General features: G+C 49.6%; 2 protein-coding genes and 1 long non-coding RNA gene across 3 annotated transcripts; 2 read left to right on the forward strand and 1 right to left on the reverse strand.

The window, feature by feature from the left end:
- The first annotated feature begins 231 nt into the window (after positions 1 to 231).
- Positions 232 to 4964, forward strand: LOC147583432 (uncharacterized). Its single transcript, XR_015243110.1, has 3 exons — positions 232 to 462; positions 785 to 820; positions 4892 to 4964. It is a non-coding gene; the product is annotated as an uncharacterized LOC147583432 (long non-coding RNA).
- Positions 4965 to 27049: 22085 nt separating this feature from the next.
- On the forward strand, positions 27050 to 102801 carry LOC147583433 (proline-rich protein 23E-like). The gene is given in 5 exon segments (XM_086682339.1): positions 27050 to 27106; positions 27579 to 27668; positions 27898 to 27930; positions 101960 to 102646; positions 102649 to 102801. Coding segments are annotated over 5 exon segments (1020 nt in total).
- A 12203-nt stretch (positions 102802 to 115004) lies between these two features.
- LOC147583434 (proline-rich protein 23E-like) lies at positions 115005 to 115539 on the reverse strand. Its single transcript, XM_086682349.1, is given in 2 exon segments — positions 115005 to 115163; positions 115165 to 115539. Coding segments are annotated over 2 exon segments (534 nt in total).
- Between the last annotated feature and the right edge of the window lie 27896 nt (positions 115540 to 143435).

Consider the following 143435-nt stretch of genomic DNA (forward strand, 5'->3'; position numbering starts at 1 on the left):
CCTCAAAGTGTGTGCTCTCTGGGGGCAGAGTGCCTGGTATCTGAGCCAAAGTAATTTGTAAGAACCCGCTGGGCGCTTGGTGCTGGCCTAGCCAGGGCTTTCAGCCAGAATACCACCTGCCACTTCTCCTCCTCCATATGGCCTGGGCTTCCTTGTGACAAGGTGGCCAGGTTCCAAGGGTGAGTGTCGAGAGAGAGAGAGGGAGGCAGAGGGTGCCAGGTGGAAGCCATATAAGCCACGTTGCCTTCTAGGACCTAGTTTTGGAAGACACACACACAGTCCCTCCTGTCGTACTCCGTGGTTTGCCTGTTCTGGTCGTTGCACGTCGATGGCGTGTTGTAAGATGGGCTATGTTGATGTGACCATCTGCTACAATAATGTTACCTTCCCCATTGGGCTGTTGTGAGGAGCTAATTAATTAGGCGATCCTTGCAAGGAACTTCAACCAGTGCCTGAGAAGCTGTAAGTACCTAAAAATGGTCACTATTGTTAGTAAGTGCTGGAAGAATTGATGCCTGGCAGTGTTTGAGCTTATTAAGGGAGACTTTACGTCATCTTGGGGAGGGATGGTCATGGGAGATTTTCTAAAGGAGGTGACATTTTAGCAGGGATCTGAGGCAAAGTGTCAGGAGAAAGAGTTCCAGGCAGAGGATAGCATGTACAAAGGCCCTGAGGCCAGTGTGTGTGTGTGTGTGTGTGTGTGTGTGTGTGTGTGTGTATAGAATGAACTGAAAAGAAATCTGTGCTCGAGGACTGTTTTGTTTTTGTTTTTATTTTTTTCCAGGACAAAATGAGGATATGAAGTCTTGTCTCATTTCAGGTGAGGAGGACCAGACCATGGTTTTGGCTGCAGCAGAGGCCTGAGGCAGGCCAGGGAGTTGGTGCAGGGAGCAGTGAGGGGAATCTCAGTGCACCTGCTCCTGCGGGGCCAGGGGGGCATGGGTGGAGGGCCAAGCCCTCTAAGCACAGCCTCTGACCCAAGGTGCCTACCCAGCACTACAGTCACCACACACCCTGAATGCCCAAGCCTGAGTCTGAAGAGTGGGTGCCCTCCCTCCCAACGGAACAGATCCTAGCCCTCACTCCAGAACAATCACCTGCCACCCTAAGTCTGAGGGTAAGCTTTTGGCTTGGCCTTCACGTTAAGTCTGAACTCCTGCCAGACCCCAGGACCTTTGCACCTCCACGTTCTACCCCAGAAATGGCCGGCCAAGTGCTGAGGCTGGAGTTGGCCCTTTTAGTTCTCCTGGGGGCTGGGGCACAGCGGCTCTGCCCTGCCCTGGGTGGGAGTGGGTGACACCGAGCTTCCCCACTCCCTGTCCCTCATGCTACTGCCCAATTCAGTGGGAGGGAAGGTTACCTCCTAGAGCTGCTGTGTGGCTCTCTTTGTCTCAAAGAGCCTTGAGAGACGGCAGGAGAGAGATTTAATTGCAGCCTGCCTGGGAACCTTTAAAGCATTGACCTCTCTGGCCACACCCCAAGGTTGGCACGCTTTAATTAAAAACAAAGTGCTGCTCGGAGGAGCCCTGCCAAGCCTGGTGAGCCTGGTTCACCTGGGCTGCCTCCCACGGCCACCACGGGATGGCCAGCTGACCCTCCTCAGGGGGGTGCTGGGTCTGTGCCTTCACGGAGGGTGGGGGTTTGGATCACGGTTGCTGGGTTGTAATTTTCTGATCCGTTGGCTGCAGCGAGAACAAAATCAGTGTTCTGGACTTGCCCTCTTTTGAAACCCACCTCCTTGTGGATTCTCCAACTCCTTTTCCCAGTTGGCATGCCTCTGAGCCACGCTGGTCTGTGCTGGGGTAGCTCTGTGGCTGTGCCACGAGGCTGTGGCCAAAACAATGACAGAGGCCAGTGCTGGTGGCCCACCCCAGGTCCTTCTTCCTATCTGCTGGGGCAGCACAGCGTGGAGGCTGAGGTCAGACCCTGAGCCTGTGGCTTCCTGACTGTGTGACCTGGGGAAAGTCATTCAACCTCCCTGAGCCTGGCTCCTCACCTGGGCAGTGGCGAGAGGCACCGAAGCCTCTCGAGAAGAGTGCCTGAGGGAGCAAAGTGTCATGTGTGGACTTGGCTCATGTCCTTCTGCCTGGACCTGGGGCTGGGATGCCTGGTCCTGCACACGCGCATGCTGACTGCTTACTGTTTCTAGCACCTGCGTCTCCCTCCTGAGGTCCCTCTCCCCAGACGAGCTTAGCAGCCTGGAAGTTCATGGATTCTGTGCCCCTGGAGCAACCCTCAGTCCACAAAGGCCAGGAGCTGGTAGATGGATACTCCCAGCTTCCCCATCCTGCAGCCCGGTGGAGGGCCATGTTTTTCTCCGTAAATTTGTTTACATGATTTCTATTTTACCTTGCATAGTTCTTTGTGTCCTTGGCTTTATCTCAATGAAGATATACCGTCTACTTATTGTTTTTCCAAAAATTTTAATTGTGGTAAAAATATACACCACATAAAATTACCGTCTTAACCATTTTTAAGGGTGTGGTCAAGTACGTTCACTGTTGTGCAACCGATCTCCAGAATGTTCTTCATCTTGCATCTCGTCCCCGTAAACACGGACTCCCCCATCCTCTTCCTCTTCCAGTCCCCCCGCACCCACCATCCTACTTTCTGTCTCTAGGAATCTGACCACTGTGGGGACCTCGTGTAAGCGGGATCACACAGTATTTCCTTTTGTGACTGGCTTATTTCGCTAAGCACGATGTCCCCAAGGTTCATCCATGTTGTAACGTGTGTCAGAATTTCTTTCCTTTCTAAGGCTGAATAATATACTATTGTATGAATAGACAACGTTTTCTTCACCCATTGATCCCTCCACGGATGCTGGTTTTTGTGAATAATTCTTTTTTTTTTTTTTTAATTTTTTTTCAACGTTTATTTATTTTTGGGACAGAGAGAGACAGAGCATGAACGGGGGAGGGGCAGAGAGAGAGGGAGACACACAGAATCAGAAACAGGCTCCAGGCTCTGAGCCATCAGCCCAGAGCCTGACGCGGGGCTCGAACTCACGGACCGCGAGATCGTGACCTGGCTGAAGTCGGACGCTTAACCGACTGCGCCACCCAGGGGCCCCTTTGTGAATAATGCTACTTTGGGCTATTGTAAATAATTTGCTATGAACACGAGTGTACAAACATCTGAGTTCCAGCTTCCAATTTTTCTCAGTCTACACTCAGAAGTAGGATTGCTGGATCATATGGTATTTTTACATTCAAGTTTTTGAGGAATCACTATACTAGTTAGGTTTTTAAAAATGTTTAATTTAAATTTTAGTTATTTCACACACGTGCAATTTTGGTTTCAGTAGAATTCAGTGATTCATCACTTACATTCAACACCCAGTGCTCGTCACAACAAGTGCCCTCCTTAGTACCCATTGCCCATCTAGCCCACACACTAAGCTATTTAGTTTGGATTTGCATTTACCTACTGATCAGCTTCTAGAATAAAACCTGTATCTTTTCAGGGCTGTTTGGATTGTGACAGAACATTCAAGCTAGCTCTAACAAAAATGAAAACTTACTGGCTCATGTAACTAGAAGTACAGGATGATTTTGGCTTCAGGCATGGCTGGATCCGGGTGCGCAAATGATGTCTCTCCACCTCTTGGCTCTGCTTTCTTATGTGTCCAATTTGTTCTCAGGCAGGCTTTCCCCAGGTAGTAGCCAAGAGAACCACTGGTAACTTCAGGGTGACAGCCTTCCACAAGAGGGACGGTGTCTCATTCTTAATAGTTGCCGTAAGGTCCTAAAGAGGGTTCCCAGTGAGCTAAGTGTGAGAATCCTCAGCTGATCACTGTGGTCAGGAGTATGGGACAGTCTGACTGAGCAGGTGAGGATGGGTCAGGAAGTGGGGCTGGGTCAATTCTACTTGGGCCACGAGCACCGAGAGTGGGCACCCCAAGCAGGTGTCCACGGCTGGCAACAGGCTGGTGCTGCCCTCTTTGGCTGCTTTGCTGGGGTTCCTGCCTTGCCACGCAGCCTTTGCCTTTTCCGGGTTCCCTGCTCCTGAGTTCATAGTCACCTGTCCACCTGACCCCTCCCATCGGGGCAGCTCCTCCCCTGCTGTCAAGATTCTGGGAACTGAGGGAGGCCATTGGCAGTAGGGAACGTGGGTTTGGCGGGTGACTGAGCTGCTGGAGGGGGACTGGCCAGAGCAGGTGTGGGGAGTTAGCGTCACCCGGCAGGAGGGGAGGAGCGCATTGGCAAACCAGGGGGCGGACCCTAGCTGGCAGCTAAGGGTAGTGGAGTCTGGAAGGGGCCTGTGGAGACTCTGGAGAGTGTCCAGGGCCAGCTCTCAAGGGTGGGGCTGTGGGGCCATTTAAGAGGACCCATGTTGGACTCTGGGGTCATAGAGATGCCCAGAGATACACAGACACCTTGAGGGGCTGCACTGAGCTGCGGAAGACAGATAATTAGGCAGGCAACTTGAGTGACTCTGTGGAGAGAGAAAGTGATCCCTAAAAGAGTACTGAAAGCACTCTGGGGACAGAGGCTGGCGGAGCAGATGACTTTGACTCCCTCACGACCAGATCTGAGATTCCCTAAGATGTGGGGTGGGGCTGAGGCGCTCAGGGAAGACTCTGGCCTCCCAGGGTCCGGCCAGTGCAAGCCCGAGAAGAGAAGGCAGCGTTATCCCCATCCCCCTGCCTCCCACCTCCACTAGGTGCCGGATGCCTGGGTGGGCCGAGGTGGGCAGACCACCTAGCTGAGGCCCCAGCACACCCACAGAGGAAGGGCAGACGCTTGTGTTTTATAATCAGAGCGAATTAGAAGCCATATTGCACTGGGAATTCTCCTCGTCCAATGTTGCATACTCTCTCGAGATCATTGGAGGCCCCCTGGTGTGTCAGAAGCCAGGGCTGGGTAAGGATGTCATGTTCTCTTTCAAGGTCTCCAAAAGGAGCTCCTGACTCCCTGGCCCCTCCAGCCCTCAGCTTTGTTTTCTTTCTCACCCACCAGCACACCTTCCCTTCTCTCTCGGCTCTCCGGTGAGTTGCTAAGCTGCAAAAGGAAATCGCGATTTCAGTACACTGTGGCTCAGTGGGGATAACAGCTTGATGCGCGAGCACCTCCCCGACCCAGTGACGTGCACACCCACACACGCACGCACTGGGTTTAATAGTGGATGAGGCCTGAATTCGGGACTTACAAACTCAGTTGCCTACAGGGGCCAGGAGGTGACACAGACGAAGGATGTGGGGCGGGGGGAGACTATAGGGGATGGTGGAGACTGTGGTCAACCCCAGACCACCTGGGGGAAATCTGTGCTCATTCCTAGGCAACCATTGCCACGCAAGAATGCTACCCCAGGGGGATAAATCTGTGGGTATTTCGAAAGAAATCAATGATTCTGATTTTTAGATGCTGGCAACTGGTTCACATTTTTATGAGACATGAGGTGTGTCTGCAGGCTGGATTTGTGCAGGGGGCACCCTTCATGTAAGGAAGGGACCTGTGTGGGTGGTAAGAATAATGATGGGGGGAGGGGAGGGGACGGCAACATTTTAGCATCTGGCAGTTATTTATTAAGTGCATAGAGGCAGGGGGATGCAGAGATAAACCAGACAAATCCAGGGCTCGTGTTGTAGCAGGGAGCGTGCTGTGACACAAATAACCATGCCAATCATTAACGACAGGTTACAGGTACAACGCTTGGTGGGGCCAGGCACGGTGCTGGGAGATGTCTCGCCCTGGTTTCGTTAACCCTCCAGGGGCCCTGCCCTCCCCACCGGGTGAGCTGACACCTCCTGATAGACTTTCCTGGTGACTGTGACAGGAAGGGAGAGTGTGGATGGTGCCGTAATCTGTCTCCACTGTGGCTCCAGAACTCTACACACGGACCCTCAGGGCTGGGTGGGCTTCCGACTTCCACAAAAGCTGCAGCTCGGCCCTGTGGTGGGGATACAACTCCTGCAGCTCGAGCCTCATTGAACAGACGCTCCTTATGGCCTTCGTTCTGAACATGTTCATTGACTTACACCATGGAGCAAAACTGAAAGAAATATAAATCCAGCGTACCCATTGGGTGTCTGTTTCCGTGAGCCCCGACTGCTTTTGTCACTGACGCACTCTCGGTAACGATGTTTTTATATGAGCCGCCACGCTGGCCATGGTGGGTGCCGTGACGGGTCATTGGACTGAGGCTGGCCAATCAGAGAGCTGCCCTGGGAAGTTTTTCAGCTGGAACTGGAAAGGAGCGGCAGAAGCTGCCACTGGCCGAGCTTCTCCCATTGTGGAAGGAGCTGGCTGGCGGCGAGGGAGGAGGGACCCACCAGTCAGAGGGGCACCCAGATGGGGACAGGCGGGGGCACCCCGGTGGCAGGGGGCCTGGTTCCTGATGTTTCCCCATGCCTCTTTTCATGAGATACCTGCGTCTTCCCAATAACTCTCTTTTAAAATTTTTTTAAAAAATTATTTTTTAGTTATTTTAAAATTTAATTTTAAAAATTGTGATAAAAAACATACGACACAAAATTGAACATTTTAACCATGAAAAAAATTTTTAGTGTTTTTATTTACTTTTGAGAGAGAGAGAGAGAGAGAGAGCAAGCAGGGGAGGGGCAGAGAACGAGGGAGACACAGAATCCAAAGCAGGCTCCAGGCTCTGAGCTGTCAGCACAGAGCCTGACGTGGGGCTCGAACCCATGAACTGTGAGATCATGACCTGAGCTGGAGTCAGACACTTAACTGACTGAGCCACTCAGGCACCCCGACATTTTAACCATTTTTAAGTGTCTAGTTCAGTGGCATTACTTACATTCAAGTTGCTATGCAGCCGACCCACCGTCCATTCACAGAACCCTTCATCCTCCCAAACGGAAACTCTGTCCCCGTGAAGCACAAACTCCCCATCCCCTCCCCCAGCCCCTGGCACCCCCATCCCACTTTCTGTCGCTGGGGATCTTACGACTCTACGGACCTTGTGTACATGGGATCACACAGCGTTTGCCGGTGCTCATTTCGCTTAGCACAATGTCCTCCACTTAACGACCACATTTTGCCCCAGCAAGTTCAAGTGGGGATTTTGTTGTTTGCAACCAGAATGACACTGATGACTCATGCAGTCACTGCGACTTTTTTCCCTAACAACCCAATTCAAACTGTAACCTAGAGCATTGTTGACAGAAATACAAGCACCTGTGTATAAGCTCAGTGCCTTTTCTCCACTAAGTCCAGCCAGTTCAGTCACTGCCTGACGGGAATGTTGACTTTTCTGTCATTTTCTTCTTATCTGGGTCGTCGCCAGTCTCATCTCGCACATGGCCTCACTGCCTACGGTACCGAGCCGTGCTCTGCCCTGGGCTGCCGACCCTGGCCAGATGTGGGGTTCCCCGGGGTGCGTGGCGGGGTGGGGGGCCTGAAGTGTCCGACATGGCCTCGAATCTGACGCTGCTTGTGATTTCTTCCTGCAGGTGCAGCCAGACCATGCTGGAACCATTCTCAGGCGGGTTTCAGCTTTTGCTCCGGGCCCTTGGCATTTCTCAACATCCAAATCCCTGCTAGATCTCTGTAACCTTCATGGTTTTTACCACCTGGCTTTCTGCCGACACAGGGTTTCTAGTGCCGGTGGGTCAAGTACTTAACCGTGAGGGCAGCTGTCCCGGTGACCACTGCCTGCACTGGGGCCGGCCGCCCCCTGCATTTGCCTGTCCTGAGTCCCCTTGTCTATGTGAGCCTCATCCCCACTGGCCCGCCCTAAGTAGGAAGCAGAAGCCAGCGTTCAAGGGACTTGGATACACCTGGAGTCCAGGATGTGCTCAGACAACACCCTGGGGCCAAGGTCACGTTTGGATACTGTGTAGGTATGGGGCGGTGGGGGAGGGGGGCGGTCAAGGCAGGGGCTCAGCGGGGCCAGCTGGTGCAGGGAGCTGGTAGGGGTGGGTGATGAGGTGGCATGGGGGGTTGCTGACAATTCAGAGCAGCACTCCCCCCCCCCCCCACCTCGGGAGAATGACCTGAGGCTAATAACAGCTGCTGATTGGGAATTTATGCCACATTCTCCCCCTACTCAGCAGCCCCCTGGCCAACGACTGACCACCATGGGGTGCAGAGGGTCAGCCCTAAGGGCAGGAGGAGCTCTGAGCTATGGTTCTGCCCCTGAGCTCTGCTGGGATCCGGCTCCTGCTGAGGCCATGTGCTCACCTGTTTCTTGCCTGTCTGCCCTGCATCCCTCCCTTCCTTTCTGCAGACAGCCCTCCTTGAAAGTTATGTCCCCTGGTTCCTTCTCAGCCTCTGCTTCTAGGAAACCATGGATGGGGTTGAGCTGGGAGGGGAGAAGGCAGTAAACAGGAGGCCGAGTTAGCAGTGTGTCTGACAGGGGCTGGGACGGGGAAGGGGCTGGTGTCCTGGCGAGGCCAACCGGGTAGGGAGAGCCGGTGAGGTTTTCCACAGAGAGGGGTGGCCGGGGGCTGCAAGCCCCTTCTCCTGGCCCCCAGGCCCTGGGTTGACACTCAGCAGTTTGGGGTACCACTACCGTGTGCACCCTCAGGTACCCGGATGGGTTAGGTGGATGCTATGGAACATCTTCCATTTTAACCGTGGCGCGTTCACGTTCATAGATTTTAGCAATCGATGACCCACATGCCGAAGTAGGATTTCAGGGCTATTGTTCCGCAGGGAGTATTGAGGTCACGCTAAAGAGAAAACGGTTGATGTCGCTTGTGAAAGGTGGTAAGGCAGACTTTATCCGGGATCATCGAGATAGGTGTGGGGACCACACCCGCCATTAGGGTTTGCAGTTGGGGGAGACTGGGTGCAACTCTGGACACAGCACAGGCCAGTGGGGATTCACAGCCAGGGAGCATGGTGGGCGGTGGATGGAAAATGAGGAAGGGGAGTTCAGCGTGGGGCTGGGGGAATGAGGAAGGGGTCAGGTGAAACTGACTCAGCAGGGTTTTTGCTAAAATGGAATTTTATAGGGAAGCGCCGAGGTGGGCCTAGTGAGGGCTCATGATCTTGACTCTTGGGCCCAGCAGAGTTGTGGTCAGTGCCCGAGACAGCAACAAGGAGCAACGCCAGTGGCAGGTGACCATGGCATGCATCTGCGGGACAGAAGCTTGGGGAACACGGGTAAGGGGGAAGGTTTGGGGTGAGGAGGTTGGATTCAAGGCCTGGGTCTGGAACATCCCTGCTACCTGAGCAGGAGAACTTGTGTCCTCTGTCTGCTCTGCACAGACAAAGGGGCTGGCCTGATCCTGTGTCCTGTGAGGCCTTGCTGGTCCTGGGGCTCTGGTGGCCAATTTGTGATTCCTAATCCTTGTCCTGCGCATCAGGCAGTGAGTGGCCCAGAGCTCAGCATTGCAGAGGGGTAGGGGGAGGTCCCCTCCGCCTGTAGACAGGCTCCAGCCCTGAGGCCTGAGCTTGCCTGCTGGACCCTGGCTCCCATGCCAGGAGCGACCCCAGTGTAGGCCGGGCACCTCACTCTCTTGACAGGGCTGTTCAGAAATAAAAGACCAGGAGGTGGCCCAGATTCTTGGTCACTTCCACAGCTGCTCCCAGCCCCTGAGGAAGTCACCAAAAACCAAATGGCGTCCACCTAATTCCAAGTGTTCAGAGGAAAGACGTCGGCTCCTTTAAGAAAAAGGAATAGCTCCAGTCAGCAGAAAGCTGGTTGTGGAAGCCGGAGCCCAGGTAGTAAAGCAGCTCAATTGTATGCAAATGTATGTACCTGTGGGGAGGGGGATGGGCGCTGCCTGAGGAAACCCAGAGAAAAAGCTGCTGATCAAAGGCGGCGCTGGATCCCAGCTTCTCAGAACCCAGAGTCTTACAGCCTTAGAATAATTAGTGCTTACTCTCAAGAAGCCAAAGAAGAGCAGCGGAAAGGGAGGACCTTGCAGTTCACTGAGCGCTCACTTTGTCCAACGGGGACCGGGCTGCATGGAATGCCCTCCCCCCCCCCAGGGTCCCCTCCAGCGGTGGGCCCGCCCAGCACCTGCTGAGCTCAGATGTTGGGCTCTGGGTCAGCCCCAGGCAAGTTCGGCAGCTGAACCTTTGACTTACAGCCATTCCGCAGTGAGATGTCCTGTGAGTGTCCAGGTGGGCCGGGGTTCAAAGACTTAATACAAGAAAAGAATGTAAACTGCCTTACGTTTTGGTATGGATTGCATATGAAAGTGATGGTATTTTATTTTATTTTATTTTATTTTTTTTCTTCCTACTAAAAATTTGTTTAAAAAAATGATTATTTTTGAGAAAGAGAGAGACACAGAAGTGTGAGTGGAGGAGGGACACAGAGAGAGGGAGACACAGCATCTGAAGCAGGCTCCAGCCTCCGAGCTGTCAGCACAGAGCTCAGCGCGGGGCTTGAACCCACGAACCGAACTGTGAGATCATGACCTGAGCTGAAGTCGATCGCTTAACTGAGTCACCCAGGTGCCCCTGAGTGATGGTATTTTAGTTATGCAGTAAAATCAAATATATTCTGCAAATTAATATCACCTGTCTGCTTTTAAAAAATGTAGCTACTAGAAAATTGGAACTCATGCATGTGGCTGTCATATCTCTGAGGCTTGATTGAACGGTTGCCTTGGAGGAGAGATGATGAACTGACTTCTCCAGCAAGGTCAGGGCCTCTGTGGGACTGAGCGCTCTCTTGGGACCCTGTGCCCAGCAGCTGTGGCTTGTCCCTCCTTGACCGCGGGCTCTGGAGACCTACCTCCTCTCAGGATACACCTGCTTCCAGGATAGTGGTGACGCCTGTCCTCTGGGTTGTTGGGACGATTAAATGAGATTCCTGTTACCAACAAGGTAGGAAATAATGAGACAGAAATAGTGACAGGTGCAGCATCACTGGTGGTTGTGGCTCTGAAGGCCGTGGGGCGAGGTGACAGTTGACAGAAAAGTCCCCGTCACATACGTGGTAACTGTCCAATGTCAGGGAAGGGAGGGGTCCTGTGCCTCCACGGCCCAGGCTCTTGGGTGAGCAGTCAGGTGCCACTTGTGGGAGAAAATGGGCTTGGCTCCATGGGAGGATTGGTGAGGGGCCTTTGAGGAAGTGACAGCTGGCCAACCACGGTCCTTTCTGCAAGGAGCGCTGGCAGGCGAAAGCCCCATTTTATCTGACACACTCCCAGCTCTCGGTCATGCTCTGCGAGGAAGCAGAGCATCAGTGGTTCTGAGCAGTGAAGGGATTGGACATGTGGGCATACGTGTGGGGATGGTGACCTTGGCTTTGTGTCATCTAGGGGGGGTGAAGGCGTTCCCAAGGCCGAGCCGGGCAGAGGCAAGCAGAATCTGGGGCCCTGGACTTACCCTAGCCCCTGAGCCTTTCCCTGGTGCCTTTGGGCCTGGATTCCGGGCTCACACTTGCCCCTGCGACATGTACTTTTGCTCTTGTCTCCTTACGTTCCGCTTGCACTGTTCTGTATATCACAGCGGGAAAGGCAAAAGGGGGGTGACCAGGGCCCTCGTTCATCTTTTCATTTCAACAGGAAGCCCCATCTCACATGTCCACGGGGGCTGAGGTCCTGGGATATCCAGGAGCAGTGGGGCTGTGTTGAAATGGAGCGTGGGGCCTGTCCAAGGGGCAGCTGAGGACGATGCTTGTCACAGGGCAAGGTGGGCTTAGTTCTGCCAGGTCTTCCTATTTACTGAGAAGCTGGACATCTAGACTTTTGGGTAAAATCTCATTTCTTAATATTAGCAGTAGCTCAATGATAATGAGGAGGAGGAGGAGAAGGACAACAGCATTATGTGGGCCAGATAAAACAAACCTGTGAGTTGCGTCCTTCTACGACCTTTGGATCACCTCTGACCTCTTGAGTATCTGTTTTCAAGGTCCAACCTGTTCCTGGGACCCTGTATCCTAGCACAGGCCCTAAGGGATGAGTGGCAGGGGTTCTAGTCTGGTCTGGTCTGATCTGGGCTGGTCAGGTCTGGTCTAGTCTAGTCTCTTCTAGTCTGATTTAATCTTATCCCCATCCACTGATGATTTCCTCTGAGAGGAAACTGTTAGGCAATGAGTAACACAGAAGAGTCCAGCATTCTCTGCCCTCAACAAGTTCCCAGTCTGGCAGGCAGTGAAGACAGAATACAATTAAGATCTTCATGATGAGGCAAAATGCACTGTGTCATAGGAGAGGAATGACCCACATATTGGATTGTGTTCTGTTTTTTCCCGTTTTGGACTGATTTTCCTTTCTTCTGGGGCACAGTTTCTTGTTTTTCCTGTAGAGAGTCACAGGCTCTTTACTCTCAGTTGTTGTGGCACAGTGGGGGTTGTCTCCACCCTCCAAGTGTCCCAAAGGGGAACACATCACGTGGGCTTAGACAACCAGAACGTTCTACTCCCTTCCATTCCCGTGGTGATGGGTTCAGGGTGGACATGTGACTTCAGCTAGGCTGACGAGATGCATTTCTGGAACATTTATAGGAGATACCAAGAAGAGAAGTTCTCTTTTTGTTGGTAAGAATGTAGGATTGGGACAAGTCACATCTGCCACCACTTGGTATAGGGCTTACTTGAGAATGCGGCCAACTCAGAAAAGAGATTGTGACACTCTTCATGATGTTATTTAAACCTAGATCAAGCCACACCCGAAGTTTTCAGTTTCTGGAGCCAATAAATTCCTTGTTTTGCTGAAGCCATTTTGAGCTGAGATTCTGTCACTTACATCCTACAGAATCCTGTTCAAAACAAATACCATGGGGTGGGGGTGAATTTGGGAGTCATTTCCTCAGGTGTGAGGATCCAGAAAAGATTTCATGGAAAAGGTAGCACTGGAGCAGGCACACAGGCCATATTTTGACGGTCAATGAAAGGGAGGAAAGTATTCCAAATGGAACAGAACTCATAACACGAGCTAAAGCTTGTAGGCAGGAAAAACAGCACGTTTGGATATCATAGAGAAGCCTAATTTGGATAAAGCATAGAATACTTGTGGGGTCTGCATGAAAGGGCAGCAGTGCACAGCGAAGGAAACAATCAGCAAAACTAAAAGGCAACCAACGGAATGGGGAAGATATTTGCAAACGACACATCACATAAAGGGTTAGTATCCAGAATCTATAAAGAACTTATGCAACTCAACACCCAAAAAACAAGTAGTCCAGTAAAGAAATGGGCAAAAGACATGAATAGGCACTTCTCCAAAGAAGACATCCAGATGGCCTACCGACACATGAAAAAATGCTCAACGTCACTCATCAGGGAAATGCAATTCAAAACCACAATGAGAGACCGCCTCACACCTGTCAGAATGGCTAACATGAACAACTCAGGCAACAACAGATGTTGGCCAGGATGCGGAGAAAGAGGATCTTTTTTGCATTGTTGGTGGGAATGCAAACTGGTGCAGCCATTCCGGAAGACAGTATGGAGGTTCCTCAAAAAATGAAAAATAGAACTACCCTACGACCCAGAAATGGCACTACTAGGTATTTATTCATGGGATACAAATGTGCTGTTTCGAAGGGACACACTCACCCCAATGTTTATAGCAGCACTATCAACAAAAGCCAAAGTATGGGAAGAGCCCAAATGTCCATCGATGGATGAATGGATAAAGAAGATGTGTATATAGATACAATGGAGTATCACTCGGCAATCAAAAAGAATGAAATCTTGCCCTTTGCAACTATGTGGATGGAACTGGAGGGTATTATGCTAAGTGAAATTAGTCAGTCAGAGAAAGACAAAAATCATAGGACTTCACTCATATGAGGACTTTAAGAGACAAAACAGATAAACATAAGGGAAGGGAAACAAAAAATAATATAAAAACAGGGAGGGGGACAAACATAAGAGACTCATAAATATGGAGAACAAACTGCGGGTTACTGGAGAGGTTGTGGGAGGGGAGAGGGGCTAAGTGGGTAAAGGGCACTAAGGAATCTACTCCTGAAATCATTGTTGCACTATATGCTAAGATGTAAATTAAAAAATAAATAAATTATTAAAGGAAAAAGAAAGAGCAGCAGTGAATAAAGTTGGAGAGATTGGTTGGAACCAGAGCATGGGGTGGGGCTGGGGCTTACATTACGTGCTAAGAAATGGTGTCTAGTGTGTGAGGTAATGTGACCCTTTGGGAGGGTAGATGGAGCTGTGCTTTCCTGAGGAAAGTCACGGTCTATTTTAAGAAGAGACAGTGGTGGGGTGCCTGGGTGGTTCAGTCAGTTAAGCGTCCGACTGCAGCTCTGGTCATGATCTCACATCTCGTGGGTTCAAGCCCCGTGTCAGACTCCATGCTGACAGTGTAGAGCCTGCTTGGGATTCTCTCTCTCCTCCTCTCAGCCTCTCCCCTACTTGTGCTTTCTCTACCCCTCTCTCTCAAAATAATCAAACTTAAAAAAAAAAAGTAGAAACAGGAAGGTGTGATTTTTAACCTGGTGACTGTTCATACCATGTGGGTAGATTCTGGGGTGGATATTGACTCTTCCCCGGGCCCATATTCCTTTGATCATATCCATAGAAATTGGTGAGGGAAGAGGTTGAGTGAATTACATCAGTGTCTCTTGTTGAACTAGTATGCAATTAACTCCTGTATCTACCTAGAATTTGTGTTGCCGTATAGCAAGAGGTGAGCAGGTAAGGTATTTTTTTCCTTCAAATTATTAGCCAGCTGTTCCAGTGCCATTTGTTCAGTAATTTGGTCTTTCCCTGCTGAATTCAAGTTGTCCTATTTAGCATATTGTACATTTTAATATTTAACAAGGACCATTTGTTTTAGACTTTCTATTTTGTTCCTCTGTGTTCTTATACTATTCCTCATATTCTTTCTATGCGTCACACTTTTAACTGTTATTTCACAATAGGAATCCCCTCATTTTATATATATATATATATATATATATATATATATATATATATATTTTTTTTTTTTTTTTTTTTTTTTTTTTTTTTTTTTTTTTGCCTAAAATATTTTGGCCATCCTAACTTACTTAGCCCAAAATATATGTTTGCGGATTATTTTGTTAAACGTTGATTTTGAAAGAAATAAATTTAGTCTAGAAATTACTTTGGGAAGGAACAGACAACTATAGAATATGTACCCATCCCTTCGTGGAATATTGGATGACTTCTATCGTCGGCCCATTGTAGCTTTGTAATTTTATTGATATAGCTCATGTACATTTTGTGAAAAGGTTATTCCTAGATAGTTTATGGCTTGGGGAGTTCTGTTGTATTTTATACCTTGATTATATGTTTATCTTGTATGACTGTTCTACTAAAACTTTGTGATATTTCTAGTAGTTAGCCAGTTGATTCTATCTGAAAATAACCTAGTTACCTCTTTTCTAATCATTAAAATTTCTTTTTCTTGTCTTATTTAACTGGCTAGAACTTCCAGGTCAGTTTAAAATAATATCAGGAATAGCAGACATCCTTGCTTCATTTCTGTACAGTTGGAAATGCCTCTAATAGCGTGTTTCAGCATTAAGAATGACTTGATTTTAATTTAAGATAGGTATATTTTCTCATGAATAAGAAAACTAAAACATAATATGCAGTAGAGGTTGTATGTGGCTTATAAAGCCTAAGGTATTTATTATCCGGGCTTTTACAAGACGAGTTTTCCAACCTCTGATCTAGATGATTGCATAGATTTTTATATTCTCTGAATTATTGATGTGATCCTCTTTATATTGAACCATCTTGAATCTCTGGGCCAAGCTTGGATTTTGACCCAAAGCTACTGGGTTTGCCATCGTTAGGAGGACGAAAGCAGGGTCCGCATTTCAGACAGTGAGGATCATGGGCACCTGGCCATGAGGACAGAACTCACGAGCACCGGTGTCCTGGGAGGGATGAAGAAATCTTGGCAGAAAGGGAACATTGTATTTCATGGGGGTGTTTTGCCGTTGCATATTTGGTTGACTTTTTGGTGGCCTTGGCCCTTGGGCAAATGGCATCATTGACTATTTCCAAAACGTATTGACAGCAGGATTGGGGACATTGGTTTCACTCCCCAAGGGGTCTCTTGTTTGTTTCCTGGGAAGGAGAGAGTAGCCAGCGGAGAGCTGGTGCGCATTGGCTACCTGGGTGAGGTCTGGATCCTTCCTCTAATGAACAGACTCCGTGGTCAGCTCTTGTGGCATATGTCCTAGGATCTGAGTCAGAGGGTTGTCACAACTCTTGCTGCTATGAGTGGTCAGAAGGTGAGCCCCCTTTGGGTCATGAGGCAGTGTAGGTTTGTGTAGGTGTCCTCAAAGCTTGAGACGGCTAACCAGGATGTATGCCATCAGAACTGATCAGGATAGAGATAGCGACCGTCTTCCGCCCTCCATGTCTCTGTTTCGGAATAGGGATCTTGCTATTTAATTTGAAGTTGAATTCTCCCTAGAATGCAGTAAAATACACAATAGTGAGCAGCGTGTGTATTTGTATGTTTGTGCATACACGTGAGTACGGAAACGGAAGCTTCCACAAAGCACAGCATAGGAACAAGATGCATGGGTAGAGACAATTCCTAAATAGAACTAATTCAGTGGAAACAAGAAGTTGGGCCTAGAGATGAGCATAAGAACGTAAACTCCTCAGTAATTACAGACCTCCCGGCAGTGGTGTTGATGGAGCTGTGGGCTTCCGTGGAACGTAGAATGAGGTGTTCAAGTCAGTCTTATCTATATTTAAGAAGCCAGCAGAGATCATCCGTCATCCAAGTTACTTTTAGAAAAGACAGCACAAAAAGATAAAATTCAATGCCTAGAAATAAGCCCTGTGGACCTTTTGGTGGCCATTCTTCTAGATTTTTAGTTATGCTTGCAGACAGACACTCTTAAGTTGGCTGTGAGATAATAGAAAAAATACTGATCTCTGCTCCTGGATCCTGACACAGGAATCCTAAAACCCCTGTGAATTCTGAAGTGATAAGGGCACTCGGAGCATCTTCTGCTCTACTGAGGTGATTCTGGGTGGGTTCCTGGATGGTTCCTGGACTGGGGGCTGGTCACCAGAAAGACCAAGCCCTGATTAGAAGCTTGGCACTTTCCACCCCACTTCCCACCCTTCGGAGGGAAGAGGAGCTGGAAATAGAGTTAATATTTGATCATGCTATGTGAGAAAGCTCTCATAAAAATCCCAACAGTGTGGGGTTCAGAGAGCTTCTGGTTTGGTGAACAACCCAGATCAGGAGGATGACATACCCTGAGTCCATGGGGATAGAAACACCTGTGCTCAGGACCCTCTCAGATCTCATTCCATGTATCTCTTTATGTGGCTCTTCATCTGTATCCTTTATCATATCCTTTGAAACTGATAAATGTAAGTAAATGTTTTCCCGAGTTTTGTGAGCCACTCTAGCAAATTGCTCAAACCCAAGGAGGGGGTTGTGGGAACCTCCGATCTCTGTGGGTTGGTTGGAAGCATAGGTGATAGTCTGGGCTTGCAAGTGGCATCTGAAATGCGGGTTGCAGTCTTATAGGACTGAACCCTTAACCTGAGTGCCATGAGACCTAAGGAGAAAAATGCTGGGTGTTTATCTTCTTTAAAGAAATGTTTATGCAAATCCTTTGCCCACTTTTAATCGAGGTCTTTTTACTGCTGAATTGTAACAGTTACTTATATATTCCGGATACTAGAACCTAATCAGATATATCATTTGCAAATATATTTTCCAATTTTGTGGGTTGTCATTTCACTTTCTTCCTCCAAAGCACAAACTTTTAAATTTTGATAAAGTCCAGTTCATCTATTTTTGATTGCTTGTGTCTTAGGTATAATATCTAAGAAAGCATTGGCTAGTCCAAGGTCACAAAGATTTATCCCTATGTTCTCTTCTAGTAGTTTTATAGATTTAGCTCTTACATTTAGGTCTTTTCTATTTTTAATTAATTTTTCTATATGATGTGAGGTAGGGGTTTTTATTCGTTCAACCTGTTTGAGTCTTTGAATCTAAAGTGTGTCTCTTGTAGGTAGCATATAGTTGAATCATGTTTTTTTTTTTAATTTTAAAAATATTTATTTATTTTTGGAAGACAGAGAGAGTGCAAGCAGGGGAGAGCAGTGAGAGAGGGAGACACAGAATCTGAAGCAGGCTCCAGGCTCCGAGCTGTCAGCACAGAGCCTGATGTGGGGCTTGAACCCATGAACTATGAGATCATGACCTGAGCCAAAGTTGGACGCTTAACTTACTGAGCCACCCAGGCACCCCTCTGAGGGCTTTTAAAAAATTGTTGTCTGTGACTTTTCTGAACGAATTCTGTAATGTTTGTATTCTTTGTCATGTGTGGTCACTGAATTCTCTCTTGTGTTAGCTTCACGGTCAGCCAATGTTTGGACAGAGATTTTCTGTATTCCTGGAAACATATCATATCCTCTACTCTCTGCTGAGGGGTGCTTTGTGTGTGTGTGTGTGTGTGTGTGTGTGTGTGTGTGTTGGGGCATGCCTTCAATTCGACACATGACCAGGTAGTTTACAACTCCATCTCAGCCTTCACTTCCTGCTTATGCAGATTCTGTAGGTCGGCCAGAGATAAGAGTTTTAGGGCCTCTTCAAGCCTTTTCTGAGCAAGTTTTCAGTCCTGAATATCTACACAGTCCTACACACCTGCATGGCCCCTTGGAATCCCATTACTCTGTAGGTTCATGTTCCCAATGAACATCTCATTCCTTAACTTTTCCTTTTAAGCTTTTTGGTGAATGTAGGATTTGTCCCAACTGTTACCCAAGCATCCATAATGCTTGACAATCACCTTTGATGGTTTTTGACAAGTAACTCCAGGGGACAGGCTGTTCGAGCTGGGTGAGTTCCAAGTCAGTTTCAAGTAAAGAGAGTTTTGCAAGTGGGGTCTTCCAGGAAACCGCCAGATAGACCAAATAGTGACAGTTTTCTGGGTGTGGGGCTGTAAAGGAGCCCCCATCTTATCCTGCTGCCTCCCTGGCTGCCAGCCTTGCTGGTTTTCACCATAATTGTGAGTTCCTGGCTTGTAAGGTATCATGGAGCTCTGGAGAGGGAAAGATGGGCTAGGAGAAGCTAAAATAGCACAAGGCTCATCATTTTTACTGAGAGTCAGCCTTTTTTTTTTTTTTCTCTTGATTAAACATCTTCAGATTGCTGCACGCTTTTGGTTAATTTCCAGAGTTCCAAAGTGTTGATTCTGATCATTTTTGCCAGATTTCTCATTGTTTTTATGCAGGAGAGAAACGTTGGATGTCCTTACGTAGCCATTTTTCACTGCTGTCACCTCTCTGAGTGATTTTTGACTCTTACTTTACATACAATCATAATCACTTTGGTTTCCCACCCACAGTGGTTCGGATGGCGCGATTGGAGAGGCAGAAAGTGGGTGCTCTACTTATGCATTCTTTACCGCAGTGAGCGTTTCTTCTCCCCATTTCTTTTCAAGTCACAGAGACCTGCTTGGATATCAGAACAGGAATCTAGCTGTACTGAGCCGCGGAAGTAGGGAAAGACCTGCTTCCCCGTGCCTCATTGTCTGTCCCTGCTCCATTTAATGAGTCCTGTGCTCGCGGAGGTTTGAAGAGTCTGGGGCTCTGGCAATTAGCCGACTCAGTTTTCTGTCCCTGCTCTGAAGACCTCTCAGCATAAGGCCCCCCCCACCCCCTGCTTCTCCTTGTCTCCTTCCCATCCTGCACAGCTGGATGGCAGAATAATGACTTTATTAAGCGCATCCTGCACTTAATTCCCCAAGGTGTCAGTCCATTAGGAAAGATTCAATCTGCCACCAGCAGCCACACAGCTGGTTTAGTCTCATCTGTCCAAACCTGGATGGGGGTCCAAGGGAAGATGCATATGAGCTGCTCTTCAGGACCGTCTGATTCTCTGTGCCTGGGGCTGGCCCTCAGGGGAGGCACCATCGTCCACGTTCAGCTGAATGAGCCCCTGAGGTTCCACCTGTCGGGGGCAGAGCGGGTCGCACCTCTTATCCGGGGTGGGTCTGGGGTCTGGGGTCTGGGCGTCAGTCAGCATCCAGAGGTCTGGGAGGGGCCCAGGATAGGAACTCAGGTAGGCACTGTGGGGGTTTGAAGGGCAGAGGGGGAATTTACAGAGTCAAGGAGGAAGGAGGTGCAGGACTCAGGAAACGAACCAGCAGATAAGGTCACAGAAGACACTTCCTTGAAGGTACATGCTGCCTTGAACGGGAGCAAGGTTATTTACGTCTCCAAGCCTGAACACATGATGTGTCTTTGGGCCTGAACCTTCTCATCTGTGAAATGGGGATGGTGATTCTCCACCTTCACAAAGCCCAAGGTCAGAGACGACCTATTCCTTCTTAAGAAGTAGGGGTTGGAGGTGCCTGGGTGGTTCGGTCGGTTGAGCGTCCGACTTCGGCTCAGGTCATGATCTCTCAGTTCGTGAGTTCGAGCCCCACATCGGGCTCTGTGCTGACAGCTCAGAGACCGGGGCCTGTTCCAGATTCTGTGTCTCCCTCTCTCTCTGCCCCTCCCCCGCTCTCTCTCACTCTCTCAAAAGTAAACATTAAAAAAAGAAGAAGCAGGGCTTGGACTCTGCACACAGGGTGGCAAGTGCAGGTGCGATGGCCTTGCTGCTCCAAGGTGACTCCACTCTACCCCACTGTCCTGTTCTGGCCAGGGGTCCTGTGTCACACAGGACTCCTCTGGCCGCAAGGGAAAGAAATCTGACTTCGCTTAAGCAAAGGGCAGACGTGATTAGCATATGTAGCTGGAAAGTCTTGAGAGGTCTGGTCAAGTATGTTGGGCCCAGGCTAACACCTGTAGAAACGAGCCTCTCCATATTCCTCCTTTGTTCTGCCCTCTGCATAGCCTCCTTCTCAAACAGACTTAGCTCACTTTGGGTCCCAATGGCCACAGCTTCCATTCTACCAGCTTACCAAACCCAGGGGACAGCAGGGCCCCCAGTCCCAGCCTACTTCGCGTTGGTCAACACTGGGTCCTGCGTTTACCAGAGAGCCAGCTGTCTGAGTCTGAAAGTTCAGGTCTAGACCACATGTCTATCCTTGGACAGGGAGTGGGGCAGGACTGGGAGGGATCTCTGAAACCAGGGGGATGATTTCCCCCAACAGCTCAGGGTACTGTTACCAGCAGGATGCCGGGCGGGCTAGACTATCAGGTCCTGTCTCAGTCTGCTCAGGCTGCTATGACAAAGTACCCTAGACTGAGGGGCTTCAACAGCAGACATCGATTCCTCATAGTTCCAGAGGCTGGAAGTCCAACATCAAGGTGCTGGCAGATTTGTTTTCTGGTGAGGACTCTCTTCCCGGCTCCTAGAAAGCCACCTTCTTGTTCTGTCCTGACATGGCGGAGAGACTGAGCAGACTCTGTGGTGTCACTTCTCGTGAGGACACTAGTCCCTTCGCGGGGAACTGACCCTCATGCCTCTTCAACCCTAATTATATCCAAAGGGTCACATCCCCAAATACCATCACACTGGAGGTTGAGGCTTCACATATGAATTTGGAGGGGGGGGGGGCACATTCAGTCCCTAACAGGTACCCATTGCATGGCATAACTGGGTCCCACCCACCCTTAGGGTTACATCCTGTGGTGGCTTTGCAATCCTTGTCTGCAGGCCCAGCTCCTGGCTTTCCTTGGGGGGGGAGGGTCTGGCTTGTCCTCACCCATGGCTCCCTGCCCAGCCAGACCTCACTCCACCTTGAGCTGCCGTCCCAGGGCAGTCCTCAGCCCCAGAATTCTTGCACCCCGCCCTCACCCCTGTCCCACCTAAGCCCAAAGCGGGCCCTCTGAGAGTCAGAGGGCTGAGAGGCAGTCTGCACTTCTTGTTCAGATCTTGGCCAATCCATTGATTGATTGATTCATTCATTCATTCCTCTGCTTATCCCCTCATTCCTCCAATACTCATTCACTGAGTACCTAAGATGAGTAAGGTGCCATCCTAGGGAAGGCAGAAGTGTAGAAAATTGGTCTCCATGGCCCCGAACCAAAGGGACGCCCCTTCTCCTTGCCAGGCCCTAAATTAATCCATTTAAAAACAGTTTCACTGAAGTATAATTGCCATACAAGAACTGTGCATAATTAAAGTGTACAATTTGATTAGTTTTGACATAATATATATCTGTGAAGCGATCACCCCTATCAAGATAATAAGCATATCCGTCACCCTCAAAGCTTTTCCATATGCCCCTTTGTGATTCCGTCGTCCTTCCCCTCTGTCCCCCCCCCCCCCCCACAGGCAACCACTGATCCGCTTTTGGCCACTGTAGATTTGTCTGAATTTTCTAACCTCTTACGTAAATATACCAAGGCAGCATGAGTTCCTTCTGTCTGGTGCTTTCACTTGGCAAGGCTACGTTGAGATTCACTCATGTGGCTCACTCTGGCTGCCCATGCCTCTGGTTGTTGAGTGGTATTCCATCGTACCACAGTTTACCCACTTACCTCTTGAGGGAATTTGGATTTGCTGAGACTATGCACATACGGGTTAGGATTGTGAAGGGACACGATGGAAACCTGACAGGTTTATGATTGGTGACTGCAGAGTTCTGGATCTTAGCACCCAGACGGCCCCAGGGCTGGGTGCTTGGAAAATGTGAGAATGTGTTCGACCGTGGACCAGCACTTTCTACCCTGTGTTCTACAAGAAATGAGTTTGACGTCAAAAGGTTTGGAAAATGCTCCCGATTTTTGGATACTGGTCATCTTTATTGGTTTGTTAAAGGCTCTGAGAAGCCCTGTAGTAAGGAAAATCCAGTGTCTGATGAGCTCATTTGGCCATGCAACCTCCCGCCCTCTTTTGTCCGAGCGATGATTGTAGGTCTCTCGTGGAGGTGGATGGATGAGTGCGGCTCTGGACCACAGTGCTGCCAGCACACGAGGGACACGCATCGTCTCTCACCCCAGTGTGTGACATTTCACCTATCGGGTCTCGTATGCATTCACAATTGACTTACGGTGTTTTAAATGATAGATACTGCACACACACAGAAAAGCATTGAGAACAAAACCACCAACGCTCGTAAACAACACACGATTTGTGTTGCATTCTCCCTCTCTGTTTTTGTGTGTGTGTGCGTGTGTGCGTGTGTGTGTGTGTGTGTGTGTGTGTGTGATTCAAAGAAGTAAAACCTCACCAATATAGTTAGAAGCTTCCTGAGTGCCTCTTCCCCATCCTACTACCTCTCTCTCCTTCTTAGCAGAAACCACTATTCTGAATTTGGCATTCCTCCTTTCCAGACGTATCTTTATTCTTTTTTTAAAAAAAATTTTTTTTTTCAACGTTTATTTATTTTTGGGACAGAGAGAGACAGAGCATGAACGGGGGAGGGGCAGAGAGAGAGGAAGACACAGAATCTGAAACAGGCTCCAGGCTCTGAGCCATCAGCCCAGAGCCTGACGCGGGGCTCGAACTCACGGACCGCGAAATCATGACCTGGCTGAAGTCGGACGCTTAACCGACTGCGCCACCCAGGCGCCCCATCTTTATTCTTTTACTGTGGGTGTTCTTGTAGCTCTAGGATTGTCTTCCATATTTAAAAATTTCACAAATGATAAGATACTGTTTGTAAAACTCTGCATCTCTCTTTCATTACACATGCGTTTTACATTTAACCGCGGCTCCTTAATTTTAAGGGTTGCGTAGTGTTCCATTGAATGAATAGACCGCAATTCACGCTCCATTATCTGGTTGGTGGATAAACATGGTGAGGATGCTAATTTTTCTCTAGAATAAACAAAGCTGTGATGACAATTTTTGTGCTTGTCTTCTTGGCGCATATATGAGAGCTAGGGATGAGCGGCTGGGTCATGGCATAGGGGTATCGGGGACTACCTAGATATTGCCAAAATGTAGGCACCAATTTATACTCTTATTTGCACTCTAAGAGAGTTCTGTTTTCTCTCTATCATCACTAACAATTGATGTTGCAAGACAGGTATGTATGCACGTAGGTATTTTAATGGGGGTGGGACCCTCAGGCCTAGACCCCCAGGGGCCTTTATCCCAACTGTACTCCCACTAAGTGAATGATTTGGTAGCGAGTCTGTTGCACTGCCCAGCTAAGCACAGGGACAGGCTTGCCACTTCCAGGGAAGAAGGCTCTGGAACATTAAGGAGGTGACTCTCCAGGGGTCAGGGTCACCTGCTGAACCCCTGCAGGACTTGTGACCAGCACAGTATTGTGGCACCAGCTCTGGAAGTCTAAGGCTTTCTCAGAAGCTGTAACAGTTCCTACCCGACCTCAACAGTCCCAGCTCCTGACGTCTGGGTGTTGGACTCATAATTCAAAGGTTTGTTAAGGTCTTAACACCACCTGTCTTCTCTCTTCAGGCCAGGAAGCCCCAATCTCACACTCAAAGTTGTAGATTTGGGGTGTGGTATCAATCATTTGCCCCACTTATGTACCACGGATCTTTGACCTTGAGGCTTACATATCCAGTGGATCTATTCAAACGTTAGTCTAGGTTTACGTAGAAGATGGTCCTGTCTGGGAATTCCAGACTTTTAAATGGCAGGAAAATGTCTGGTCCATAATAGGTGCTCAATAAATATGTGTCACATGAGGAGCACCTGGGTGGCTCAGTTGGTTAAGCATCCGAATTCGGCTCCGGTCATGATCTCCTGATTTGTGGGTTCGAGCCCCACATAGGGCTCTGTGCTGACGGCTCAGAGCCTGGAGCCTGCTTCAGATTCTGTGTCTCCCCCTCTCTCTGCCTGTCCCCCACTCATGCTCTGTCTCTCTCTCTCTACCAAAAATAAATCAACATTAAAAAAAATATGCATGAAATGAAAGGAAATCCTGTTTTGTTTACAATTCCTTGGTTACTGCTGACATGGAATATCTTTCCATATGTGAACTGGCCAGCCTACTTCCCTCTCCTGTGAATGACTCCTTTCTTGTATTTTGTTCATTCCTTTGCCGGGTCGTTTGGCATTTTCTTTCTGATTTGTAGCAGTTCTTTACACATTCTGAATAATAATCTTTTGTCAGTTATGTGCATAGCAAATATCTTTCCCAGTTTGTAGCTTGTTTTTTTTTTTTATTTTGTTTATTGTGTCTTTTGTCTTACAACAGCTTTAAATTTTAATATATGCAAAGTTCTCAATCTTTCCCTTTGTCGTTTGTGATTCTGTGTCTTATTCAATACATCTTTCTGCACCAGAAGTTATAACGATTTTTTTCTATTTTTTAATAAGTCTTACAATTTTATTCACCATTTAATTCTGTAATGTACCTGTCTTTGTTTTATACTGTATGATTTGAAGTAAGGATGTGCTTTTTTTCCTTTTGGCAGGGACAGACGTCTTTGTTTTCTGTCACCTTCCTCACTGATCTGTAGTGCCATTTCTTTCCTTCTGCGTCTGAGTCTGTGTCTGGTCTCCCACCCTGTCCCTTTGGTGCATTTCTCTTACCGTGCCGACGTCTCACTGTTTTAGTTCCTAAAGCTTTGTGGTCGCTCTTAATAACTATCTTGATGGGTCCCCCCAGCTTTTGGCTCAGGAGTGTCTTAGCTCTTGGTTCTTTCTTCATCCACATAAATTTTCAGATTCGTTTGTCATGTTCTGTAAAATTTTCCACTAGGACTTGAGATGAAATTCATAGATCAAATTGGGAGAGTTGTCATTTTTATGCTTTTGTGTCTTTTCACCCATGCACCTGGCCAATCTGTCTAATTTATTTTGGTCTTTTATATTTTTCAATACAGTCTTATAATTTTCTCTGCAAAGATGATGTGTATCTTTTGTCAGGTTTCTTCTGAATCCTATAAATGGATAGTTGTCGTTATTGTTATCGGTCTCTTAAAGTTAAAATTTCTGACTGTTCGTTGCCGTGGTCTCGGGATACAGCTTGTTTTTGTATTTTGAGCTTGGATCCAGCAGTTTTGCTCAACTCTTTGTTAGTTATTTTAGGTGGTTCGTGAGTTGTGTAGGACTTTCAGTGTCGATAAGCTGGCATGCTAGAATTTTTGCTTCTTCTTTCCAATCCTCGTGTACTGAATTTCTTTTTCTTGTCTTACTGCACAAGCAAGGACTTTTAGTACAACGTGGAATAGATGTGGTGATGGTGGGTGTCTTTGCCATGTTCCTGACTCTTACTGGATGCTTCTAATATTTTATCATCAATTGTGTGTTTATAGTGGGTTTTCCATACATACTTTGTATCATACGGAGAGGGTTCTGTTTTATTCTTGTTTTGTGAAGCATCTGTGTTGTGAATGGACATTAATTCCACATATATTCAGATGATCTTATGGTTCTCCCTTTGGTCTCTTGAGAATAAATGTGTTCATGGCTGTTTCTAATGTAAACATTCCTACATTGCTGGTCACATATTTGGAAATAAATATCTGGAAGTGGTTCAGCCTTTATGAAGGTTTTTTTTTTTCCCCTCTATGGAAATCAAGGAAGACCAACCAAATAAGAAAAAGCACAAGGTATTTATTCAGAGTTTCCTGTATCAGGGGAGTCAGCCACCATCACTTGTATTTTGGTGGAGACTCAAAGGCAGGCAGAGGAGTGGGAAAACTTTATGGTGGAAAAGCAGAGGGCTTTGGGCACACCGTGATGGAGGCTGCTGGCCCAAGGAAGCTGGAGGCAGGCTAACTGGAGGGGGGCATCCTGGCGATTGGTTAAGGGAGCATTTCTGGCTTTCTTTGGTTGGTTCTAAGTTGGAAGCGGGGACACAATTAGGGAAGGTGTCCGTTATTAGTCAAGTCCTGCCTATGTAGGGTCCATTATCACAGGGGTTATTGTTTCAGCTTCCTGGACTGTTTGCTAGAAATTCTGGTCTGACTTTGCACACATCTGACTTACAGAGATCTGTAGAGAGGAGTCTGGACACCTGGGCTGTGGTCTAGATCACGAGTTGGTTTCCTGGGCTGACTGCAGATGGTGGGTCTGAGTTCTATACATGTGGCTGGCCATTGTCTGCTTTTGTATTCAGTGTCTCTCTCTGAAGGGTCGCGGTGTCCACCCCACTTGGGCAGTGTCTGCCCAAGGCCAAGGCTCATACTCTTGCGGCGGGAGGCCTTAATTGGAGCCCCTGCTCTTTGGAGACCACATCGCCCCTCACGCACCCGAGCTTCCCCACTGACATAGTTTCTGTGTCTGCACCTTCTCCCCCTTTGCTTGCCGTGCCGTTTTTCAGACCTTGCCCCCTTTTCTATCAGCTCCCTTTGCCTTTAAAGGAATATTTGTTCTATTTTATCCACGATGGCCGTGTGTTTGCAGCAGGGCAATTTTCGGCTTTTGCCGTCTGCCAAGTTGCTGGTAGCAGAAGTCTCCAAGCCGCTTTTAAAGTGGGAAGTGCTTTCATTCATTCCTTTGCTCGAAAACATTCATTAACTGTGTCTTGCGGAGGGCTCAAGCTGGCAGTCCCAAGCAGGATCTGGCCCTCAGTCATGTTTCTGTTCAAGATGAAACTGAAAATGGTTTGTTAAAGTCCTGATGTAAATGTTTTGTAGAGCGCACGCCCTTGATGGTCACCAACTATTTACAATTTGTGGTAGATGGCTTACAAAAATATCCACCATTACTCCTTCCCTGTACCCTTGCACCTTTATGATGTGATGCAGGGGTAGAACGGAGTCACTTCCCCACTTCTGACGGGGGCAACCTGGGACCTGCTTTGGCCGGTAGAATGTGGCCGAAACGACCTTGTTTCGGTTCCTGGCCTGGGTCCCGGGAGGCCCCGTACATTTCCACCGCGGCTCTGGGAACTGCCCACTTGCCTTGCAAACAGGCCTGGGCTCCCCTGCTGGAGGATGAGGCACAGGTGAAGCAGAAACCGTCCTCAGTGCGCTTGCTCCGGGCCAGTGTCCTGTTAATGCAGGTGAGTGAGCAAACCCAGCTATGGCCCGCCGAGCCCAGCCTAGACCCAAGAACCACCCGGCCAAGCCCAGCGCAAACTGCTGGCCCACAGAATCATGAGCTAAAGGAATGGTGGTTGTGTTCAGCCACTCAGTTTTGGGTAACTTATCGTGCAGCTAAAGCTAGGTGACTCAGGACCCTTGCCTACCCACGGTGTCTGAGGGTGCGATTTGTGGCCTCTTGTGCCTCAGACCTTGGGCCGGGTCCTGGGTGCCGGGGCTGAGGTGAGTGAAGGGAAGCGCCCAGGTCAAGTGTGACGCTGGCCACCTGTAACCCAATTCGGTCCCGAGTGGTATAGTGGCTGTGCTGTGGCAGGAAAGTCTCCTTTAAGTCCTGGGACTGGACGGGGAAAGGGAGAGGGAGTGTTTGCAGAGAAAAGGAGGAGGACCCTCAGATCACCTTGGAGGCACAGTGGGTGGGGGGTTGGCCGAGAGTGTGGGGTAGGGGACAGGTGTGGGATCGGGACCAGGCTCTGGCCATTGGTCTGATGCCAGCTTGCTCTCCTCTTTGAGCTTAACTTTTCTCACCTAACAACACAGGGAAGTGGGATGAGATGCCATGTCCCCGCGAGGCCCAGAAAGTGCAAGGGTTAGAGGGGCACCTGCTGAGCTAGTCCCCACGAGGCCCAGAAAGTGCAGGGGCTAGAGGGGCACCTGTTCTAAGACTGCCCAGCTCAAGCCAGTGTGTGATCTTTGGTCGAGAACCCATGCATGCTTTTGCTCCTTCTTCCCTTCTCTTTTCTGGTCTTTTTCCTTCTCCATTATGCCCTGATTCCTGGAAACTTGGTCCCGGGTGGCTGACAGCCAACCCCTGCGTGGAGTCCCCGTGCTGCACAGGGCTCCCTGACCAAAGCTTTGGCTAGTGGGGACCTGGCATCTCTACTTTTTTCTAAGTGGTCTGGGAAGACAGGTGCATCATCAGGACCACAGACACTCATTTAGATAGTCTGGAATTTCAAGTTTCAAGAGCCTGGTCCAGAGCAACCGCTTTGGAACATTCTTAGTCAGATGTATTTGGTGACAAGCAACAGAAACCCCACTCGTAACTACTTAAGAGGAATTCTTTTGTATCCGTCTGAGTTACTTAAAGCCCAAGGGGAGATCTTGCCAGACTCCAGGCTGCAAAGATGTCTGGTAAGCAAAAGATGTCGGTCATCTCTCTCCTTCCATAGCTTGGCCCTGCTCGTTCTCTCATGGTTCACAGGCTGAGTTGCCTGTTGGCCGCTCCAGGCTCACAACAGAGCAGGGAGAGTTTCTCCTACACAGCTGATCGGGAAACATTCTTGGGAAGGAGCTTGGGTCCTGCACCCACCCTCGAATCAGGACAGAAGGAGCTGAGGTTCAGCCGCACCTGGACCACTGGCTGTGAGTGGGAAAGGGGGTCCTCCAAGGAGAATGGGAGCTGGTGCTGGGGATGGGGGAAGGATGCTGGGCAGGTGGAAATGACAGGTGACCTCTCCTGGGGCCCCTGGACATCTTGAAGTTCTCCTGGTTTGGTCCTGTGTCATGTCTCTCCCGGTCCAGTGGGAAAGGAGGAAGGACAGGGTGAAGTATGTAGTTAGGGACTCGGGACCTTGGGGAGCTTGCTCACCTCTCTGAGCCTCAGCTCAGTGTGCAAGGCTCAGCGCGGCCGGGCACCCGGTCGTGTCCAGTCAGGGTGGTTGAGGGGCTGCGGTGGACTGAGGTCACTCCTCAGTCCACACCCCCCCAACAGTGCAGCACCTGCTGAGTGCCAGCCCCCCTTCTGGGTGTAGGAGCCAGCAGTGAACATGACAGAGGAGGTGCACCGGGTTGGCTGGTCAGGGAGGCCTCGGGGGGGCTGGGAGGTGGAAGGCAGAGGAGCACCCGGCAGGGTAGGGGGAGGGTGGTGCCAGTGTGAGAGGCCTCTGTGGCCGGAGCGTGGAGACGGGGAGCAGGTCAGATAGAAGCCAGACCACCGGGGGAGGGCACGGAGACTGCAGGGTCCCCAGGGAGGCTTTCAAAAGATCGCTCGTGGGCTTTGTTCGCATCAGCGCTGTGATGGGGGCCATTCTCTCCCCTCCCTGGTCCCTGCTTTCTGTGTCTGTCCAGCAGGGGCATGGCCCTCATCCCGTTGGGCTCTCCCGCATGGTGGAGGTGGGGCCTGGGACCCAGCCTCCAGTCTCCGCTCAGTCCCGTGTGCTGCCAACTTCAGAAAGGTGGCCTCCCTCCTTGTCCCCTTCCGGAGGAGGTGGCCCCCCACAGACCCTCCCCTTCCTCCCCCCCACGTTGCATGCGCTGGGTACCTGTGGCTGGATGAGCTTCGGGTCCCCCAGGCCCCGCAAACCAGGGGTGGGGACATATACCCCCCCGGGGCCACATTAGGCAAAAGCCACAATCCTGTCTTCTTTTAAAAAAATTTTTTTTTTGGTTACATTTATTTATTTGTGAAAGACAGAGAGAGACAGAGCCCAAGTGGGGGAGGGGCAGAGAGGGAGGGAGACACAGAATCTGAAGCAGACTCCACTCCAGGCTCCGAGCTATCAGCCCAGAGCCCCACGCAGGGCTCGAACTCGTGAACTGTGAGATCATGACCTGAGCCAAAGTCGGACGCTTAACTGACTGAGCCACCCAGGCGCCCCCTGTCTTCTTCTTGTTGTTGACTTTAAGAGCCAGGGAAAGGTCCAATTGTCTGCTTTCAGCAAGGAGAATGGCAAAGCTAGAGCTCTCTGCAGGCAGTGTAGTGACAGAATAAATACGCTGTGTCCCCTTGATACAGCCAATCTTGGCTGAAAGATGTGGGTTATGGGGGAAGACGGGCAAGGAGAGGGGAGACAGCTGGAAGCTGGAGAGAAGAAGATGCTCAGACTCCATGCACGCCTGCAAAATTGTTTTGTGGCTGAAAACAACACCTGAACACTGTTCATTGTGTCAGATCAAGCACCAGCGAAGTTCTGGAATAAAAGAGGAGAGTTCCCTTATCCTTCCCTCTGCCGGTTTGTCTCCCTCTCCCTGACTTAATCGTTGTTTTAAATATCTGTTTTTGTCCTGACCTTTTTTTAAATGCACATACATATACATACGTAATTGCAGTTTAAAAAATAAATGGCATCGCATTATATTATTATTCTATAATTTGATTTTTTTTCCAGTTGACAATATGCTTCTGAGAGCTTTCTAAATCTCAGTGTATTTTTCTCACCTTCTTTTTAAGAATATGCTATAATTTTCAAACAATTCCCTAATTGAGGAATCGTTGAATCATTCCCGATTCTTTCTTTTGCGGAAAAGATACCTGTTTCTGTGCATGTGCGCAAACGTGTGCACACGTGCATGCGTGGGTGTGTGCGTGTGTGCAAGCTCAGTACTTGCTCTTCTCTTGGGAGCCGCCCCCTTTGCATCCCATCCGGGTCGGTGGGACCGTGGCCCTGGCCTCAGACGTGAGGGGGCTGCCTCGGACGGGACCCCGCTGCACTGTGGGATCCAGGGGTGTCCCAGGCTCAAGCTGGGCCACTCCGAGTGCCTCTGAAACCTTACATGCGGAAGCGAGTGTGGTGTCTGTCAGGAGGACCCGGGGCCCCGCAGGCTGCACCATCATCGTGTCAGCCCCGGAGCCGAGCAGAGTGGGCAGAGAGCATACATTGTGCTCCCGGGGGTCGGGACCTGCACTGCTGGAGGCCAGCTGCTCTATGCTGTCCCGGTTCTGTGAGCCCATACCTTCCCTTCCTTCCATAGGCCGGCTTGGAGTGCGTTTCTGCACTTATTTAGCGCCTACCCTGTACCTGGTACTACTTTAGGGTAGAAGTGACAGAGAGGGTCTCTGCTTTCGTGGACCTTACGTTCTGCTGGAGGTGGCGAACGCAGTCTTGAGGTCAGCAAGTGGGCCATCAAGTCACCTTCAGCGATGTGGCTTCCTGGGATGAGGTCCCAAGAGAGGGCACCGCTGTGGGAGACCAGACGGCTCGGGAGTGGCGAGTGGTAGTGACGGTTGCAAGAACCCTGCAGCTGACCGGCAGCTTCTGATGCTCAGGGGGCTTTGCAGAAAGAAAGCGAGGAGATCAGGGCTTGAAAATCTCAGCTAAAGACACGGTCAAAAAAATTAGAGAGTTTCTACAACATCCATGAAACCATCTGTTTTCCTTTGTAGCCACAGGGCTGAGACAGCTGAAAATAGGACTCCAAATTTGATCACGGGGTTGCAGAATCACAGCCTAAATTGAATTAACACCCATGACAGATGTGTTCCATAAATGCCGGGGCACCGACCGGAGAGGAGAGGGACACTGACAATTGGAACGGGGGCATCTTATTGAACTCGGGAGAGCTGGAAAACAGCTGTCTAAAGAGACACATTCTTCCTTTCTTGGAGACCTTGTAACGACCCCACATGAGCCAGTTTCCTTGCAAGAGGGTGCCAGTCGCCCCCAAGAATTACCCTGTGCCTGTTGCTGCCGTCAGAGCCCAGTATGCTCCAGGAAACAAGTCCGAAATTTGACCCAGGACAAGACGGATTATGGCTTGGAGGGCGTTCCCTATGACCAGATGCTCGATAAAGAGAAAACAGACACTTCTGCATGCTAGTGGGGAGGGCTTGAGCTCGACATAGAACCTGTGTGTCCGTTCTGGCTGGAGGGACAGGCCAGAGGTGTGACCGCACACTTATTCACGGCCCGTGGCCAGTGCTTTGGTAAGAACAAGACGGTAGGACTGGTGATAAGGAGATCACAGGAAGACGCATGTGGGTTTTAGTCCCCATTCCTGAGTCTCGTGTTGCAGACTGCCTGTCTTAGGCTGCAAGGAACAGGGCATCCAGGTCCCTGTGGCTTAAACAACCTCGGAATTTCTTGCGGGTGGAAAAAAATCGAGCGAGCAAGTATCAGGCTGGTTAATTCAGGAGCCCAGCGAAGCCGCCTGAAGATCCGGGCCTTCTCTTTCTCAGCTCTGCCCTCCCTCTGGGTGGATCCTCTATGGTCCCAGATTGATGGTCAGACCCAAGAATGACCCGAGGAGGAAGATACCATTTCACATGTACCTCCCCTTAGGGGCGGGGAGGCCTTTCCAACAATACCTCTATCCTTCCACAGATTTTTCGAGTCTTGGGGCACGCGCCCCATCCGAAACCAGTCACTGGCGAGGGAATGGGACTCTGTGATTGGATTAGATTATTCACAGGGGTGGAATAGATATGGAAGCTGACCACCTAAGCTCGGCGCCTGGCAAGGACCCCCACAGATCTCTGGCGGCCTCCTCTACTGTGCTCCTTCCCCCTCTCCCATAGGCTCTCCTTCTGCCTGGGGAAGCCTCTCCCACATGCCCCAGCCTCCTGGAAAACCCTGCTAATCCTTCACACATCACTTCCTTCAGGAGGCCTTTACCCACCTCTGCGACTAGAGGCCTCCCTGGTATCCTCACAGCTTGTCCTTATAGGTCCCATTTATTGTGGGCCTACTGTGTGTCCAATAATGAGTCGGGGGCTGTATTTATATCATGGAATGCTCATGACAATCCTAGAAGTAACAGTACTAGTCCCATTAAAAAAAAGGTTTATTTATTTATTTTGAGAGAGAGAGACAGAGAGGGAGAGACAGAATCCCAAGCAAGCTCCACACTGTCAGCGCAGAGTCCGACTCGGGGCTCCACCTCATGGACTGTGAGGTCACGACCAGAGCCAAGAGTTGGGGTAGACGCTTAACCAACCGAGCCACCCAGGTGTCCCGGTAGTAGTCCCATTTTAGAGGCAAAAATACTGAGGCTCAGAGTCAGAACATTTAGTCGCTAATCTCATCAACCTCACGCTTTGGTTCCTCGTAGCAGCTGTGGTCAGCTATGCTAGCCACTAGGGACTTGGGATGAGCTTGCTTCTGACAAGAACCACCGACTCTGTCTCTGGTCCAGTGATGCACTCCAGTAGTAGATGATTCGAGAGGCTGATTGCACTGCGTTTGAATCAGATCTCAGGATAGTAACTGGCTTCCATCCATCTTTCCATCCATCTACACAGTCACCCATCCATCTGCCCATTCTTTGGTTTGCCTATCTGTCCATCCATCCTTGCATCTATCTACACAATTGCCCACCCATCTTCCCATCCATTTGTCTGATTATGTGTCCATCCATCCATCATCTGTCTGTTTCTCTGTCTGCCCATTCATCGATCTGTCCATCGGTCCATCCACTCACTCATTCATCTGTCTGTTCATCCACCCAACTATTCGTCTGTCTGTCCATTCTTTCATCTTCCATCCACCCATTCATCTGTCCATCCGCTCACCATCCATCCATTCTTCCCTTTGTTCGTTCATCCATTGTTCCATCTATCCATCTGCCCACTCACTCATCCATCCATCTATCCATCCAATGAACAAATACGTATTGAATGCCTACGTGACTGTTGCAGTGTTAGGCACTAGAGATAAAATGACAAGCAAAAACTAGATTTGACCATTGCTACATTCAGGAGTCACTTTCCCTCAGCACACAGCCTGGAGAAGGGACAAGCCCAGAACCAATGATGGCAATTTCAGTGCTATGGTCTCTGGTGAAGGATGGCTTTGGAGCAAGAGGGAGGAATTTCTGAATGACAAAGCAAGTAGAATTTACTCACTCTAGCTGTTGCTGGGTGGTAGGCATTTCAGAATTACTCCGGGAATCAGGCTGTGATGGGGACAGGAGTCCTTGTTTAGTATCCTGCCTTCTGTCCCAGTCTCCCCCCAAAAGAGCAGGGCTGTCCTTTCTCTCCTCCTCCACGCCAGTACCTTCAAACAATTTGAGTTGCACAACCTGCCAGAAACTTTTTGAGCACAGCCCCCCCCCATGTGTGTACATTTCAGTATAAATGATATACATACCCTAAAGTCAATCCATACAATAAGTATCAGCAAAGCTTAGTTTCCTTCTTATTCATTAAGGCATATATTCATTCATATATCGGCAGATGTTTTATTCGGTGGGCAGAGTTGGCACCTCCAGCCCTCTGGTAGAGAAGAACACTGTCTTTGCTTCCCTGGTCTGTCTGTGTGGTGAAGGTTCCGGAGCATGAACAGAAGGAATTAGAGCCGGAGATGCTGGAGAAAGGGGGCCGCTTTGGCAGAGAGCTGGGGAGGGGGTGGGGTGGGATCTGGAGAGCCACTGGGAGGATCTGGGGAGCTGGCTGCAGAGGCTTTCCGGTCTGTGTGGGATGGAAGGGGTGGTGATTCTGAGAAGTGTCCCTGGATTGTGAACCAGAGCGCTTTGAAGCTTCTTTATGGATGGAGGTCAAGTTTGGACATACTTTTTAGATGCCTTTAGCTTCTGGGCTTCTCTGAATGTGACCCCCTTGAAAGATTCGAGGCAGGATGGAGGGGAATGTCTTGTCTTTTAAGCAGTGAAGGAAGAAATGCTGGTTTGAGGCCAGTCTCTCAATCCTGGCATGATTGACGTCTGGGGCCAGATCATTCTTTGCTGTGAGGACCGTCGTGGGCATCGTTGGACATTAAGCAACAACCCTGGCCTCTACCCTCTATATGGTACTATCACTGCCATGCCCAGTGTGATAGCAGAAATGTCCCAGGCACCGCTGACTCTCCTGGGGGACACACTATCCTCCTGAGTGAGAACAGCTGACTTGAGGAAACAAAGGTATGGATGAGTTATTTCTTTGGGACAGAAATCTTGGGAGTAGAATTAAGGGATGCAAGGGTGTAAACATTTTCTCAAACAATAAGCGTAATTACTAATAATAAAGTTAAGACATTGTAGTGGCAGAAAACTGCGAAAACGCAGAAATCCACAGAGTGAAAAAAAAAAAAAGAAAAGAAAAAGACACCCCATCGCATCCACCAGAGATAACTATTCCTAATATTTCATTTTCTAATCTTCTGCCACTTTTTATGCACGTAAATAGAAATATTTTCTATTTTTAAACAAAACGAGATTATAGCGCACGCGCTGTTCTGCAATGTACTATTTTCATTGAATGGTGTGTGATGACCATCTTTTCATATCCACGAATATAATTCTGCCCCACAAATATTCCTGGCTGTTGACTGTGACCGTGTGATTGCATTATAATTTACCCAATCCCCTGTCGCTCCTTCAACATTTATTTTTATTACACAATTAATGTGTGTTTATTGTAGGAAAATGTTAAAATTAAAATGACCACCGTGCAGCGAGTACACACGGCCTGCAGTCTCACCAGCCGTGGATAATGGGTGTTAATATTTTAGTGTACATCTTTTCGTATAAAAAGGAAAACAAATGTGCGTATGTACTATTTTATTACTTACTCTTTTCACTTTATAATACCACGATGGTGTCCGTACTTCTATGACACCATTATTGATGGCAGCATAGAATTCCATTGTATGAAAAGACATGATTTTATAGAACTGCGGCTTGCCTACCGGTTGACATATAGGCTATTTATTTTGCCATTCACAACACACTGCAATCAACGGCCTTGTAGCTGATTACGTTTTTAGGACGAATTTCTCCAAGAAGAACGGGTGGGCCAAAAGGTATGCAAAATGGGTTCGGATGTGGAAAATGAAATTGGCCTCTAAAAAACTAACACTTTGTGTTTCCACCAAGAACGTATAAACACCCATGGTTCCATACTCTTGCTAACACCGAATATAATGATAGTAATAATAAAGTGCCAATTTTATAGGTGATAAACGATAGCTGGTTGCTTTAATTTGCATGTACTGGAATTCTAATGAGGCTGAACAATTTTTTCAAATGCCTTTTGGTATTTGTATTTTTCCTATTGAAAATCGTTCATATTCTTTCCTCATTTTTCTATTTCTACGTTAATATTTCCTTGATTATTTGTATGTTAAGAATATTAACCCTTGGGGTGACTGGGTGGCTCAAGTCAGTTGAGCATCTGACTTTTGCTCAGGTCATGATCTCCTGGTTTGTGGGTTCGAGCCCCGCATCAGGCTCTGTGCTGACAGCTCGGAGCCTGGAGCCTGCTTCGGATTCTGGGTCTCCCTCTCGCTGCCCCTCCCCAGCTTGTGCTCTCTCTCAATACATATATTTGCGACTGGATACCTGGATACATATATTGCAACTCTTTTCCCAAATTTGTCACCTCTTTCTCGTTTTGTTTTAGTTTTCATTTTGTTTGTTTCATCCACATAAACTAAAGCATACAGAGGCTAAAGATGTTTACACAGTCAAATCTGTGAATCTTCTGTGATTTTTGCTTTCAATATCATGCTGAGGACAGCATTTTTCACCCCAAGCTTTATAGACACTCATCGGTATTTTATGGTTTGTTTTTAAGTTAATTTGTCTTTTTTCCTGGAATTTATTTCGTTTTGATTTAATTTGATTATCGCGTAGAACCGCTTTTTCCCGCTGCTCTGAAAGGCCTCTTGTTGCCTGGGAGTATTGGGTGAGTGCTGGACAGTTTCATCACACTCTGGCTCATTCCACGGGCCTAATGGCTGCATCGGTGCCACATGTTTGTAGATTATGGCTTCATGCCAACTTTTAACACAGGGAGAGTGAGCATCGCCTCAGCTGACTTCTTTTCAACATTTCCCTGTCCATCCACGAACTAAATCTTCCTGGTCCATTTTGCAATGATTTCTTTCAAAGTCAAAGAGATAAAAATCTCATCTGAATTTCAAGTTGAATCGTGTCATCTTGGGAGGTCAGTCTGGGTGGAATTTATATAAATATACCATATTAAGATTAAATCTTGCCACACAAGAGTAAGGTTCCTGTCTCTACTTATTCAAGTCTTCCTTAAATTTTCTGAAAGATCTTCCTGGCAACTTTTGTACTTAAAGTGAAATCTGGGGCGCCTGGGTGGCTCAGTCGGTTAAGCGGCCGACTTCGGCTCAGGTCATGATCTCTCGGTCCGTGAGTTCGAGCCCCGCGTCGGGCTCTGTGCTGACAGCTCAGAGCCTGGAGCCTGTTTTGGATTCTGTGTCTCCCTCTCTCTGACCCTCCCCCATTCATGCTTTGTCTCTCTCTGTCTCAAAAATAAATAAAAGTTAAAAAAAAATTAAAAAAAAAAAGTGAAATCTTTCCTTCTACTGCACTGAGGCCAGAGAATGTGGTCCGTACAGTTCCTCTGTTTTTGTTTTTTGTTTTTTTTGTTCACAGAATTTATTTAGATAGTTTGATGGTGAAAGATCTGACCAGTTTATTCCAGGGGTATTATTGCAAAGGAAGACACGTTTTCTGTTTATAAGTTCAAGTTTTACAATACATATCCCGCCCCCCACGTATACACCCACACGCGTTATTAATAATATTACTCAGAATCTTTATTGCCTGCTTTCTTTCTTTCTGCCTACTTGGTCTATCAAGATTGTGAGAAATGAATTATAGTCCTCAATTAGTAGAGTATATTCAACAAACTCCCTCATATTTCCATGAGTTTTTACTTTCTATATTTAAATGTGATGTAATTTGGTGCATAAAACTTCATGACAGTTTGGCGCTCCTTGTCCGTGTAATGCTTTTTGTCTTATCTGTGGCTATATCTGAAAATAATATTTGACCCTTGCTTTCCTCCTGATTTTATACCCTGGTAGGTATTTATCTTTTGTAACTTTGCCACGGAAATGTCTCTCATGAGCAGCACCTAGTTTGATTTTGTTTCAGTTGATATGAAAAGGTGGACTCTTTAACCGGGTTTGCGTTAGACTTAGTGTAAAGTGAGAAGTCAAACACGCATTGCAATAATTAGTAATTTCAGGCTTACTTCTGTCACTTCGCTTCTGGCCTCTCCTTTTTGTTCCCCTTAAGATTTTATTGCCGTTTTATTTGCTTTTTGGGTATGTCAAGGTTTTGGGACGTTCATGGGTTCTGTTTTTAGCTTCACTAATTTCAGCTTTTCTGACACATTCTTTTGCCCCTATTTTCCTAGTTGCCAGAGTCAATAGTCGAACAGCACTCTTTGGGGTGTCCCTATTTAAGACAACTGTTAGAAGTGTTTCTTTGGGCTGCAGGAGACAGAAATCCAAATCAACCTGCCTTAATTTCAAGTGGGATGAATTGGATCCCTTCGTTGCCAGTGCAGGGCTGCGGTGGCTTCTGAGGAGACCAGGTCTGGGGCTCTCGGATTGACTTCCGCAGCCCTGTGCATGTATTATGTTATAATTACCTGCTTGAAGGTCTGTCTCCCCACTAACTGAGGCCCACACTGGGTGAGTCTGTTAGGAATGCTCTTGGGTGCCCAAAGTGCTTTAAGGCATATGCATATTTGATGATCTTAGATAACAGTTAAGTCAGGAGATAGCCAGTTGTGCGGATTTGAACGAAAGGACTTTTTTGCAGATGAACAGGGGTCAAAGGAACTCACAGTGTCGTCGAGAAATTAGTGGCAGCTGGGAGCTGTTGTTTCCTCGAGGCCCAAAGGGCCAGGGATGGAAAACAATCATGTTGCCAGAAACCAAGGGGGGGGGTGGATGGGGGAGTCCTCCACAGAAGACGTGGTCGGAGAGAAAGGGGTGCAGCCGGTCCAGATAAGGGAGCCCAGAGAATGTAGGGAGGGGAAGAAACATCCCGAGCCCTGTACCTCTCTCTGATCCCTTTCCACACCTCCCACCGGCCAGTGACACTGGGAGGGGGCTGAGCTGATTGGGGTGTGGGGGGTTGGACTCCCGGGCGCAGAGTGGGTGGGTAGCGGTTGGGGAATGGTCAGGAAATTCTCCTGCCTTCTCCTTGTGGTTGGAAGGTGCCTACTGTAACAACAAGCATCGCGGGCTCACATGACAGCATCCCCAGCAGGGCAGGGAAAGATGGGAACTAAAGACCCTTCTGCATCGCTCTACCAGAAAACCCCTGGGTGACTTCCCCACAGAGCACTGTCCACTGCCGTGGGTCCAGGTGACAGACTGTCCTCCTGACGGCCTTGGACAATCACAATCCACCTCCCTCTGGCTTGTATCCCCCAAAGGGTGACTCAGGGTCAGGGATCCTTGGCCTCATCCTGCTTCTTCTATCAGCAGAAGCTGACGTGGATGGTACCCTCTGCTGATTTTTTTCAAGTCAACTTCATCGAGGTGTCATTTACATGTAACACATTGCACCCCCTGAAGTGTGCGAGTCAATGAGTTTTTACAGAGACGTTCGCCCAGGTCACCACCACCACATCCAAGCTACAGAATGCTTGTGTCGGCCCCCAGCCACCCTTCACGTCCCCAGCCACAGCCCCAAGCAGCTACTGGTCTGCTTTCTGACAATTTGAGGCCGTTTTGCACCTGCCAGAATTGCATGTAAGTGGAACCGCACAGCACATGTTCTCTAGCGTAAGGGCTTCTCTTGCTCAGCGAGGTGCTTTGGAGGCTCACCCACGCCGTGGCTTGTATCAGTGGTGAATTCCTTTCCGTTGCCGAGTGATTTCCACTGCAGATGGATGAATGACACTTCCTCTAATCTCCTCTTCCTTTTTAGTTTTATTATTATTATTATTTTATTTGAGGGAGACAGAGGGCAGGAGCAGAGGAGGGGCAGAGGAAGGGGAGGGAGAGGGAGAATTCCCAAGCAGGCTCCACGTTCCGTTCGGAGCCCGATGCAGGGCTCGATCTCACAACCACGAGATCCTGACCCGAGCCAAAGTCAGGACTCGGAGGCTCAACCAACTGAGCTGCCCAGGCATCCCTCCTCTTCCTTTTTTGAAGCACTTTCTCCACTTGGTTTAGAGGAGAAAACTCCCTTGTCAGCCTCCTCCTCTGGCTTCTTTCCTCTCTGACCTCTTAACACTGGGGACCGATGTTCACGCTGGGTCTCCTTCCTGTGTCTATTACACAGATTCCTATGGCCTCACCCAGCGTCAGGGCTCCCAACACCCCCTGGAGCCCAACAGTTCCCAAATTTACGACTTGCGCCTGCCTCCCTCCTGGAGCCCCACACTTGTGCATTGAGGTCCTGCTTACCGTCTCCTGCTGGCCATGTCGGTGCAGCTTCCTCCCAAATAACCAAATAACCACGCACATAGTGGCTTAAGTGATACATGCATTCCCTTACAATCCTGGGGGCCAGAGGTCCTAGCATCAGGCGTCAGTAGGACGGTCTTCCTTCTGGGGGCTCCAGGAGAACATCTGTTTCCTGGCCTCTCCAGCTGCTAGAAAGGCCCCTTCCAGAGGCCCCTGCACACCCTGCCTGTGGGCCTCCTTCGTTCAAAGCCTGAGTATCATCTTCCAACCAACCTCCTTCTGTTTCCTTCTCTGCCTCTGACCCTCTTTCCTCCTTATGCTTCTTTAGAAGGCCTCAAGTGACGACAGGGAGCCCACCCAGATAATCCGGAATAATCCCCCCATCTCAACACCCTTAACTGAATCACACCTGCCCAGTCCCTTTTTGCCATGTGAAGTGATGTATTCCCTGGATTAGGAGAGCTTTGCAGGGGGCATTGTTTGCACCTACCACGGTGTCTGAGTGGAACTCCTGTCCTCTGTCCCCATCAACTCTTCTGCAGGCTCCCCTGTCTCAGACGATGGCCACAGTCAGCACCCCTCTGCTCTCTCCTGCCTGCTCCTGTGCCAGTCCACCAGGAAAGCCTCTTGGCTCTGCTCCAGCGTGTACCCAGAACCTGGCCACTTTGGTCACCTGTGCTGGTGACGGCCCTGCGTAGCTCTCACCCGGGTTAATGGTGGAGCCTCTGGCTCACCTCCTGGTGCCAGACCCTCAGAGTGGTGGACTGTGTGAGAGTGTGTGTCTGGTGAGCACCTGTGAGTGCGTAAGTGTGTGTGTATTTCTGTCTCAGTATGAACATCCGTGTGTGTGTGATTTGTGTCCTTGTGTGTTCATTGCAATTGAGTGTGCGTCTCTGGGCGCATCTGAGTGTTTGGTGAGCGGTATGTCTGGGTATGTTTTGTGAACGCGTGTGTGTGTCTCTGGTCTGGGTGTGTTGGGAGTGTTTGTGCGTCCACCAGGCAGTGTGTGAGCAGATGTGGTCCACACATCCAGCTGTGTGTCTGTACGTGTCTGGGTCTGGGCATCTGTACGTGAGCGTTGGTGCACACGTGACTCGCATGTGAGTGCTCCTGTCTGTGCGTGGCCCCGGACAGGTGCCTTCAGGTGGGGAGCCTGTGTGCCCAGGCAGTGCCCTCCTGCTGAGCCCTGTGCCCCCTCCCCGGCAGGTGTGCCGAATGCCGGAGCCCTCCCCTGTCCTGTCACTGAACTCTTTGTTACCTGGTGCAGGACAGGAGAACAGCTAGCAAAGCGGGGCCCTGGAGCCCCTGCCCTTGCCGGCCCGCCCGCCTTCCCCCAGTGCCTCGCCCCTCGCTGTCACCGGGGCCACCGGCTCGGGTTAACTGATGGCAGGGAAAAACCCATTAAGCGGCTGCCTCTCCCAGTCATCTGTTATCGGCTCTGTCCTCGCCTGTAGCCCAGCAGACGCGCGCTCGCTCTCCTTCACATAATTGAAGAAAGTTTTCCCATTACCCGCTGTCTCGGCGACGGGGCCCTCGCCTGCATGCCGCGCCCGCCTCTTGCTCCTTTGCAGTGGCGCGGATTCTGGTATCTTTTCCTGCTCCTTAAGAAGCTGACCTAATTTCCACCCGGCGTCATTTTCTCCCAGACTCGGAGCGGGCTTGGCCTGAGCCCCGGCTCCCCCTAGGCCATGGGGAGAGGTGGCCTGGGCGGGGAGGGGGGTGGGGGGGGGGGTGGGGGGGGGTGGGGGGGGGCGGCATCTGGGACGGAAAGCTGGCTGTCCTGGGGGCAGATCAAGGGCCACAAGTCCACCTCTTGGCCTGGTGCCTGCGAGATGTGCAGCCTCTGAGCTCTTGTGTCTCTGCCTGGGCTTGGTGAGCTGTCATGAAGTTGGGCAGGTGACAAATGGGGCACTCCAGGCACAGTGGTGGCACCGAGGTGGGCTCCCTGGGGGAGGTTCCTGTCCCCTCTCTGCTTTGTCCAGGTGGAACCGAGGTGATTTGACCTCCTGATGAACATGGTCATGAACAAAAGCACTTTGTCTTTCTCCCCATGGCTGGTCCCTCCACGGGGGAGGTGGTGTTGGGGGAGTACTTGGGTCCTTACTAGCTCCCAGAGGCTGTCTATTCCTGCCAGGGGACCTGAAGTGGCAGGTTGGTCTTCCTGGCACCTTGCTGCAACCCTCACTCCTCCCACCCCCCACACTGGCTTCCGTGTCACTTCCCCAGGATCTCTGTCCCTTGCCTAGGACCCACCGTGCCCTGCAATGTGCACAATGCCCCAGGCCAGCGTCCCCTCATCTCCCTGCAAGAAGCATGGACCAGGCCTTGTCCTGGAGGGGGGCTGGGTTCACTAGAGTACCTGTGGGAGCCGTGAGAGGGGTGATGCCTGCTCAGTGCTGCCTTGGACCCAGAAGCCACGGGGAGCCCCATTGGGCATGGCCTTTGCAGTAGAGCAGTAGGGACGGCCTCAGCCACCCTGCTTCCTGCTGCATGCCGACTTACTGAGTTGGGGCTGGAGAGACTCAGGCCACACCCTGATGTCCGTCTCCCAGGAGACCCTGCTGGGCGAGACCCCAAGTGCAGGTTGCCCATGATTTGGGGACTTCCTTGGCATTTAGCTCAGCTTTTCCCTGCCCTGCTGACCTTGCCCTTCCGACTGCCCTGTGGGCTTCCACACCCTGCCTCGTCCCATCCCTGTGTCCCCAACACTGTCAGAACAAGGCTCCCAATCCGCCAGGGGGCGACTGCAAGGGGGACCTACTCTGGCCATGTCCCCTTCCACTTATGTCTCTCTGGTGCCCCTGAATTCAGTCGCTGTGGGTAGGAGCAGATTCTGGGCCCTCTTCTCCTGCCAGGCCCGAGTGTGCCTTCTAGTACTCCGAGACCCAGGGCAGTCAAGGCTGAGCTGGGCACCTGCTGTCTCAGAGCAGTGATGTCTGCATGCCTCAGGTCCCCCCAGCCCAGAGGCTTTGCTGGGGTCACAGCGGCCAGGTGTGTGAGGAGTCTACCTGGCGTCACCACGGCCCCAGTGTAGAGCAGCCTTTGGGCCTCAGTAGAGACCCCCGAACAGAGCCCTCCTCACCCTCTGTCTGCTCCACCAGGGCACTCCGACACCATCCCAGCCTGTCAGACACCTGAGCCAGCCTGCAGGGGTGTCCTGCACCTGCACCCGCCCGACACCACCCTCCATCTGTGCCCCCTGATGCCCTGTACTCCCCAGAGTGGGCGTCATTTGGGAGCTGTCCCCTTTAAACCACGTCAACCCACTGAGATGGCATATGTCAGCCCCTGGTTAGAGAGGCAGAGTGCCGGAGGGCTCAGCCCCACAGACCAGGTCACATGACCTCGCCTCCCTGCTCCTCGGCTTCCTCATCTGTAAAATGGGATGATGATGAATTATCACTGGTAAAGGTAGTCAGAGCTAATGAATGATCTATTCATTATCACGAATAAATCCCTTCTGACCAGGTTGTTTTACAGTCCAGCTTGAACGAGTTAATAAATGGAAGGCACTAGCAAGAAGGTTGCTGGCACAGGGTAAACCTGTCACGGTCTCTCTGTCCCACGCCTGTCCTCACCTCACATCACTGCGTGTGACTCCCCTCCGCGGCCTCCAGTGAGCCCTCATTCCTGCCACTAACTTCGAGCAGAGGGGCAGGCTGTTCCCTGGGTCACGGCCAGTCTGCAGATTCCCTTGGCCTCCCAGGTAGAATGGGCTTTGGTTTTCATTTTCATGAAGGTATAAGGTATAAGTTCCCTACAGCAAGTGCTTCACACATGTAACCCTTGGGGAAGCCCACCCAGATCAAGAGAGGGGACGTCCGCCTGCACCTCCAAAGGGCCCCAGGGAAATGCCTGCCCCATGCAGCCAGCCACCAGCCTACCCTCTCTGGCCATTTTCACCAAACATCACGTCTGTGAGCTCACTTCTGGGGCTGGTGTCACAATCCTTCGCTCCGTGGTGGTGTTTTCGTAAATGTTTCAGTGCACGAATAGACTGTCAGTACGTTGAAAATTTCTTTTTTTTGTTGAAAAATTTTAGTTGCTTGACAATTCAGTAAATTTCACCAAAAAATACAGACGTCTGAGCTCTCCTGAAATGTCGGGATCCCAGGCAGCACTGGGCCCGTGTTCTCATGTGATGGTGTATGGTGGGGCCGCCACCCCAGCGGAGCCATGGTCCCGGCCGATTCCCACCGTGGACCTTGCCTGGGATATCTTCCCCAAGTGCACTGCCAGCCCAGCCCTTCTGGGCATCTGGCTGCCACCCCTAGGAGGTCTGGAAGGGGCCATCTCGGCTCCTCCCTCTCCTCTGGTGTGGTCCACTGATGATTGATTGCAGACATGGCCACAAATCCCTCCCTTTCACCCCTTCACAATAGGGCTCTGTGGCTTCTCCGGTTGAGCCAGGGTCTACTTCTCCACCTCTGGAATGGGGGCCCAGTCACATCCCTTGTTCGGCCAATGGGACGTCAGCAAACGTGTTGCTGACAGAGACTGAAAAATCGCCTGCGTGCTCGCTCTCCTTGAATCCAAGACCGTCATGAGGATGCACCTGGGCTAACTTGCAGCTGGAGAATAAGAAGCCAACTGGAGAGCCAAGGTGCATTGGCCAACAGAACTACTGAAATCCAGACATGGCGGTGAGCCACTCTAGAACTTGATGATAACCCCAGATACTTGGGAGAGCCTGGCAGATCTGGCTCGGACCAGCACCTAGCTGAGCCACAAAATGGGATGCTAAGTAAAAAATGGTTATCGTTTTGGGGGCACCTCAGTGGCTCAGTCGGTGAAGTGCCTGACTCTGGATTTTGGCTCGGGTCATGATCTCACAATTTGTGGGTTTGAGCCCCAGTTCCCATGCTTGGGATTCTCTCTCTGTCCCTCTCCTTCTCGCATGCATGCGCTCTCTCTCAAACATAAACATTCAAAATAATGGTTATTGTCTTCAGACATTGAGTGTGGGGATGGTTTGTTACTCAGCAGAAGCTAGCTAATATTTGTGCCCAGTGAACAAGCAGTGCCCCTAGAGAAGAAGGGGCTCCCAGGAGAAGTCTTTGCTCCTCCTGACAAGGCAAGTGGCACCCTCCCTCCTCCTAGCTCTGTCCCAATGCCTGGCTAAAGTCCAGCCTGTTCCAGGGGACCCGGCCCTCCGATTCTTCAGTATGGGTTCTGCTGCGCTGTGTGCTCGGCACTGTGCACTCGGGAGGGTACCTGGACAGTGCACCATCGGGGCCTCTCTGCCACGCCTTTCCTACCTGCCCTGGGTGCACGGAAGCCCAGCAGGGGTTCTTCCCAGGAAGCCCACTCAGGAAGCTCCCCACCTGTGACTCCTGCTGGGCTTGTCTGCTTCAGCACTGGCCTTAAACATGGCAGCCCGCACATGCTCCGTGCCTGGACTGCTGTGGGCCCGCTGCTCCTTGCCCCAGCTGGCCCAGCTCCCAGATATCCTAGCAGTGGGCTCCCCAGACCCTCACCAGGAGTGCTTTGCTAAACATCAAGCAGTTTTGTGGTACGAGCACTGACCAATCAGAACAGACACTGTCCACGCCCAGTGCTGGCTTCCTCATGTCCTAGCCTCTCCCCACCAACTCCTAGCACATGCACGCACACATATGCACACGTGCACTCACATACCTGCCGCACTGGGACCCCTTCAGTCCCTCAAGGGCCCAGACTTCTGCCCCCACTGCCCACCTGTCCTCCAAGTAGAGAGGGCGGATGTGGCCTTAGTTTCCCCCTCTGCACAACAAGGAGACAGCACCAGCTGCTCTAGAAGGTGCTCGGGCTAACTGGCTCTGTTGTTCTGGGCATTTCCTTCCCTTACTGTGACCGGGTGCCTTGGCGCTTGGGTTTCGGGGTCTCCATTTCTCTGTCTCTGCAATGGATCTCCCAGCCCAAAGCCTCCATCCTGAGCCACAAAGGACCGGAGCTGTGTGCCCCAGTGGGGAGGGTCTCAGATAATCGGGCTATGATGGAAAGCGCCCACGTCACCTGCGGCTCTAAGTGCCGAGGAGAAAAAGATGTGGCCGCCCAGGTTTTTCACTCATTCCAGAACAGGTCAGGGCCTGCGGGCTTACTCTGACTCCCTCCCAGCATCCTCTTCACCCTGCCTCACCCAGGTGGCGCCTCAGGTCAAGATGCTTCAGACCCAGGGAACGCTAGCCTGGCCTCTCCTAGGCTGGGGTCACTTCAGGCAGATGTGCAATCTGACCAGTGCTCTCGTGATGGTTTCATGAGCATGTTGTCTTGCACTGAACCATCCGCTCCAGGAGGGCTGGCCCATCTGTCTCCGCTCACCGTCGTGTCCCCAGAGCCTGGTGAGCGCCTGGCACACAGTAGGCGCCCAGTAAATATCTGCCCGACGGATGGACAGGTGTAGGGAGAGTTTCTGGGCTGTGGAAGGGCTGCGCCGGGGTGGGAGATGTCAGTGAGCAGAGAGGGATCCTCGAAGTGACAGGTGCTTCTTAGCTCCAGGCGCGCCCAGGGCCCAGGCTGAATTGGCTGTTCCCAGCAGCCCCTGTTTCCTGGGCTAATTGGGGAAGGGGAGGGGGAGCCAGAGGTGGGGGACACTCTATTCTGGGCTCAGACTGAAGGTGCATTGTCTTGTGACAATGGTGAGCCAGTGTGTACGTGTGGGGAAGATGGGGAGACAGACAGAGGTGGAGGGAGACTGTACGTGGTACAGGTGTGTGTGTGTGTGTGTGTGTGTGTATGTGCATGCGTGTGCATAGCACTGGATTTTCCCCTGGTGCAGAGCCCCGCATTTCTACACAGGAATGAGAGGCCTGTCATCCTCAGTTGTGGTCTAGCGTTTGCTCGCTCCTCTCCAGCACCGTCCTCCTCCCTGGATCCTCTGATGACACACGGCCCCACAGCGATCAGGCCTCCTGATCTCCGAGCCCCTCCTCTGAGCGTCTGCTTCATCCTGGCCCACCCGGACTGGCCCCCTGGCAGGCCCAAAGCCCCTTGCCCTCATCCTGGGCCATCAGACTATAGGGCAAGGGTTTCTGTGTGGACCCCGATGACCCACTGGGTCCGGCCAGAGGGGAGCTCTGTCCCTGAAGGGTGGACCCTTTAGGCCACACTCACATTTGCAACATCTTCTCTGCGTTAGGTGCCAGGCTGGAGACTGGGGAGGCCACAGGGATGCGCTGGTCCTGTCCTTGCCCTCCTGGAGCTCATGTGCTAATGGGGTGGGAGGGTTGAGGGACAGAAGGCACTAAAATAGTAACACAGAAAAATGCAAGACCCTACCTGTGGAGAGTACCTTCAGGGGAGTACTGCGCCGTGGGTGCCCGGCAGGCTTCTGGAAGGGCGCTGAAGCCACAAGGAGGTCGGACAGCAGGCTCTAGAACCCCACCCCTTCTGCCAGGGAAGTGCACAGGCCCCGTGAGTGGGAAAGGCTGGGGAGAGAGGCGGGAACTGGGAGTAGGGAGGGGAGGGGGGCTCCTCTGAAGGGCTGAGCGTGTTGGGTGTGGGCTCCTTTCCTCTCACAGCTGTGTTGGAGGCAGGAAGTGTTGGCAGGTGGGGAGGCCAAGAGGGACAGCTGCAGGATCCAGGCATGATGGGACCCAGGAGGCAGGGTCCATGCTGGGGCTAAAGGGAGGCGAGGGGAGGGGAGGTCTGGGTGGGGTGGCTGGAGGGGCCGGAAGAGCACCCGGGCTTTTGGCTCATGATGCAGGACCCCAGTCACAGCTGGCTTTTTGGAGCATCCCTGGACCTGGGGCTGGGGACAGGCAAAGAGGGCCCCTGAGGGGTCAGGCTTGTTGGCCACCAGCGGCTGGGGCCCGAGCCCTAGAGTGGCACGCACGGCCCCGCTGAGTCTGGCCACGTTGTCAGTGAGAGTTGAGCTTTGCGGCATCCTCTCCAGGCGTCCTTTGCACGCCTTCTTTGTGCCAAAGGTGTCATGGGTGAGTGACAGGAAGTTCTTGCTCCCCTGGGGAGAGCCTGGGTGCGGGCACCTGGGGGGCAGCAGTTTGGGCACAGCTGCTCTCGCTCTGCTGGCTCTCAGCTCGCTGAGGAGACTGCGTGGACCACGCCAAGAGAAAGTGATGGGATACGGCCAGGCCCTTCTCTGCAGAGCCGGCCGGACCGTGTTGAATGTCACAGCGGGGGTCGCCTCTGTCTCCATGCCCTATGGCCACCTCAGTCCTTGGGACATCAGTGTTCGCTGGGGCCCGGGGACGGGCAGCACCAGGCATAGGGAGGGCTCAGCCGTGGATGCTGGTGGCGCCCCTCGCCCATCCCCAAGCACATGAACGGTGGCTGCTGGGAGAGAGCCTCCGCCAGCAAAGCAGCCACACAAGAGCCCTGCGGGGCTCACTCTTGGGAAGGCTGCCCCATGGCCCCGACAAGGGAACTAATGAACATATGGGGGGATGGGCCTGCCTGAGGCCACATGGGCTGTGGAAGGCGAGCGGGAGGGGTCTTTGGTGGCACTGCCCCTCTTCTCAGACAAGGAGCACCAGGGAGCGTGGGGACCCTGCCCGGGGTCCCAGCCAGGTCCCAGCCTGGTCTTCTCCTCGCTGTTTGTCCTTTCAGAATAACCTCCTCGTCGGGGCGCCTGGGTGACTCAGTCGGTTAAGCGTCTGACTCTTGACTTCGGCTCAGGTCATGATCTCATGGTTTGTGAGATCAAGCCCCGCATCGGGCTCTGCGCTGACAGTGCTGAGCCTGCTTGAGATTCTCTTTCTCCCTCTCTCTCTCTCTGCCCCTCCCCGTGTGCTCTCTATCTCTCTCTCAAAGTACATTCAAAAAATAAACTTAAAGAAAAAAATGACCTCCTTATTAAAAAAAAATCATTTCTGGGGCGCCTGGGTGGCTCAGTCGGTTGGGTGTCCAACTTCGGCTCAGGTCATGATCTCACAGTTTGTGAGTTCGAGCCCGCTGTCGGGCTCTGTGCTGACAGCTCAGAGCCTGGAGCCTGCTTCGGATTCTGTGTCTCCCTCTCTCTCTGCCCCTCCCCTGCTAATGTTCTCTCTCTCTCTCTCTCTCTCTCTCTCTCAAAAATAAATAAACATTAAAAAAAATCATTTCCTAGATCAGGGAATAAAGAGGGAAGTCACGGAAAATCTTATTTCTACCTAGGAGGAGGGCCTTCGGCGAATGACGAGGCTATAGTGCTCAGAAGGTGAAAGCGTCATGTCACTGAGGATCCTGGGCCCAAGGACGCTGGGTCATGGGCCCCTCAGAGCTACTGGGCAGGAACCCCCAGTGACTGGTCCTCAGGGGCGGAAATACACCCCCTGTGGGGCAGGATGGGGCCATTAGGAGAGGCTCTGGGCAGTCGTCCCAGGATGCGCCCTCCCCTTTCCTGAGAACGCAGCAGGACTCAGGTTCCCCGTGTGTCCCCTGTGTTTCCCCATGTCTAGGTGCCCCCTCCCCCCACCAGTTCCACCCAGGCCAGGCACACGGTCAGTGGGCAGATGGGTGGGCGAAGTCATGAGGAAGCTGCCTTGTGTTTCTCCACAGGGAACAAAACCCAGCGGCCTGGAGGTGGGTCCTTATGAGGAGACGGGGCCATTTTGGAGGCCATCCTGTTGAAGCGCCCGGGGAGGGATTTCAAGGTCCCATGGGGGACCTGAGAAGCAGGGCCTGAGGGACGGAGAGGCAAGAGGAGGCTGGCAAGGGCCAGCAGAGCCAGGACTGAAATATGGCCCTGAGGACCAGGACCAGTGCCCAGGAGGTACCTCCTTCCATCCCCCCTCCTCCTCTGTCCCCCCTTCCCTCCCCTTCCTGCTCTCTTCTTTCTCTCCCGGTTCAGGTTGCCTCTGCCAGGCCAGCATTTTGGGGACATCCCAGCCACAAGATCCAAGTGACGTGCAATGCTGTGCCCACCACCAGCCCTGGGCCCCGGCAGGCACCTCAGAAGTATCCTCGTTTGGAGGGGTCCGCAGCACTGGTCCACACCTGGCTGGCCCTGCTCCCCACCCCACCCCATCCTAGCTCCGTGGGCTCTAGGCTCCCCACGGGCCCTCACTGGGGCCGCTGGCTGAGAACGCATCACTTAACTTCCCTGAGACTGTTCCCACATCTGCACCAGAGTAATACTGCCCGGGTGAAGGGTGGCTGCAAAGATTAAAGATAATGGAGATGTCAGGCTTGGGGTCCCCCCCTTCCCCCACGCCGTGGTCGGGGGATTGGGATGGGCGAGTGTGGCCTCCAGCCCATGGGTAGGTGGGAGCAGGCATGAGGGTGAGCTCCGGAGCCTGTGTGGGTGGGGTGGGTGGGGTGGGTGGGGGCAGGGCACCGGGGGAGCCGAGTCTGGGCAGAGGTGATGCGCCCTGAGGGAGATCTGGCAAGAAGGCACCAGGGTGTCTGGCAGAGGCTGTGGCCAGCTGGTGGTGTTGGGTTGCCATCCTGCCCCACCCCCAGCCTGTCCCCAGTCCCCACAGCCAGGCTGCGCCTTCAGCACCCTCAGGGCCTTGCAGAGGCCTGCTCAGCCCTGGTCTCGGGCTCCACCCTTCCTACCCAAGAGCAGAGGGCAGCTGTTCCTGGCCAGGAAGCCTGAGCACTGGGGTCCCCACCCAGTCTCCTGGAGGCTCAGCTCTTTCTGTAGAACATGAACTCACGACAGCAGCGCTGCTCTGCCTTGTGCTGTCAGGATGGTAAGTGGGTAAGTGTGCGGGCCTGGCATTCACAGGTGCCCCCGAGCGCAGGGCAGTCACAGCTGCATCCTTGCAGGGATCCTGGCTGCAGCTGGCAGGGACCCTGGGGCTCTTTGAGTCTCTGGTTTCTCCCTGTGAACTGGAGGGGTGGTGGTGATTATAATAGGGTTTTTAGGGTCATAGGGTTTTTAGGTAAATGAGTTCCCTGTGAAGAGCTTAGCATCCATCAGCGTCAGCCAGGGGTGACCTTGCCTTCCCTGCCTGTCCTTGAGCCACTGGGGGTGGTCTGGGAGGCCAAGGGCAGGGGGAGTTGAAAGAATGGTGTCTTATGTGAACTAGACGTAGACGGGCACGGGGGTTCCCTCCTCCTCTGGGCTAGAATGATAATTAGGGAATCCGCATGGAGGCTGTTAGCTTTGGGGCCTTTTTAGGAACCTCCCTGGACTAATGGGGAAACTCAGGCTGGAAGGGCTTCTCCACGGCCCCAAGCCTCCTCCCAAACACAGGGAAGCCTGCTTGCAGTTCCCACGAGAAGGACAAGCTGGCCTTGAGCCCTACTGGGAACTGTCCTCCCTTGAAAAACAACCCTGCCAGGATGCCGCGGGCGACTCAGGCGTGTGCACAGGAACCAGCTCCGACGCCCCGCTGACAGGCAGGCCTGCGGATCAGACTTCGGCGATCTCCCCTAAACCCACAGTTATTGCCACAGATAAGAGCAGAGTAAACACCAAATCCCTTAATGCATTTGCTAACAGCTGTTCTCTGTTTATAGACACCGGGCCATGCGGGGACCTTAGCATGCGTGAAGCTGGCACGCGAGGCACGGGTTCCCACCTGCCACCGTCCAGCTGAGCCATCCAGGGCAAGCCCCTCCCTCTTGGGGCCTCGGTTCTGTAGAGGGAGCAGCCCCCGACGGTCTCCGCGGATGACCTAGAAGGAGCTAGCATTCTGTGCGGTGATGGAGGACGACGTGGAGCCTGTGTGTGAGTGTGTGCACGTGTGTGTGTGCACGCGCGCACACACACACACACACACACAGATCCTCAATCGGGGGAAGTCCGCTGTCAAGCACAGTATTTTTAAATGTGCTTATTTATTTGGCTTGTTTGCGCCCTATCTCCTCGGCTGCCTTTATAAATATTTATCAATGTTGTTGCAGTGACATTTCCTGGGAGGAGGTGAGAACGGGAGGGGAGGGAAAGACGTCAGAGGGGAGCTGACAGGCTGAGGGAGCGGACGATGGCCCAGGCCCTGCAGTGGGCCGCAGGGGTGTCGAGGGCCTCCGCCCCCAGGAGGAGGGAGAGGGCCCTTGACACACAGACCTGACGCAGGACCCACCATCTTGGACCCCAAAACAGGGCCCACATTTCAAGGTGTCCCTAAGGGTGAAGTGAGGATGAGTCAGGGCTACGAAGAGCCACGTGCCTCTGCCACCTGCTGAGTGAACTTGGACAAGGCCCTTCACCATCCACGTGGTTACTTATTAAGCACCAACAGTCAGCATCGACTGGCTGTCCGCGAGGCACCATTTTGAGCATTCGAGTCTTGACCAACCTGGCAGAGCTCAGGCTCTCGTGGGGTACCTGAGGGCAAGTCAACCTGACCGCGCTGCTCCCTGGCAAGTGTTCAGAGGACACCCGGGAGGGTGGCTCTGAAGAAAAAGAGAAGAGTGTGGGACGTTGAACCCCAGTCGGCTCGGTGCCAGCTGTGTGATCTCAGCTGGCTCAGGGAAAGGAGCTCCCTCAGTCTGGAGTGGAAAGGAGAGGCCTGTTAGCAGACAGATGGCGTGGGGGCCTCCTGCCCCCTCCCCCTCTAAGAGGAGTTTAAAGCTTTGAACCTGAGGAACAGAGAGAAGGTGGAGGCTGTATCAGCTAGCGTTTGCTGCATAACAAACTACCCCAGAACGTTGTGGCTTCAAACAGCCATTGTCTATGTAGTTCACAACCCCGTGGCTTGACATTTTGGGCTGGTTTGTTCTTGCCAGGCCCACTCGCACGTCTGGGGCCTCAGCTGTGATGGTGGGGACTTTCTCCATGGGGCCTCCCACTTTCTGGCGGGCTGTCCCGGGCCTCATCCCATGCTGGTTGCGGATTTCCAAGAGCGAGATCAGAAGCATGCAGAGCCTCTGGAGGCCTTGGCTCGGAACAAGGCCCCGTGTCATTTCTAGTGTTTTCTGTTGGTTAAGGGAGTGGGGAAACAGACCCCACTTACTGGTGGGAGGAGCCACACAATCACATCGCAGAAGGCAGAGTAGAAAGAAGGGGTGAACATTGGGGCCGTTTTTACAATCTACCTTAAAGGTCATAAAAAACGATGGCAGTCTGGAGGCAGGTGGGAACTCAGTTAAGAACATAATCACATTGGAGGTGTTGCTGGTACTTACTTACAAGGGGAAGTAACAAATGCAGCTTCAGAGATCTTCAGAGATCTGCACTGGTCTTCTCCATGTCATGTTTCTAGGGGAGACACCCACAGTCCCCAAACACTTGCTCATTGTCCCTACTGACCTTTCCTGGCGCTGACTGACCCCTGGGCTCTTGGCAGTGACCCGTGAGTCTGTGTTCTGTGTGCATAACTGGACATCTATTCACCTCCAACGCTGAGGACAGAGTTGTGCCAGGACCTGGGATCTCTGAGCCCAGGCAAGCTGCAAAACACAGACTTTGGAGCCGGATACCCTGATCGAGGTCCCTCTCCTGCTCCTCACCTCTGTGAATCCCTCACCCAGGTCCTTGCGAGGACCCGATGGTTCACGTACGCTCCCTGGGGAGGGACTAAGTACGGGGGGGGGCCTCAAAGCCACCACCCTCTGGCGTCTATGTGAACACAGCTGGCCTGTCCCTTGGGGCTTATGGACAGGGTTGCCAGACAAAGGACTCGGAGTTAAATTTGAATTTCAGATCAACAAAGAGCAATTTTGTTTTTAGTAGGAGAAGGTCCCGTCCAATTATTCATTGCTTCTGTGAAAAATGAATGTGACTGGGTGTCTGTGGTTTTATTTGCTGAATCTGACCATCTAGGGAAATGAGAGCTTCCCCCTGGCCTGGCTTCCCAAGAGCTGCCTGAGCAGCCTCTATCTTTTGACGGCTCCTTTTCCGTGTGGCCTCAGGCAAGCAGCTCGCTGGGTGAGGTAGAGGGTCTGAGGGAGGCTGACACCAGCCTTTGGGGGGAAAGGGTGGATGCTGGCTGGCCTGGAAAAGAAGGGTGGGCTGGAGCCCCGGCCTTCAGGGGAGATAGCTGAATTTGGCACTCCTGTGTGCCGGCCCAGGGCGAGGCCCAGGGAACCCCACATGACCCCTCCCTGAAAGCCACTTGCTGCCTGCACAGCTCTACTTGGGACACCAGGTTGGCATCTCCATATTCATGTGGCTGGGCTGAGCTCGCGCGCCCGCCCTGCTCTACCGGATGCTCAGGCCTGAAGGCTTGGTGCCATCCTGATGCCATGCGTGCCTCCTCCACCCTGCACCTAGACTCCGACAAATTCCCCCACCTCTGCTGCCCGACCATTTGCCCGGCCACAGCCATCTCTCACCAGCCGACTCACCATATCCTCCTTCCTCCCCAGGCTCCTCCTCCCCTCTCCTCCCCATTCCGTCCCATCTCCCCACACACAGAGCTCCTGGTCACACCTTAGAGCAAGTCCTGCCTCTACTGAAAGCCACACTCAGGATACCTGTGCGTGGTCTGTGTATTCCTACCTTCACCCCCCACCTCCACCCCTGCTCGCTGTCTCTCCCTAGCTGGCCTCCTGACCATCCCCCGCATAGTGCAGCCTTAGGACTCGCCCTGCCAGGCTCTCTCTCTTCCTATGGGTCTTCCCTCCGGTGCCGCCTTTTCAGCAAGTCCTTCCTCGGCCACCGTAGTTAAAATCGCACCTCTGCCCACCACTTTCCACCTGTTCCCTGTTTTATTTTTCTTCACAACACTGTCACCTCCTGATACACGCCATAACTTAATGTTTTGTATGTCAGCTTCCCCCAGAATATAATAGCATAGATAGAAGGACTTGCCTGTTGTCATCTGTTTTACCTGTTCATTGTTGTGTCCTCTGCCTCTATCGTAAGGAGCCTGGCATGCAGTAGATACTCAACAAATATCTGAAGGAATGAATGAATGAATGAATGGTTGGTGTATGGATGGATGGATGACGGATGGATGGATGAATGGTTGGATGGAGGGAGGGAGGGGGGAGGGGCAGAGGGAGGGAGGGATGATGGGTAGATGATGGATGCATGACAAATGGATGGCGGATGATGGATGGATGGATGGTGGGTGATGGATGGATGACGGATGGAGGGACGGAGGGAGGAATAGCTTTTAGGTCCCAATTGTCTGCTGACTTGCTCACTGTGCAGCCCTCGCCAAGTTGGCCATCTTTTCTCTGTGTGCCCCTTGTAACATAGGGGCGGTGGAGACACGCCTTAATGTAGCGTTCTGGCAGCCCAGACATGAGTTTTGTTTGGTCCACACAGTATTTTAAACAATTTCAATGACTTGCCAAAATTTTAAAATAGATTTCTCACAGAAAGCCAGATTTCAGCGACTTGTGAAAGACGGTCTTTTGCTCTGGGAACTGTTTTCTGTTGCCTGGGGCAATATTTGAGTGAGGGGAGCTGCCTCTGCTGGTGGGGCTTCCCCCACGCCCACCGACCCTGCTCCAGCTCCTACAGCCCCTGCCAGGTCTCCCCAGTCATGGCTGGCCTGACCACGCAGACAAGACCCTGCTCTAAATAAAGTCTGTGCATTTGATGAGGCTATTTCTGTAAAGAGACTGATCAGATATTTATTGAACGCTTCCCCTGTAGATGAAGCTGATGTGTTATGTTTCTTAACACCTTTATTAACACCAGGAGCTGCTCCCCATGGTCAGGCAAGGTTGTCGGTGACATTGGGTGTCAAGGGAACAAGGAAGTCCCGCCCTGGCAGAATTGTCACAGTTTAAGAAGGAATCCCCAGCACGTCTTACCCCCGCAGACGACTCTCAGCCCAGTCACCCATGACAGAGATGGTGCCAGCTTATTATATGGACGGGGACATCGAGGCTCTGGGGGTTATGTAACTTCCTAGATCACACTTATGAATGGTGGAGTTGGGACTGAGGTCCAGATTGGCCTGACTTCCCAGCCTGACACCCCCACCCCTGTCTCAGCTGCCTTTGGCTAAGATGCCTTAGATCTTTGGGGATCGACACCTGAGTCTCTCTTGTTCTTTTTTCTCCTGGATGTCTCTGGTGACTTTTCTTCCCTGCTGCTGGCCCCTTTGGTGGGGGGAGATCTCTTATGCTCTTTTAACGGTGCAGTTGTATACATGTAGTAAAGGGTACGCAATTTAAGCGTGCTGTTTGGAGACTGCTTACAAGTGTAGACTCCTGTATATGCCTTGGTCAAGATGGAGAACACTGTTTGAAATTATACTTCTTGTTTGTTTGTTTGTTTTTTAAGTTTATTTATTTCTTTTGAGAGAGACAGAGAGAGAGTGAGCTTGGGGGAGGGGCAGAGAGAATCCCAAACAGGTTCCACGTGGTCAGCGAGGAGCCAGACGCGGGGCTCCATCCCACGAACTGTGAGATCATGACCTGATGCGAAACCAAGCACCAGGTGCTTAACTGACTGAGCCCCCCAAGCGCCCCTTGTGTTTGTTATTTTTAAACACTGTTTATCTCCCTGTTAATGGTGGAGCTAACTCTCTGTCCCCACAGTCTTCCTTCACATTGGGGGTACCTGGCCTCCTCCAAGCTGGGCACTTAGTAAGCTTGTTTGAGCAAAGATGTGAGGGTGATACCTTGGGGCAGGGCCAGTCTCCTGGCCTTGGCTGGGCTGTCCAGGGCAGCGATGGACAGGGCCTGTGGTCGTAGGTGGGGTAGCTGCAGGATCACTTATTCTTTCAGTCACTTCAACTAAAAACACTGTTTTTCTTCCTCCGGACTTCAGGCAGGGGTGGGATCATTTAACCCCGAAAAAATAGCAGTTATCCTCAAATCTGTAAGTTCAGAGCCATCTAGGTGCATATCTTTGTGACTGAGGGCTGAGTGAGGGCTTCTTAAACACAGTTCCCAAAACACAGGCTGTAAGATTTTTTAAAAAAGGGGGGTATAGATTAACATCGTCATTAAGGATTTGTGTTCATCGGAAGACACTGAAGAACGCTCACAGCCAGGGAGCGGATGCGGAGGCGATATTGGCGCCGTCTGAAACCGACAAGAGACTAGAGTCTACACTGGTCTGCGTGTATACTGACTGTGTAGTATCTACGAGGGACGTTCCTGCAAACCAACAAGAGTGAAACAGGGAAACAGCCAAAGGCCGTGACACAGAATTACAAGACACTCAGACAGGCGGTACTCAGCACCGCTCAGAGAAACGTAGATGAACATGTGAAGAGCTCACTTTCACCTGCTGCGCTGGCAAACACGGGAGTGCTGGCGGGTGCCGAGTACGGTGGCACTGTGGGTGGCAGGACCTCGGGTGGGAACGCAGGTATGTGCAGCTGCTTGGGAGGGAGGTCTCACAGTACCCAGCCAGGTGGGATACGCACACAGGACGAGCCAGCAAGCCGTCCCGGCACACGTCTCCGAGAGCCCTCACGCCCACGCATACGGGGCATGTGTGCATCGAGGCAGCAAAGCAGAGGGGCACTGGGTAAAGTCACAGCAGATGAGCGGGCCCCCTGACGCCATGGAGCAATGTCAGTGCCAAGTGGGGAAAAAGACAGCATGAAGTTTAAACGGGGCACTATTTACGTGAATTAAAAATACACACGAAAGAGCAATGCTCATTTTGAAAGCACTTGTACAACACGCGTTGAGCACAGGCTGGTCACCATGGGTAGGGGAGCGGGGAAAAGGGGGAAGGGAATAAGGATTCACAATCCGAAAGAGAGGAATATTTTAGGGCCCAACAATCCTAATTAGCTATCAATGAGGAGTGCGGTTAACATAACCCTCCAACACCTGAGGTCCAGCTTCCAAAAAAAAAAAAAAAAACAAACCACCCAAAACACCCCAAACCCTCATGACCAATCACAAGAAAAACTGCAGTAAATTTTTAATGACCATAATAAAGTTATTGTAAGATTTATGAGAATAAAATCGTTTAAATCATGAAGCTTATTTTGGATAAGGCTGAGAAAAGAGGGCCGGCCAACTTGCCCTAACAGATTTTAGCGCATCCTGCAAAGCCATGGTCATTAAGAGAGAGACGGGCACAGAACACGAGTCTAAAAATCCTCCCCGGCCTGACACAGGCTGGCGTTGGATGTCCGCGACTAACAAAGCTGATTTTCCGTGTGCTCGGCAGCCTCCACCCTACGTTCCTACAGCCAGTGCTGATCTAGGGTCGAGGGTCGAGGGTCGACTTTCCCCAGCCCTGGGCCTGGGACTTGCTTGCAATGGTCAACACAACAGACCCCATCTGTGCTCTTGGAGCTCCCAGGGCAGGGGAAGGGATGGGGCAAAAATAATTGCATGGTCCCCGTCAAATGGTGATAATGAGCCATGATGAGAAAATGGGGTGGGGGGGGGTGCAAGAGGGGATGGTAGGGTGAGGTGCCTGGGAAGGCTTCCTGGGATCTGAAAGCATGACTCAGTATACACTGGGCAAAGTGTGTGGTCTTGGGGAGGGGGGGGCGGTTTCTAGAGAGGAGAGATAATGTGTTTACAGACTCTTGCCCGGAGGCAGGAGGGTGAGATGAATTTGGGGAGGTGGAGTGGAACCCAACCTTGAGGAGTCCAGAGAGCCCCTGAAGGCCTTAATCCCCTAGGTTCTCATTTAACTCCATCGCTGTTTTGTGGGGTGGCCTTTATTTCCCACAGATGCCTCTCAGAACCGTAATAAACTGATAGGGTTTGAGAGTTGAAGGGCCCATATTTCAGAGGAGGAAACTGAGGCCCTGAGAGATGAGATGGTCAGAGGGCGAGGGAGGAGGGCCTCTAGGAGTTGGGCTTGGTGTCCCTGGGATCTGCTGGCCTCCGGGTAATCCCCACCCTTAGCCGTGGCCTCCCCTTGCCCTGTGGAGCCCGGGGCCTCAAGTTTAAGCAAAGCTGTTCGGGTGTTTAAATACTATCATTGATTATTGTAAGTGGGCTTATGAGCCTTATCGGCTTAGATTTGTATCTGCAGGAGAGCTGTTCATCTTAAATAAATATGTTTTTAATAATCTCCGAGTATTTATGGAGCATAAAGCTGTCAGACAGAACGGAGACAGAGATTCCTGAAGCTGCTTGCTGGTTGCCGCTCTGTGCGGAGTCATTATTAAAGACGCTCCCAGCAGGACGGCTCGCTTCTTGCTGCCGGGAGCAAACAGCAGACTTGGGTGATTATCGTCTTCAAGTATTTTTAATAAGGCGGTGTTGGTTATTTAACCTACAATAACCACTTAATAAACATAGTAAATTACTTGCAGGTTTGGGAATATTCTTCGCTCCTCCAGGCCCCTGCCGGGACACCTGTGTCACCGAGGTTTTGACAGGAAGTCCCAGGAAAGATATATTCTGTCCGAGCCCCTGCTGCAGAGGCTTCCAGATGACCCAGGCCTCCGATGTGGGGGGCACGGGTCAGGGTGGGGCCTAGGCAGAGCAGGGGCCAGCTGTAAGCTCGTTGCCCTGGTTTTTGGCTCAGGCTGGGACAGATGTGCCCCCTTCTTGGCGCTAGGAGGAAGGCTACGGGGCAGCCAAGGGGATGGGCAGTCCGTCCCATCAAGGGGCTTAGGTTGCCTGAGAGCCCCCTGCTTGCACCTCCCGGGGCTTGGCTGGGCCATACAGCCTCCTCTGTGAGTGGAAGCTCCTGCCCCACAAACCTGTCCCCTTCTACCTCCCGTCTCCATGATGAGCTGTCCACCTAGCCCACTCACCCCAGCATTCATGCTTGGTCCCCTCATCATGGCAGACTCTCACTGATTTCAAAGGGCTTCCACATATCATTTTTTAATCCGTATGTGGTAGCCCCTGCTCCAACCACCACTGTATTACCTGCCATCGCAACGTAACGTTTATTGAGCATTTACTACGTGCCTGGTGCCATTCCACGGACTTGACACATATTCACTCATTTTATCCTCCCGCCAAGCCATGTGAGAGGAACTGTATTATCCCCTTTTACAGATGAGAAAACTGAGACTCAGCTTCTTGCCCACTTGGTGTTTGTAAGCGGTACAGCTAAAATTGTACATTCTAGCCCATAATGTTCTATTTGTGAACCACCCTGATGTTTAAATTTTTTTTTAACGTTTATTTATTTTTGAGACAGAGAGAGACAGAGCATGAATGGGGGAGGGTCAGAGAGAGAGGGAGACACAGAATCTGAAACAGGCTCCAGGCTCTGAGAGGTCAGCGCAGAGCCCGATGCGGGGCTCGAACTCACGGACCGCGAGATCGTGACCTGAGCGGAAGTCGGACGCTTAACAGACTGAGCCACCCAGGCTCCCCAGCCACCTTGATGTTTAAAGGCTTACGTCTTAGCTCAGGCTGCTGCAATAAAATGCCTAGATTGAGTGGCTTACACAGCAGAAGTTTATTTCTCACAGTTCTGGATATCCAGGATCCAAGATCAGGGTACAGGCAGAGTCTGTTCCTGGTGAGGACTCTGTTTCTGGCTTGTAGACAGCTGCTTTGTCACTGTGTCCTTGCACACCAAAGACAGAGAAACAGAGTTCTAGTCTCTTCCTCTTCTTATAAGGACACTAGTCCTATCATGGGGGCCCACACTCATGATCTCACCTAAACCTTATCACCTCCCAAAGGCCCCACCTCCAAATACCATTATATTGGGGGTTTGGGCTTCAACATATGAATTTGGAAGGGGGGAGGCGGAATAAACGTTCAGTCTATAATAGCCAAAATCATTTTATCAAGATTTCTCCTGGTTCTGTGGGTGGATGGGCTCTTCTGGATGGTTCTTGCCCCGGCTCAGGGTCTCTCATGCAGTTGCGGTCAAATGGGGGCTGGGGTGGAGTCATCTGGAGGCTCACGGCCTCCTGTGTCTGGCAGTTGACCTTGGCTGTCAGCTGGGACCTTGGTGAGGCTCTGCGTGGTTCCTGCTTCCTCCTGGCAAGGCGGCTGGGTTTTCAGAGTGAATGTCCCAAGAGGACCAGGTGAATGCTGGACTGCTTTTTGTCAACCGGCCTCAGATATCACACGGTGCCACCTCTGCTGTAGTCATAGACTACAGATCAAGGAGAGGGAACACAGACCTCACCCCCTGAAGGGAATAGTTTTGGTACCCCACCAAAAAGAGAGTGTGTGGGATGGAGATCCTGTTGTAGCTGGCTTTGTAGGGTATCGCTAGGTACACATGAGTGCCAGCTTGCCAAGCAGCTGTGCTACAAAACCTCCAATCCAAACTTCCAGCCCTCACTGCTGTCTCTGGAGGTGGACAGTATCTTAGTCCTGTCTTCCATATAAGGAGACAGAAAGTTGATGAGAAACATAACCAATAGGATTAATATCTATCTATCCTTCTATCTATCTATCTATCTATCTATCTATTGTCTATCTATCACCTACCTTCCTATCTATCTATCTATCTATCTATCATCTATCTATCATCTATCTACCAACCTATCCATTAAGACAGAGATTTGTTGTAAGGAAATGGCTCATGTGCTTGTGGGCCGACAAGTCCGAATTCTGCAGGACAGGCCCACAGGCTGGAGACCCAGGAAGGAGTCGATGTTGTAGCTACAGCCTGAAGGCAGTCTGGAAGCAGAATCCCTTCTTCTTTGGAGGACCTTGGTCTTTTTTCCTTATGGCCTTCAACTTATTGGATGAAGCCCATTCACTTTTTGGAAGATTGTCCGCTTTACTCAAAGTCTATCGATCTGAATGTTGATCACATAAGAAAAAATACCTTCACGGTCATACCTAGTCTGGTGTTTGACAAAAACTGGGTACTGTGGGTATTACAGTCTAGTCAAGTTTACACATAAAATTCGTTACCACAAATTCATATAGAAATGCAAGCAAACCACAGTAGCCAAAACAATCCTGGAAAAGCAGAACAAAGTTGGAAGGCTCACAACATCCCAATGATGAAACTCACTACAAAGCTACAGTAGTCAAGACAATGTGGTTCTGGCATTACAACAGAGAGTAGAATAGAATTGAGAGTCCAGAAGTGGATTTTTACATCTAAGAGGAACTGATTTTCAGCAAATACGCCAAGTCCGTTTTTTCAAAAACCATCCTGGTTTAACTGGTTGTCTATAGGCAAAACAGTAAAATTGTAAGCTAGACTATATTTATAATTTTTAAAAACGTTTTATTTATTTTTGAGAGAGAGCGAGAGAGAGTACGAGCAGCGGGGTGGCAGAGAGAGAGAGGGAGACATGGAATCCGAAGCAGGCTCCAGGCTCTGAGCTGTCAGCACAGAGCCCTACACGGGGCTCGAACTCATGAACTGCGAGATCATGACCTGAGCCAAAGTGGGACACTTAACCGCCTGAGCCACCCAGGCATCCCTCTAGAATATATTTTTAAAAATATGACAACCAAAACCGACAAATAACTCAGTTTAAAAATGGGTAAATGGCCTGAATAGACATTTCTCCAAATAAGATGTACAAATAGCCAGTAAGCACATGAAAAGATGTTCAGCATCATTAGCCATAAGGGAGATTCGAATCAGAACCGCAATGAAATATTTCTTCGCACCCAACAGGACGTCTATAATTCAAAAGACAGACAAAGAGTGTTGGCAGAGATGTGGAAGAATTGGAAACTTCATGTAGTGATCGTGGGGATATAAAATGGTGCAGCCGCTATGGAAAACAGTTTGGCAATTTTTCAAAAAGTTAAACATAGAGTTACCATATGACCAGGCATTGCCACTCTTAGGTATATGCTTGAGAGAATTGAAAATGTATGTGCACACAAAGACTTGTGAATAAATGTTCACAGCAGCATCATTCAGTTGCCTCACAGTGGAAACAGCCCAAATGTCCATCACCTTAGGAATGGATAAAGTGGGTCATAGCTACACAGTAGAATATTATGTGGCCATAAAAAAGGAATAAAGTACTGATACGTGCTACAACATGGATAAAAGTCAGAAGTATTAGGTGAAAGAAATCAGTCAAAAAGTCACATGTATGATTTCATTTATGTCAAACCTCCAGGATCAAGACATAAAGGAAATTATTATTAAAGGGAAGGGAAGGGGGCAATGGGATGTGACTATAATATGTGCAGGGTTTCTTCTTGTGATGATGAAAATGTTTCCTAATTCGATAACAGTGACAATTTAACCACTTTGTGAATATGCTAAATTCCACTGAACTGTCTATTTCAAAAGGGCAAATTGTATGGCATGTGAATTACATCTCAACTTAAAAAAAGAAATGACAATACCAAGTGTTGACGAGAATGTACAGCAACTGGAACTCTTTCATTGTTGGGGAAAGTAAAAAACTCTACGACTGCTTTGTAAAGCTGGTTGGCAGTTCCTTCTAAAATTAAATATATGGCTATATGACACATCGATTCTACCCCTAGGAATAGGCCCAAAAGATATGAATGCGTTTTTTCACCAGAGGAACGTGGACAAAAATACTCTTAGCATAATTATTCATGAAAGCCACCAGATAGAAGCAACCCAAATGTTCACAAACTGCAAGACGCGGAGACCGATTGTGGAATAATGCAACGGCCTACGGCACAGCAGCGACAGAGGCTGACCTACTATTGCAAGCGACGTGGAAAGCCTCAGAAGGAACGATGGGCCACAATCCAGAGACAAAAGGTCACCCCGCATGAAGCCATTCATACCATGTTCATAAAAAGGTAGGATGTGGGAGAGGAAGCACAGGCAGCTGGTCGTGACCGGAAGGATTCTAAATATCGATCGGCCCAGTAGTTACACAAGTGTGCACACGTGTAAGTTTCTAGGTGAACAAAGCCTTAGGACTTGTGCACTGGTGCCTGTTGTATCTTGATAATTTCTCAAGTGTCAAGGCCACTGGGGTGCTGGGCAGTTCCTTGCTAAAGCAAACAGGTGGGGGAAAGGCCCCCGACTTCCTTCTGCAGCGGCAGCTTTCTTGGGGACTGGGGTGGAGGTGGGCGGCTAGGAGAACCGGTGGCTGTCCGTGAAAAGTGAGGCGCTCCGTCACACCCCGTTGAGTCTAGCCTGACACCATGTGCCCCGAACACTCGGTGAGGGTTGTCCTGACAACCACCTAGACGAATCAGCAGTCATCCCCGGTTGTAGCCCTGAGGCTGGACGTGGCTGGCGGCTTGGGATTGGTGGCTGACCCACCTGTGTGGCCCCCCCCCCCCCCCCGCCCCGGGAGAGCACCTTCAGGCCACCTGGGGAGAAGCTGGCAGCTGGGCGGGGTGGGGATGCCTCAGGCTCCCTGAAGATGTGCACCGGCCCCTGTGGTCTTCTTGCCTGTTCCCCGGGATCCCCGCAGGGGGCACATGCTGGCCAGCCAGGGTGCGTGTCTGGTGGAGAGCAGCGGAAGGCTAAAGCTGTAGTGTCATATGTCTCCACATGGCTGTGGCCCACACTGTGCTGGCTCAGTCTCCTGTGCCATGGCTCAAAGGGCAGCGGGCAGGCACTGGCACAGGGGGAGTGGTAGCAAGAGTGACCTCAGAGGCCCAAGGGTGGCTGGATGAGCCAGTGTGGGGGAGGGAAGATGGCTCCAGACCTCCTGCCCTTCAGTCTGGCCTTCTGAAGATCTCGGGGTATCCCTTCCTTGCTGGGGGTCTGACGGTGAAAAGGGCGCAGTGGGAGGCTCCAGTCTCACCTGCTGTGGTGAGCTGTCCGTGGAGTCATGTAGCTTTGGGAGTGCTACCTGTAACTCGCTGTGTGCTCTGGGGAAAGCTGTTTCTCTTCTGTAGTGTCACCATCCATCAGTGAAGAGCTGTACCAAAGGCATTCCTTAAATATCGTTAAGTGTGCCGGTATTGGGAAGCTGACTAGGTGTGAGTAGAGTCCTGGTCCAGCCAGGGTAGACATCCGTAGTTAAAGGGGTTTCATGCAGGAGAAGGTGCAGGGGACAGCAGGAGTCCTCAGACAGCGTCCCTGTCGGGGGGCAGGTTGAGGAAGCAACCAGGGGAAGGGGGAAGGTGATTGTGGGGCTGGGGGCTGACACAGAGTTGAAACCACTGCATCATGGTTGGGGTGGGTGGGAATGCCTGGCCAGCATGCACTGAGGATTGGTTTGGGAGACAGTGGGCAGAGGTTCTTGGGACACGGACTGTGGCAGGCAGTAGGTTGAGGGCAGGTGAGAGAGAAGAGGGACCAGGCCATGTCTCAGCCTCTCGGGCGGCCTGCCTGCATCTTTGTGTGCATGGGTGTGCATGTGTGTGTGTGCACATGCGTGTCTCATGGTTCTTGGGTTCTGTCTCTCTGTCATTTCCTCTCCCCTGCTCCTCTCCCTTCTGCTACTGACTCTTCAAATCACCCCCAGTTTTATATTTTTTTCTTATTTAAAAAAATTTTGGGGGCACCTAGGTGGCTCAGTTGGTTAAGCATCTGCCTTCTGCTCAGGTCATGATCTTCTCGTTCGTGGGTTCGAGCCCCGCCTCAGGCTCAGTGCTGACAGCTCAGAGCCTGGAGCCTACTTCGGATGCTGTGTCTCCCTCTCTCTCTGCCCGTTCCCCACTCACTCTCTCTCTCTCAGAAATAAATAAACATTAAATTTTACAAAAAATTTTTATTATGGAATAATTACATACATTCAAGTGTGTAAAACGTACATGTGTGGTTTAAAGAATACTAAATGAATGCATAATGAAGAGAACACTCCCAGATTTTATTTTTATTATTTTTTAATGTTTCTTTATTTATTTTGGGAGGGAGAGAGAGTGAACGAGCAGGGGAGGAGCAGAGAGAGAGAGAGAGGGAGAGAGAGAATCCCAAGCTGGCTCTGTGCTGTCAGCACAGAGCTCAATGGACCGTGAGACGAAGGACCTGAGCTGAAACCAAAAGCCGGTCACTTAACCAACTGAGCCACCCAGGTGCTCCAGGCATTCCCAGATCTTACCATCCCCTGCGTGCCCTCCTTTTTCATGTCTCTTACCCCCAACCCGTAACCACTACTGTTGGCTTTGTGTCAATCACCCCTGAGTATTGTGGAGCTTACCACTTAGGAAGGCGCCATAAACATGTGGTTTAGCCTTTGTTTTTTGTTTGTTTGTTGTTTTAACTTTGTGTAAATGGAATCAGACTTGTGCATTCTCTTGTGACTTCATTCTCTTGGGTGACATTGTGTCTGAGATTCTTTCACATCGATGTGTGTACCTACAGATCGATCATCTTCGGTGTTGTATGGAATTCCATTGGTTGAATGTACCATTGTTTATTTGTTCATTCTGATGTGGGTGGATGTATGGATTGCTTCCAAGATTTTTTTTCTGTTTAAGAAAAGTGCTGTTGGGAGCTTTCGTGATGCATTTCCTGGGGCACATAATATTGGAGGGTGCGGGAGTGAGTTTCAGAGGTGAGAATGGTCGATCATGATTCAGAATGGTTCCGCAACATGTCCTTCACCAGCAGGGACTGAGGCCCTCCCCTATTCTTTTCCATGCTTTCCTTGCCCCTCATCTCCCTTCATGTCCCTTTTTCTTCCCCATTTTCTGATCAAGTGGAATTCAGACACGTGTTGATGTACCTGCTGAGTTTGATCAGAGCAGTCTGAGGGCAGGGTGATGTCCTACAGAGAGTGGCCATGATGAGGTCTGGTGGGAGGGGAGTGTCCTGTGCACCTCTGACGTCTAGGCAGTCTGTTCCCGGGGGCTCGTCTCTGCCCTCTGCTTGCTTTTCTGCTATTGTTCTGTCGCTCCACCCCCCCCCCATCCCCCATCACAGCTGAACTGGGAAAGGACCATTTTTCTGTCTCATCCAAACCATCTTCCAAGATGCAGCCCGTGGTTGAGGAAATCAAGATGGTCTTGTCCTCAAGGCAGCCTCTGGTCCCTGTTGGGGTCAGCTGTCTTTGGAGCAGAAAGCGCTCCCCACCCCCCCAAGTCCCTCATTAGCTCTGGGCTCCATCTGCCCTCAATCATTGGTTCTGTCTTCTATGGGAAGCTGGTTGGAAAATGTGGGGAGTCAGTTCTTTGTCACTGGTTTTCCAGGTGGTTTGTAAACACTCCCAAGGAAATGCTTCTCGGTAATGAATGAGGCCCCTGTGCAAGCTGAAATTGTATGAGCAATTAACCCCACTGGCCCAGTGCCCAAGAGGAGCACCCCCAGCTGCTTTCCTGGGAAAAAGTCCAGAATCCCTGGATGTGACCCTCTCCTCTGTTTTCTTTCACCTTGGGGGGGGGGGCAGTAGGGGTGTCCAATGGTAGGGGGAGGGGGGTGGGTGCATCTAGGCAGCTGGGGCTGCAAAGGAAAGACCCTTCTCCCTGCTTCGGAGGCAGGAACATGCTGGCACATTCTAGAAAATCAAGGAGGTGGGCGTGGCAGGAGTGTGTGTGTGTGTGTGTGTGTGTAGGGGGACAGCTATCACCAGCTGCTTATCATCCTGACAGGCAAGTTCCACCCGTGAGTTGGCAGTTTCTCAATCCCAAGGCTATGCTGAGCCCTGTCCAGGGTGCTGAAAGGCCAGCACAGAGCTGTGGCCCAGGCATTGGCCACTGAACCAGCTCTACCCATACTGCTGAGTGACCTTGTACAAGTCCTCAAGCTTCTCTGTGAGCAGTTTTCTTCTCTGCAGCATGCGGGTGACAGTTAGCACTCTCCTCCCAGGGCTGTTAGGGAAGAGAAAAGCATAGCCCGTGGTAGGCCCACATCACATGTCAGTGGCTACTGTTAGTGCCCTGCTCCATCCTTCCTGGCTGTGCCACTTGGACAGGTCTCTAACCTTCTCTGAGCTCCAGTTCTGTCACCCATCACAGAGGTAGGGGCATAGATGCTTCCTGAGCACGGTGCCAGGAGGACAACATGAGGGGGTGTGTGTGCCAAAGCTGTGCCCTCTCCCCCAAGGGCAAGGGATGTTGGCTCCCTGGGCTCCAGCGCCTTTGCAATCTCAGTCAGGTGGGGCCCAGGGACTCTGGCTTTGTGGTGAAGCCTCCCTCCTTGGAGGTTAGCATGTCTCTTACTCATGCATTGTGGTTGGCACCCCTTGATGCCTTGCAACCTATGGTTGGACTTTAGGGCACAGGTGAAGCTCTCCTGGAACCCAGCTGCTCCCTGTCATGGGGGGGGGGCTTACTGAGGGGGCATCTGAAAGTGTCTGGCAGTAGCAGGAGAAAAGCGTTATAAAAAAGCTGGTGAGTAAAGTGTGAGGCCTGCTCTCTCCCCGTTAATAGCTTGCACAAGAGCCTCTTTGCCATCGGATTCAATTTATTCCCATCTGGGCCCTGCTGTCTCCATCAATTCGGCTAATAAAGAGAGGTGGATGGCTGTGACCTGGGCTGCCGCAGAGGCCTCTTCCAAGCTAATTAACTGGCCTGAACAATCCCTTTTAATACTTCTGTGCTTAATGCCCTAAAAGGGAAAAATGAACTAGGGAGGGGGGAGGGGAAAGGGACTGGGAGCCAGTGGCTGGCTGGTGGGGGAAGGGTGAGGGGGTCTGGAAGCTCTGGACACCTGCTGCCTGGGGGAATAGGGAAGGCAGAGAATCCAGCTCCAGGACCACAGCTCCCCCGCCTCTGCTCTGCAACTCTGGGTGACTAGCCTTGCTGTCTAAACCTCGGTTTTCTCACAAGTGGGATGCGTGCAGGTAAGAGAAACAAAGGGGAAAGCTGGAGTGAATGTGGCTAGCTAGATTATTCCTTGTTGGGCTGAAATGGTCAAGCCTTTGCGGCCCTGAGGCAGAAAAGGTCACTCGGCCAGGGATACAGGCTGCTCTGGGAAGGGCGAGTCTTTGGGCAAGCTCACTGTGGCTGCGGCCAACCTCGAAGGAGCTGACATCCAAAGGTCCTGTGCTGCAGAGTCCCCGTAACTAGACAGAAAGTCCATCCTCTAGTGCCTTTTTGTGTGGGACAACCCCAGGGAAAAGGTGTGGGGCTATGCTGCAATGTGCATAGAGGGCAGGAGGTCGGCAGCCAGTGGTCTCTGTGGAAGAGACTCACGGGGAAGGTAAGCTGTCCCGCATGTACCCTTTTGTCCCAAGTGGGCTCTATTCCTCTGCCTGGGAGTGGATCACGGCTCAACGCTTCACTGAGGAAGGCTGGGCAAGGGTCTTCCCCACTCTCTTCTCAGAATCTTCATCTGTAAAATAGGAATAAGAGTAATGCTCTGATGGGGCACCTGGGTGGCTCGGTTAAGAGTAATGCCCTGCTCCTAGGGCCATTACAAGGATTACATTGAAATAGTGTTGGTAAAGCAGTTAGCTGCTTCCTCCATAAATGTTGGCTATAATCATAATTGTTATTATTGTGATTTGACTTCTTACCTGGTGCGTATATTAGCTATGAAGAGACATCTTTTTATTTTAAAAGGCACAGGCAAAATCCCATTCTCCTGGGGGCCGTAAGGATTCATCTGTGCCTGCCCAATGCCAAACCCAGGGCTGGGTGCTTCCTGGTATGGATGTCAGCAGGCTTTTCCAGCCCTGGTACTTGGCCTGAGCCAAGGAGGGCACTGCCCTGGGTGACTCTGTACATGTCACTTCACTCCTCTGTGTCTGTGTTCCCATGTGCAGAATTGACTCACTGTTTCCAAGGCACTGCTCTGTCCAAAGACAATGGCGGCAACCCCCCCCCCCCCCCCACTGTGAGGATGGACCTTCTGTCTAGTTGCGGGGACTCTGCAGCACAGGACCTTTGGCTGTCAGCTCCTTCGAGGTTGGCCGCGGCCACAGTGAGCTTGCCCAAAGACTCGCCCTTCTCAGAGCAGCCTGTATCCCCGGCCGAGTGATCTTTTCTGCCTCGGGGCCGCAAAGGCTTGACCATTTCAGCCCAACATGGAATAATCTAGCTAGCCACATTCACTCCAGTGTTCCCTGTAGGTAAGCTGAGGCTTTATTGGCCCTTGGCTCTCCTTTGTGAAACTTCTATTCCATTGAGGTTCCTACAAGAATCGTACAAAACATACCCAGAGAAAACCTCAGGGCTCAATGCTACCTCTAACCTGGTGACTCATAGATACACTTCTCCAGGTCTCCTTTCTCTGCAGCTTCCAGAGTTATGTCAGCTCTCTGACACTTCCCCTCAGGGGTCCAGTAGGCATTGCAAACTCAACATGGCCCGACCTGAGCTCCTTCCTGGTGACGTGCCCTTTCCCTCCTCTGAACTTGCTCTTCCCACTGCCTTCCCATATCAGTGAGGAACTGCTGCTCCCTCATTTCTGAGCCTGGGCTAAAAATCTTGGAGTCGTCCTCTGCTTTGCTCTTTCTCACACATATTACATCCGGTCCATCCCCAAATCCTGTGGCTCCATCTTCAAACCCCCAGCCAGTTCTCACCCTTTCTGCTGCCATAATCATGGCACAAGCCATCAGAGTCTCCCACCTGATCATTGCAGTCTTGCCCTCTGCACTCACTTCCCTATTTCATCCCTATCCCCGTCAGTCTACAGTCTACTCAGCAGCCTTAGTGCCTACTGCAAAATGTAATCCAGGCCACCCCATGCCTCTGCAGTGGTTTCCAGGATCATTCAAAATGGAGCCAAGAGTCCTTCCCTAGCCTGCAAGACTCTAACTGACCTGGCCCTGCTGACCTCCACAGATTCATCTTCTGCCTACTCTACTCACTTACTCTGTTCCTGCCAACTGGTCACCTCAAACACAGCATGCACTTTTCTGACTCAGGGCCTTTGCATGTGCTATTCCCTTTGTTACCTCTAGATCAGGCTCAAACGCCACCCCTCACAACCTCCTCACTCACTATCTGGCTATTCTAGTCAATTTTCCTTCATAGCAGGAATCATCTGCGGATCCATATCTGTATCTATACCTGTAGATATATAGGAAACTATATTCATATAGTTTCCCTCCCCACACTAGAATATACACTCTGTGAGATGCTATTTTGTTCTCTGATACAGCATCAAGTATACTTGAGGCACGTTTCATCTGAACTGAGATGTACTGTCAATGTGTAAAATATACACCAGATTTTGAAGACCTAGCGTGCACACACACACACACACACACACACAGAATATAAAATAGCTTTTTTGTAATTTTCTATTAAGTGTATGTTAAGATGATAATGTTTTAGATGCATGCATACTATTAAAATTAATCTCACCTGTTCCATGTTTCTTTTTTTAATGTGGCTGTTAGAAACTTCTATTTCCATTGAACACATGGGTTTCAGAGAATGGAATGTAACAAGGCTTGGATTTTCTTTGTCTTGTGTTTGCCTTGGGGGGGGGGGGACTGGTTGCCTATTTTCTGGGGAGCCCACTCCTGCCCTGGATCCGGTGGTAGAGGAGGGAGGGAGCAGCCACAGAGCTGTCCACTCCGTGGTGCTGAAAAGGGCCCAACCCTGCAGTCAGGCAGTGACTTTGCAGGCCAATGACTTGTTGAGTGGCCCCAGGGCCCTGTCAGCAGGTCCATCCGAAGTCTTGCCCTTGTGCTTTGTGGCAGCCACAGGAGCAGAAGAGTGGAGGCATCCTGTCCTAAAGGCAGTGTCTCTCCCTGAGGAGGGCAAGGCTTTCAGAAGGGAAACCTTGGGAAGATAGCCTGTAATTAGAACAGTAAATTGTGCGGCCCTGATGGCAGGTGCAGGAGACAGTGGTAAACAGGAAGCTCCCAGCAGGCTGGCAGGGTCAGTACATTTATCTCTGTAGAGCTCGGAAGGCCTCGAACACAGCAGGGTTCAGATGGGTGACCTCCCACCACTCGGCTTGTTTTGTTACACACCCATGCACTGCTCTGAAAGCTGGGGGCCACGAGGCTGAGACACATGAGGCCCTGCCCCTGGGAACTGATGTCAAAGAAAACCACCGGTCCCATTTCGGGTAAGAACGGCTTCCCTTCTTGCCTAGGTCCAATCCCAGCTCCATCCCTTCCCAGCCTCGGCAAGTGACTCCAGCACGCCAGAACAGTGCCTGTCCCCTCACCTGTGATGGAGTCTCTTGAAACCCTGGGGTTCCAGAGGGGTGAACAAGAAAGAAGGTGAGACGCCAGGAGTGGGGCAGGGCTCCGTGGATGTAAAACTCCAAACAAACTTTCCAACCTCTGTTGATCATGATTTGCTAAAATATTTTAAAACAGCTTTGGGTTTTTTTTTTAATCAGACCAAAACAATTAAAAATTCAAATTGTTGGAGGACTTATGAGCAATCGGCCCCCCACTCTGGCCCACCTTTTCCCTTCCTCAATGGAATCCTCTTAAGTCCTTAAGCTTTGGAAACGTCCTAAGCAGGCTTAATCTGTTATAACCCTGGCTGGGTCCTGGGCACTGCGGAGGAGAATTCTGCTCTCTTCCCTGTGTCCACCTTCCCCATCCACCTAAGTGTGCCACTATCATTGGTCCCCATCTTGCTTCTCCTGCTAACCCTGAGGGGTAACTATATACTTTTATTTATTTATTTTTTGTTTCATCAACCACAGATAGCACTAACAGATACGAGTTTGTATACCTTCTGCTTTGTTTCCCAGATGCAGAAGCATGAATTGGGAACAGAAGAGAGCTTGTTTCCCTGGGTCTCAGCCCTCAAAGCCCCAAATCTGCTGAGACAGGGCCCTGTCTGGTTCTTCCTCCCCTCCCAGAGAGCCCCACTCCAGCACTCATCTGTGCCAGACCACCCCCCGCCCCGCAGGGTTCCCTGTTCCTCCCTGTCCCCCACCACCCAGTGTGGCGGTCTCAGCCGTCTCACCGACCTTCCAGCTGGGCCCCCCCAACCCCCATGGTTTGGGCAATGAGGCAGGAGAGATGATGAGGCCAATTCACTGGGCATTTAGCCAGCAAGTTAAATGCAGCGTATTTGTTGGAATTACTCATTCAGGTGGAAATAGGTGCTATCTCATTTAGCACTTCCTTCAATGCCACGAGGAGGGTATTACCATCTCAGTGTACCAGAGGGGGGGGTGAAGGCCCAGGGAGGTTGAACAACTTGCTTGCAACACACAGGTTGTGAAACGTGGAGCCAGGGGCATGCCTGGGCATGCAGTTCACCCACACACCATTCTTTTTGTTGTCTCAATGGCGTCTGTAAAAGCCAGTAATTATCCACGTTACTTGCTTGTTGCCGGTCTTCCTCCACGAGACTGTTGGCCTCCAATGCAGGATCCTCGTGCATTTTACCTCCCTCACTTGACAAAGTGCCTGGCATAGATTGTGTGCTCAATACACATGACGATCTGGAAAGACGGGCAGAATCTAGATTCAGTGGCCATGGAAGACCTCTCTGAGAAAGTGACAGAAATTCCTTTTGCATTTTTTATTGTGATAAAGTACACATAATGCTATATTCACCATTTGAGTCATTTTTAGGTGTTCAGTTTGGTGGCATTAAGCACATTCACAATGTTGTGCAGCCGTCCCCACCATCTGTCTCCAGGATTCGTTTCATCTCCCCAGTTGAAAATCTGTCCCCATTAAACATTAACTCCCCAGTCCTGCTCCCCCAGCCACTGGCACCCACCATCCTACTTTCTGTCTCTATAAATTTGACTAGTCTAGGGACCTCACAGAAGTGGAATCGTATAATATTTGATGAGCTTCTTTCACTGAGCATCATATCCTCCAAGTTCATCCATGTTGTAGCCTGTGTCCGAATTTCCTCCCTTTTAAAAGCTGAATAGGAGGCGCCGGGGTGGCTCAGTAGGTTTAAGCATCCAACTCTGGCTCGGGTCATGATCTCACAGCTGGTGGGTTCAAGCCACGCGTCAGGCTCTGTGCTGACAGCTCAGAGCCTGGAGCCTGCTTCCGATTCTGTGTCTCCCTCTCTCTCTCTCTACCCCTCCCCTGCTCACACTCTGTCTCTCAAAAATAAATAGACATTAAAAATATTTTAAAAGCTGAATCGTATTCCATTGTATGGATAGACCACAGTGTGTTGATCCATGCATCTGTTGATGGACCCTGGGTTGCTTTCACCTCTTGGCTATTGTTAACAGCGCTGTTATGAACCTGGGTGTGCAAACATCTCTTCAAGTTCCTGCTTTCAATCCTTTGGGTATTTTCCCAGAAGTGGAATCGGTGGGTCATAGGGTAACCATATTTTTAATTTTAGGAAACACATTTAAAAAAATTATTTTCTTTTAATGTTTATTTATTCTTGAGACAGAGACAGAGCGTGAACAGGGGAGGGGCAGAGAGAGAGAGGGAGACACAAAATCCGAAGCAGGCTCCAGGCTCTGAGCTGTCAGCACAGAGCCCAACACGGGGCTAGAACCCGCGAACTGTGAGATCATGACCTGAGCTTCGGTTGGACACTCAACCGACTGAACCACCAGGGGCCCCAGGACCCACATTGTTTAATTTAGGAACCACAATACTGCTTTCTACAGAGGCTGCACCATTTTACATTCCCGCCAGCATGGCACGGGGGTTCCACTTTCCCCACACCTTCACCAACACTTGTTATTTTCTATTGTTTTGATAGTTGCCATCCTAGGGAGGTGGAAGAGTTGACATCTCAGAGGAGACCAGGACGGAAGGTGCGATGTGCTGTGCACAGGTAGCTGCGGGAAGCCCCTGTGGCCGGAACCTGGAGGGGCTGGGGAGAGAGGAGCATGAGCCGTCCTTGCAGAGGAGGGCAGGGGCTGGACTCTGCAGAGCCTTGCAGCATGTTGAGATGCTTAGATTTTATAAGAAGCAGTTGGAGAACCCTACGTCAGGCAGTGGCACATCCGGTTTCAATTTCTAAAAGATGTTGCTGGCTGTTGGGTCAGTCACGTTCTGGTAATCCGCTGCTCTATGACAAAGTAGCCCCAAAACCGAGAGCTCTTGAACAGCCATTTTATTTTGCTCACAGTTCTGTGGGTCAGGAATCTGGGGAGGCTGGATGGTTCGTCTCGGCTGCATGTGGTGTGGTGGGGGCTGGCTTCTTCCTCTCATGTCTGGTGCTCCGAGGTCTCTCGCTCTCCGACAGGGAGTGTCTCACCCTCCAGACCTTCCCTGTGTGACTTGAACTTCTCGCGCAAGGTGGGTTTGGTTCTAGGGAGAGGGGGCTGGCACTATTTACACAACAGAAGCAGAAGCTGTGGGGCCAGGAAAGAGCAACATTCCAGAACTGGCATGGCATCCCTTCTGCCACATTGCATTGGCAGAAGCAGTTAAGGGGACTGCCTGGGTTCAGAAGGGTACAGAAACAGGTCACTCTTCACAGGAGTGGGGAGGCAGAGCCGCACTGCGGAGGAGCGTGGGCAGCGAATGGATGGTAGGTGACAATGGGGCTACCTGGAGGTTAGTCCAGGAAGAGTTGAGGACGCTGGGCTGGGCTGGTGGCCGTGGGAAGAGGAGAGGTGAACAGGTTAGGGAGACGTGGGAGGCAACACCCACAGAATTCGATGGTTGGGGTGAGGGAGAGAAACAGGTTAAGAGAAAGGCTCCCAAAGTTGTGGCTCTAATCACTGTGTTGACTATGCCTTTATTTTCTGATGCTTTGACATTTGGGGGCCACGCTGACCCCGGAAGGACTGCCACTCCCAGGCTTAGCCAAGTCCCGGAGAGTAAAAGACCCATCTTTGAATGTGCCTTTTCCAATACAAAACAATCAATCCAGAGTCCCCCCCCCACCTGCTCTATCGGGCTGTCACACTCAGGGCTCATGTCCACCCGCTCTCATCACCCAGGGCCAGGCACTGACAACTTGGGACAGCCCTCTGCCCCAGAGCCCTGGAACTAGCCAACCCAAGCCTGTTAACCCTGCCTCACAGGTTCTTTCCTGAAGAGAAGACACCACAGTAAAGGTTCTTGCCCTCTTCCCCCAACCGCAGCCTCCTGACTGACCCTGGGGCTTCCCGGGTGGTCCCCTGGGGTGTGGTCCCCTCCTCTTGGCCTCAGGGTGTATAACAAGCTCTCTTTTCTTTTGAAAAATTTTTAATAGTTTATTTATTTTTGAGAGAGGGAGAAAGAGGGAGGGAGAGAGGTGAGTGGGGGAGGGGCAGAGAGAGAGAGGGAGACACAGAATCCGAAGCGGGCACCAGGCTCCGAGCGGTCAGCACAGAGCCCGACGCGGGGCTCGAACTCATGAACCACGAGATCATGACCTGAGCCGAAGTCCGCCGCTTAACTGACTGAGCCACCCGGGTGCCCCACAGGCTTTTTCCAATGGCAATCATCGTCCGATCTGCTGTCCTCACCATACCTGAGGAGTAATGAAATCTACATTTCACAATAGTCACTGAGATCAAGAGCCCCAGGTGTTTGTGCCCGGGGAGGGTAGCCTTCCCCTTTCAGCAACCCGCTGCCTTCTTTGGCCCTCCAGGCTGGAAGAGAAAGGGCAGAGAATATGCCCATGCTGTGGTCTTGAGTCCCCTGTCCCCCCCCCCCCCCCCCCCCCCCGCACTGACCATTTCTCTGGTGGGAGTGTTCCCATGGCAACCACGTGACAATGGCCAATCCCCTTCTCCAACAGGTGGGCTCAACTGAGAATGTAGGGATGGAGGGCCGATGAATGGGTTGTTCCATTTAATTAGAAAGTACACAGCTATAGGTTCCTCTGCATTAAAAAACATTCCAGGAGGAATTATAAATATTCTTCATTTTCCCATTTCTAATACAACCACTGTTTTCTCTTCTCCTGGACCCAGGTGCCAAACAGCTCAGGACAGCCCCCTGCCCCAGAGCCCTGAAATTATTCAAACCAGCCAATCCAAGCCTATTCATCCCGCCTTACCTGATCCTTTTCTTGAAAAATTTTTGCTTTTATTTATTTGTCCAATGGACATTTCCATTTTGTTCCTTTATTTCTTTCATTTGTTCTTATTTATGTGTTCAGTGGACACTCCTGCCTCGTCCACCACACCCACCACGTTCAGGGCTGTGAGCACTGGCCGTGAGCAGGGTGGGGTGGTGGCCACGTAGCACCCCCATCATGGCCTTTCTTGTGATGCTCCTTGGTCTCCTGGTTGTGGGTTTTGATGGCTGAGTGCTGTCATAGGGGGGAACAGGGTGGGCGCATCTCACCGGCAGCTGTTGAGTACAGGAGGGGGCGGCCACAGCCAAGGAAGGATGCCCCGAAACAGGGCCAGGTCCAAACACGCCGTGAGTGAGTGTGTTGGGGCTGGGCTGCCAGATCTGAGGGAGGGTGTCTGAGGGTGCAGCCAAGTCCGACAGCCAAGTCACTGCGGGTGGCAGCGCTGGGTGAGCAGTGGCCAGGCTGGGCAGGAGCCGATGGCCAGCTGCTCCGAGTTTATATTTAGCTGCTGCTGCCCAGGACGGCAGGGGCACTGGGGAGTCCCAGGCAGATGCACCATATGCTGCCTAAGCGGTCCTGGCATTGGGCTTGTTGACGTCTTGCCATTTGGGGGGCATTCTTTTAAAATGGCTCAATGAAGAAAAAAGAAACGAGGAGGAGGCTGTTATGGAGTAAGAGAGACTTACGAACACAATGCGTTGCCCTTGGTTGCATTCTGATTCCAAAACACCAACTCTAAAAAGTTATCTAAAGACATTTGGGAAAATTTGAACATGGGCTGTAAATTAAAAGATATTAAAGAATTATTAATTTTGCTGGGTATTATGATATGATGATTAGATTTTTTTTTTAGAGTCCTTATCTGCTCGAGACACAAATTAAATTATGTATGGATAAAATAAAATGATGTCTGGGATTTGCTTTAAATACTAACAAAAAAAAACTGTGTGTGTGTGTGTGTGTGTGTGTGTGTGTGTGTGTGTGTTTCGGGAGGAGATGAGACAATATTGGCTGTGAGCTGATAACGGTTGGGGCTGGGGATAACACATGGGCTCATTATCGTATTCTCTCTACTTTTGTGTAGGCTTGACATTTTCCATAATAAAACGCTGAAAAGTGCTTCAACCAATGTATTCTCGCTCATGGGTTTTTGCACTGCTTTTGCACTGTTTCCTAAGGATGAGTCCCCCGGGGGTGGGGACTACCGGACCCAGGGCTTGATACTTTTTCTGGCTCTAGGCACCTGCCGTCAAGTTCCTCTTCAACAGGACGGTGTGCGTTCACCCAACTGTGAGCAGGGCGGTGGGTGGACACCCTGCTGGGCACCTTGCTGGCAGTTCCTTCAGTTTTCAACTTTCATGGACTCTACAGGTATACAGCTCTCATTATTTTGTTTCCAGTCCTTTGGGTAAGAGGTGGGTGAAATTTGCTCCTGGTTAGCCGCTAGCTGCTTTGACTCCTGGATCCTGGCTGCATGCACATTGACCCATAGGATCTTTTGTTTGAACAAACCCTTGTGACCTATGAATGATATTGACCTTCTACCCTTTTTTTTTTTACATTTATTTATATTTGAGAGACAGAGTGAGACAGTGCGCGAGTGGGGGAGGGGCAGAGAGAGAGGGAGACACCGAATCCGAAGCAGGCTCCAGGCTCTGAGCTGTCAGCACAGAGCCTGATGCGGGGCTCGAACCCGCAAACCAGGAGATCATGATCTGAGCCGAAGTCGGATGCTCAACTGACTGAGCCACCCAGGTGCCCCCCTTCTACCCTTTTAATGCAAACATCTCCTACCCTTTTTAGTTTCTGAGGTCTCCAGAATTTTCATGTTGGTGTTATTAATTCTATTATTTCCTTATTTAATTTCTTTGATTGTAAGACAGGTGTTAACACTTGCAAATACCTGCCAAAGCTTCAGCTATGTTTCCACCAGGTTTTCTATGATTGGATTGTTTATAGTCAGACATTTCATTTATCTCACATTTAATGGGGTCTTTGGTGTATCGATTCTTTCCCCCCAGGTTTGCTCTCCAGGTATCTCAGCATCATCTTGTGAATTATTTTTCCCTTCACCATGATTTAGTCTTGATTGTTTTGTGACTGATGAACTCCTCCTGTATCTGATGGAGGTCTATTTCGGGGCTCTGAATTCCTTCCTGCAGCCTCGTATCAATTTGGGGGCCAGCACCACATGCTGTTTCAGTTACTGTTACATTAGTGTGTCCTGATCTCTGGCAATCCTGGGGTTCCCGCCCAAGCCCGTCAGGCTCCAGTATCGCTCCTGCGCCTCCCCGTGCCCCCCAGTGCCCTGTCATAGAATCAGGAGACGGGCTAAATCCTAGTTTTGCCACCAGTTCCATAGGCTCTACGAGCCGTACCTGCTAAAAGGGGCAATGTGTGACTTGTCACCCACACAAAATGCCTGCACTTAATAAGTGCTCAGAACATGCTTGCATTTTGGGGTTTGAAAGTAGACCCTAGGAGCAACTGAGCCTATACCTTGAATGGGCTTGGAAGGAGTCGAGGACATCTCCTCCTTCCCTCTTGGCAATGCCAATCAGGGGTGTGGGTACCCCTTTGGGTGCAGGGCCCGGGGCACCTCATACCTGAGTGAACCATAGCTGTTTATGGCCTTGTTTCTATGGTTACTGCCTCAGAATGGGGTCACAGGCTGGGGAACATGCAGGCACTCTGCCAAGGAAGTGAGACAGAAGGTGTGACCCACCACGGGACTGGAGAGCCAGGTTGTATGTTCCTCTGGGACAGGAGACATGGGCCACAAGCCACGAGTGGGGGATGTCATTGAGCAGAGCCAGGGAACCACGATCATTCAGCCAGGGTCACGGAGTGTGTCAGTTCTGGTCTCTTCCATTCTGGAGATGGAATGAGACGTAGAGAGGTTCGTGGGGCAGTGCCTGTGGAGGATGAGGGGAAGGAAGTAGGAGCAGGAACTGGCAGGGAGAGCCTTCGATCTGGGTGTGGGGCTGGCACCGTGAAAGGAGAGGGCAGGAGGGAGGACTGGGAAGAGGGAGGACCGAGAGGGAGAGCCCTCGATCTGGGTGTGGGGCTGGCACCCGTGAAAGGAGAGGGCAGGAGGGAGGACTGGGAAGAGGGAGGACCGAGAGGGAGAGCCCTCGATCTGGGTGTGGGGTTGGCACCCATGAAAGGAGAAGGGAGGAGGGAGGATGAGGAGGGAGAGCCTCGGGCTGCAGTTGGACCACGCTGATGGCTCCTAGGACACTGGAGTGACAGAGGGCCCTGGGGTGGTGCCGGGGAGGCTGGGGCACAAGGCCCTGTAGGCGTCTGCCGGTGGGGAGACAGAAGATGTGCCAGGGTGTGGGCAGAGGAGGTGCTGTGTGCCCACTTGGCGGGACTTCCGTGGGTGGCACAGGTGAGGGCAGGTTCCCTGGAGTCGGGGGCTGAGAGCTGGGCTGTGGATGGTGGGGAGAATTTGGGGAGGAGGAAGCAGAGGAACGTGAGGCAGGACACTGGAGAAAGGGAGCACATGAGCAGGTGTGTGCCCTGCACATGGTGGGAGGGCAGGGCCAGAGAGCAGAGAACCCAGTATTCAGGAAGTGAGAAGGTGCCCGGGCATTCAGGGAGAGTCTTAACAGCATGTCCACTGCCTTCTGGCCTGCATTTAAAATAACAGAATTGTTTTATGGGGCACCTGGGTGGCTCAGTCGGTTAAGCATCTGACTTCGGCTCAGGTTATTATCTCACAGTTCGTGAGTTCGAGCCTCACATCGGGCTCTGTGCTGACTGACGGCTCAGAGCCTGCAGCCTGCTTCGGATTCTGTGTCTCCCTCCCTCTCTCCGCCCCTCCCCCTGCTTGTGCTCTGTCTCTCTCTCTCTCTCTCTCAAAAATAAATAAAACATTTTAAAAAATTAAAAAAAATAAACTAAAATAATAGAATTCCTTTCTCTTGTGATCTGCCTCTGTGGCCTCGGACTCATCTTGGATTGGCCCTGACCCCCTTTGCTCCAGCCACGTGGGTCTCTCCCTTCCAGAGGGCTCAGGGCCTTTGCACTCGCTGTTCTGCTTGCCCAGAACACTTTTCCCACGAGAGCCCCTGCTCATCCCTCAGGGGTCAGCCCAGATGTCCCTTCCCCGAAGAGGCCTCTCTGTCCCCCCTTCTAACACAACCCACCCACACTCGCTCCCTATTATTCCATCACCTGCCTGGCTGTCTCTGTAACACTTACCACAGCCTCTAATTACCCTGATCGTGTTTTGGGTTTGTTTGTTTATATCTGCCTCTCCCCACGGGTGTGTCAGCTCCTAGAGGGTGGGGGTTTTATCTGTACGGTTCAAGGCAGCTCACAAACCATGGCTGGCCGAGACTACATGCTCCACAGACGTTTGGGCAGCGTGAACCCATAGCGTCTTTAAACCCTTACACCACCGCCCCACTTAGTCTCCCGTGAGGAAGCAGAGAGTCCCCGCCCTGTGACATTGTGGGGAGGGGCTGTGGATGTCAACACCGCGGTGGAGACCAGCAGGTACACACTTCCTAGCCAAGCAGCCTGGCACAGGCCAGCTGCCCCCTCTGGGCCTCCACCTGGTCGTCTGTGAAGCAGAGGGAAGAACATCCCCTCCCGCGGGTCATGTGACAACCCCGCCGGGAAGGCCCTGCACGGGGCCAGGCCACAGATGTCCCCAGCCCCCCTTCAAGAGTGGCTCTGCCCAGCCTGTGGCAGCTGTCCCTGTGATGGAGCCGGAGACCCCCGCGCTGGCGTGGGAGGGGGGCCTGAGCGCGGCCGCTCCTCTGCGGGGTGGGCTGATGTGTGAGGGATTTATGGGACGATGTTCAAAATGAAAAGCAATTCAATCCAATCCCAGGGTGGCAAGAGGCTTCCTGGGGCCTCGCTAAGTGGGTCTGGAGCAGTGATCAGCGTTGCAAATCTATTAGCCTGCTCTCGGCATCTGGGGCCGCCGCGCGCATGAGTCATTGGGATAGGGAGCCAGGAAGCTGGCGCAGCCAGCCGACTGCTCATCAATTAAACTCCTCTCCGTTTAATTAAGACATAAAACATCACCCGGCATGGCTGCAAGAGGGGCTGGACACCCGGGGCCTCGGCAGCCGCTGCGGCCGCCCCCTGCCTCCCCATGCCAGACACCCGCCGGGCCACGAGGCAACTGGGAGGTCACACTGCCCGTTTCCCCATCTAGGACGCAGCGTCTTGGATGGAGGCTCCTGCTTGCACGCTGCCAGTGACACGCAGCTCACTACCTCACGCAGGTGGGCCAGACAGGGTGGCACACGGGCCAGGGCGTGGCCTGGGGTCAGACTACTTGGCTGTGTGAACTTGGCCAATTCTTACACCCTCCGTGCCTCGGTTTCTCTGCCTCTGGGTGGAAAGACGGAAATAGTATCTGTGTGCAGGGTTCTTTTGCAGATTAGGTGACTAAGTGCTCCCGGGGCCCAGAAAGTAGACATCCTCTTTGCACTCACAGCTGGAATGCTGTCCACCTTCCCACCCGTACCTGCTGCTCCCCCCATTGCCAGTGCATTCCAGCCGGCCCTCAGCCTCTAGGCCACATGTGAGATGCTGGGTCCAGCTTCCCCTCTGGACTGGGAGGTCTGAGGACAGAGCCCGGCTCCATTCACCCCCATGTCTTCAGTGCCCAGCACAAGGCACAACGACAGCAGGTTTCTTGGATAAATAAATGAATAAATGAATGAATGAATGATATGAACTCCTTCCTCTTGGACTTTTTTGGGTTCCAGAGAGTAAGATAAAAAAGGGATGCTGTGCTAGACAGTTGCCAGTCGTGGTATTAGGTAGATCTCGTTAAACTTCCAGTTTACAGCTCTGAGCTGTAAAATCTCATCTCACATCGGCACAATGGGTGCCACACAGGCGCCCTTGGTCACCTGCGTGGTATCCAGTCGTCTCTCCTTCCTCCTTAGTTTGGGGAAGGAACAGCTGTTATCTCAGCACAGCTGGAAAAGCATCTCTTTTCCAGGCTCCCTTGCAGCCGGGGGTGGTCGCAGGACCCCGACCGTCCAGTGAAATGTCAGCTGGGTCTTCTGGGGGTTCTAGAAAGTCAAGCCTGGCCCTGCAGCCTCTTGCTGCCTTGAGCTGGAATGTGACGTCCGAGGCACGGCATGGGAACCAAAGCCGGTCTGCTGAGGATGGCGGGGCGGAGAGACGGGAAGAGCCAGCCTCCTGCCTCTGGACTGTATGACGACAAATCCTTTCTGGCTTAAGCTTCTGAAATTGGGGTCTTCTGTTTCTTAGAGCTGAGTGCATTCCAAGCCAATGAAGCCATGTCACCCCACACGAGGCAGACAGCCCCCCTGCCCGCGTGTGGCACAGAGCAAGTGCTGACTCAACACGTGTGTTCGCCATCCTGCTGTCCTCGGCAAGGCTCTGCCCGTTCAGAACGGGCAGGAGAAAGTGCCCCCAGCCATAGTTTGCCCTCTGGGGCTGGGTCAGGACTGTCAATGGGAGATGGCATGGAGAGGCCCCGGGAGAGGCACTCCTTAGACTCAGCTGGGGTCTCTTGCAGCTCAGCATGGAAGAATTTTGTAGAAGCCTTGGCCCTCGAGCTGACCTGACCGAGGCAGGTGGCATGGCTTTGTCGCAAGGCAGCGAGGAGGATGAACAGTCCAGGTAGGGGGACCCAAGACAGGGAGGCCCAAGGCAGTGACTCCGTCACCTGGCCCCTGGGGGCATGGTGGGGATGTGGGAAAATAGGGTTGGGGTGGGAACATGCTTGATATCAGGCTTTAGTCTGTAAACCAGCGTCCCCCAAACCTCTGTCACTGTGCATTTGCTCATGGCGTCAGACCACCTATGCTTTTATCTACTACGTAAGTTCTCTTCACTTTTGTTCGCCTTGAACACCCTAAACTAATGTGTCTGTGGATCTCCACCAAAACTCGAAAGCCGGTACCACTGTCGCTGAAGGTGAGTGTGAGCCAGGCACAATGAATCCCTACAACAGCCATCAATTCCAGCCAGCTTTTCCAACTTGCCAAGGCCCTGGGCCTGATGCCTACTCTCTCTCTCTCTCCATCAAAAAGGAGATTAAAGCAAGTTAGAGAGATGTTACAGGCAGTTTAGAGGCAAACTGAGACTTTCTGAGGAAGGTAATCAGCAGGATTGGGTGAGAATTAAGAGGGTCTTTACATCCCCAGGACGTGATGCCTGATTTCATGCCGGATCGATGGAGGGCTGACAGCAGAGCCTCTGAGGACCGTGAGGCCACGGCAGGGTTGTGAGCAAGAAGAAAACATAACCAGTGAGTGCAATACTGGGGGAGACATGATCTGACTCATGGAGAGCAAACGGAGGTTCCAGATCCTTCAGAAAAGGAAGAGGATCCTGTGGGAAAGGGGCAGCTGGGGAAAAGGGACACCTCGAAGGGACTTTCTCTGTCTCCTTCTGCCATCTTGAAGGCCCAGCTCGGCCTTGCCAGCCGGCACAGCAGAGCCTAGAGGGGTCTTCTTGCTTTGACTCTGCTTCTGACCCCTCAGGGAGAAATTATCCTCAGATGGGAAGGAGGGGCCCACATCTGGGTCACAGAAATGGGGACTGAGATGGGAGGAGAGCACCAGCCAGATCCCAGAACTTCTGATACTCGGATCGTGTCCTTGCAGCAGCCTCTCCCAGAACCAGTGTGCCTCCAACCTTCCCAAGTGAGGGAAGTGAGGACACAGCATTGCTACCGGGGGGGGGGGGGGGGGGGGGCGGTGACGGACAGAAGATGCTTCCATCTGTCAAAGGGTGGATCGGAGGGGTTGGAGCCCCGTGAGCTGGAAGATATCAGTCCCAGGAAAAATTCTAGAATAGGCTGCTACATTCACTGTTTGAGGACACTTAGAAGCCAGAGGGCGATCATCAGGAATGCACGGGGTTCACTAAGCAACATTTCAATGGGAAACCAGTATCATTGGCCACAGGTAGGCAGTACCAATCAGATAAATACAGGAGAAGAAAACAATGCCACTTACGACATATTGCTCTAGCTGTTATCACTCTCCACTTTACTGACTTTTTTTTTTTTTTAATGTGGCTTAAAAGGAGTTTTCCTAAATGGAGAGAAGAAACATTTCACAGCAACAGCTAATATCACTCAAGATTCTCATGGGCAATCAGGAGTAAAACAGAGCTCTTGGTTACGACCATTTATTTTTAGTTTGTTTTTATTGAGCTATAATTGACCTATGACATTATATGAGTTGCAGGTGTATAACATGACTCAATATTTGTATACATTTAAAAATGATCACAGTAAGTCCAGCTGACATCCGTCACCTTACGTAGTTACAAAAAGATTCTTTTCTTGCGATGAGAACTTTTCAGCTTTACTCTCTTGGCCACTTTGAAATGTACAGTACAGTGTTATTAACTAGAGTCACCATGCTGAACATCACATCTCTGTGAGTTATTTATTTTATAGCTGGAAGTTTGTACCTTTTGACCTCCTTCACCCATTTCTCCCATCCCCACCCCCTGCCTCTGTGTGGCCATTTTTATAAACATTTATATTGGGGTAAATTCTGGCTAATGCAATAACAGAAGAAAACTGAAATGAGAGGTGTAACTCTTGTAAACAAGAACATTATCATTAATTGATGTGTGTATAATTACATCTCCCTGAATAAATGGAAAATTCATTACAGTCTAGGGGATTTCTGTAAGGTAGCTGAATGAAGGATAAATATACACCAGTAAATAACTTCCCTATAAATATAAGGAGCCAGTTAAAAAAAACTGGGATAGGCACAGAGGTGTGTCACCGAGACCTTCCTCCATGGAAGGACTGGTGCTCCATCTGCTGGAAGTGCAGTCAGCAGACAGCTTCAGATGACAGCCCCTCAGGGATGGCATCAGAGGCAAAGAGCCATCCGATGAAGAACATACCCTTCCCAGGGCTAAACACATCCAATGACGGAGGAAGGCAGGGGTCATAGCCACAGAGACAGCTCTGATGGGCTTCCCATGGGGCCAGCATCACAGCCTGCTCTCTCTCCGCCCAGTCCTGCTTCTTTCCCCTCTCTTCTCTGGCACCGGTCCCAAGAGCCAGCTTCCTGGAGAATCCAACATGTAACAATGATGCCATGGGAAAATGTCCCATTCACAGTAGCAACAGAAAGCAGAAAATGGCAAAGGAGAAAACCTTCGATGGCTTTCATAGAGAAAGAGGCTAGACTGGCCTATTCTGGTGCTATAGCCATACCAATAATGAAAACATTCAACAATTTAGAAGAGAAAGCACCTTTCCCCTTGCACACAAGCAGGGGGCCTTGGGGTAGACCTGAGACCACGAGAAATCTCCAAAATGGAGAGAATTGCCGAGTAAAAGATTTCTGCCGGAACAGAGGAATGCAAGCAGAGGTCGGCAGTGGTCTGAGGGATGTGGACGCCATCCTCAACCCCTACTTGAGGAAGGGCTAACACACTAGTCTTAAGGAATTTCTAAAAGCTATCATTAAACAACACCAACCAAACACTATCAGCCATACCACTAGAGAAATAAGGACTACTACTGTATCTAGAAAACAAAGGCAGAGAGTTATAAAAAACAGAGATTATGGAAATCAAGTATAGAATATTTCATCTGAAAGACTAATGGACTGAGCCCATTGCAAAACAATGCAACACAAAGGAATAAAATAGATGGAAAGTTTGAGGGACGTGGAATCTAAAAGTCTGAATATCTATCTAGTAGGGACTTCTGCGTGGAAGGCAAGGACTAGATAGGAAGCGATATTTTCAAGAAATGAGATGGAGAGCCTGTTGCATCAAAGAAATAAGTTAATCTTCAAATTGAAAACACACCAGCGTAGAGAAGAGCAGACCACCGTAAAACAAAGAACTAGACACATAATGGTAAAATTTCGTTACACCACGGATACCAGCTCAGCCCTGATAGTTACCAGCAAAATACAGACAATCTACAAAGAATGAGTTTCACGTGAAATCAGCAAAAGTGGAGGGAATAAATTGAAGAACAATGTCTATTAAGGGCCGAAACACAGTTAACTCTGCACCTGACTTTCTATACCTAGCCACACCGCCAGCAAAGACTGACGATGAGGTGAATTTAAATATATTTTGAATATAAATATATTCTAAGAAGCTTACTGCCTTCACAGATCTCACTGAAACAATGAATAAAGCAAGGACTTGAGTAATGAAAAAAATCCAGAAGGAAGTTGCGAAAGACAAGGAGCAACGGTGAGCAGAGACATACGTTAAAGGTATTTGGTTTATAGAAATATTGATTGAAAATAGTCTGGGATATGTGAGAAGAGCAGAGAGGGGTAAGATGGTGCCAAAACATAGTCTCCGGTGAGGAGCAATGATCGTATTGATTCACTCAATTAAGGGCAGCAAGTGTGAATGGACTAAACACATCTATTAAAAGATAAAGACTGACAGGTAAATATTAGCACACACAAATGAGGGTCTATAGGGCAAAATAAAATCCAAGGCAAAAACCATTTTAAAGGATCAAAGATCATGGATCAGTCATGTTCCGGAAAGAAACACTTGAAGGGTTAATTGAAGAGTGATCAGTAAAACAAAAGTTGATTTACAGAGGTATCGGCAGGCTAAAAGAACAAATAAGAGTTGGTGAGGTGCCCAAGGACTAGCCTAGGTCTCCAGAGGATGGAGAGAGGATGATGCTCCCAGGACCCAGGGAAGTTGCAGCTGCAGGAGAGGGGCAGTGGCTGTAGTCTTTGATAAGAAACGTGTCTGTGGCCAGCCCACAGCCCTGGACTGGATGGTGGGTGAAACTGGAACCTGAGCTCACTTCTCCTCCCACTCTCTAGTCTCCCGGAAGCCAGAGAGGTCAGGGTCTAAAATCTACAGTCCATGACAGCCTCTGGGCTACCAAGAAGGGCAGAAAAGGGATCTTGTGGGGCAAGTAGAAACGCATCACCAAGATGTGCATTTCGTACTAATGAAAGGAACAGAACAGAAGAAATATACGCAAGAACAAACTTGAAAATCTATAAAGCAGAACTATAGAACTATGAGGGGAAGTGGTATAATCCACACGGCTCTCTCACAAAGGATCACACTGAGATGGGGAGAACATCAGAAATCTTCATGATATGATTGAAAAGTATCAATTAAAACAATAAAGCAAGACATTACTAAGTGGAAGTTTCCAGTGATAACACTGGAGCTGGTGAGAAGGGATGGGGCAGGTGGCAGGACAGGAGTCACTCTGAATGAAAAGATTTTGAGAGACAAGCATATTTTAGGAAAAAGATGTTAGTTAACACTAGAATTTCAATAATATATGTGTATGTGTTAATTTAAAGATAATGACTGGAAAAACAAATAAAAGGTATAACTTTCAAGGATGTAGAGAGGAAAAATGAAACAAAAGGAATTAAATGAGGAATGTCAGGTTGGGGAAAATAGCAAAAGTAATAAATAGAAAAAAACTGGGAGGAATAAATGCAAAGGGATTATATTAATCGATTAAAAGACAGAGACCCTCCAATTGGATTAAAATGCAAAATCCAGCTGCACTTTATTCACAAAAGATATACCTAAAATGGAATAGAGAGAAATGGGGAAAAAGACAATAATACAAAAGATACAACAGACAGATGTAGACAAAAAAGTGGAACCAAATTATGTGGGAAAATATAATTGAGGGCAAAAATGTTAAAAAGTACAAAGAAGCATACTTACTTTTGATCAAAGGCACATTCCACCGAGAATAAATCGCCTCTATTGGCTTAAAAAAAAGAAGCCTCAACATATATAAATAAAGCCACGAATGTGGGGGATTTAACAACACACCCTTCTCAGAAAGTGACAGATCAAGCAGAAAAACAAGAGAGGAAGGACAAAAGCATTCATTTGCCAAGACTGAGTCTCCGCATCGGTCAGCATTAGCACACTCCCTATGGACCAGTGGTGTGCCCAGGGGGGTCTGAGCCAAAGGCTGTAGTCTCCTCTCTGAAATGGGGACAGTAACCCCAGAGTCAGCTCAAGTCGACTTTGGGGCTAGGAGATGGGAAATGAACTCTGCCTCTGAGAGCCTCCTGGGTCTCCCCAACATGCAGGCTACCAGATGGACCTCTGGGGGTGGGGTTGGGGCAGGAAGTTACAGCCCCTGCCCTTTGTGCTTTTCAACTTCCTCACAGTGCAACCAGCTCTTAACTTTCCCTACTTTTGGGCCTTTGGGACATGAGAGAGCTCTGAAAATATATGTTTTAGGAATTAGCCTCGCAATAGTGGCAACCCACATGCGTCACAATGTTATTTCCTGGATCCCACTGCTTTGGCCATGGTGGGAGTGGGGGGGTGTCACAGTGGCACCTACCTCCCAGGGGGGGTAGGCATGAGATGGGTTCATAGGTCAATAAAGCCCCTTTCCAGGCCCAGGGTGGGGGGAGGAGGTGTGGCTAGCCATTTTACATTCCTAAATTTGAATTATTTTTCGGGGAGCTGCCCCAAATTGTATAAACTTCAGGACTGGCAGATGCCCACTGAGCACATCATGACCTTATTAAAACTCTGCAGTGGTTGCTCCTTGCTGAGGTGGGATGTAGGACAGAGACGGGCCAGGGGGTCTGGGAGGTCAGCATCCTGCTGGCCCAGCTCCACACCTGCCCCTAACTTCCTGCTCCAGCCACACTGACCCACAGGGCTCCTGGCTCCTGAAAGGGATATGCTTCTCCCCTGGATCCCTGGTAGATGGGCTTCTCTCTGCCCAAAAGGCCCCCGGTCCCCAACATCTTCCCCCTTCAGACCCAGCTCAAAGGCCTCTGGTTGGCGATCTTTCCCTGATCTGTGATAACTAGATCAGTTGCATACCCTGGACCCTCTCCGTGCCAGCATCCAACACAATCCTGTCTGTACCTGTTGTTGGGATAAAGAGATTACTGGATCAGTCCAATCGGGTTCTTGGTTATGATTAAGTTAGGGGAGGAGCACCATTTGACAGCGGACTCTGAAACTATACTCTCCTTCAAGTCATACCTGGTCATAGCCCCTTCTTCTTGACCACCACCTGTCTCACTCCCCTTCATCCCTAGGTGACAGGAACAATGTAGGGCAGAGGCCATCATTGCTTGGAGCTCACAGTGCCCCAGTGGTGGCCACCTCCCTGTCTTGGAATGTTCAAGGCCAATCCCTCCAGGCACAGAGACAAAGAAGGATATCAAAGCGTGGGATAGTTTATGAGCAGATTTTGTCTGATGGGGTCAGGTATGAGATCCTGTTTGGATCAGGAGGCAAGGGGATAATCTACTCTGGACAGAGGGCCATCGGTTCTTCCCTCCCATGTCCCCGATCCCCTGCCTGATCCTCAGACATTCACGGTCATGCTCTCTCTTCTCTCTCTTTTTCACATTTTTACTATGGAAAAACTTAAAACACCAGAATAAGCAGAAAGAACATCCGGGCTTCATAGTCTGAATTCAGCAAGTATTGACATTTTGCCATATTTCCCCTCCTTTTCTCTCTCACTCTCTGTCCCTCTGTCCACATACACACTGCTAAACTACTGAAAAATACATTAGAAATAGGATGTACCAGGAGGAACCTCCAAAAAATCAGGATGTTCTTTCCATTCGCATATACCATCCTCCTACCTACGACAATGGTCAATCAGTTCCACTACAGCATCCAATACGTATTTTGCTCCATATTCAAATTTGCATAAATGTCCTCAGAATGTATTTTGTAAATTAAAAAAAAAAAACCCTAGGATCAATCCATAACGATGCATTGCAGTTGATTATTATAGCGATGCACATTTTTATTCTCTTTTAATTTAGATTAATCTAAATATATCCCCCTTTTTACTTTCTACTGCAAAATGGCATATATACAGTAAAGCGAATTAATGTGAAGTGTACAGCTCAATGAATATTTTTATTGAGATATAATTCATATTCCATATAATTCACCCTTTCAGACTATGCTATTCAGTGGTTTTTATTATATTCAAAGCTTGTGTTTGTGAATCACCACTATCTAATTGAATAACATTTTCATCACCTCAAAAAGAAACTCTATACTCATTAGCAGTTACTCTCTACTCTCACCTCCCCCCAGCCCCTGGAAACCACTAATTTAATTTCTGTCTCTATGGATTTGTCGGCTCTGGACATTTCATATAAATACATGGCTTCTTTTACTTAGGATAATATTTTCAAGGTTTGTCCTGTTGTAGCATGTATTAGATTTCATTCCTATTTGTGGTCGCACAATATTTTATTGTTTGGATACATTTTGTTTATCTACTCATGACTGGCAGACATTTGGGTTGTTTGACTTTTTGACTACTTTGAATAATGCTGCTATGAACATTCGTGTACAAGCTCTTCTGTGGCCAGATGTCTTTGTTTCTCTCGGGGATAAACCTAGGAGAAGAACTGGTGGGTCATATGGCAACTCTATAAATAACTCATTGAAGAAGTGAGGAACGGTCTTCCACAGTAGCTGCACCATTTTCCATTCCCACCAGCAATGTGTGGGTGTCCCACTTCTTCTACCTCCTTAGCAGCACTGGTTAAGGTCTTTTTATTATAACCATCCTGAGTGGGTATGACATGCTTGTGGTTGATTTGCATTACCCTAAGGACCACTGATGTTGAGCAACTTTTTTATAAGGTAATTGGCCACTTTTATATCGTTATTTTTGGAGAAATGTCTATTCAAGTCCTTTGCCCGTTATTAAATTGTTTTTGCCTTTTATTGTTGAGCTGTATGAGTTTTTTTTTTTTTTTAATTTTTTTTTTCAACGTTTATTTATTTTTTGGGACAGAGAGAGACAGAGCACGAATGGGGGAGGGGCAGAGAGAGAGGGAGACACAGAATCAGAAACAGGCTCCAGGCTCTGAGCCATCAGCCCAGAGCCCGACGCGGGGCTCGAACTCACGGACCGTGAGATCGTGACCTGGCTGAAGTCGGACGCTTAACCGACTGCGCCACCCAGGCGCCCCTAGCTGTATGAGTTTTTAACAAATCTATTCTAGATAAATGTCTCTCATTAGATATATGATTTATAAATATGTTTTCTCATTCTATGCATCTTTTCATGATGGTGCTCTTTGAAGCACACAAAAATATTAATTCTGATGAAGTCCAATGTATTCATTTTTCAGTGGTTGCTTGTGTGTTAGGTGTCATATCCCAGGAATCATTGCCTAATTCCAAAGTCATCCAGATTTATACTTATATGATCTTCTAATAGTTTTATAACCTTAGCTCCTACATACAGGTAAAAATTTTCTTCTGAGCACTTTCACTGCAACCCATAACTCTTGGTATGTTGTGTTTTTGCTTTCATTCATCTAATTTCCTTTGCAATTTCTTCTTTGACCCATTGGTTATTTAGAAGTGTGTTGCTTAATTTCCACATACTTGTGAATTTTCCAAATTTTGTTATTGATTTCCAATTTTAGTCTAATGTGGTTGAAGACCATGTTTTGTAAGATTTAAATCCTTTTACATTTATTGAGATTTGTTTTATGGCATAACAACTGGTCAATCTTGGAGAATGTTTAATGTGCACTTGAGAAGAATGTGTTCTATTGTTGCATAGATTTCTGTTAAATCTAGTTGATTTATAGTTTTGTTCACATCTTCTGTTTTCTTATTGATCTTCGGTCTCAGTTGTTCTATTATTAAAGTGAGGTATCAAAGCCTCATATCATTGTTGAATTGTTTATTTCTCCCTTCAATTCTGTTAGTTTTTAAAAAAAATTTTTTTTACGTTTATTCAGTTTTGAAAGACAGGGAGAGACAGAGTGTGAGCAGGGGAGGGACACAGAGAGAGGGAGACACAGAATCTGAAGCAGGCTCCAGGCTCTGAGCTGTCAGCACAGAGCCCAACGCAGGGCTTGAACTCATGAACCATGAGATCATGATCTGAGCCAAAGTTAGATGCTTAACCAACTGAGCCACCCAAGCACCCATGTTTTAAAATTTTTAAAATCTATTCTGCTAACCTTTCCCTTTTAATTGAAATGATTAATCCATTTATATTTATTGTAATTAGTGTTAAGGTAGGATTTATGTCTGCTATTTTGCTCTATATCTTTTGTTTTGTTTGTTCCTCTAGTCATCCCTTACTGTAGTAAATATATGTTCTCCAGTGTACCATTTTAATTTCCTTGTGATTTCTTTTACTATTTTTTGGTGTTATTTTCTTAGTGATTATCCTGGGGATTACAATGAACACCTTTAATTATAATAATCTAGTTTGAATAAATATGAACTTCATTTCAATAATACATAAAACTTTGCTCCTATAAAGCTCTATTCCCTCCCCCTCCTTTGTGCTATTATTGCCACATAAATTATATACCTATGTTGTGCTTCTCAACAGAGATAAGTATTGTTTTCTATAGTTGTTTTTTTAAAGTTTATTTATTTATTTTGGAAGAGTGTGTGTGCACATGCCTGTGTGTGCTCGAGTGGGGGAGGAGCAGAGAGAGAGGGAGTGAGAACCCCAAGAAGGCTCCACACTGTCAGTGCAGAGCCTGATTGGGGCCTCGATCTCATGAACCATGAGATCATGACCTGAGCCGAAATCAAGAGTTGTATGCTTAACTGACTGAGCCACCCAGACACCCCTATAGTTATCTTTTAAATTGGATAGGAGAAAAAAAAGAGCTATATACAAAACATACATTTGTACCATCTTTTATATTTACCTGTGTAGTTACATTTACTGGTGCTGTTTATTTCTTCATGTGTATTTGAGTTACTGTCTATTATCCTTTCATCCCAACCTGAAGAACTCTCCTTAGTATTTCTTATAGGGCAGGACATCGGGCAATGAAGTATTTGTTTTGTTTATTTGGGCATTTGTTAACTTATTCTTAGTTTTTTGAAGGATATTTTTGCTGGACATAGAATTCTTGATTGATAGTCTCCCTCACCCCCAGAACTTTGATTATTTCATCTCATTTTTTTTTTCATAATTTCTGTTAATCTAATTGAGGGTCCCTTATACATGATGAGCTACTTCTCTTTTGTCACTCTCAAGATTTTCTCTTTGATTTTGGCTTTCAATGTTTGATTATTATCTAAGCGTGGATCTCTGAATTTATTCTACTTGAGCTTCATTGAGCTTCTTGGATGTGAAGATTTTTTTTTCATCTGATGTGTTAAGTTTCAACTATTATTCAGATATTTTTTCTGCTCCTTTTTGCTCTCCTCTCTCTTGGGAACTCCCATTACGTCAATGAATTTTTATATATTTAGACATACATGCAACCAAAGCTCAGGTCAATATATAAATTATCCCCAGCCCTCAGAAGGTTCCCATGAGCCCTTTCCTCTCAAATTACACACCCCCATCCCAAGAGTAACTTCTGTTCTAACTTCTATCACTATAAATTATTTTTTTGCCTGTTCTCAAATTTTGTATAACTGAAATCATACAGAATGAACTCCTTTATTTCTGGCTTCTCTAGCTCAATATAATGTGTAAGATTCATCCCTTTTGTTACATGTAGCAATAATATATTTGTTTATAGATATATAAATACCTATATGTACAAACCTATTTATAGATATATATAGACCTATATATAGATATGTAAATACCATTCTGGCTTATTTGCTATAGCTTTATAGTATGTTTTAAAATCTGTAGTGTATGGGGGCACCTGGGTGGCTCAGTAAGTTAAGCGTCCAACTTTGGCTCAGGTCATAACCTCGAGGTTTGTGAGTTTGAGCCCCGCATCGGGCTCTGTGCTGACAGCTCAGAACCTGAGCTGCTTTGGATTCTGTGTCTCCCTCTCTCTCTTCCCCTCCCCTGCTCGCACTCACCTCTTTCACTCTTAAAATTAAACATTACAAAAAATCTGTAGTCTATGTCCTCCAACTTTATTCTTATGTTCATTTGTCGTGGTCATTTCTGGCTTAATCTCTCTAGAAGTTATAGATTTTCTTTGGTTATACTGGTGTCTCATTAATCAACATAATGAATGTTAAAAATGTTCAAAACTGAAGAAAGAAATTAAACTTCAAATAGAACACACCACGTCTGTAGTGAAGCAAACCATCATGGAACAAAAATGAATCATAATTACATTCCAGAGACATGCCAAAATATGAAGAGATGGAGAAACAATAATATTAATTACCAGGGGGGAAATTCACTATTTATTTATAAGGAAAGAGATTCTGATAAAAATCAGAGATGTCAGAAGTAAAAGTGGAAGTAAAGGGTTAATGAAACAATATATTTGCATTGCTAAGACCAAGTAATCCTGGACCTAGAATTCTATACCCAGCCAAACTATCAATAAAAACTGAGAATAAAATAAGTTGTCACATATAAAAACTTCCCAAATTTTATCATGTGTAGGTCTTTATAGAATGCATTACAGAATAGAAATCATAGAATTACATGAATTATAGAAATTATATTATATTAATTATATTATATATTAATTATATAATTGTATATAGAATTATTTAATTATATTAATTATATTATATATAATTGTATTATAGAAATTACAGAATAAAAATGTAAAAGGAAATGAGTCTAGAAAGAAATTGTAAGTCAAAAAGCAGGAGTGAACAGAGTCACTATTGTTAAATGGAAATAAGTGTTGATTTAAAAAATTAAATATCAAGGTCAGAACTAAGGTTCCTAACATCAATTTAGAATGTTAGGATACATGAGAGGATAATACAAAAATGGTACAAACAATCTAATGTCCTTGGAGGGAGAATACAGCTACTGATTTGCTAATTTAAGCAAATTAATTAAGCAAATTAATCATGAATGGATAAAAAGAGTTATTGAAAGAAAAATACTGGCAGGTACCACTGGTGACTCAACAAAGGCGTGTGTGGTAATGGAGGTATTGGACAAAATACCACTGAAGGTAAAAACCATTCTGAAGAATCAAGGGAGGTGTATCACTCAAGGTTCTGCTGTGAAACACTCAAGTGGTTCATTAAGGAATATTTAATGTTTAATGAATAAACTATTTTCAGAGGCCTGGGAGGAGGTAAGGAAACCAAGAAGGGAGAGTAAGGCACCCAGGGACTCTGGACAGTAGGGAGTCCTTGCCATTTCTGGGTCTGAAAGGGCAGGGAAGAGGCAATGACGTGAGTACCCACAGGGAACCAGGGCTCTGAGAGAGCGCTGCCCGACATGAGCTGTGGCATCTTGTGCAGTCTGAATGTGACAGGTCAAAGCTTCCCTTATATAAATGTTAGTATGCATGCTAGTCCTGTGATACTGAGACCAGAGGCATGGAAACTGCAGCGATTCTGTCCCCTTCACGAGGAAAGCAGTTTCCTCCTCAAAGTGGGGAAGGCACTAGAGCCAGAACCCCAGTGTCAGCACCAGTCCTAAGGGAGGAAGTTCGGGCCCTGCCCTGCCCTCCTCCTCAGTCGGGGTTGTGGTGAGTATAAGAAGTGACTACTCCTGGTCGCTTGGGATGATCAGTTGTGTCCTATATACATTTCGCCATTTTTACCTTGGGGCTTCTCGTGCCCTGGAATTTGTATTGGCCTCATAAAAAAACAAACAAACAAACAAAAACACAGCCTCACATTTTAAATGACTGGATTTTCGGTGCGCCTGAGTGGCTCTGTTGAGCATCTGACTCTGGCTGAGGTCACGATCTCAGGGTTTGTGAGCTCGAGCCCTGCCTGGGGCTCTGTGCTGACAGCTCAGAGCCTGGAGCCTGCTTGGGATTTTGTGTCTCCATCTCGCCCTCCCCCTCTCCGGCTTGTGCTCTCTGTCTCTGTCTCTCTGTCTCTGTCTCTCTTTTTCAAAAATAAATAAATAAACTAACATTAGAAAAAATAGGGGCGCTTGGGTGGCTCAGTGAGTTGAGCGTCCTACTTCGGCTCAGGTCATGATCTCACAGTTCGTGAGTTCGAGCCCCGAGTCAGGCTCTGTGCTGAAGGCTCAGAGCCTAGAGCCTGCTTCAGATTCTGTGTGTGTTTCTCTCTGCTCCTACCCTGCTTGTGCTCTATCAAAAATAAATAAAAATATTAAAAAAAAATTTTTTTATATAAAAAATAAATGGTTGGATTTTCTGGATCCTGATGGTTGTGCTATGGCGGGTCTTGAAGGGCGACGTGAACATTAAAAGAGTGTTTTAAAGCAACAAAATTCAACTGAGTAAATCTGAAAACCTAATTGGCTTTATTAGATGAATCATGATTTGGGTACCATCCCACCTCCCCAGTAGAGGAGAGCTCCAAGGAGTTACAGAAAAGGAAAGGTTTTTAAAGGTCGAACAAGGACATCGTAAACGTAAAAAGGATTCTTTCAGGGGAGGGCAACTTCAGTGTGGACAAAAGGGTTTTTACTAGCTGGGTTACCTCATCTTCCTTTGGGGGATGAAAGGGGGCCCGAGTGACAGATTCCCTTATTGGTCTTGACCAGAAAATTCCTGACTGACTGGTTAAAGGTTACATTCCCGGGAGGTTGAAACTGCAGTTGGGGTAGATTTTAAGTCTTAGTTTGCTGACTTGGCCTAGTGATGCCATTTTGGGCCCGTGGGTTTTTTTTTTTTTTTTTTTTTTTAGCAATAGTTGATACCCTTAGAGCGTTTGGAACAAAGCCTGGTACAGAGTAAGCTTTCATTAAACTTTGGAAATTCTGGGGATTATTGCACAAGTACCTAAATGATTGTACCCAACCAAGTATGTGCATTCAGAACATTTGAATTCAGATTGGTCCAAGGCAGGATTGGCCCCTGGTGAATACACCGTGGCTTCTTCTTCTTTTTTTTTTTTTTTTTAAGTTTATGTATCTATTTTTGAGACAGAGAGAGAGAGAGGAGAGAGAGAGAGAGAGAGAGAGAGAGAGCATGCATTAGCAGGGGAGGGGTAAAGAGAGAGGGAGACAGAAAATCCCAAGCAGGCTCTGTGCTGTCAGCGCTGAGGCTGATGTGGGTTTTGAACCCTGGAACCGTGAGATCCTGACCTGAGCCAAAGTCGAGAGTCGAACATGTAACCGACTGAGCCACCCAGGCGCCCCCACACGGCGGCTTCCGATGAAAAGTCTGCAATGGCTCCCACTGCTGCTGCATGGAGAGACCCGCATCTCCGGCGGCATGCGCAAGGCCCTGGAACCTGCTGTCTGGCTCCCTCTTCCCCTAAAAGGTGGGCTCCTGCCAGGCCCTCTGGACCGTTACATCAGCTGGTCCCTGTCCCTGCAGCTCCCCGTCCCCCAACATGGCTGGAGCTCCTCAGGCTCAGCTAAAGGCCATATATCCTTCCTGATCACTCCCCTGTGAGGAGGGTATTTTCACACCCAGGGAACACCCTGCTCCTTCTCAGGCTAGACTTTAATTCAATTTAGTTATACCTTCACTTCTGGGATAAACAAACGACCCAATCAATCAAGCAACGTTTGATCGGGTGAGTCATGGGAGACAGTCCATTTGACTGGATCTCTTGAACCCAGTCCCACCCCCAAGAGTCGCCTATTTCTATAAAAGCGCATTCAGGAGCCAGAACGCCCAGAAAGGGCTGCCTGCCCACAGTTGGGACGGGACACCCCTGCATCCGCGGGGCACAGGGAGCCTGACCTGGGGCTGCAGTGCTGCCTCGAGAACCCAAAACCTCTTCAGAACCCATTTTAGCCGCTGTTGCCAAAGCCTCAAGGGTTCCCGGGACTTTGCTGGGAGGGAATATTCTAGGAAAATCAAGTGAGTATGTTGGTATAAAGAACAAATTTAGCCTGATGGGATGGGGGTCGGGGGGTCTTATTTGGTGTGGGGTACAGGAGGGCCGATCTTTGCTGGGGTCTGGGCTTCAGAGAGGGGGGTATGGTCCCAGATTGAGTGCTTCCCTGAAGATACTTCCCTGGAGACTTGAGTCCTAAGACCTTTGCCCCCACGCCCACCTGGAGGCCCGGATCAGGTCAATCTGAAATCCACTCCCAGGCGCTCCCAGTATGTCTGGGTCATAGAAAGAGAATTGGCGGGTCAGGGAATCAGATTGTAGGCTCTATTATCGTCAGATCGAACCCCAGAGTAGTCTGTGCTCCTTTTAACAACAAAACAGCATGAGTTTTTTCTCCATATCCTTTGAAATACCAATACAAGGCTTTATTCTTTATCAAATTGGTTGTAAAAGTCAAAGTTCCATTCTTTTCAAAATTTAATTTTTGTAACCATCTAAACATCCGGGGAAGCTGGACATTTTTTACATGATAAATGACGCGCGTTAACTTATTCTGTGACTTGCCGGTAGCTGCCCTTTGCTCGTTTTTATCGATGGGTTCTTTATTTTCTGACTATTGACCAGTAGGCACTTTATTAGACAGAGTATTAGCTCTTGTCTGCTGTGTGTGTGTTGGCAATGTCTCCTCATTTTGTATTTTTATTTATTTAAATTTTTTATTAATTTTTTTTATGTTTATTAATTTTGAGAGACAGAGACAAACAGAGAGAGACAGAGCTTAAGCAGGGGAGGGGCAGAGAGGGAGGGAGACACAGAATCCAAAGTCTGAAATTGATTGTCTGAAATTGATTTGGCTGTACTTTCTTTTGATGAGTGTATGGTATCTTTTTCTATTGTTTTACTTTTTCCTATCTAAATCTTTATACATTAAAAAAAACTTTTTTTCATGTTTATTTTTGAGAGAGAGAGACAGAGACAGTGTGAATGGGGTAGGGGCAGAGAGAGAGGGAGAGACAGAATCCGAAGCAGGCTCCAGGCTCTGAGCCCCACATGGGGCTCAGACTCATGAACCAAGATATCATGACCTGAGCCAAAGTCTAACGCTTAACCGACTGAGCCACATAGACGTCCCTGTATTTTTATTTTTTTAACTAGATATTTAGTTTTTCAATAGCCAGTTTTATTTATATTTTCTGGTGCACAAATGGCCCCCTCCGTCATATTACTTAAGTTTTTGAGAAAACTCCTTGGAAATTTTGAGCATGAATTCTACAGAGGACGTTCGGAACCTGCATGGGGTACCAGTGTCACAGCCCACAAGTTCATGCATGCAAACTGGTGTTTCCTGGAATCCAACTTGTTTTCCATCTAGAGCCCCTCCCCTAACCTTTGGGCGGTTGTGGAAAAGGGGTTCCTGCTGGGTGTTGGGTGGCCAGTCACTTCAGCCTTTCCCGGCACATTCCGGGCTCCCTCTGGCCCCTGTCCAAGAGGTACTCCTGCATCCTGGGCCCCCAGTGGGGGCGGCTTCACATCAAGGCCCTGAGAGCGTGGGTCTGCTGGTCCTTATCCGATGCGTTGGCTGGGCCCCTCTCCCTGTGGTTCCTGCTGGCGTCAAGGACGTACCAACCTCCCCTCTCGTCTCTGGCTGTCACTCTGTGTCCTTTACATCCCTAAAGAAGACTCTCTGTGGGGCTGCTGCCCTCTGTCAGCCCCGGGCCCCCCACCCCACTCTTGGTCAGGAATGGATGAGTTGCTTCTTCAGCCACACGTCTTGGGGATGGTGAGATCAGCTCACCCTCTGCCCTCCCCAGCAATTCCGGCTCATAACATCGCAGTCGCACCTGCTCTCCAGGCCCCACCAGGAAGGAGCACCAATCCACCCACCCTTCCCTCCAATCTGCACCTCAGCCTGGGCACCAGGATGGGGAGGAGGAAGCCAGCTCTTGGACCTCAGGCTTCCCCAGTGACTCCTCCTCCTGCAGGGTGGAGGAGAGGAGGGGTAGCCATGATCACACAGTGCCCACCCAGACCGAACTCGGCCTCTCTCCCCAACCTTCCCAGTGAACAGGGTCCACCCCTGTTCCTCAGCCTGGAATCCTCCCACTTGCCCCCCTTAGCCCCCATCCAGCCACCTGCTCTGTCACCTTGGCCTCCCAAACAGGTCTTGGAGGGGTCCTCTGCCTTCCCTGCCCTGGCTCCAGGACCACCACCCCTCAATCCGTGTCCTAGCCTGTCTTCATTCCCGGGGCCTGTAACTCCCATCTGGTTTAGAGAGGCTCCCGGAATGTGCAGCTGGTCATACCTCCTCTCTGGTTTCTGAGTCTCCAAGGTTTCCTGCTGTCCTGGGCACGTGAGGGTCCTGGCAGGCATTCATGGGACCCTCATGATTTGGCTGCCCCAGCCACATGCCTGAAGCCCTCTTTTCCAGAGTCCCCATCTGCTCTGGGCTCTGTTCAGCTGCTGGCTCCCACCCGGCTGCTCAGAGGACACCGGGACACCCGCCTGGTTTCTTTCTCATGCGGGATCGTGTTCAGCCGGCTGGATTCTGGGGGCTGCTGCCAGTCAGCGGTGTTTCAACCTACCTTTTGCTGCTGTGGCCCCTGGGGACCCCAGGAGCCCCAACCACAGCAGCCTCTGCTCCTTGAGGTGCTGGGGCCTGGGTGGGTTTTCTCCCAGCCACCCGCCTCTCGACCATCTGTACATTTCACGCCACATCCTCAGCAGGTTATGTCACTCTGGACTGCCAAAGTGATTTGTGTCACGAGTTCTTATTTCGGAATGGAAATTTCCTTCAAATTGCAAGGAAATTCCCCCGGGGGACCCTTGTTATGTGGAGAAGGGCCCTCTCCTGGCCGCTGGGCCTTTCGGCCCTCTCTTTATTTCCTTTCTACCACTTCCTCGTTGTGCTGGAGGTGGCTGCCAGTTATGCCATTCAGAACATTCCAGAACCTTCCAGGAGAAAACCAGGTGTGTGTTCTCATGTTCTGCACTGTTCAGAGGAAATTATTTGGGGAAGACCCTGCTTTGTGGAGAGGAGGTACCGGGACAGGGGACAAGGACAGAATTCTTTGGGAACTTTCTAAGACACCCCACTTGCTGCTGGTTTCCTGGGTATTTCAGACTTTGCTGTTCTGTTTATGAATCCATTTGGGGACTATGCTTAATCCTTTGATTCTCACCCCTCGCCAGGTATTCAACGAGCTTGGCCATTGGTATTCTTCGGGCTTTGTTCTGTGTGACCTGTACAGAAAGAGGTCATGAGACACTGAATTCAGAACTTCTGATCTGATGTGACAAGTGATAGCCATGCAGAGGCCGCCCACAAGCCTCGTCTTGCACAGGGTCACTTACTGCTTTTAGAACATTCCGTTCCTCCTCATCCGTCCCCAAGAAGAACATGGCTCGGTGACCACGTCATCTGTAACTTTTCCTCTCCTCCGATCCCCTTCAAGCCCTTCTCCCTGCCCGGTGTCTAACCCTGTCTTCTCATCTCACAGACACCAAGGAGCCGCCTGGAGGTGCTGTGTGGAATCAGCCCAGGAGGGGAACGCCTTACCCTGCGGGTCATGTCTGGCTTTGGAGAGCAGTTCTCATCTAAGACGGGAGTGAGTGCGTCTCCGGAACCAACCACGTGGAACACTCATCCTGCATTCCAGATCCCTGAGGAAGCTCATGTGACTCTAGCTGTCCCCACCCTATGGGCACCTGTGCACCCCACCTATGGCTTCTGTGCCTGTCTGGGAGTCCAGCCTGTAACTGACCCAACCGTCTGGCTAGTCATGGGGGCCCCCTGTGCTGTCCACCCATGCATGGGGTATGCAGCCCTTTGGAGTTACACGTGGGCACCCTTTGGCGGTCCTCTCTGGATGGGACGTCCCCCTCCAGCTGCCCTAGTGCCTTCCGTCTGGCCTCGGAGCGTCTCCAGCTTTGATCCCCCAGTGGGAAGCCAGCGCCTGGCCACCATGGCCTCCAGTGTATTTCCTTACCCCATGGGACCCCCACCCCCGTACTCCTCAGTCCCTCCAGCTCTGAGCAGGGACTCCTGTGGCCACTATACCCAGGTGGGATGGCTGACTCCTACCAGCTCAGGCTTCCCGGCTGCAGTCCCGACTGCGGCGGGGGGACCGTCCAGAGAAGCTTCTCACTTGAAGAGATGCCAAGCCCCTCCATCAGAATGGGCCTCCACGCCACGGTCAGCCTCTGGGCACCTGCACTGTCCCCCAGCCCAGAACTGTGCCCTCTGCCCCCTTCCCCCAGCGCAGACCCTCAGCCTGATCCCGGCTGTCCTCGCTCCCCTCGGCCACCCTGCAGAGCCTGCCACCATCTCTTCCAGCTCTGAGTGTGCTAGAAAAGATAAAGATAAAATTAAAAGATAGTGTGCTATCAATTTTACTTATTTTTCACGCATCAGTATATTTTAAGACCGAGGCTTACTTGCATATATGTGCAGGAGAGCTTACTACTTTTTCCAGTTTATTAGCATAAAGTTTTCAATACTATTATTTGCTATCATTTTTATTATCTGCTGTATCCCACCTTTCTTTCCTAATATTGCATCTTTTATTTTATTTTTTTAATGTTTATTTATTTATTTTTTTTGAGAGAGAGAGAGAGAGAGAGAGACAGAGTGGGAGCCAGGGAGGGACAGAGAGGGAGGGAGACACAGAATCTGAAGCAGGCTCCGGGCTCTGAGCTGACAGCACGGAGCCCGACGTGGGGCGTGAACCCATGAACCACGAGATCATGACCTGAGCTGAAGTCGAGCGCTCAACCGACTGAGCCACCCAGGCGCCTCCCTAATACTGCATCTTTTAAAGGAAGGAAGGATGAAAAAAAAATCTTGCCATAGGTTCATCTGTTTTCTTTGAATGTACTCTCGACACATCGATTCTCTTCTTGTGCCTTCTGGAGTGTGTCTCTTCACGTCTTTGTTTATTGTGAACGTACTGTTCACTTTGTAACTTCTTAAAGATGACACTCAGTCAATTCATTTTTCGCCTTTATTCCTTTGTGAATTTTTAATGCTATAAATTCCCCTTTAAATATACCACTTTAAATGCACCCTGCGGTAGTGACATGTGATATGTTTATTTTCGTGCCTTTTTTAAGCCATCACCATTAAGTTGTCCTCTTGTTGTTCCAGGCAAACCAGAATCATCTCTGTGGTTTTAAATGCCTCTTGTAGATCTCCATAGTATCCCAGTCGCTATTCTGTTTGCTATTGCTGTTACGGCAGACTGCTGATTAAAATGAGAGCAAAGTTTAAATTAAAAAAGATTTTTTTAATGTTTATTTATTTTTGACAGAGAGAGAGGCAGAGCATGAGCGAGGGAGGGGCAGAGGGAAAGAGGGAGACCTAGAATCCAAAGCAGGCCAAAGGCTCCGAGCTGTCAGCACAGAGCCCGACGTGGGGCCCGAACTCACAAACCGTGAGATCACGACCTGAGCCGAAGTTGGATGCTCAACCGACTGAGCCACCCAGGCGCCCCCGAAAGCAGTGTTTATATAATGTAGCCGGAACACTACCATGGAGGTGATCCACTCCTAATATTCACCTACTCATAGCGTGCGTGCTACCTCGAAAACCACGGTTTCCTCGCGTAGCACTTTGAACAAAACTTAAATCTCTTAAGTAGCAGTGTTTTTTTATACGGATCCTGAGAGAGAGATCAGTAAAAATACAGTTTTGGAATTAGAGATAATTGATCTGGTAGAAGGAGGAACCCACTTTGAACTCACCTTGAACTAACCTTGTTCCAGGATCTGAAGGTGCCTGGAAAATGCAGGTGCCTGTCTGCGCAGGTTTCTGGGGGAGGGAAAGCAGCACGGTCTGGAAAACGTCCCCCTGGAGCGTCTTCCTTCAGGGAGGATCCATGCGCACTGTTTCTTCCCTCTGCGCGGTCCTCCGCCTGGGAAACCGTCTCTCCCTCAAAAATGGACAGCATTCCCTTCTCTTTATAACTTTGTGTTCTGGAAGATGCTTTCTCTAAAGAGGGTGTGCACATGCCTTGGACGCAGACTGAGGCTTCTCTTGGGCTATGAGGATGCCTTCCGCTTCCAAACAAACTGAAGAGGCTGCTGGTGACAGGTGCACATGTGACTAGACCCCTAGGAAGCTGTGGAGGGTGGGGTTGGCCTCAGGTGGCTGGGCTGCTTGGCCGTCACTTCCCACGGTGTCCCAAGAACCAGCCCGAACCAAGTCGGAGGGCCTGTGTCACAGCAGCCTACTACTGGCCAGGCTCTACTGCCTGCACAAAGCACGGGGGATGGCAAACGTCCCCTGCCAGCTGGGACAGGACCCTCAGTAGAACCGCTTGGCAGGGAGGTCGAGGACCATATAAAACTTGTACCCCATACCCGCCGTGGCCACGTGGTGCTCTGTTTGGGGGGGTGGGTAGCCACCCTCTGGAGCCCCCGCCCTGAAGAAGGGGCTGCTCTTCTGCGGGGAGCATTAGAACGGAAGAGGAGAGGAAAGCAGGCAGTGTGCAGATGTGAACACTAAACCCGAAGCCAAGATGGATGCCTAAGGGGTGGAGCCCTGTCCGTCCTGCTCCATGGCCCTGCTTCCCCGCCTCACCCTGCCCCTCTCACCCTCTGAGCTCACAGGACTTAACTCGGTTGTAAAGCCTGGCTGTTCCTATGCCTACCGTACAGCGTTTCCACATTCCTGGACACTCGTTTTTGCTACTCCGCTTACCGGATTTTCACGGGATGCGTTACATATTCCATATAATCACTAAAGTCAATGGAAATTCAGGGTCACTAGCCATACGATACACAAGTAGATACGATGACAACAGAAGGTGACGAAGCAGCGGCCAGATGTCCTTTGCCGTAGGTCTGTCTCTAGCCTGGTCTTGCTTTGACGAGGAGATCAGCAGGTGCAGGAGTTTGGACTAATGGCCCCACCCCTGGTTGTCTCTTCAATGACACGAGACGTGTGGTTCCCTGAGTCCCGACTATTCCTGGGATATCTGGACTCAGCTACATCTTTCCCTGCCTCTGCCAAGCTCCCCACATACAGTTCTGGTTCTTCCCAGAGTACAGGGCAGGGGTTGAAGTCTCTGTGCATTCCCAGGAGGAGGGACCCAGCCTTATAAGAAGAGCCATGAGGGGCACCTGGGGGGCTCAGTCAGTCAAACACCCGACTCTTGGTTTCGGCTCAGATCGCGACCTCACTGTTCATGGGTTTGAGCCCCACGTCAGGCTCCATGCTGATGCTGTAGTTCTCTCCCCTCCTCTCTCTGCCCCTCCCGTGCTCCTTTGCTCTCTCTCTCTCTCCCAAAATTAATAAAATTAAAAATTAAAAAAAAAAAAAGAGCCACGAACTCCTCACGCTATCTCCCTTCCTGTTAGGCTTCTGACTTGGTTTCCCTGCCCGGCTCCATTCACCCTGCTCGCCCTTGAAACCAGCCCCGCAAACAAGATGTCCTCCCTCGTTGGCAGCTACTCCATCTTGGATATGCTGGACCCCGGCCTCGGGGAAGCCGCCTTCCCCCACTGTCACTGCCAGCCTGGGCTGACTCTACTCCGCTATCATGCTCACACCTCCCAAGGGCTAAGTGAGGACGACTCATCGGGTCAGGGGCTCGAATGAGCAAGCCTCACGCTCGGCCTACGGACTGGTCCTTTTGCTCTGCTTTGCACCAAGGAACTAAGGCTCCTTGGTGGGCTCAGCCGATGGGAGGCCCTGGGGAGAGATTAGAGGGAGGGCAGAAGGGGCAAAGCCAGGCTTGTTTCCGCTCAGCTTGCCTCCCGGGCTCTAGCTCCCCTGGGCAGCCCCTTCTAAGGCCCAGGTGCCCCTTTGCCAGGCTCCCAGACTGACGGTAGCAATGCCAGGACCTGTGCCAGCTAGCTTCATCCTTCATCCTCGCTGCAGCCCTCGTGGTGTGCATGGCACTGTTATTCCCATTTTCCAGATGAGGAACCTGAGGTACGAGGAGGTTAAGGCCTTAGCTAAGGGCATGCTCTAGAACGTAGCAGAGCAAGGCTTCTGTGACAGGCTGGCTGGCTCCAGATTCCAGTCCCGGACTCTCCTGTCCCTGTAGGACCCACAGTCCTTAGTTCTGTGCTTTTGTGTGCAGTGGCTCTGTGCTTGAGGTCCCCTCGGCCGAGCAGCCCGAAGCGCACTCACTCGCCATCACCCGAGGACGGCCTTGTGCCTACTCACTCACACCCATGATTCCTAGTGGTTTTGCTAGTGTTTCTGGGCCCATCTTCCCGGCTGCTCTGGGACAGTCTGGGGGAGGAAGACCCCACATGGGGTGTGAGCAGAGCACAGATGACAGGAGGTCAGGGGTGGGGCTCCCGTGAGCAGAGAAAGGGTCTGCCTGGCACCCAAGGCCACAGACTCGGGGTGGGTGAGAGCAGGAAGCTGCGGGCAGGTGTGGGGACAGGGGCTGTAACCTCATGGACTCTTGCGGCCGGTTTGAGCCTGGGCTGGGGGGTCAGTAGCAGGAAGTGGTGGCCCCCAACTCATAGCCTCATCCATGAGAGCGAGCTGAGGAGAGGGGAGGGCTGAGTGACTGCAGTTGAGGGTCTGACACGGTGTCCCGGATTCAGAGGCACCTGTTGGCCTTTTGAAGACTTCAGATCTGGCATGCAGCCACCATTTTGTAAGACAAGCCGCACTGAAAAATGGTTGCACTCACACCGCATCGATTGGCCTGGCCAGTTGGCTTCCTGGGGGTTAGCAGGGAGGTCAGTGGTGGAATCGGTGGCCTGTTACTCTGCATAGCAGATGCCGAGAGCAGGCTCTTCCCGGGGAAGCCATCCGGGGGTCAAGGTCTGTGGGTTGCCCCAAATACCAGGCACCTTTCTCCCCCTCTCCACCCTTAAGCGACCCTCTGTCCAGCCCTGACTGGCTGCTGGCTGCCTGATGTTGGCCACGAAGGTGCTAGCATATCATCATCTGCTAAGCCAGTCTTTACGTGAGGGGAAGGCCACAGTGCCACAGGGACATTAGCCCACGGATGGGCACGTGGACGGTCTTGCTCAAGAAGAATTGCAGGGGCGCCTGGGTGGCTCGGTCGGCTGAGTGTCCGACTTCGGTTCAGGTCATGATCTCTCGGTCTGTGCATTCGAGCCCTGCGTCCAGCTCTGGGCTGCGGATTGGAGCCTGGAGTCTGCTTCGGATTCTGTATCTCCCGCTCTCTCTGCCCCCTCCCCCACTCGTACTCTGTCTCTGTCTCTGAAAAATGAGTAAATGTTAAAAAATTAAAAAAAAAGAGAGAGAGAAGATTTGTGTGCTAAGCTTCAGGGTGCAAGGCTTCTGGGATAGGATAGCTCAGGGTACCCAGGTGAGGAGACTGGACGCCAGCCAGCACTTGAACGAACCTTGGCAGTTTGGTCGCCGGAAAGAATCCAGTCGCTGGCAGGACCACGCTGGCTTTGCAGGGTAGGAGGTCACAGAGTGCACCAGACTGAGGAGGGACACACTCAGGCCGGCCACCGTAAAGGCAGCCAGGGCCTGCTCAAGAGCAGGAGTCAGTGTGAGAGTTGACAAGTTAGTGTCCCCTGCTGGGACTCAGTCAGCCAGAGCTCAGCCCGTCCATCAGCCTGTCCACACAGCTGGAGCACTGGACTATATCCCCGTGAGGCTCTCCTCCCGCTAACCGGTGGGGAGGTCTGCTCAGAGCCCCTCAGCCTGGACAGGCGTGAGGTGGTTGGCCCCAGAGGTGCTGAGCAGAGCCCTGCCAGGAGCTGCCGAGTGGCTGTGCCCACCTCTCCCCCAGGCAGCACGGCGGGTGGCCTGGTAGTGACTGCACGAGGGGCCCATCGATTGGGGGATGGGCAGATGGAGAACCGGACCGCCCACGGGGCTTGAGCCCAAAGAAGACTCATTAGTGAAAGGCTTCGGGCCGGGGTGGGGGCTGGTGAGTGAGGATTTGGGGAGCTCTTCTTCCAGACACACACTTCCCTGCATCTCAACACTTGCGGATGGGAATCGTCCAAGCGTGCTGTCACCCGGTAAGAGGGAGGCCGGAGCTAAGAGCCTGGGCCTAAGTCATCCTGCTGGCCGCCATGCTCAGCCAGGGCAGTGGGAGGGAGCTGCGCCTCCCTGGGCTGCCCGTGACCGTCTGGATGCACAGGGTGGGCTGTCCACCAGCCCCTGGCCCACTGCCTCTGCCAAACGCTCAGGCCCCTGCAGGCCTCGCGCAGAGCCCTCTGCGTGTGAACAGACATGACCCTGGGCCAGAATGTGAGAAGGCACACGGCACACCCACCCAGCTCTCTGTCTTGTGAGGTCCAGTCTTCACTTGTGCCTCACCTGTCCTGCCTGCCCAAAGAGCAGGGAGGTCACCCGAGGGGAGTCTGGGCGGAGTCTGTGGGGAAAGGTGGGAACCTGGGGGCAGGCTTGCCGGGGTCTGACTCCAGGCATCACCACGTGACTTCGGGCAAGTCACTTACCCCCTTGGTGCTGTCTCCTCATGTGGAAGCAGGGTCACTCCAGGATCCACATGACAGGGCGCTGGTGGGCCATTAAGTGGGTCAACGCAGGCTCAGAGCTAAGCAGACAGCGACGCTGCCTGGGGGCTGCGAGCTCTTCGTGTGGTGACAGTTGTGGTGTCGGGTGACCTGGCAGCAGAGGACACTAACAGAGCATGGGATGGCTCGAGAGCTGTGCTAAGGGGGGCAGATGCTCTCAACGGGTGTGACTTGTCCCTGAGGTCGCTTGGTTGTGGCCGTGTTGGGGCAGCAGTTATTGGGAAAGGGGCAGGGACTGGGAAAATGAAACGGACAGATGACTTTGATCAGACAGTACGGTGTGAGAGCTTTGCGTGGGTCATTTCAACCCTGTAAGTGGGTGTTAATGAAATCGATGCCAGCCTCCCCATTCCACAGACGAGGAAACCGAGGCCAAGAAACGGTACATAACCTGCTGAAGTCACACGGCCAGCAAGTCCCAGAACCAGGCTCCACGCCCACCTGCCATCATCCCAGCCTGGGGCCCTGGTTCGTCTCAAAGGGGACATTTTTACGGCTGAGGTCAGGACCGATCTCTGGCCAGGGGCGGGAGGCTAGGGCACGAGGCATCTTCGTGGTGTGCAGACAGGTATTAGCAGTCAGCCGTCGCAGACTTTCCCTTGTCTGCCCGGCCCTCTGCTGGAGGGGTGGGCTCAGTGAGGGACGGGCTTCTTTAACCTGCCCCCTCTGTGTTAGGCTCCCAGAGAGAGCTTTTATGGGGGTTCAACGACAGTTTTAGAGTACATTCACATTACAACGACCTTCTATTTAGGAGAATGATGCTAAATGACACAGGCTATCTGTGTCCCCAAATGATAGAAGCCATTTCTTGGAAAAAACAAAAAACAAAAAACCTTAAGCAAAAAAAAAAAAAAAAAAAAAAAAAAAGTGAGTATAAAGAAGCAGGATACAAGTGATATGTGGCTATGCCAGGTAATCACCACAAGGTGTCCCTGAGCTCTTGGAGGATCAGGAGAGGCAGGGGGAGGCTGCGGGGAGCAGTAGAGTTGGAGAGGACATTCTGAGCACCAAGCCCACCTCCATCACTCCCAGGGCTGCCCTGTGACTTCTAGTTAGGTTTTGAATGACTGTTGAGTCAAGGGTGGGGTGGGTCTGGAGGGTGCCACCTTCTCCAAGGCATCCCACACGCGGCCAGGTGGGAACTGTGCATGTAGTAGAGTTGACATCTCAGACCAGATAGTCTTGAACACGCCTCCAAAGTTGCCGTCCGTCCCACTGACTTACTCTCTCATCGATTCCTCTTAATGATCTCACTTCCTGCTAAGGATGCCTCCTGGGGGCTTCTCAGCCCCAGGCAAAGCCTTGGCCATTCATCATCACAAAACTCCAGGAGCAACAGTCAAACAGCAGAGCTGGTCTCCTCCCAAAAGGTCAGAGCCCTGCTGAGGAGGGACGGAGACAACTCCAGTACAGAGTGGTTTCTTCCTCCCAGATCCATCCACCCCCAAAGATGGGGATCAGAGCCAGGGGAGTACACTAAGGGGCAGGATGACACGCTGGGACTGGGGATCCCCAAGTTGCAGGAGGATCCCCCGAGTTGGAGGAGGTAGCCTAGAAAAGGCACAAGCTGGTACCTGGGCCACCACGAAGGTGGCCACTGTCCCCAGGGGTAAGGAACTCAAGGGAAAGAGTTGATGCCACGAAAGAAAAGTAACGCAAGAACCCAAAGTAGATAGGGCAGGATTTGGGCAACCGTGACATCGGGAATGGAAGACATCATGACAAATATCCGCCAGGGGGCCAAGAGAGTGTTGACGCCGTGAAGCAGGAACAAACAGTTAAAGGAAGAACTTAAGAAAATGCGAGAATGGAAATATAATAAATGGAAACACTGAAGGCCTTAATAGATCGGAAAAACAGACTTAATGAGCCAGAAGATGAGGTTGAGGAGTGCGCTCAGAAAGCGTGAGGAACCGAGGTGGGAAACGTAAGAGACAAGTCTGGAGATGGGGAGGTTAGAGGCCCTAACACCCACGTGCTAGGACCTCCGCCGAAGAAACAGAATTAATGGAGTAGAAAAAAACGTTTGAAGACACAAGGACCAACATTCTCCAGAATTAAAGATTGAAAACCGGAAGAATGGAAAATGAAGTAGAAAAGAAAACTCCCAGAGGCTCCCGGGAGAAACGCTTTCCTGCCCCCAGGAAGCAGGGCTGGGGGGCCCTGCCGGGCTTCCCTGCCGCCGTGGTGAGAAGACGAAAGAGCACAGCTGTAGGAGGGCCAACCCCCCATGCCGGCGAAAACCCCCATGTCATTTTTGACACCTTGGCCAAACTTCATTGCTAATAACCCAACTTTTAAACAGAAGCGTCAGCAATAACGCAGACAGCCCGTTAACACGTATTTTGTACATGCAGTAAAGCCTTGCTTTGCGAGCGTAATTCTTTCCGGAAACATGCTTGTAACCCAAAGCACTTGTATATCAAAGTGAATTTCAAGAACCGTTGGCTCAGTTGTGACTGTGGGATGCATTGTAGTGCCAGCCGTTGCTCGTTTATCAAGTTAACGTGTGTTAGAAAGGTTTGCTCGTCTTGCAGAACAAGGTCCTCGCCATCCAAGGTCTTACTGCACTGTATTCTCACAATCAAGTAAGCCAGTGGGAAGAAGATGCTTGTACAACAGTCGTGTGAAAGGGAAACCACATTTCAAGCACCGTCCTGTACCGAACCCCCATACGTGCAGACCCGTGCATTTCAAACCCGTGTGGCTCAAGGGTCTGTTGATTCTCAAAGCACTGAGAGAAGACAAGCTCACAGCTGGGTTTTCAGCTAAGCGGTCATTTACCGTGAGGGCAGTCCAAGGCTGCGGAAGGCCCGTCCCACAAGGGCCAGCTCTGAACACACATGGGGGAGATATAGCAAGATAAAAAATAAAGCAACAAGATGCTAAGATGGGGGGCAGGATAGGAGTGAGTCGGTAACTTAGTAAAACTTAGTTTTATCTGAAAGAGTAAAAGGAGGGGTGCCTGGGTGGCTCAGTTGATTGTCTGATTTTGGCTCAGGTCATGATCTTGGGTCCGAGCCCCACGTCGGGCTCTGTGCTGACAGCTCAGAGCCTGGAGCCTCCTTCAGATTCTGTGTGTGTCTCTCTCTGCCCCTCCCCCATTCACATTCTGCCTCTCTCTCTCTCTTTCTCTCAAAAATAAACAAACATTTTAAAAAAAGGAAAGTCTCAGCAAAGAAATGGAAGATATAAAAAAGAACCAAGTAGGAATTTTAGAACTCAAAAATATAATAATTGAAATAAAAAAAAAAACAAGCAAACTCAGTGGATGGGCTCAAAGAAGAATGGAGAGAACAGAGGAAAGAATTAATAAACCCACAGATAGAATGATAAAAATGACCTGGTCTGAATAGGGAGAAAAAAAGTGCATAGAATCTTAGGGACATCTGGGTCTATAACTTAAGATTAACATTTGGGTTGCTGGAGACCCAGGAGAGCAGAGAGAGGGTAGAACTGAAAAAGTAGTCAAACCGATAACAGCAAGAAATGCCCCAAATTGGGCAGAAGACAGAAACCTAGAGATTCAAGAAAACAAACTGAGCAATCCCAAATGAGGTAAGTCCAAAAAAATCCCCAGCACGATACGTCATAATCCAAATACTGGAAACTAAAGGCTAAAAAAATCTTGAAAGCAGTGAGAGAGAAAGGCTATCCAACCTGTAAGAGGAAAACAATTTGAATGTTGTGTATTACATTAAAAATCCATATAAAGAGATACTCTGTGAGATAACTCCACAGATACGCTGTACGGATGAATCAAAGTGGAATTTTTAAAAATGTTCAAGCAACCCTTGGGAAGGCAGGTGAAGGAAAACAGAGAAGTGAAACACAGAGGGAACAAGTTGAAAACTAAAGAGGAAACAGCAGACTTCAGCCCTAACCTAGCAGTAATTACATTAAATGCGAATGGGCTCATCATGTATAATTCGGTGGATACAATGTTCTCGAAACTGTGGAACTACAGACAGCACATAACCACTGTCAGGAGTTAGTGCAGGGGGAGGGGATATTACAAGAGACCTCTGTCATGATAGCACAGCTCTGTATCCCGATGGAGGTGACGGTTACAGAAAGCTGAACACGTGACAAGATCATACAGAAGGGTATCCACACTGCCCCAAACTCAGTTGCCTGGTTTGACATCATTCTGGTGTAAGGCAAGGTGCACCCCTGGGGGAAATGGGTGAAGCCTGCATTGGACCTCTCTATGCTACCTTTGCAACTTCCTGGAAACCTAGAATGCCACAATTAAAAAAAAAAAAAAAATCACAGGGGCTCCTGGGTGGCTCAGTCGGTTGAGTGTCTGACTTCGCTCTGGTCATGATCTCGCGGCTCGTGGGTTCGAGCCCCGCGTCGGGCTCTGTGCTGACCGCTCAGCTCCTGGAGCCTGCTTCATATTCTGGGTCTCTCTCTCTCTCTCTCTCTGTCCCTTCCCTGCTCATGCTGTCTCTCTCTGTCTCTCAAAAATAAATAAACATTAAAAAAAATTAAAAAAATTTAAACACACAGGAAAATGAAAGAGGGGAGGTCACTTTTGCTAGTATGGCATGTACTTTAAAAGAGTACCAACATAGTTTGTGCTTCTGTGCAAAATGAATCAGCTTCTCGGCTTCACTAACTATGAGCTGTGTTGCACCTCTGTGAGCCCCCAGTGGGACGAGGGAAGGACAGGTAAATCCGGGGCAGTTCTCCAGTGGGAGGGACACCTGCACGGCAGAAGTCACTCAGCTTCCACGGTCCCATTACAAGTCAGTAACACTCTTCAAACTTCATGTCAATCAGAAAAGCCCCAGATGGTTTTTGAGCTGTCCCCCAGGGAGGAATGTCAACTGTCTGCAGCATCCCCACTGGCAAGGACACCTGGTTCCTCTGGGGACACCGCTTCCCTGAAGCCCTCTCCAGCGATGGCCATTTTCTTTCGCATGTCCCCAGGTACACCTTGCTCCTTACTGCTAGTTCCACACCACAGTCCTTTGAAGGTCACATCAGACCATGCCGTGGCTACTCGCTCTGGCCATGGTCGTCTCTCCTCGTGTCTTAGGATTCTGCAGCAGACCTAGCGGCTTTCTTCACTTCTGCCCTATTTCTTGGTCATTCCCGCGTCCACACGGATGGATCGTCCAGCCAGCTGTCCTTTCACCTTCTCGACACACTCATCCTGCTTCCTCACTTACCCCAACCACCCACTCCCACGGCCAAACCCGGATCTTGTCCTTTCCGTTAGTGTACTCATTCCTAGATAAATGGAAAGTGTTTCCTTTTCCAACCAGTAACTCCCATCTTCCTGGCGGGGGGGGGGGGGGGGGGGGGGGCGCGGGGTGGGCCATTCTCTGACCTTCAGCGAAGCCGTTTCATGCCACGAACTAAATATACATGCATTACGTGGGTGGGTGGATCCTAAACACTGTGTCGACTGATAAAGAGCAAACTTGAGTTATGATGTCATTTATGTAATTTCAAAACATAAGCAAGCAAAATGCATTTTACCAGGCTGCATGCATGCATATTTGAGGACCTGTATAAATATACGGCAGGGCAGGCCCATGACAAAGGCCAGGGAGAGGAATGGGCTCAGGTAGCAGGGTTGAGGGGCAAAGGGGGAAAAGTGAAAAGAAATAACGAATAGAGGAGACTTTCCAGGGCCAACAAGAGCGTGCTGGGAACTGAAAAACAGTGAACAAGTTACATTATCTGAACTCCTTTAAAAATTAGAAGTCAAGGGGCGCCTGGGTGGCGCAGTCGGTTAAGCGTCCGACTTCAGCCAGGTCACGATCTCGCGGTCCGTGAGTTCTAGCCCCGTGTCAGGCTCTGGGCTGATGGCTCAGAGCCTGGAGCCTGTTTCCGATTCTGTGTCTCCCTCTCTCTCTGCCCCTCCCCCGTTCATGCTCTGTCTCTCTCTGTCCCAAAAATAAATAAACGTTGAAAAAAAATAAATAAAAATAAAAAAAAATAAAAATTAGAAGTCAAATTTAAGAGTCTGGGCAGACGCACAGCTCACTAGGCATCGTGCAATACGTCTCCCATGGTTGGGGCAGGTGACAGGGCTATTGATTAGCACTGGAAGAGATGGTGGCAGGCTCTGCAGGGTGGCCGAGGGGAGCGAGGACAGCCGGGATCAGGCTGAGGGTCTGCGCTGGGGGAAGGGGGCAGAGGGCACAGTTCTGGGCCAGGGGACAGTTCTGGGCAGGTGCCCAGAGGCTGACCGTGGCGTGGAGGCCCATTCTGATGGAGGGGCTTGGCATCTCTTCAAGTGAGAAGCTTCTCTGGACGGTCCCCCCGCCGCAGTCGGGACTGCAGCCAGGAAGCCTGAGCTGGTAGGAGTCAGCCATCCCACCTGGGTATAGTGGCCACAGGAGTCCCTGCTCAGAGCTGGAGGGAATGAGGAGTATGGGGGAGGGGGTCCCGTGGGGTAAGGAAATACACTGGAGGCCATGGTGGCCAGGCGCTGGCTTCCCACTGGGGGATCAAAGCTGGAGACGCTCCGAGGCCAGACGGAAGGCACTAGGGCAGCTGGAGGGGGACGTCCCATCCAGAGAGGACCGCCAAAGGGTGCCCACGTGTAACTCCAAGGGGCTGCGTACCCCATGCATGGGTGGACAGCACAGGGGGGTCGTGTGTCAGGCCAGCAGGCTGGACAAGGTAGAGGGGTCCGTTGCCCCCACAGGCACAGAAGCTACAGACAGATCTCATGTCGGCCCCAGAGGCAGCTGGAGGTACTTGGCTTTCCTTTCAGGGCTGGGATGCTGGAGGCATGTGTTTGTGGACAGGACACTTCCTGCCCTTCCCCAGGCCTGGTGACATGTTTGGGGCTTGGGGCATACGCGTGCTTCTTTGAGTTAAGTTGTCCTTTCCTATCTTCATGAACCCTCAGGACCCACCCCAGTGTGGAAAACGAGACCCGAGAGGATCGGTGGCCACGCTCCAGAGAGACAAATTCAAAAAAAGAGTTGATCCCCACTCTTGCCACGGTCAGAAACACAATGGAAATGGACAGATTGAGGGGCTCTCCTTGGAGAGGGAGAGGGAAACCCTCCACCTTCTCAACATACCCCTTAGATGAGGTGCCCCCCTCCCCGAGCTTTCTGCAGAAGGTCAGGAAGTGACAAGCAGAAGTGTACTAAGGTCAAGGCCGTATTTCAGAAATACGCTCCCGCCAAGGGGGTAGAGACCAGGCTGGAAGAGCTTTGCCAAAGCAGGAGTGGTAGCAGCAGTTTAAGGGAGAGGCAATCACCCTTGAAACTAAGGGGGATGCAGCAGGGAGACGGGGGGGGGGGGGCGGGCGGGCTTCACCTATGTTTAGGAGACCACACTGGAGTCCTTCACAACCAGGTTTGAAGGAAGAGTCCAGAACAGAGCCCAGGTCGAGATGGACCCACAGATACACTAAGAACAGGAGGAGAGAATGGACTGGGGAAGGACGACAAGCATTCGTCCCTCTGCCCGGAGCCACGTCCCTGGGGTGGGGGGGAGGGGCACTTGGGCTCTGGGCTCAGGGCGCGTGCACACGTGTGATGTGAACAGAGGTTTCAGAGGGGCTCTTTCAGTCTGGCCGGAGCCTCTGCAATTGTCGTGAGACAATTGCTCAAGGAGTGTAAGAAAATGGGTACAGAGCGGAGGTACCCCACCGGTTCTGGGCCAGCCCGGAGCCAGGTGACCTGCAGATGGGCGTGAGCCCCCAGAGAGGTGGCTTCAGTCCCGCGGAATCTTGGGGGGAGGAGGGTGCAGCCTGGGATCAGGGGGGAGCTGAGCACACCCTCCAGGTGATTGTCGTGCACCCTAGACGCTGGGAAGTACTGGCCTGGCTGAAATGCAGGGCCTGCCGGACCCCAGCTGGGAGCAGAGCTGAGTGAAGCAGACCCCGGCAGGTTTGTAAGCCAGGAGAGGCTTGCTGGGTGCTAGGGGAGTCGGTGTTGTCCTTGTTACACAGTGCTATTTTGCAATAGGTGACTGATACCCTTTCCCCCACTCCTACCTTCCTCGGAGTATAGACATTCCAAGGGCTACAGCAGGAAAAAGTCGGAGAGGGTAAAGAAACGAGGAGGTCCATCCTATTCCCTGTCCTCCAGGACGTGTTCTAAGGAACGTGCCGGAAGAACAGACTGGAGGGAAAAGGAGAGCTGAGCCCATCCTTGTCCCCCAACTGGGTCGACCTGTACCTACATGAAGAGAGTCACAAGAGGGGCACCGGGGCTTGGCGGAGGGAGCCGTCGGTGGCCCTGTAGGCAGCAGAGATGTGCTCTGACTCCACATGTACACCTGAAGACCTGAGGTTGGGGTGTAGAGCGGGGTTTAGACGATGAACAGGATCCAGGTGAGCATGCAGATGTTTAAATAGATGCTTCCATGGCTGCCAGAGGCAATAGAGGCTGGTGACGGAACAGCAGGGCAAAGTGGGCCCCAAAGGCAAATGGACCGGATGAGCCCACACCATGCTTTGCACGTGAGAGCCCCACTGCCCACCTTGACCTGGATTCAGCCTTCTGTGCAGGCTTCACTGCACAGAAGATGGGGAACCTCTGAAGATGCTGGGATCACCTAAGAACAAAATTTTCCCCAACAAGTAAAACGGGGCAGATAGAAATGATGTCCAGTGATGGGGGAAAATACAAGTTCTTAGTACTGAATAATGACATTCAACTCCATTGAGAAATAGGAAACACCTACAAGAAAAACCACTTGTGGATTGGGGGGAGAAAAGTGCTCTTGGATTGGAAAACTGGTGTTGTTAAAATGTCCATACTACCGAAAACAATCTGCAGATTCAATGCAGTCCCTAGCAAAATTCCAATGGCATCTTTCACAGAATGAGCAATCCTAAATTTGCGTGGAAACACAAAAAACCCAAATAGTCAAAGCAAACTAGAGAAAGAACAAAGATGGAGGCATCACATCACTAATTTCAAACTATCGTAATCAAAATAGTATAGTATTGGGATAAAAACAGACACAGAGATCAGTGAAATAGAGAGCCCAGAAATAAACCCATGCATTGGTGGTCAATTACTTTACAACAAAGGAGCCAGGGATATGCAGTGGGGGGAAGAAACAGTCTCTTCAATAAATAATGTTGGGAAAACTGGACAGTCACATGCAAAGGAATGAAACTAAACTACTATTTCATATTGCACACAAAAATTAACTCCAAATGGATTACAGACTTGAACTACTGTACGACCCAGCAATTTCACCTCTGGGTATTTATCCGAAGGAAACAAAAACATTTATTTTTATTTTTTGCTTATTGATTTTTAAGAACAAGGGAGACAGAGCATGAGCAGGGGAGGGGCAGAGAGAGAGGGAGCCACAGAATCCGAAGCAGGCTCCAAGCTCTGAGCTGTCCGCACAGAGCCTGACGTGGGGCTTGAACTCACGGAATGTGAGATCATGACCTGGGCCGAAGTCGGACGCCCAACCGACTGAGCCACCCAGGCGCCCCTGAGGGAAACAAAAACATTAACTCAAAAAGACATACGCACCTCCACGTTCACTGCAGAATTGTTTACAGTAGTTAAGAAAAGGAAGCAACCAATGGTGGATGAATGGATAAACAAGATGTGACACACACACACACACACACACACACACACACACACACACACTGGAGGCGGTGTGGAAATAGGAGAAGGTCGGGACTAAAAGCAGAAGTTTGACTCCCTGGGACACCTGGGAGGCTCAGTCAATGAAGCATCCAGATGCTTGATTTCCACTCAGGTCATGAGATTGAGCCCTGCGCTGGGCTCCGTGATGACATTGTGGAGCCTGCTTAAGATTCTCTGTCCCGGGGCGCCTGGGTGGCGCAGTCGGTTGAGCGTCCGACTTCAGCCAGGTCACGATCTCGCGGTCCGTGAGTTCGAGCCCCGCGTCGGGCTCTGGGCTGATGGCTCGGAGCCTGGAGCCTGTTTCCGATTCTGTGTCTCCCTCTCTCTCTGCCCCTCCCCCGTTCATGCTCTGTCTCTCTCTGTCCCAAAAATAAATAAAAAAACGTTGGAAAAAAAAAATTTAAAAAAAAAAAAAAAGATTCTCTGTCCCTCTGCCCCCCTCTTGTGTGTGCACATACTCTCTCACTCTCTCTCTCTCTCTCTCAAAAAAAAAAAAAAAAAAAAAAGGAAAAAAGACTCTCTGACAAGTAGTTGGAATGAAGACACCTCCCCACCCCCAGCAGAGACTAGACTTTTCTGGGAGTAAACAGATAATTTTGCCCCAAACCCAGCTTTCACCCTTCTCAGCTCCCAGCATGCCACCCTTTCCCCTCGGGGGCAGGAAAACGAAAGAGCCTTCTCTGGAAAGCCAGGCTGGGCCAAAAGGAAAAATCCAAAGTTAATAACATTGGTGGCACCTCAAAGACAAGGCCCAGCCGTCACTGAAGCCACACTACCAAGCTCAGGACTTCTGATCCGTTCTTTGGTGCCCACTCTTTACTATGAGCCAGCAACCGAACGTCACCAGACTTCCAAGGAAAGCCTGCAGCATGCAAGACATAATTCTATTACATATTATATTATAATGTCAGATATGTCTGCTACCTCCAAGATCAAGAACTAGGACACAGGACTCAGGGGACAAAGACAGGCGAGAGAGGGGGAGAAACTCAGAAAAGTAATATCCTCAGAGAAAGAAGACCGTATCCTTAAAATATAAGCAAGATAGTATTTAGAAAAAAAAAAAGGTCCTCAGAATGAAAAGTTTGCAAATGAACTAAAATAGCTAAATGGGAACCACAAGGCCACAGAAGATGAAGTGGGAGACGTCCCCTCAGAAAATCAACCAAAAATTATAAAGGTGCAGAATGGGAGAGAAAATAAGAAAATTAAAGGAGCACTAGAGGCCTAGCTAGCATCTACAAGACAGGGGTTCTAGAAACAGAATAGAAACTGGAGGAGAGACCATCAAAGACATGAACCAAGAAAATTTCCCAGGTGCTCCTGAGGGGCTCAGTTGGTGGAGGGTCCGACTTCGGCTCAGGTCGTGATGCCATGGTTTGCGAGCTCGAGCCCCGCATGGTGCTCACTGCTGTCAGCAGAAAATTCTAACAGAAAGTTGTTTCCTAACTTAGAGTTCTAAACTTGGGCAAAATATAGATGGTGAGGATCAGTGAAGATACTCTAAGGGGCCCCTTGGGTGGCTCAGTCGGTTAAGTGTCTGGCTCCTATTTTGGCTCAGGTCATGATCTCACAGTTCTTGAGATTGAGCTGTGAGATTGACCACGGGGAGGTCCCCAGAGGACAGCTGTGATCTAGGCCAGTCTAGAAGATTCCTAGAAATCTCTTGGTTTGTGAGATTGAGCTGTGAGATTGACCATAGGAAGGCCCCCGGAGGACAGCTGCGAGCTAGGCCAGTCTAGAAGATTCAGCTGACAGGAAGATACTTCAGGAAAGTGAGGCCAGGAGAAGCCCGAAGGGTGTGAACATACAGAGTTGCTGAGGTGGGAGGGCAGGGCTGTGAAAAGTTACCTCTGACATGCCTAGAACTGAAAATCCAAGTACTAGCTTGTCACGTGGAAATACAGAGAATAGGTAACAAAATAATTAGCTAACAGAGTTGCAAGTCGTCCCTGGGAGACAAGGAACAGTGGGGAAGTTTCCTTTTCACGTCAACTCTGTTAGACTCTTTGCTTCTAAGTTAAATGTATGAAATTGATATCAGTAAGAGCCAAACAACAGAGAAGGTTCTCAGTTTTCACCCTCAGACTGGCCAAGGTTTAAAAGATGGATTTAAAAGTACTATCTTTAAAAGATAGTGTGTGGGGTGCTGAGTGGCTCCATTGATTAAGCGTCCGACTCTTGAATTTGGCTCAGGTCCTGATCTCATGGTCGTGGGTTCGAGCCCCACCTTGGGCTTTGTGCTGACAGTGTGGAGCCTGCTTGGGATTCTCTCTCCCTCTCTCTGCCCCTCCCTCACTTGTTCAACCGTGTGCACTCTCTCTTATTTTGAGAGAGAGAGAGAGAGAGAGCGCGAACGAGTGGGGAAGGGGCAGAGAGAGAGGGAGACACAGAATCTGAAGCAGGCTCCAGGTTCCGAGCTGTCAGCACAGAGCCCGATGCAGGGCTCGAACTCACGAGCCTTGCGATCATGACCTGAGCTGAAGTTGGCCACTCGACTGACTGAGCCACCCAGGTGTCCCTCAAAATAAACATTTTTAAAAACAGATAGTACTGAGTGTTGGGGGGGGGGGGGTGGCTGCGGCGGGGAGATGGGAAACCTGGTCTAATTTCTTTTCTGGTGGGAACAAAATGGACATGATCCGTTTACAGGACAATTCACCAGGCAGTGATCAAAACTTCACATATGACAGCCCAGCCCCCACCCGGGCAGGTTGCCTGTCTTCTACTTGTGCATCATGAACTGGGAAGAGGAAGCTGTGTGGCAGAGGTCCCCTGAAAGGCACTCCTGGGGCGCAGGGGGGACGAAGATTTGGGGGCTGGTGTCCACAGGCCGACAGACAGAAAGGCAGTAGTGTTCAGAGACAGGAGAGCCTCAGGCTCCAGATCCATCTTCTCTGTGATGGAGAACGCACTGTGGGTTCTCACTGGGAGCGATTCACAAACATGGAGGTGTTGGGGGGGGTGGTGGGAGGGGGTGGGCAGCCTGGCAGCTGGGGAGCATAAGGAAGAGTTTTGCTTAAGGAGTTCGGGGCTGGGGGGGGGGGGGTGCTGTTTACATGACAGATAAAGAGCCAGTTGAAGAGGAGAGAGCAGGACGGTGTTGGAATAGGATGGACAGGTTAGAGTACCCGGATGTTGAGGAAGGGGGTAGGGTGCACACGATTAGCTGTGGCCCGGGCACCAGACAAAGGGGAAAAGGACCTACTTTCTATTGTTATTTTTATTTAATTAATTTTTTTTTTAAATTTGCATCCAAGTTAGTTAGCATATAGTGCCACAATGATTTCAGGAGTAGATTCCTTAATGGCCCTGACCCATTGAGCCCATCCCCCCTCCCACAACCCCTCCAGCAACCCTCAGTTTGTTCTCCATATTTAAGAGTCTCTTCTGTTTTGTCCCCCTCCCTGTTTTTGTATTATTTTTGCTTCCCTTCCCTTATGTTTGTCTGTTTAGTATCTGAAAGTCCTCATGAGTGAAGTCATAGGATATCTGTCTTTCTCTGACTAATTTCGCTTACCCTCCAGTTCCGTCCACGTAGTTGCAAATGGCAAGATTTCCTTCTTTTTGGTTGCTGAGTAATACTCCCTTGTGTATATACACCACATTTTCTTCATCCATTCCAAGGACCCACTCTCACCAGACAAAAACGGCTCTCCCTCTCCTGCATAAGCCCCAGAACCCACACACGCCTAGTTTATTCAGTGCTGACATGCTTTCCGAGAAGGGAGTCTCCAGGCAGTGTCATAGAGCCAGGCCAGGCAATGCACCAACCTCCTCACAGACCAGGAAGGAGCAGGGGGCCACACCAGCCTACAGCTCATGGCTTCCCAGGGGCCTGTGAGTTGGTCCTACACCTGGTGCCCTCATAAAAGGCAGGTGGGCTAGGGGCGCCCGGGTGGCTCAGTCGGTTAAGCATCCGACTTCGGCTCAGGTCATGATCTCACGGTTCGTGGGTTCGAGCCCCGCGTCGGGCTCTGTGCTGACAGCTCAGAGCCTGGAGCCTGCTTCGGATTCTGTGTCTCCCTCTCTCTGTCCCTCCCCGATTTGTATTCTGTGTCTTTCTCTGTCAAAAATAAATAAACATTAAAAAAAAAAAAAAAGGCAGGTGGGCCAAGGCCTGTCCCGTGAGGAGGGTGGGGTCAGGCCACCTGGTTTGACTCAAGATGATAGGATCATCGGTCACTGTCAAATGGTTCATCTGCAACGTGGCTCAGTGATAGGCAAGAGGATGGTCGGATTGATCCAGTAAACTGCCAGCAACAGGTACAGACAGGATTGTGTTGGATGCTGGCAAGGAGAGGGTCCAGGGGATGTAACTGATCTAGTTATCACAGGTCAGGGAAAGATCACCAACCAGGGGGCTTTGAGCTGGGTCTGAAGGGGGAGTGGGAGTCAGCCCCACCGGGAGAAGGGGTCAGGGAGTAGGGGCCTTGGGGGCAGTGGGGAGCCCACCTTTCAAGACCCCAGGGCGGGGAGCAGACCCCTTCCAGGAGCCCAAGGCAAGGGAGCTGGAGGAGGTCAGACAAGCAGGTGGTCCCACCTTCCAGGGACCTGTGTACCAGGATAAGGGAGCCATGGCAGAGCTGGGGTTAGCAGCGGAAATGAATTTGAGAGCAGCATACCTGGCTGCAGCCTGGGGGGCCACGCAGATGTTGGCATGGCTGGAAGGAAGCTGTGCAGCGTCCCTCGGATTCAGGCGGGACAGGGGCGTGTAGGAGAAATGCCCCGTGAAAGTGGCCTGCGTGAGATCACAGCTTTGCGGAGGCAGTGGAGGCATTCGGAGGTGATTCCAAGCCTCCCCTTTCTCAGTTTGGCATGTACTTGTAGTTTTCCAACAAGTGTTAACAATCTTCCCCTTTGATTGTGGATTTGCCAGTTTCTCCTGCGTTTTTGTTGCTCTTTGATTAACACATTTTGAGGCCAATTATTCATACAGCATTTACCAGGTGCCAGGTACTGTCCAAAGATGAACTCATGTAATCAATTCTAACAATAGGAGACGGGTTCAGAAAATTATACAGTAAGGGCTTTGAGAAAACTAATAACAGTTTATCGATTAACAAGGGAAATTGTTCATGATATATTATGAAATGGAAAAGGCAAGTTATGATGCAGTTTATACGAGCTGGTCCCTTTTTTGGTGGGCGAATGAAATGTATCTGTGCATAAGACGGTCTGGAGGTGTGCACGCCAGAATAATGGCCTGGATTCCATGTGGGAGACAGAATTATGGGCAACCATCGTGTCGTATTGCCGCGTGCATGCATCTTTCGTTTTAGGTCATGAGGATCTATTGGTTTGGTAACTGAAAAATAGATTCGCCCACGCCTGCTATTCAGATGATGGACTTGAGAAATTACAAACACATGGACGGAAGACTCGCTTTGATTAAGACAAAGGTGCTGAATCTAAAGATACAAAGAACGGATGCACAGCTTTATGAAGAGGAATTAGAACCCGTCACCCCTGGGTTAGGAGAGATGAGAAATCCAGAGCCCTGGAGTAGAGATGTTCCCTTAGCCCCAGGCCTCCTCAGCCTTCATTTAGCGGGAGAGGCTTGTTACAACACAAAGGGCTGGGCCTCGCCCCCAGAATTGTTGATTCTGTGGGTGTTGGGTGGGGTGGAGAGTGTGCATTTCTAGTGAGTTCCCTGGGGCTGCCAGTCTGCTTGTTTGAATCACACTCTGGGAGCCCCAGCTACCCCTGGAAATTACTACAGAATAATCTGTTCACATGGTACGGCCAGCATCCACTTATTGTTTGGAAAGTTGGAGAAGAGCCGGGCTCGTAAAACCATTGAGGCCCAGAGCTTTTTGAGGAACGTTATTTAGACTTGATTTCACTTTTCTCATGCTATGGTTTACACAAAGCCTTTCGATTTCTGAGTCCGGTTTTGCTAATTGCATTTTTCTTTAGTCTCCCATTACTCAGAGTCCTGGAAATCTCTTAGTGCTGAATTGTGCATAATGTGCTCCTACATATTTACGTTCCTTACTTAGTCTGGGGTCACAGTTCCCCTGTGCCTCAGCTCTAGCTGCCTGTCCCACCCCAGGACAGCTGTAATCAATAGCCCCTCCAGGCCAGGTGACTTTGGAGGACAGTGGCCATGCCCTGAGGGACACTCAGTCAACCAGGTCGGGAGCCTGGCTTGCATGTCATGTGACCTGATGCAGAAGAACCTTCAGCCTCTGACCGGTGTGGACATTTATCCTAGGAAGTCCCTCTCTGGAAGACTCAGGATAGAGGATACTAGTCTGGGTTTTTTGTTTGTTTGTTTGTTTTAATTAAAAGGTTTATTTGCTAGAGTTTAACAAGTGCGTATGTTTTTAGATTTACATGCATAGGACAAAGCACTCAACATAAACCTAGTGGGTTACAAGCAAAGAATCACAGAATGGTTTCGGGAAACATCTACTAGATTGTTCTTGATTTTTTCCAGCAGCCGTCACCGCCATCCGTCTCCAGAACTTTATCTTCCCAAACGGAAACTCTGTCCCCATTAAACACTAACTCCCCATCCCCTCCCCCAGCCCCTGGCACCCACCCTCCTACTTTCTGTCTCTGTGAATTTGACTCTGTTAAGTAGCTCACATGAGTGGAACCCTGTAGCATTTGTCCTTTCGTGACTGGCTTGTTTCACTGAGTGCCATGTCCTCAGGGTTCATTCACGTTGTAGCCTGTGCCAGAATTGCCTTCCTTTTGAAGGCCAAGTAATATTCCATTGTTTGCACAGAACACATTTTGCTTGTATGTTCACCTGTCGGAGGACATTTGAGTTCCTTCCCCATGTTAGCTATCCTGAGTAATGCGGTTTTGAACAGGCAAACATTTCTTTGAGACCCTGCTTCCAGTTCGTTTTGGTATCTATCCACAAATGGTATCGGTGGATCATATGGGCAATTCTATTTTTGGCTTTTCGAAGAACCTCCATACTGTTTCCCACAGTGGCTGCACCATTTTGCTTTCCCACCAACATGGACGAGCGTCCCAATTTCTCTATGTCATTGTCAATGCTTGTTATTTTCTGTTGTTTCGTTTTCTTCTATAGTAGCCATCCTAATGGGTACGAAATAGTATTTCATTGTAGTTTTGATATGCATTTCCCTAATGATTGGTGATGTTTAAGCATCTTTTCATGTGCTTTTTGGCCATTTGTAGATCTTCTTTGGCGAAATGTCCCTATTCAAGTACTTTTCCCCTCTTTTAAAAATTTTTTTTTAATGTTTATTTATTTTTGAGAGACAGGAAGAGACAGAGCGTGAGCAGCAGAGGGGCAGAGAGAGAGGGAGACACAGAATCTGAAGCAGGCTCCAGGCTCTGAGCTGTCAGCACAGAGCCCGACGCGAGGCTCGAACCCACGAACCATGAGATCATGACCTGAGCCGAAGTCGTCCGCTTAACCGGCTGAGCCACCCGGGTGCCCCTAGTCCTTTGCCCCTCTTAAAAATCATTTTTCTTGGGGCGCCTGGGTGGCGCAGTCGGTTAAGCGTCCGACTTCAGCCAGGTCACGATCTCGCGGTCCGTGAGTTCGAGCCCCGCGTCAGGCTCTGGGCTGATGGCTCAGAGCCTGGAGCCTGTTTCCGATTCTGTGTCTCCCTCTCTCTCTGCCCCTCCCCCGTTCATGCTCTGTCTCTCTCTGTCCCAAAAAAAAATAAAAAATAAATAAACGTTGAAAAATCATTTTTCTTGCTGTTGAATTATAGGAATTTTTAATACGTCTGGATATTAACCCTTTGGTAGATATGTGGTTTGCAAATATTCTCCCCATTCTACAGGTTGCCTTTTCATTTGCTTGTGTCCTTTGATATGCACAGAAGTTTGAAGTTCTGATAGAGTCCACTCCATCTAATTTTACTGTCATTGTCCTTTATAAGTCATTGCCAAACCCAATGTGATGAAGTTTTTCTGTATGCCTTCTTCTAAGAGTTTTGTAATTTTAGGTCTTTGACCCATTTTGAGTCCATGTTTGTATACAGTGTTAGGTAAGGGTCCAAGTTCACACTTTTGCATGTGGATATCCAGTTTCCCCAACACCATTTGCTTTAGAAAACGGTAAGGAAGCAAAAAGACAAATCCAGGAAGCAGCACCATCTACAGAACAACCGAGTTGGTTTCTGCAATATGTCATGGGCATGAAAACAAAACAAAACAAAGCACATGAGGAGGGGGGACGTACTCAGACGAAGAGACATAGCAACTCCATGCCAGGTGGGTCTTGTTTAGATCCAGATTCCAACAACTAATTGCGACAAACGCAGTTTTGAGACAATAGGGAACTTTAGTTACAGACCACCCGTTTCTACTAAGGAAGGGTTGTAACTTTTGTCTGCTGAGATAACAGTATCACAAACATGTGGATACAGATTAGGAGGCTCTTTATTTATTTATTTATTTATTTATTTATTGAAGTATAATAATTGACACGTAATGTTATATTAGTTTCATGTATACAACATAGTATTCGGTATTTGCATCTATTGTAGGAGTCTCTTCATCCAGGTAAGGGGAGGATGGGATGGGGGCAGTGTATTCAGAGGGAAGGGGATGGGTTGGGGGGGTAAAGGGCGAGCAGTGGTGATGTCAAGGGTCATCCCTAACTTCTGCCCTGCACAAACTGGGGATAATGGGGCGCTTCTCTCATGCCAAAACATTGGAGCAGAACCAGGTATGAGAGAACCATCTTAGCGTTGGCTTTGGGCATGTTTGAGGTGCCTGGCAAATTCTGAGAGCTGGTGAATGCTCCATTGCATGAGGGGTCTGGAGTCCTGCAGAGTGGGCTGGCCAGCTGGTTGTGCCCCAGAATCCCAAGGACACCTGGTGTGGAGGCCGGTCCTGTGACCGGGAACCCAGCTCCTTCCCCTACCTGTCCTGCCCTCCTCTCATATCCTAGGACAACTTTGCCTTCAGCAGAACGCACTTAATCTTGACATTTTTCTTTTTAATTTTTTTTTCAACTTTTTTTTTTTTTAATTTATTTTTTTGGGACAGAGAGAGACAGAGCATGAACGGGGGAGGGGCAGAGAGAGAGGGAGACACAGAATCGGAAACAGGCTCCAGGCTCTGAGCCATTAGCCCAGAGCCTGACGCGGGGCTCGAACTCACGGACCGCGAGATCGTGACCTGGCTGAAGTCGGACGCTTAACCGACTGCGCCACCCAGGCGCCCCAATCTTGACATTTTTAATGTGACAGTTACTTTTTGAACTTCCTCTCTTTTGGGTGAACGTTCTAGCAAATGCCTCTCCTTTCTCTTTCTCCTCTTGTGTCGAGGGAGGTGTGGGTTGCCTTGAGATACCTGTAGACTCTTCGCAGGGGTGCTTATACTGCCTGGTGCTGGGCACTGCAAGTTGGCACCTGCTGATGGGGGCTGGGCCTTGGTATTTTTGGCACTGGGGGGCTGGTGTCCACTGCTTGTGTCCTTGTCACTCTGTGGCTTCTCAGCCCGATTCTAGCCACTGCCCATCTATGGGGCCATCGGCTCTTTCACTTTCCTTCTGGAGCTTGGATGATCTTGGCTGTGTCCCCAGAGGCGTGTGGGGCTCTGTGAGCCTCCCTAAGGCCTTTCACCCTCATACCGCACAGATCCAGAGACACAGAGTGGTGGTCCCGGGTGGAACGCTGGAACTCTCTAAGAAGCCTCCTTAACCTACGCAGGTTCCCGCCATCTTGCCCAGTGTCTGGACTGGTGATGTTGGAAGGAGAGGGATACTGGTCCCCTTTCCGGGACCCAGGCACTCTCTGTCTCCCTCCGCTCTGGCCAACCTTGTCCACCTTCTTTACCCACTGGGGTTGGATTGGGCCGAAACTCACTCATAAATCTCATCCTTCTTCCTCCCGATGCACCGGCTTGTTAGAAAGATCTCTCCATTTAGCACTCCAAGCTTAGCTGTTTGTTTGTTTTTTTAACTTTTTCCTCTTGAGATGATTATAGCTCACAGGACATGTAAAGATAGTATAGAGAGGCCCCTATGTGCCCTTCTCCTGTTGTCCCCCGGTGGTGACATCGTATGTAACTGTAAGCATCATATGGAAAACAGGACCCTGACATCGATACAATGTGTGTATCTAGTTTAGTGTCTTTTATCACCTGTGAGGAGGCAAGACACAGAGCTGTCTGTCCCTCATGCTGCAGCTCCCAGCCACATCCTCCCCTCTCCCCCCATCAGCCCCAACCCTCCCAGGAACCACTAATTTATTCTCCATCTCTACAGTTTTTTGACCCCTGCTTATTAAAACTCTGCTTTGAAAGAGCCAAGGAAGGCATTTCTTCCCTTAAGTGCCTGGATCTTCCCTGTGTTCTCGGGACCGTGTCTGTGTGCATTCTTTGGGACCCCAGACGACTCCTTCTTTACGCTACTGGGTTCTTCTCTTCCCCGGGGGCTGGGGAGGCCTGAGCATCAGTGGATGGAGGGCTACAGGACCCCAGAACCCCCAGCAAGGAAAATCCTTTGCATGGTATTTCAAAGTACCCTCCCTGGGCCTGCCATCCCAGCACTGTCCTTCTGCCTTGGGGTTTGTGGCTCTCAACTGAAAACACACTTTCTTTGGTGGTGGTGAGAGAAACACACCCCTCCCCCTCTGCGACCCCTCACAAGCTTGGCAGGGCTGGGGCTGAGGCTGCCCAGAAGGTAGACGGCCTTTCTTACCCAGGCGCCCCTCCGGCTAGGCAAAGTGGATGCTGTCTTAAGGCAGAGAATGACACATCTTTCCCATTTGAAGAAAACTTTTGTACCTCTTTTCACACAATGCAACGTCACAAGCAAAACTTCATTTTCTTTCCATCAATCTCCCTTGAAGTTTCCCACAACCACAGGAAATAGACACCATTAGCCCAGTCCGTGGTTTAGGACCATGGAAAACACAGAGAAGGTGTGAGAGCCGGTGGTCTCTGGTGACAGAGCAAATCAGCAGTCACCCGTGGGGGAGGGGGGTGGTGTGGAGGTGGGGGTCTGCTGCAAGGGGGCACGAAGAGGCTTTTTGAGGTGATGGAAATATTCTATACCACAATTAGGGTGGTGATCGTGTGACTGGATGTATTTATGAAAACCCAAACTTTACACTTGAAGTAGGCGCATTCATTTTATTGTATACAAATTGCATCTCGAAGCTGATTTTTCTTGTTTTTAAAAGACGGTTGGAAGGGATGAGGGAGGGCGTCCCGGGAGTGGCCAATTGGACAGGACAAAGGAACAGTTTAGAAACAGGGCACATGGTATGTATGTCAAGCCATCAGCCGTACTGAGACGCTGCCTTTGCCGATTCTCACAGGGGACCCTTGCAGAGCTTTCTCGGCCCCGGTGATGCAAGCAGGCCAGATCTGAGGACCCCAGAGTGGGGTCGCACAGGACCAGCCGAGAGCGTCCTTGGTTTCGGACAGGGCAGAAATCAGACGTGAACAAGTAGAGAATAGCAGACGGAGTTTCTGGGAGACTCAGAAAGGAAAGGAAAACGCGTCACCTCGTTGCCTGGGGTGACGGGTTTATACTGGAAAGGGGCCCAGTTCTAAAACATGTGTTTTAGAACACATGTTCCTCCAGGGATCCAGGGTACGATCTGAGCGAAGGTAAGTGTCAGGTGAAAAATAGTTGTTATTTCATAAATCACCAAAAGTGGGGTAATTGATGCCAGCGTCAGCCGAGGGTTGTTCAAAGCCATCGCGCTGGAACGAGTTTGGGACCCAGCTCTTCACATGTGACGAGGTGTTTGGGGTCTCGGACAAAACTCAGAGCGCGATGGACTTCTTTCCTTCTCCTTTGGAGGGGGAACATTGCTTCTTTGGCTTATTCAGAGGCAAATTATGGAAAATCAGTAAAACGGGGCTTAGCACAGAAAGACAGCAGAGATGGAGTTTCTTCGGTGCCGCTATCTCGCACGTGAGCCCTGGCCTTCGTCAGCCCCCAGCCAGTCTTCTTTCAAAGCTCCAGCAGGATTCAAACCTGTTAGGAGAGACAGGGAGGGGAGGAGGGAGAGAGGACAGAGATGTGGCAGGAGTGCGGTCAGTGTGGTCCGTGTTGGCTGTGGGGCAGGGCTCGGGCTCGGGGTTTAGGCGGAGGGTATGCAGCAAAAAACAGCGCCTTGGGCTGGAGGAGGGAGGAGGGAGCCCAGCGAGGGAACTTGCAGTAGTCCAGTTAGAAGGGACAGAATGCAGTTCTGCCCAGAGGTGAAATGAGCTGGCGGTGTCCCTCAGTGCAGCCTCCGGCCTGCCTTGGGTAGAGGTCGGATTCTCACCCAGGATAGAAGCGGGAGATTGCTCTGGTCTGTGTGTAAGAGGCTAAGCTCGCTAAATGTGGAAGTCCGATGCAGGATGAGAAGCAGAAGGCAGCCCGCTAAGACATTACCTTGGCCTGGAGGCACATGGAAACTCCTCTGGGCCTGGGTAGTAGGAGACCCCATCCCTCCGGACTGACCCCCATCCTCTATCACAGTGGGGCATAACCCCACAGTGTGGGGGCTGGGGAGCCGGAAAGCCTGATAGAGCCCCAGAGAGAAGACGGGGGGTGGGGGTGGGGGTGGGCAGCAAGCAAGCCTGTCTGTCCTCTGCTGGGGGGAGGACCTGAAGGTTTACGGTGGCAGACAGACCCCTGGTGGAGGAGGCCAGGCCACTGGTGACTGAGGACTTGTTTCCACCCCTCTCCATCCTCGCAGAATGGGAGAGGGAGCCGTGGACAGTTGCCTGTAAAGTTACACGTGCCCTCGATCAGGCATCCTGCTCCTCGGTATTTGCCCGAGAGAAACAGACATGCCCGTCCACACAGACGTATGCGCCAACTTGTGTGCAGCTTTCTTTAGCCATCATCATCCCCAGCTGGAGAGAACCCGAGGCATCAACTGCTGAGGGCCGACTCAGCATCAGCCCTGGTACAAGGTGCCAGGCACCGCTGTGGGCAAACAGGGGTGGCCCTGGATTCAGTGGCCCCGGGATTCCACACGGGAGAGAGCCCCCTGAGCGGGCCATGGTGGGAGAGGGTAGCGTGCCCTCTGATGGGAAAGCAGAGGGCCCGAGGCCCCTGATTGGGACCTGGAAGTTGGGGCAGGTGGCTGGGAAGGAGACTTCTGGGCAGGGAGACAGAGGCAGGTGGAGCCTTTCATGGGAGCCAGTGTTTGGGGAACAGAGCGGCTCGCTGTGGCTGGTGACATGGTGAGAGGGTCAGGGATGAGTTGGAATTAGCCGAGGGTCGGGAGTTTTACTTTATCCTGACAGCAGCAGGGAGGGATTGCATTGGTTTAAGCCAGAAGTGACACAATCAGATTTGTGTTTTAGAAGCAATACTCTGGCTGAAGGGTGGATAATAGGTTTTAAGAGGTCAAGCATGGCCCCAGACAGCGCCCGTGGGAGAGGAGGCCATAATCTAGAAGACGGGCGGTGTGGGTGGTGGGATGGAGAAGAGCAGAGAGACTTCTGAGCTATTTCGGAGGTGGAGAGGGGACGACCGACAGAGCCTTGGGGTGCTTGGGGCTCTGCGGGGCTGGTCGCCAAGGGGCCAAGGACCCCACGTGGCCTGGAGTTTCCATTATCAAAGTGTCTCCGATCTAGACTTCGGTTATCTGCAGTAAGATTTCACCTACAGACGAAGTATTAGGATGTGTGTGTAAAACGTTAATTTGCTAAGTTCAGTTAAGGACATCCAACTTTGGTATCCCTGTTTTGACAGGTGTTCCTTTTGGGGGGCACTTGAAACTTCCTTGTGGAAGCGGCCAGGCCCTCAGCCTGTGGGAGGTCCTGGTTCCCCCTGAGCCCAGGCCTGAGCCCCAGGTGGAGACTGAGGACTTCCTGGAGGAGGCGTGTGCAGGAGGCTTGTCCCCCAAGACGTGCTGAACGTTAGTGTGCACAACACAGCTTTGCGGAGGGGGCCCAGGCAGGCGTTTTCCAACTTGAATGTGCACATAAATCCGGGAGGGATCTTGCTTCACATGTAGATTCTGACTCTGCAGAATCAGACCTATAAATACAGAGAACAAACTGATGGTTGCTAGAGGGGAGGGGATGGGGGCATGGGCCAAATGGGTGAAGGGGAGTGGGCAGCACAGGCTTCCAGGTGTGGCATGAGTAAGTCACAGGAATAAAAGGCACAGTCTAGGGAATATAGTCAGTGATACTGTCACAGTGTTGTATGGTGACAGGTGGAGGCCACACTCGTGGTGAGCACAGCGTATAACACACAGAGTTGTTGAATCACGATGTCGTACGCCTGAAACCAATGTAACCTTGCGGGTCGGCGGTACTCGAATGAAAATAAAAAAAAATTTTAAGGGGCTCAGCCTTGCGAGTAACTGTGAAAATGCAAACTAAAATCACAATGAAACACCCCTGCCTACCCACTAGCACGGCTAAAAGTACAGAGCCGTGACAATACCAAAAGGTGAGGAACCAGAATGCTCGAACACGGCTACACGTGTGGCTGGAGACACTCGTTTTGGGGGATTGTTTGGCATTAACAACAATGGAGAGGCCGTGGTACCTCGCGATCCAGCAATTCTACTCCTACTTATCTACCGTGCAGTTACCTGCCATGAAGCCACCGGGACTGGTGGGGAGTGGCAAATAGGAAAGCAGATGTGATCTAAATCCTGTTAGTTGCCCCGAGGGAGTAGGCAGCTGCACTAATAATTTTTGAAACAGTGGGATATTATTTTTCAATTATCTGATTTTTTAACTATGGCACTATGGATAATCGACTCCAGGGCAAGAGCGGCCATCCTATGTTAGTGTCATCACAAGTTGGTACATCTTTTTTGGGGGACCTTAGACACCGTGGAGTAGGATCCGTCATGGGATCCACAAGCACCAAAATCCTTGTGCGATAGGGATTGGAATTGCCTTGAACTCCTGACTTACTTCGGAGGGCGATGACATTTCAGGTCCTGTGTCCACTTGTTCCAGGCTCTGTATTGTTGTCCCCTCCTGGAATTTCATCATCTGCTGCCTAAGTCGCATCTTTGGTTAGGTTTATTTCTGGGTGTACCATAGGTTTGATTGCTATTGTAAATGAAATTAAAAAAAAAAAAAAAGGGGCGCCTGGGTGGCGCAGTCGGTTAATCGTCCGACTTCAGCCAGGTCACGATCTTGCGGTCCGTGAGTTCGAGCCCCACGTCAGGCTCTGGGCTGATGGCTCAGAGCCTGGAGCCTGTTTCCGATTCTGTGTCTCCCTCTCTCTCTGCCCCTCCCCCGTTCATGCTCTGTCTCTCTCTGTCCCAAAAATAAATAAAAAGAAAAAAAAAAAACGTTGAAAAAAAAAAAAAAGATGTTTTGTTTCAATTTCTTTTTTTTTTTTTTAAACGATTATTTATTTTTGAGACAGAGAGAGACAGAGCGTGAACAGGGGAGGGGCAGAGAGAGAGGGAGACACAGAATCCGAAACAGGCTCCAGGCTCTGAGCTGTCAGCACAGAGCCCGATGCAGGGCTCGAACTCAAGGACCGTGAGATCATGACCTGAGCCGAAGTCGGACGCTCAACCGACCAAGCCACCCAGGTGCCCCTTGTTTCAATTTCTAACTGGTTATTACTGGTCTTTGGGAATGTTGATCTTGTGCCTTATTAGTTCCTCACATACACGAACTGAACAGTCTTAGTGACCTATGAGATCCGTACCAATAGTGTCTCTAATTTAGAGCTATGACGAAGAGGTCAGAGAATGGTTGGTTCTTTGTAGAATCTCTTAGATTTTTGGACAGATGACTCAGTTGCCTATAAACATTTAATGACAGTTATCTCCTTTCCTTTCCAAAACGTAGGCTTGTTCTTTTTTCTTGTTTACTTGCATTGGCTGGAACTGGCATTGAGTGCTCCCCAGGACACCACGCATCCTCCCCTACCTTCTCACTTTTATGGAAATTCTCCCCCTACTTCTCCTGGTAAGATATTTGCTGCAGGTCTCTGTAAAAAGTTCTATTCAATTAAAGAAGATAGCATCTACACCTGGTTCACTAAGAATGTTTACTATGAATTAGTTTTGAATTTCATCAAATGCTTTTTTAGCATCTATTGAGATGAACAGATGGTTTTTCTCCTTTAGTCTGCTAATGAAGTGAATAACATTGATGACTTTTCTAATGTTAAATTATCCTTAAATTCCTGGACTAAACCCTACTTGGCATTTTCTTTTAATGCACTGCTGGCTTTGACTTGCTAATATTTTATTTGGGATTATTTCCATCTGTTTATGTATGAGATTGGCTGCAACTTAACTTTCTTATGGTGTCCTTGACAGGGTTGAAATCAGGTTTGTGCTTATTTTGGAAATGACTCAGCTGTAAGTAACGAATAAACAAGCATAACCTTTTCAACGGTGTCCGGGACAAGAAGGGGAGAGGGTAGGTGGCCACTGACCTTCTTTCACTCACTCAACCAGATCTGGGCCTTCATTCCGAGGTCTCTTGGCTTTTCAGCCATGGTGGCAAGATGGCCATCTCAGCTCCAGGATTCACATCCATGGCAGGAAGCCTGGGGAAGGTGGTAGCGGATGGCCTCCTTTCGTCAGGAAAATAAGAACTTTCCCTGAGGCTACCATGAAATGTCTGCCATGAAATGTTTCATTGGCCAGAACTGTCTAACTGCAAGGAAGGCCGGGAAGGTGAGTACTTCATGTGTTGGGCCCCTCTTGGTAGAGTTTGGTGAGAGTGGAGGGATAGCGAACAAGTGTTCGATTCGTCACTCGCCAACAGAATTGGTCACAGCCTACTACGAGTGGTGGCCCGTGTTTCTCTGTTCCTAAAGAAGTTGCATGAGATGGCTTGGTTGGATTCATGCACAAAGTCATCTGATTCCGTAACATTTTTCACGTAAGATATTGGCTCCACTTTGAGTTTATTTTAAGCTTACTGAGCTCTCCAAGTTGTCCATTTTTCAGGGGCTGCTTTTGATTACATGGATTTCCCTAGAGAGTTGTCCCTTTTGTTAAGCATTTAAAATGTAATGATAGTAATTGTCCACGACACATTCTTACGATTTTTTTAAACCTCCTCTTCACCTGAAGTTAAACTCCATTTTTCTCCTGATGAGAATTTGCGTCCCCCTCCGCATGCTCTCCGTTTTACAAAGATTGGCCACTGGCCAGTTTTGTGAGTCTGTTGAAAGAAAACATTTTGGGTTTATAGATAAACACTAATGCGGTAAAAAATATAAAAGTAATCTCTGCTTTTTATTAATTTTTTTCTTCCTTTTTTGGCTATTTGTTGTTGTTGTTCCTAGTCTAGAGTTTGGGGTTCATGCCTCCGTGCATCTATTTTCTTTTTTATTATGAAAGATCTCAAAACACTGAAAAGTGATGAGAACAAGATAATGAATATTCATGTACTTACCACTATAATTTGGCAATTTAACAAACTTAATATTATGCCACAGTTTGAGGGTTCTTTTTTTTTTTTTTTAAGATAAATTACTCTTGGACTCTTTTTTTTTCTCCTCTGGAATCCCTTTTCTCTCTGCGCATCCTCACTGTTCTGCCACTCCATTCTTTCTTTTTGTATTGTGTTAAAATACACATACTATAAAATTTACTGTCTTAACCATTTTTTAAGAGTGAGGTTCAGGGATACTAAGCACATTCACATTGTCATGCAACCATCCCCACCAGCCATCTCCAGAACTTCTTCATCTTCCCAAACTGAAACTGTTCCATGAAACGCTAACTCCCTCTTCTCGTCCCCCAAGCTCTGACACCCACCGTCCTACTTTCCATCTCTGTGAATTTGACTATGTTAAGTATCTCACATAAGCGGAATCTGACAGTATTTGTCCTTTTGTGACTGGCTTATTTCACTGAGCCCCACGTCCTCAGGGTTCATGCCTGTTGTAACCTGTGTCAGAATTGCCTTCCTTTTTAAGGCTGAATAATATCGCATTGTATGGATAGGCCACATTTGGCCGATCCGTTCATCCACCATGGACACGTTTCAGCTGTCGCGATTAATGCTGCTATGAACACGGGTTGCACAAATATCCTCTCAACACCCTGCTTTCAATTATTTTGGGCACATATCCAAAAGTGGAATTGCTGGATGATACAATTCTATCTTTAATGTTGGAAGGAACCTCCGTACAGTTACCCACAGTGACTGTACCATTTGCTATTCCCACCAGTGGTGCCCAAGGGTTCCAGTTTCTCCACATTCTTGCCCACACTTGCTTCTCCTTTTTGGAGAGTAGCCATCCTAACAGGTGTGAGATGCAATTTCCTCGTAGTTTCAATTTACATGTCCCTAATCATGAATGATGCTGAGTATCTTTTCATCTGCTTACTGACCATTCATATCTCTTCTTGGGAGAAAAGGCTATGCAAGCCCTTTACCTATTTTTGAATGGAGTGTTGTTGTTGTTGTATTTCAGGAGTGCTGTATGTACTCCGGGTGTTGACCCCTTATCAGATACATGATTCACACATGTTTTCTTTCATTCTGTGGGCCACTGAGTTTTATACTTCTGCTAACTATGTTTGTGTCCATAACAATATGTAGAATTGTTGCTTGTGCGTTAGAACTCTACGTCACCCTGTAAATCTTGTTTGGTAACTTGCTGCTTTCCACCAGCATGAGGTTTTCCAGATATGTTGCCATCGATATAGTTCATTTTCACTGCTCCATGAAAACGCCACAGTTTGTGATTTTTGTAATGCCTTTCCTGTTGATGGACATTTAGGTTTCTTCCATTTCCTACCATTCTGAGTAGCGAACATCCTTGCATATTTCTCCTCCTATACATGTGAGAGGTTCTCCAGGCTGGTCCCTAGGAAGGGGGTTTCCGGGTGAGTGCGGTGTGCACCTCCCACGCACTAGATAATGCCAAATTGTTCTCCAAGGTGGCTATGCCAGTTTGTGTCCCCCACCCCAATGCCAGCAGGGTACAGGGGTTCCCATCACCCATATTCCCACCAACAGTTATTTTTCACCACCCTTTATATATTTTGCTAAAGCGATGGATATGGTATAGCATCTTATGGTAGTTTCAATTTACTTTCATTCCCTGATTTGTGATGAGCTTTATTATATTTTCGTGTGTGTCATTTAAATTTATTCTCCTCCGAATTGCCTGTGCATACTCTTCGCTCTTTGCTCATGTTTCCAATTCAGATTTTTGTCCTTGTCTACTGATCTGTGGGAGTTCTTTTTTGTAAGCTGGGTTTGGATTCTCCATGAGTCCCATGCAGTGCACACATCTCCCTTCTCCCTTCTGTCTGTTTGCTTTGTTGATGGTGTCTTTTATCGTCAAAAAGATTTAATTTCAATGCAGTAAAATTCATCTTATTCTTTACGCCTTGTTCAAGAAGTCCTTCCCTATCCCAACATCATTCAAGATATTTTCTCACATTTTTCTCTAATGTTAAATACGTTGCTTTTCAAATTTAGGGACATAATCCACTTGGAATTTATTCTTGCCTGTGCAGTGACATAAATAGAGGATTAATTTTAAAGTTTCCGTGTAGATGACCGCTTTTCCAGCACTGTTTATGTGACAGTCCTGCTTCACTTGCAATTTGTTACAGCATCTCAGTTTTACACCAGTTTTCCCATGTGAGTTCAAGGCTATTTTGCACTATCTATGCTATTTCATTGATTTTTTTTTTTTTTTAATTTTTTCTTTTCAACGTTTATTTATTTTTGGGACAGAGAGAGACAGAGCATGAATGGGGGAGGGGCAGAGAGAGAGGGAGACACGGAATCCGAAACAGGCTCCAGGCTCTGAGCCATCAGCCCAGAGCCCGACGCGGGGCTCGAACTCACGGACCGCGAGATTGTGACCTGGCTGAAGTCGGACGCTTAACCGACTGCGCCACCCAGGCGCCCCTCATTGATTTTTTAAAAAATACCCTGGTACCAAACTGTCTTTAATTTACCATATCTTTCTTTTTTTTTTTTTTTTTAATTTTTTAATGTCTATTTTTTAATTTTTTGAGAGAGAGAGACAGAGACCAAGCGTGACGGGGAGGGGCAGAGAGAGAAGGAGACACAGAATCTGAAGCAGGCTCCAGGCTCTGAGCTGTCAGCACAGAGCCTGAAGTGAGGCTCGAACTCACGAGCCTTTGACCTGTGAGATCATGACCTGAGCCAAAGTCGACCGCTCAACTGACTGAGCCACCCAGGAGCCCCTAATTTACCATAACTTTCTAATAAGTCTACATATTTGGTAGAGAGGATCTTGTCCCCACCTTCTTAAGGACTTTTATAGTTCCATACGAATTTTGAGGTTTGTTTTTGTTATATTCTATCTGGAAGTTTTTGCTTTTGTGGTTGGAGGCTTGCTATTATTATCTCTCCTTTCTGGTCACTACTTATATTTAGAAAAGCTTTGGACTTTTGCCTATGGACTCCGGAACTGGTCGCCTTATTAAACCTATTTTTTGAGTCTTTCAATCTATTCTCATGCGGGCTTGGGTAGGAGACAATACTGTCTCCTAATATACTATTATAATTCTAATAGTAGCTAATAATTAGTGAGTGCTGAGGACATACCGGGAATCTTTCATTTTGTCCTCACAAGAACTCCAACTGTCCCCATTTTACAGGTGAGGGAATTGAGGCAGAACACAGCTAAGTTGACTTTCCAAGGTCCCCAGTTAGTAAAATGGTGACATTGGCAGTCAGCCTTCAGGCTTACCATCCCACTGTCTCCCCAAAATTAGAGCTTTGTTTCTTACTTTTAATATTCCTATTTTTTGCTCATAGCACTGAACCATGTTGTTTCTCAGTAAGTGCCTTTATCTCTTGCTTTGCAGAGAAAACAGAAGCTCTTTTATAAGCCCTTGAAGGGTTTTTTCCCCCCGGCCACCAACTCTGATTCTCTGCCACCAACTGGTGTCCAACAATTCAATTCTGACACCAGCCACCTGAATTCGGCACCAGACTCCACAGGTCCAAGGGTCAGTCCCACTAGACCCCCTCCAGGCTTCAAACGCTGGCCACAAATGGGGTGCCCCAGCCCTCTGCACTTTTGCCTGGCTGACTTCAAATTTAGGGGTTTCCATGACCCACCCCCTGAGGTTTGATAGTTCCCTAGAATGACTCACAGGACTCAGGAAAGTGCTTTACTCACTAGATTGCCAGTTTACTTTAAAGAATGTGATTCAAGAACGGTCAAATGGAAGAGACGACATTACAGCAAGGTAGGTGGGAGGTGCATGGAGCCTCCGTGACCAATCTGGGCACGCCACCCTCACAGCACCCCCATGTGCTCACTGCTCACCAGTGCAATGCTCTCCAGATCCCTTCACCTAGGGTTTTTACAGATGTCCCACTACATAGGCATGACTGACTAAATCCTTGGCCATGGGTGATTAGCTCAATCTCTATCCTTTCTCCTCTCCCCAGAATTCAAAGGATGGGGCTGAAAGTCCCAACTCTCTAATAAAGACTTGGTTTTTCTGGAGACCAGTCTCCATCCTGAAGCGCTCTAGGACATTCTGCAAGAAGTCAGCTCATTCACATACAAAAGACACTCTTCTCACTCGGGAGATCCCAAGACATTTAGGAGCTCAATGTGAGGATCTGGGGACAAAAGACCAAATATTTACTTGTTATTTTGCCACAGTCCTTTGATGTCCTACTGACAAATACACAAACTTAGCCATGGTCACCTATTCAGTCCCCCTTTCTCCTGTTACAACAGGCAAAGTGTTCTTTCACTGGCCTCAAACTAATTTTTCTACTTGTGTTTTAGACACTGTGGTGATTACTTTTATGTGTTAACTTGACTGGACCATGGAATGTCCAGATATTTGGTCATTCATCCCCCTGGGTGTTTTAGATGAGATTGATATTTACATTGGTAGACCAAGTAAAGCAGATTGCTCTCCCTATAGTGAGTGGGCCTTGTACAATCAGTCGAAGGCCTGAATAGAGCCAAGGGCTGACCTTCCCCGACGTAAGAGGGAATCTATCTTGACTGTTGGCCATTGAACTGGGACATCAGCTTTTTCCTATCTTTGGACTTGAACCAAGATGTTGCCTCTTCCTGGGCCTTGAGCCTGCTTGCCATCAGCCACCTACCCTGATAGAGAGAAGAGAATAGAAGGTGGTAGGGAAAAGATGTAAAATTATGATACCATTAGCTGGTCTCTAGTTATAATAAGATTGGCCTAAAACAGCTGAATGATTCAATCAAGGAGTTTTGGCTGTATGAAATATATATATATATATATATATATATATATATATAGTATAGATCTCTATATATTTCATACACACTCCATATATATATACATATACATACATATGTATATACATATATATACATATACTCCATATATATATATATATATTCCAATGTATATATATACATTGTCTTTGAACACATATGAAACACTTAGAAAGAGTGACCATTTGCTAGGCTATAAAGAAGTCCTCAGCTTGTTCTACTGAAACTACCATTGTAGAGATTTTGTTGGATAACAATTAGTAGTAGTAATATTTGATAATAATATTTGACATAATAATACTTGCTATAATATTTAACAATTTAAATAATGAAAAGATACCTTCAGAAATACCCATGTGGCCTGAAAATGAATTATACATAGCCCTTGGTTTAAAAACAGAAATCTGAAAATCTGGTCATTCATCTGGGCCCCTGGCCCCTGAAAAATATTAATATTAAATCTTTATGAATCAACCATATGAAAGTTTGGTGGTCAAGCAGAATTTAACAGGAAATTTATTGTTTTACATAAAATGACTAGGAACCAAAAAGGTAGAGAAAGTGGACTAAACATTCAAATCAAGACATTAGAAAAGAGTAACAAAGCAAATGCAAAGCAACAAGGAAGAAAATAATAAAGACCAGAAATCAGTGAGACACAGAACAAAGCTGGCAATACCAAAAGCACAGCAAGATATAAAAGAAGATATGAAAATATATACTCATAGAATAAAAAGGAGGAACTTTGGGCACAACAGACTTTTTACAGTAATATAAAAGTATAGTCATTAATTGTTGATAAATTGGAAAGCCTAGACAATGTAGAACATCGATGTAGAACATTTCTAGGAACATAGAAAATGCAAAACCTGACTCAGAGAGAAATAGAAAATGTGAATTAGCCATTGCATATTAAAGAATTTAAAATCTAATGTTTCTCTTCCTGATGAGCCCCCCAGTCAACCCATTTTAGGAGGGATTTCCACCAAATTCTCAAGGGGTGGTTAGTTCTGATCTTCTCCGAGTTGTTTCAGAATGTCAAAAAAAAAGTAAAAATGGCCCAGCTCACTCTAGGAGGCTGATGTAATCTTGATTCCTAACCTGAATTTTGAAAAAAAGAACTGAGATATTACATATTACTTACAAGTGTAAATTAAATGCCAAAATAGAATATTAGCTGATAGAATGTGAAAGTATTAAAAAAAATCTACATTATAACCAAGTAAGGTTTGCCTCAGGAATGCAAGGATGGTTCAGCATTGGAAAATATAGTAATGATATTTCTGACTTATGAAAGGAGAAAATTCGTATCATTATCGCCATAGCTGCAGAGAAACCATTGATAAAGTTCAACACTGATTTATAAGAACACTAATCACAGCAACAATAATAAGGCTTCTGGACAAACTCGGACTAGAAGGGAACTTCTTAACCCTGATAAAGGGTATACCACAAAACACTCTACTTAATGCAGGAACTTGAGACACATTCTCTTAGTGACATATTGTGTATATGTATCATATGACATTTCTATATATGACATTGTATACATATGCCACATAAAAATAGCATCAAAATGCAAACCTTGAAATCTAATAATTCATCCAGGTTGCTGGAAATGAGATCCACTTAGAAAATCCACACCAGTGAGGGGCCCCTGGGTGGCTCAGTTGGTTAAGTGTCCGACTTCGGCTCAGGTCATGATTCTGTGGTTTGTGAGTTCGAGCCCTACGGCGGGCTTATAGCACGGAGCCTGCTTCGGATCCTCTTTCTCCCTTTCTCTGCCCTTCCCCCACCTCTTTTTTAAATTTTTTTTAATGTTTATTTATTTTTGAGACAGAGAGAGACAGAGCATGAGTGGGGGAGGGGCAGAGAGAGAGGGAGACACAGAATCGGAAGCAGGCTCCAGGCTCTGAGCCATCAGCCCAGAGCCTGACGCCGGGCTCGAACTCACAAACCGTGAGATGGTGACATGAGCCGAAGTCAGATGCTCAACCGACTGAGCTACCCAGGCACCCCTGCCCTTCCCCCACCTCTTAAACATAAACATAAAAAAAAAAATCCATCCAGGGGCGCCTGGGTGGCGCAGTTGGTTAAGCGTCCGACTTCAGCCAGGTCACGATCTCGCGGTCCGTGAGTTCGAGCCCCGCGTCAGGCTCTGGGCTGATGGCTCAGAGCCTGGAGCCTGTTTCCGATTCTGTGTCTCCCTCTCTCTCTGCCCCTCCCCCGTTCATGCTCTGTCTCTCTCTGTCCCAAAAATAAATAAACGTTGAAAAAAAAAATTAAAAAAAAAATCCATCCCAGTGAGAAAATATAATAAAGATAATGGATTAGACATTATTCGTAACGGCAACAGAATGTATAGCATCTAGGAACTGCCTTACTAAGGAATACATAAAATCTATAGGGAAAAGAATTAAAAGCAGGGTCTTGAAGAGACATTTGTATACACTGTTCACGGCAGCGTTATTCTCAAGAGCCAGAAGATGGGAACAACCCAAGTGTCCACTGACAGATGAACGGATGAACAAAATGTGATCTATGCAGACAATGGAGTATTATTCTGCCCCATCGCTTCTCGGCCTTTTGGCTAAGATCAAGTGTGGAGTATTATTCTGCCTTAAAAAGGCAGGAACTTCTGACACATGCTACGACACGGCTGAATCTTGAGGACACTGTGATCAGTGAAAGAAGCCAGTCCACAAAAAGCCAAGCACTGGATGATTCCACGTATACGAGCTACTGAGAGTGGTC

This window comes from Puma concolor, chromosome A2 (assembly GCF_028749965.1).
Source record: "Puma concolor isolate L17-30 chromosome A2, mPumCon1.1.hap2, whole genome shotgun sequence".
Lineage (NCBI taxonomy): Eukaryota > Metazoa > Chordata > Mammalia > Carnivora > Felidae > Puma > Puma concolor.